General features: G+C 36.0%; 4 protein-coding genes and 1 long non-coding RNA gene across 9 annotated transcripts; 2 read left to right on the forward strand and 3 right to left on the reverse strand.

Moving 5' to 3' along the window:
* Window positions 1-18,546: 18,546 nt before the first annotated feature.
* On the forward strand, window positions 18,547-54,501 carry LOC127846264 (uncharacterized). The gene is made up of 9 exons (XM_052377435.1): window positions 18,547-18,735; window positions 30,535-30,681; window positions 32,551-32,710; window positions 33,488-33,671; window positions 34,414-35,676; window positions 35,908-36,145; window positions 36,467-36,637; window positions 52,526-52,850; window positions 54,287-54,501. Exons 1-9 carry the CDS (start codon window positions 18,547-18,549, stop codon window positions 54,499-54,501), a joined length of 2,892 nt encoding a protein of 963 aa, XP_052233395.1.
* Window positions 54,502-62,567: 8,066 nt separating this feature from the next.
* Window positions 62,568-65,057, reverse strand: LOC127845311 (uncharacterized). The gene is made up of 2 exons (XR_008033173.1): window positions 63,895-65,057; window positions 62,568-63,749 (listed from the first exon to the last, which is right to left on the reverse strand). It is a non-coding gene; the product is annotated as an uncharacterized LOC127845311 (long non-coding RNA).
* Window positions 65,058-65,832: 775 nt separating this feature from the next.
* On the reverse strand, window positions 65,833-72,383 carry LOC127845310 (uncharacterized). Its single transcript, XM_052376142.1, has 3 exons — window positions 71,830-72,383; window positions 67,830-68,830; window positions 65,833-67,715 (listed from the first exon to the last, which is right to left on the reverse strand). Exons 1-3 carry the CDS (start codon window positions 72,156-72,158, stop codon window positions 67,366-67,368), a joined length of 1,680 nt encoding a protein of 559 aa, XP_052232102.1. The 5' UTR covers window positions 72,159-72,383; the 3' UTR covers window positions 65,833-67,365.
* A 6,752-nt stretch (window positions 72,384-79,135) lies between these two features.
* Window positions 79,136-128,353, forward strand: LOC127844721 (kelch-like protein 15). 5 transcript variants are annotated; one of them, XM_052375151.1, is made up of 5 exons: window positions 79,136-79,201; window positions 110,649-111,331; window positions 116,293-116,442; window positions 117,990-118,185; window positions 123,927-128,353. In XM_052375151.1, exons 1-5 carry the CDS (start codon window positions 79,198-79,200, stop codon window positions 124,742-124,744), a joined length of 1,851 nt encoding a protein of 616 aa, XP_052231111.1. In that variant the 5' UTR covers window positions 79,136-79,197; the 3' UTR covers window positions 124,745-128,353. The 5 variants fall into 5 exon arrangements, with proteins under 5 accessions (XP_052231111.1, XP_052231115.1, XP_052231112.1 ...); XM_052375155.1 differs by lacking the exon at window positions 79,136-79,201 and adding an exon at window positions 83,406-83,613; XM_052375152.1 differs by lacking the exon at window positions 79,136-79,201 and adding an exon at window positions 102,920-103,144.
* Window positions 94,555-100,004, reverse strand: LOC127844722 (uncharacterized). The gene is made up of 3 exons (XM_052375156.1): window positions 99,481-100,004; window positions 95,510-96,522; window positions 94,555-95,385 (listed from the first exon to the last, which is right to left on the reverse strand). Exons 1-3 carry the CDS (start codon window positions 99,807-99,809, stop codon window positions 94,985-94,987), a joined length of 1,743 nt encoding a protein of 580 aa, XP_052231116.1. The 5' UTR covers window positions 99,810-100,004; the 3' UTR covers window positions 94,555-94,984.
* Window positions 128,354-139,420: the final 11,067 nt, after the last annotated feature.

A 139,420-nucleotide genomic window follows, 5' to 3' on the forward strand; every position in this document is an offset into this window, starting at 1 on the left:
AAAAGAGCGACTCTTATTTCCATTGTGGTCCTTTGTGCTGATGGCATGACATAGAGAGCTTTTTACTAGCAAAAAGTAGCTTTTAAATATTAACCTTATAATAAAGTTCATATAAGTAAACATTGTTAAATGGAATGATATCACAGATAAATGGCCTAATTTTATTATCACAGTACAACTCTAAATTTGGCATTTTGTATTCACGGTAGGGAATAGGCTATAAAGGAATATAAAGAAATATATTTATGGATTTCAATAAAGCTAGAAAATACTTGAAATTAAGACAAAAACATACACATTACGCAATGTCCTTAAAACCTAATAAAAATAATTTAATATCAACTAAAGGAAGGCTGATAAAACAATATCACAACTTCAGCAAGTAGAACAAATCATCAAATGACTAAATCTAGATCAACTGATAAAATATTCCTATACCGAAACAATAATGATACATAGATAATTATTATAATTATATAAAAATTAGAAAATTATAAATTGTCCATCGGGTACTTCTTAACTGCTATTTTGAATGAAGGTAACATTATAATTCTGGATATGTCAGCTGGTAGTCTGTTCCACAAGGAGCAACCAAGAGAGCAGAAGGACTTGGAACCAAAACCTTTGACCTTTTGAATTGCAAAAGCAACCCCACTACATGACCTTGTCTTATATGAATGGACAGAATCCGGGGGGATAAACGCCTATTCCATATAATCAGGAGCTTAACCATTTATGACCTAGAAAACATGACAAAGGATAATCTGGTCAACACATTTGCTGACAGGTAGCCAATTAAGAGAGCGGAAGTGTAGTTGAACATGTGACTTGGCGTCAAGATAAAGAACAAACCTAATAAGATTATTTTGAGTAACATGTAGCTTGTGTTTAAGCAAGTGAGTTAGACCATATTGAACAGCAATACTCAAAATGAAATTGAATCAAGGACATATAAAGGTGTTTCATAGAATGTTGGGAAAAGAAGTCTTTTTTTACGATATAAGTGTTTCAACCAGGCATTAGCCTTCTGCAAAAGAGACTGAGCCATAGCATCAAAAGACAGAGATTGATCTATAGTAGCTCCAAGATATTTTACCGAACAAGTTGGATTAATCACAGTGCCATTACAAGTAATATCAAGGGACGATTTTGACCTAAGTCTATGTTTAGACCCAAGTAAGATTGACTCATTCTTACCTAAATGTATTGATAATTTACAATCAACTAGCCATTGACTAACAAGACGCAAATCTTATTTAAGGGCTTGTTCAATGACAGACTCACATTTACCTGAAACATAAATGCCTGAATCATCTGCGTATCATAATAACTTGTTTTTACCTCAGCTGGCATGTCATTTACATATATTAAACACGGAGGAGGACCTAGGATTGACCCTTGTGGAACCCCACAAGAAATACTAGCAGTTGTTGAATAGGTGCATGAGATATCAACAAGCTGCTGTCTATCAGAAAGATATGACCTAAACCATCTCAAGATATCATCACCAAGGCAAGCTTCACTAAGTTTCATAAGAAGAATTGAGTGGTCCACTGCATCAAATGCCTTTTGAAGGTCTAAAAGTACCATACTTATAAGGTGACCTTTATCCATTTGCAACCTTATTTAGTCCGTCAGATGGATAAGACATGTATCAGTTGAGTAGCTATGTCAAAAAACGATGATGTTGTTGATGATGATGTTGAGGAGGAAGATGACGACGACGACGATGATGATGATGATGATGATGATGATGTTGATTATTATTATTATTATTATTATTATTATTAAAATTATTATTATTTCCGAGCTTTCACATATAACAATCGCTCAAATCGAAACTTTGTCTGTCATTACCATGAATCGAAGATGAACAAGAGCATTTTTGCACAATCAATAATTTGGCGACTGGTAAGTACAATAACGCAGAGACGAATGAACGCATTAACGCCAACGCACACCTGAAGGTAAACTCGCACGCATGAACTCCCCCTTAACGCACACGCGCACACGCGTGATTCATACATTCCTTGGTTATTTGCGGCTGTAGTAACCAAGATTAGTTTACGTAACTCGTGCATATAGCAGTATTTGTTAACATGTATTTCCAGATCGAACAATCGATGTTAAAGGCTAGTCAGGACGACGCCAGTCGCCGGCAGAAGCTTGAAGAGTCCATAACGACAATGACGTCACTGATACACGGATGGGGAGAGAGTGGAGCGGGCTCGCGAATCTACGGCGGTGAGCTGGTGGAGGAGAATCTCCGACGCGAGGGCACGACTAGGGACTTCAAGGCCGATTGCAGGGACCATATATCCGCTATTCAGGAGAACGAGTGTCTCTTCATTGTTGCCGGTGAGTGGTGGACGAAGTTGTAAGTACGGCACACTGTGCGCGTATGCGTTAAGGGGGAGTTCATGCGTGCGAGTTTACCTTCAGGTGTGCGTTGGCGTTAATGCGTTCATTCGTCTCTGCGTTATTGTACTTACCAGTCGCCAAATTATCGATCGCTCCAACCACACATAGGCACGTTGCCTAGTGACTAGAAAACTCCGACAAGCAGATCGCAATGATAGCGTATTAGGCGAGTGAAATACTATATTTGTAACGATGTTTCATGCTATTTTCTACAATATAAATTGTAAAAGCCGCACACAAAACTGAACTGATTTGTAAATCTTTAATACAATCATAAATGCTTTAGAGAGAAATGGCGTAATCAAAATAAATTTGTAAACGACTGACTGACTGTCAGAAATCTATCATATACATATTATAGGGAGTTGAATAAAAATCCGTTGTAAAAATGAACATTTTTTCATAATGATTTTGAACTTGTATTAAACAGCCTTACAGTGAATCCGGTTTTTTGAAAATATTTTTATGAAATGCAAATGACACATCTATATCATTATGGGTTATTTGTTTATTAAAAATGATTAGATCTTTGTAATATTGTGTTATTTAAAAAAAGACACCGATTCTTTTTATTTCGATATAAATTAAATGTTGACTGTAACCATAATTTAATATAGACCTAATATCGCGGTTTCATTAACAGATATGCATTTTATTTCATGTATTTTTAATGCGAACCAGTTACATTTCACTAGCGAAAAATGAAATGTTGGTATTACGGTGCTGTTCACGAACATTCGAATGGAATATATTAAGCATATTATGCATTTGTTTATAACAAGATGGACCTTATATGTTCGTTTCAATGTTCACATTTTCGCCGTATCAATATAATTATGCTGTATAAGAAATGTTGTTGTTCTTGTATTATTAGCCGTATATTTTACATATGAAGTCGCTAAAGATGGCTAAGACGCGTTGAAATCACTTTTTTGTTGTTTTTACTAAAATTAAAACAATATTTAAGTTTACAATTTATAATGATTTCCCCTGTTTATGATCCATAGAAAATAAATATATATAATTGGAAATTATTTAAGTAATTAAATAGTTTTCTTTTCTTGTGTACAGTACCTAACACTGCCTTAATGTTTCTTCATTCTGAGATCCGCGCGACATACTGTCATTTATATGACGCACCACGTGTTATCAAAATTGGTATGAAACAATCATGTTAAGATAAACATATTTGAAAAAAAAAACATTAATAAAATAGGACAATAAACTTACAAAAATAAATATCTCTATAACTATTTTATGACACAAATAACACAATTTAAATGACACGGTTCAGTTCTGTTTAAATTGAATTCATTTGAAAGTAACACTTATCAAACAAGAAGAATGACATGTATAAGCTATAAGCATATCATGAATGAACTATCTTCAAAGCACACTTGGATTCACAATAAAATGCACTATAGAAATCAAGGCGCAAATGTCCGAAAGGACAAATGTCCACCTTGAGAATTTGGGTGAAGGGTCAAATATCCACCGTGAGAATTTGAGTTAAGGGACCAATGTACACCTTGAAAATTTGGTTAAAACGGCAAATTTCCGATTAGTTCTGATAACATGAAGAGGAAAATGTCCGAAGGGGCAAATGTCCTACATTCCTCAGATACTTATTTAAAGAAGCCTTTTCACAGATTTTGTCATTAAATGCTTTATTATGGATAAATGCAAACAATGGATCTAAAAAACTCCAGTAAAACATCAAGAATAACATTAAAAAAGGAAAAAAAGTAGCCCGCAGCAGGGATCGAACCAGTGACCCCCGGAGTCCTGAAGTAAAAACCAATTAGACCGCTCGGCCATCCTGCCAAGTATGCATGAAATACGTATTTTATAGTTTATATAAGCAATCTTTGTAGTTTCACAAAAATAAACAGAACTCTCCAAATTATTCAATCGTTTCGCGTTGCAACGCTTTATAATTTTCAGGTTTTAAAGTCGTCAAAATATGCATATAATGGTTATATAAGACCATGGTAAATGTTCAGTATTACTGTTTTCTCACAAATATCATAACTAAAGCGAAAATTGGCGAATCTATAACAACTTTTTCAATTTTGTCAATTTACCAAAACGTGAAAATATCCCTTTAAAAAGATGGCATGTGATTGGTTGCTAATTTTCGCACCCAAAAAAAGGGGCGACCAGGGACATGAGAATCAAGTCATTAACACTTTACGCTAATTGGTTAATCCGTAATGGCCCTACGCAATACTTGCATTAGAAGGGCTTAGGGTCCGTGTATTGTCACATGTCAAACAAGTGTAGATTTGGAGGCGAGCATGGGGCGAGGAAGGACCCCCTTTGAAAATAATCGAAGTGTTAGAAATTATCTCAGTTGCTAAGTATCATGAAAATAGTAAAATAAATCGATATTATTTGAGAATGTTTGCCATTAATAACCCTTTAATTTGTTCCGTCCTGTACATTACCGATACAAATGAATACAAAATCTTCAATATTAAGATGAAGTAAGCTAAACAGGTCACCTAATTATAAAGTGTTGTTGTCTTTTGCTGAAATTGAAAGGATTATTAATCTTCGTAGATTGAAAGGCTCCGAAGATTTGTGTGTGATTAGCTGCGCGTAACAGATTTCTTTTTTATAGTTGTTAATAAATGGCTTGAAACAGCTCAAGAAGAAGTCTCAATGAAGACAGTGTACAGTGCAATATGGAATACGTGATTAAGATCATGTTTTACTTCGGAATAAGTTAAACATGCAGCAAAAGGTTCGGATATCCGAGGGTAAATATCAACAACAGTCAACACCAACGCCATATACTTATAATACAGAATGTCGGCGTTAGCGTACAATTGCCGAAGCGTTCCACTTAGCAGACTCTAACGTACCTCGCCACAGTGTTTCTATATGTTCTGTTCTGCATAGACCAATTGTTATTGTTTTGATTGCGGTTTTTCGCGCATGCGCACTTGATCGGTAGGCAAAAGGCGAAGAAGATGGCGGACGATAACAAGAACAATGATGATAACTCGATGTATTTTAACAAGTTAGATGGTATCTCTTAAGATCGTTATAAGTCTAAATTGATGGTCGATGGTATCAATTTACCTGATCCATACAGCAAGAACCTTAAGGGATGGAATGAATCCGTAAAATGTTGGCCAGTTATTGAATATGTTGACATCGTTGGATATCTGATCGACACACCAGGCCAATACACGCGCGAGAAAATGAGAGCAGTTAAATCTCACGATGGTTACAATTTCTTTATCTCTGGACACGTGCAAACATGCTTTTGTAACAGAATGAATGAGGACGTTCCTGTGTGCTTTATAAAAGCCAAAGTTGCACCTTCGCAGAGGGCAAACGACAAACCGCATGAGCCGTGGGTCTGCCTCAACAAAGAGAAAGGCTATGTTGTAGCTGCACATTGCACCTGTAAAGCAGGGTGAGTATTGTTATACTAACTCTTTGTAAACCATAATTAAAATAAACATGGTTTAAAAATGATGTACATCATAGTAAAATAATGATTTATTATTTCACCTTTATTGCAAAAATGTCCGTAATATTTTGTCATGTTCTAACTTGTTTACAAAATTTCTTTTCAGATTGGGTGAGGCATGCAGTCACATTGGAGCACTGTTATTCAAGGTCGAAGCAGTTTGCAGGTTTAACCTACGCAATGAGTCAAAGACGAGTGAAGCATGCTCTTGGAACAGATCGTTTCGTAAAAAGGTAAATTAACTGTTCGGCATATATCAATAAGAAAAATTATCATGTTGTTAACTAAGGGTGCAGACTGAATATATTTTATACCATAACAATGTGTTTTGGGCAAAGTGTTTCTACTTTCTTCTAAGACCCATTCTCAGAGCATTAAACAAATATGCAGAAAGATAAGAGCTTAAAACAAATATGCAGAAATACAATAACTCTGTGCTTCAGTATTTTGACCCCTGCAAATTTAAAGCACTGAGTCATTTGACTCCTTGTTTTCGAAATCTTTTAAAATCCCTGTGCAGTGTTGCTATCACTTCACATGAAAAAACAAAGGAAGAAAAAAATCCTATTTAATTAGTACTTTTTGTTTTTAAGGTCACCGCCCAACGTGTGGTTGACATTGATTTCACCAATTTTTATGGAAAGAAGCCCAAGCGAAAGGTCACCAAAGAAAGCCAGTGGCTGTAGAAGGAACTAGTTTGGAAGATCAGAAGAGGGCCCTGGAAGAACTGAGGAGGTTCTGTCCTACTGCAGGCTGTCTGTTTAAAGGAGAGTCCGACACAGACACTGCATCAGAAGACGAAGATCTTCCCCCAGTAAGTTTGCACTTAAATGTATATACACCAATGGTTTTTACCTTATTGTACAATTATTTCAAGTATTAATATTGGCACATAAAGTTTAATGTAAATGAAGTTTGGTAAAAAAAAAAGTACACAAATGATGCAAATAAGATATGATTTAAGTTTATTTATTTATTGGCAAAAAAATAATTCATTGTTATCCTGATTTTGAGTAACTTACATGTTACCAAATTTGCACACTTAACACTCAAAAAAGTCAGCTGAAAAAAATAGGCAATTATTTTAATTTGCACATTGTTCAATTAATCATGTTTTGAAATGCTTTTTCAGCTATTGAGCTGTTACCGTGATCATGATCCCAATGAGTGTACTGAAGAGGAGTTGGGCCGTCGATGTGCAGACTTCGTGAAAGACTTTACTGTGACTGAAATCCAGTGTGAGAACCTAGAAAAAATGACGCGCTCCCAGAGCCAGAGTATGCTGTGGCAAAGACATCGCGAGGGACGCATTACAGCTACGATTGCTCATGATGTTAAGACGCTACGATTGAAAACCTCACGTGAACAGGTATTGAACAAAATTTTGAAAGTGAAACAGACAAATCTTTCGAAGGTTGAAGCGGTTGCATTTGGTAGGAAGTACGAGAAAGAAGCAAAGAACATGTACTGTACGTAGATGAACAAAGTGCATGAACAGTTCAAAGTTAGTGACTGTGGTTTAGTTGTGGATAAGCAGTTTCCCATGTTTGCAGCCACACCAGATGGACTTCGGTCATGTGCCTGCCATGGTGATGGACTTCTTGAAATCAAATGCTCATTCAAACATAAGGAAGTCAGTGTGGTGGACGTTTCAGATATGGACAGTGGATTTTACCTGGAAAAAGGAACTCTCCAACTAAAAAGAAGTCACAGATACTTCACTCAGATACAATTTCAGATGCATGTGTGCAAGAAAGCATTTTGCGACTTTGTTGTATCTACACAAAGAGGTATCCATGTACAGACAATCCAGTACGATCCAGAGTTTGTAGAGGAGTTAGTGCTTAAATGTACAGTCTTTGCTTTAGACGAACTTGTGCCCGTTATTGTCAGACAAAAGTTAATTAATTAAGACACAAGCATGAACAGGTGTTGTGTATACATGTGTTGATATACAGACAATCCAGACTTTGATAAACAAGACTGTGTTGACGATTTAGTGTTGCAATGTATATCCTGTGCTTTGGATGAACTTGTGTTACTGTCCAACTGAAGTTAAAACACAATAGCATGAAAAGTTGTTTTCTTTTTATTAAATGTTAAAATCAGAATTTGCATTTTATAACAACATTTGAACCATTGAATAAATGTAAATTATTATAACACTTCACGCGACTTGTTTTCTATAGACAAAGAAGGAAGTAAAGTGTTGGTTATTCTGCAATAATTACGGGTGGAGCTTAATGTTTCGGAAATAGTTATGAATAAATAAAGAAAATTTTGCAGTAAAATGCATGTTCTAAAACCCGCTCTTAAAGAAATGCAATAAATGTAGCATTTATCTAAATGAAACAACACATTGTATATTTGGTAATAAGTGGCATTACCACGCCTACAAAGAATGGTATTTGTTAGGAAACGTTATTAAGAACACAGTTCTAGCATGTGAGCTTTTCAGTAGCATCAATAAACATGATGTTAAGTTTCTACGATTTTTTTCTCATTGAAAGTGACGTAACTTGCAAAATATTTATGAATGAAAACGACACGTTTGTACAATTTAATGACGTCACTAAATAGTAAACTCTGGGTAATTCGACAACAAACCATGAAAGAAAAATATTATTTCTTAATTATGCTCAACTCTATGTTGTGTTCTCTAAGAATTATTAAACTTTATTGGGCCATGTCCAAACACTGCATTATATGCTTACATACATAAAATGATGCATCAGTTTTGATTGCTATCAAATAATTGCAGGTCTTATACAACAAAGTAATTTGAACAATTTTGGCAGAACGTTTGTTATTGCACAGCAAATGATCAGGATGGAGTCCACATGTCGTGACAGAGTTAATGGTAACACATTCTTCAATATACTGTAACGTTTAACTCGCTCAATTGCACGTTCCACGTGTATGCGAAGCTGGGACAATCGCCTTGCCTCCTTCACTTCCTTCTGTGAAAACTGTCGTCTGCCTTTTACAAATGGGGGTATAGCTAGGCAGGCACCATGTGCTGCCAGTTCTTCTTCAATGAGGAAGCCTCTGTCAGCCAAAACTTAATCTCCAGGTTCTAGCATGTTATAAAATCCGGATCGTTCCGTCAACTCCTTATTCGACACACGTCCACCCCAACCGCTTGACACAAAACTCACCGTCCCACAAGGTGTAATGCCTATTAAGAATTTAAGAGTGTTGTGGTGATTATAATTAGACCACGTTTTGGCCCTTGCATTCAAATTGAACGGTCGCTGGATAAATACTTCTTACTGCAGTCAATTATGACTTGACTTCTTCTGAAGCGTTTCCTGAAGCCCTTTTGTAGTTTTTTTTCATTTCTTCTTTCGATGGCCAATAAATTAATAATGCTAGCTTTTCGGCAATAATTGGTATTGCATTATTCAGAATCGCAGACACCTGTGTTGGAGCAATCTTGAAGCGCAGTGCCAAGTCATTGTTTGTACAACCTAACTTCAGCTTCATGAGCACAAGAAGAAGAATGTCACCTGTGCAAATCTTTCCGATCGGCTTCAAATACAGGCATACAAGAGACATAATCCATGTAAACACTTCCATCGAAGGAAGCCCAGTCAATGTTCTTACTGTGGAATTCTCAATGTTGCTGTATGTGAACTTGTCGACCTGAATTTGTGATTTGAGCAGTATATTTTCCTCTAGTAGTCGCTGGTATTCCTGTTGAAGTCCCGTGTAGTCACACTGCAGTTGATCAAACTTCACTTGAAGTGGATCTTGATCAGGATCTGTTCCTGAAACATTAGACAACTTTGAGAGCTTTGTGCATGTCGCAATAGTATAATCAGGAGTTAAACTGCCTTCTTAAACATAAAACTTGGCAAAGTCCTTAAGTCATTACCAACAAAATTTGTAAAATAACCAACAATTGTAAAAATGTCTTATCAGGTTTGGAGTGTACATTATTAAATAAAGAAAAATGGTATCGCATGCTAAAACATGCCTTTATAAAGAATGCTTACCTTTATCTTGGTAAGCTGGAGCCTGATGAGCCAGATCTAGCTAGGCACGGGCAGCTATATCAGCATTTTCAATGTCCATAGCATTTTCCTTTGGCTGACAAGGGGTCAGTGCCAATCTTCTTCGCCTGTGAGCCACGCGATCAAACCGTTCCAATGATGTGGGTGTCTGCTTAGCCAATGGGGTAAAGTTGAAAACACTTGGTATATAATCAGGGTGGTTATCATCTGTAGAAGGTTGACCTGTAAAACAATATATTATAGTATGACAGAATGACGTCTGCAATATTTTTTTGATTATATGCCAGAATTCTGACAATAATTTTCCCCAAAAATGAGATCTATTTTTTTTGAAAACCTTATATTATATAAGTTTACTTGATCCAGTGTAGAAAAATATTACATAATTAAATTATCCGTTGCCTTGAATTTGTTTTAAACCTGTAAAATATGTTAAATTGATTATTTAGATTTTCCATATTTTTTCCAAAAAACAGTCTCGCGCTATTTTTTCCCCTCAAAAAAGACCAGGTCCTTCCCCCAAAATCTGATAAAAAAACCTGTCTATGCTAAAATCCATACAAATGTGGTGTTAACTTTTTATTATTAATTATGTGAAATGAGTTTTTTTTCTTTATTGTAAATATTAACTTTTAATTACCGGACACAATGTGAAGGATGCAAAGTCTCTCGTGATATGATGGTTCCCACAGCTTGTTGGGGTTTTTGACCTGCATTCGTTTCATTGCAATGATCCATTTCATTCTTCGTTCTTAATCTTTAGGAAAGCAAAAAAAAAAAAGAATCACTGAACCTTTAGTGTGCCTCTGAGTGCAACCTGGCGCAACACAACTCGTAGGCATGTCTTAAAATAAACTTGTCAGATCTTAAAATAAACTTGTCAACTACGCTCTATTTCACCGGCCTTTGTTATGCTTATTTCCTACCAGCGTACCCGGATGAGAGCAGGTACTTGCTTGTGACGTCACGCGTGAATTGGTCTATAATCAGTGCATGCAATGATGATAAATGTCGTACGCGTATTGAAACATTTATAATATGTAAAATATTTTAAAACTATGCATAAATGAATTCATATATTTACCAGCTCATGTTGTAAATTACGACGTAATTTATTATTTTATCAAAGATTATGAAAATTCACAGTTTCAACTATTTAAATCTAGTTGTATATAGATCTAGAATCTATGCTGTTATTAGATACAAATACTAATGCCGCTGCTAATTTTAAGTAAATTCGATAAATGAACGAATAACTGAATAGTTAAAAATAAAAATCATTAAAATACTTCTTGAATACTATATTTATTTTACTTAATACAAAATTGCGTAATTTAGCGCTGAATTTCTTTCATATTTTCCTTGGCTATAATTTTCGCAGGAACAATTAAATCTTCTTTAGGAAGAATTCAAAATTCATAGGAAGATATAGCGCGCGTGAAATGTAACGCGTATTTTGATTTGTTTTTATTTTTAGCAGAACCCTGAGCGGTTATAACATGTGTAGGAACAATTAAATCTTCGAAGAATTCGAAATTCACAGGAAGAATTAAGATGACGCGGCTAAAAGGGTCATACGTCACGATTTATATCTTTCTTAGAAAGAATTAATTATTTCTAAGGAAGAATTCGTCCTTAGGAATATTAAAATCTTCCTAAGGAAGATTTATATCTTCCTTAGGAAGAATTCGTGACTTTAGATCCTCATGGTACGTCATACATTTATTAATTATCGACAATTACGCTGTGATTTTTAATAAGCACGTGTGGCAATTATTATGTTGCACAAAACTGCTTCATAATATTGTGCATCAAACGGTTTAACACGTTTTATAGAACACACAACTGCTGTGGTCGAACTATTTATTGTGTTTGTTTTTTTCATTACTCGTTCATATGTTCAACAAATAAAGGTAAAATAATTACCTTTGATAAAGTATGTAAATTAGCTACAATTTTGAATAATGATCAAAGAGAAATCAGGCATTTGATATAAAATCTGTGTAAACTCTTAAAAATTATGTCAAATTCATAATGTACGACACGCTTTGTTTGTCGGACAAATGAATAAGCGTTGTTGAGGGGTTTGTGAAATACCGATTTTTGATTGGCCGACCGGAAAATTTGTTTGACAGGTGGCGACTGGTAAACGATTTTTTTTCAGCGTTATGTGTTAGTGTGTGCGTGCATGCGTTTCGTTATGGGTGTTTGTGCGGTTGGTTAATTGATGTGCATTCGTGCGCATGTGTTGCGAATGTATTGAGACTATGACTTGCAGTTTCTGCATTTCAAATATTAAAATAATTATTACTTGTGGATCATAAAACACGCTTTTGTATTGGGAGCTGGATGTTTACACATGATTTTATTTCAGCTGTCGATGCTCTTCCGCATCGTGTATACGTATAACAGACATTAATACAACCGCGTCATGCGAAAATGGGTCTTTCCGTATAATTTGCAAATGATATATTCGTATTTAAAAACAAACGTTTGAAATGTTAGCTCTTACGCGCGGCGTTTTCATTTTAATTTTGTGTAATGCATTTAGTTTTTGAAATGCAATTTAATAATTTTATTCACGAATAACCCGCGTTTGACCATATTTCATCAGATTGTATTTACATAAACTATTGCACAAAAATCGTTGAAAGTATGATTTGTGAAAACGACGCTCCTACAAAGAGCTCTTACAACCAAAGGGTACCATGGATTAAGTTATTAATGTAATGGCTAATATAGATGATGTGAAAATTGATTCGAGTTATCCGAGAATGTGAATTTCGAATATTGATTGAGCTTTGACGTCTCCTTAAACCGCACTGCGTGGATATTTACCCATTACCACTTGAATACGTATATTTTGACGCATTTATAGTCCCTTAGAAGCTCAATTTAATAAAAGATCTTCCTTACTAAATTTACGTTTTAAAGGCTCTCTTTCTGTCATTATGTTGGTCATTATAATAATGTGTTCATCAATCATAAGAACTCCATAAGTTTGTATATACTTTTATTGCGTGTTACTGGTTCGATGGCTACATGTAGAGTGAAGCAAACATACAATATTACAATCTGTATCAAATATATCAAGGGAATAAATAACTACATGGTAGATATATAACATCGTCAAATGGATCAAGAGTTAATCATCTTAAAATCATGACATGTCCCTTTTTATAGATGTAATGATATTAATATGATTAACTCTTGATCAACATTTGTGTCATTGGAGGTGGAAGGCTGATCATTATTTTTCATTAAATGCTTCCTATTCCTACAGTACTTTTAACCATCGGGTGTCTGTACCATGTAAGATCTGTCGCTGGATTTTCCCACGACAGTGGCTGACTGCCAGGAGTTTTCCTCTCTGATTCTTATGGGATCACCTATACTTAAAGCAGGCAAATTTCTGGCAGTTCGATAGTAGTATTGTGTTTGTTCATCTTTTCATTTTCCTCAAATGTCTTTTGACTTTACAATAATTAGGAACTTAAGGATTGAACATTTTCCTTGTAATTGGCAAGAATGACCTGATTTTCTTGCCCGTGAGTAACTCTGCAGGGGTGTATCCGGAAAAAAGTGGGTAGCACGATAATCAAGCAAAAACATCAAGTAATCTTTGTTTGAATGTTTGGCTTAATTTAACATTTGTTTACACATTTTTATCGTTGCCTCAGCAAAACCATTTGACTTGCTATGATATGGGCTAGAAAATACTTGTTTAAAGACCTAATCTTTAGCAAACTGTTTGAATTATTGACAAGTGTTGTAACTGGCATTGTCTGATACATTTTTTTGCGGGATACCATGTCTTGAAAACCAACATTTCATGCATTTTATAAAACAGCTACTTGTTGTGTTACCTAGTTTCTCAAACTCAAAGAAGTTACTGAAGTAATCAACAACTAGCAAGTAATCGTGCTTTTCCCACGTAAATACGTCGGTGGCTACTGTCTGCCATGGATAGTCTGGAATTTCATGCGGAATCAAAGTTTCTTTTTGTTTTCTAGGTCTGAATTCTTGACATGTGTGACAATAAGCAACTTTTTGTTCAATGTCTACTGATATCTTTGGCAAATATATTGTCTCACGAGCGCGTCTCATGCATTTATCTACACTAAAATAACCGCTAAGTATGATATTGAGAATTTCACGCCTTAGTTCAGTCGGAATTATGATTCTTTGATCTTTCATTATCAACCCATCAATATAACAAAGTTCATCTCTCATATTTCAATAGTCTAAAATGATCGCTGGACAATCTTTTTTGACTTCAGGTCAACCGTCAAGTATTGTCTGCCTCAGTATTTGTATTACTTGGTCTTCAGAGGTGTGTTTTCGAATTTCTTTAAGTTTTTCTGTCAGTGTACGGCAAGGTCGTCATGACCATATGAACGTGAACATTTGTGGCCTCTGATAATTAATGGTATGCATTACTCATATAATGTCAGCTAATGATAGCTGTGTACCTGCTTTGTGTTCTAATGTCATGTCGTAATCTTGGACATCATGCGTTGCAATTTTTGCGGAGCTGCACAAATGGGTTTGTTCATGATTGCTTTCAATGGCAAATGATCAGTTTCGACCTTGACCTTTCTACCATAGTTATATTGTATGTATCAATTGAGTCCGAATGTAAGACCGAGCATTTCCTGCTCAATTTGTACCCAATTAAACTCTGTTTTAGTAAGAGTTTTACTTGCATATGCAATAGGTCGTCCTTCTTGCATCAATGCTGCACCTAGGCCATATTTGGAACTATCGACCTGGAGTACTAGAGGTTTGTCAGGGTCATAAAATGTCAGAACAGGTCCTGGTGACTGCGTCAATATGTTCTTGTCTTTATCGAATGCTTCCTGTTGGGGGTGGGGGTCATCCCAATGGAATGTAAAGTCTTTTTTCAATACGTCTCTCATTGGAGTCCTAATTTTGGACAGATTTGGAGCAAACCTAGATGAATAAGTTATCATTCCCATGATAGTTTGCAATTCCGTCTTGTCTTTTGGGTCTCTGCATATTTGAAATAGCTACCACTATTTGTGGATCAGGCTTGATTCCGTCTTTCGTCAGAAGATGTCCAAAATATTTGACCACAGAGACGCCAACTTCAAGCTTGTCTCTATTTAGCTTGATACCGTTTTGAGAACATGTCTTTTAAGCGGGACTGTGCGATTTTTAGATGTGTTAAAGTGTAATATATTGATAAAAATATGTTACAATAACACAAAATAGGCAAGAAAAATTATACATTGAAGACGAATTTCAATAAATGCAGCAAAGACAAATAAGCGCCCAGAGCCGACTGTTACGAAGATAGTTCGTACATATTTTCCTACAATAACCGAAGCATTCGTCTTTTTATTCGGATAGGAGTAAGTATTTGTGGGTCGTATTAATAGATATCGTTGCAGGAAATTAAAATGATCCGTAAAACTTAATTTAGAGTCACATCGTACATGCATGATATACATTCTGGCGAATTCGACTGTACATACATTTTCGATTTCAGAATTAAATATCTAGCTTATATCGCATTTTTCGACACATATTCTTCTAAACTTTTATATAAATCTATTTTGAAACATTTGAATAATAAGTTTTTTACACATTTTATATAACTTCATAAATATTAGAAAAATTCGTGCAGTCCCGCTTTAAAACCCGTCTCAATTTTTTTATGTTCCTCTGTGGAACTTCCGTACACCAGTATATCGTCAACAATTAATGCACAACCAGGTAATCCTGTCAGTATCTGGTCCAGCTTATGCTGGTAGAAATCTTGAGAACAGATTAGACCAATTGGGATGCGGCAATATCTGCATCTACCCAGAAAAGTATTGAATGTTGTCAAAAATGATGATTCATGATCAAATTTCAATGATCAATAACCCGATCGACAGTCCATTTTCGTGACCACACTGGCAGATTTTACCTGTGACAATATGTCATCAAGCGTTTTCATTGGGTAATGGGGTCTCTTTATGGCTTTGGTGAGATCTTTAGGGACTAGACATCTCCTGACCTTATCTAACCCCGGTTTGTTCACCACAACCATACAATTAACCCATGGGGTAGGCTGATCAACCTTTTTAATAATACCCTCTTTTACCATGCGACCCAATTCTTTTTTGATCTTGTCCAGTAAAGCAACTGGAACTCGGATGCACAACAGGGGGTACCTTAGGATCCGTTTGTATTAATCATGATCCTTTCATCATTCCTATACTCGTGAAAATTTCAGGAAAATTTCTTAGAACAGAGTCCTTTGTGATAGTGTAACTTTATGGTGTTTTTTTCAAGGGCCATGACTATTTTTATTAAATTGAAGTCTAAACGGGCCTGTAATCCCAAATTTGAGCATTTGCTCTGCTGGACCACATAGAATGTAACGTTTTTGTTCACATTCTTACATCTGAACTGCAGTGTAACCTTACCTTATACATACAATGTTGACCCGTTGTAAGCTGTCAAAGTACTTTTACATTGTTTATGTGGAACCTTTACATTTAAAGAGCGGTAATCTTTTTCTGTCAAAGTATTGCAGGACGCACCAGTATCTACTGGTCCTCTTTGACCAACGCACAATAACAAATATGTACACTTTTCCTCTTCCGACTTATCCTTTAGGGGGGCCTTGAAAATGAGATCTACGTGATCTTTGAAATGAAGCCACGCCTCTGGAAGGTTACTCGAGCCCCAGTCTATTTTGGGTTCTGGAATTCCCGATAAATCCATCGTGCACAATTATTGCAGTAAATCCAAGTATGTTCATATTCTCTCAGACGTTCACAATAGTATCTGACACCATGCCATAATGTTGGTCATTATAATGATGTGGTCATCATTCATCAATCATAAGAACTCCATAAGTATGTGCACAAGTGCCAAATATTTAAACAATACTAGTTCTTTTAATCGGCTATGTCAATGAATAAAACATTAACCTTTCCAATAATAAAGCATTCGACCCTTTTATAAAAAGAGAATGAAAGCTTGCATATGTAAAGCCTAGATACTTGAAGATAAACGAAGCATTTCCCAAATAGGACGTTGAATTTATTAGTACTTTTTCACCTTGTAACGGCACCGTAATGATATTTGAAACTTTAAAATTTTACCTCTACCCGCGTGCGGTTGAGTACCACCGTTTTCTGTGAATTTGCACAAGGATAAACGCTTAAGAATCATTTTCTCAAAGCATAATACGCGACCCGACATTCTGAAAACACTTCATGTTCTTTGTATTGAATACATGGAAAGCCGCTACAAAGCAAACTAGTCGATTCTGGAAATCATAAGTTTAGAATATTATCGAGTAATGATCGATGGATGGATGACTCTATCCTATCCTTTAGCCCAAACACGAAGTGCTCACCGTGAGCTTTTGTGAAACTTAATGTCAGCGTCCGTCGTCTTTCGTTGTTCGGTGTGCGTTGTCAAATTTTAACTCGTTAACACTCTATATGCTATGTGTTGCTCAGTCTTTATGAAACTTTGTAAGAATTTTTATCTTGACAAATCCAAGGCCCATTTTCATGTTTTGTCCAACAATAGGTCACAATGTATATTTGTAAAATACAAAATTGTTCCAATTCTAGAAGCCACATGTTTGTCCCAATGTACATGAAACTTGGTCAGAATGTATTTATGAATAATGTTATGGTCAAGCTCCAATCTGGGTCACCTGAATAAGAATAACCAGGCCACCAGATCAAATGCTAGAGAAAATCTGTTAACCACCCCAGAAACAAGCTTTTGTATGTCAAGAAACTAAAGATTAAATTGTTATAAAATCGTTATTATTTTCACGATAACTATGTGATTGTTTTTGTGTTTTAATCAATTAAATGACAATAAGTAGTGTATGTGATTTGTGTACTGTATGAGGATGGGCTTTAACGCGGCCATAAGCTGAATTCCTCCGTCAGAGTTGATGGTGTAATATTTGTGTACTGTAGGAAGATGGGCTTGAACGCGGCCATAAGCTAAATTCTGCAGACTGAGTCGATGGTGTAAGATTTGCGGAAGTATTTGCACGACCATGACATCACGTGGCGTGTTTTATCATAAATCGATCCACTAAGTTATGCGTTATAATTACACTGCAATATGCATTTTAATATAGTAAAATAAAACGCACGCTTCTTCGTGTTAAATTTAATGTGTCTGACATTGATATGATTCGATGAATAACCATAAAAAGCGTACGAAGACTTGGCGCGATTTGAGACACATCGTTTGATCATATACTGCATCTAGGTCTGGGAAAAGTGAACTTTGTGCATGAGCGTATGGTTTCGTTTCCGATTAGCCTGTGAAGTCCACACAGGCTAATAAAGGACGTCACTTTCCGCATACACTATTATCCGTGGAAAAGAGACCTCCTTTTAACGAACAATTAAATAAAAGCGTAAAGTGTCGTCCCTTATTGGCCTGTGCGGCGCTTAAAATAATGTCTAACAACATAATAAAGTCTCATATATATATACAATCGAAACACGATCATGTGTTAGCTTGTTTCTTGTAGGTGAAACCTCTGCGGGCAAATCCAGCGTGCTGAACCTCTTGTTCGAGGACGATATTCTGCCAGTGCATAACAATAGTTCCACATCAACCATCACTATGGTGCGGTACCATAGCAACAGGCACGCTCGCATAGTCTACAAATCGGACCGCCCAAGCGAGGAGTTCGACCTTGACCCCGAGGGCGTGGAGAGGCTGAAAAATGTAGCGTTCATGAAAACCGCAAAAGAGCGGGAAGGTCATGAAGTCAAAGAAGTTCAGGTGTATCTACCACTTCCGTTACTACAGGTAATTCATTTAATGCTGAAATAGTTCATAAAGATTAATTCATACGTCCATACTTATTATTTCTTTGCTTTCTATGATTTATTTGCGCTTAAAGTGCTTATTAGGCCTGCTATTTTCCTAAATTGGATTTCGTTTCCGGTTTAACAAGATGGCGGATGTTTATTCTGTAAGAGACTGAGAATGTAACATAAATACGGTGTCCCGATGTTGAAGATATGTACATGTAAAACGGATATACGAAGGTTTTGTGAACAACAAGTGTTAAATGTTATGTGTTAAGTATTCAATTCTTTATCAGTGATATCACAGTAAACAGTTTTTTTATCAACCATAACGGGGGTGAACATTTTTGCGCGCAGTGAATCATTAAAATCAATGCTAAAAACACAGCCAAAAGCACAGCGGAAACATAAGCCTAAATCTAGATCTAAATCTAAACGAAAACGCAACTCGCCTTCTCAGTCACATCAAACTTCGTTCAATAAAAAAACGCTTATCTGAAAGTGAGTACGAGAACGGTAGTGATTCTGTTTTCTTCGATTCACCAGCACGATCAAAGATGGAGTCACACTGCTCTAGTGAAGACATTGTACAGTTAAGCAAACCAATCGTGCAACAAATTAAGCCGAATGTACTGAATGAAAACTCAATAACAGTTCAGAACCTTATTGTCATAGAAGTAAAGAACCAAACCGCTCACCTCAACGATGAAATCACAAAGTTAACAAAAAATGGCGCGGCAGAAGCCGATGCGTAACCCCACGCCGCATATTTGACCCAGGGGCGCCCCAGGGTTGGTAAAGGGGCCCTGCATAGTTGAGATTGACTGTATTGTCATAAGAGATGTTCAGTATCAATTTGAAGTAAATCGGTATAGAGATAACAAGTTAATGTAAAATAACCTTGAAAAAAATGAGTGAAAATCTCTGAGCCGGCCCTTCCCCAAGCCCCATAACTTTTGACCCAGGGGTCGGATCAAAATTCCAAATAGTGCACTGTCGCACATATGCTCATAGCTACCATGTGGGTAAGTGTCAAGGTTCTAGTGCTAATAGTGTAGGAGGAGATAGTGACCAGGACGGACGGACGGACGAACGGCGGAGATAACCACATAATAGATTTCAGTATCTAAACGCGGGCCCGAAGTTCAAAGTCAAGGTCACAGGGGTCAAAAGTTTATGCGCATGGCAAGGTCTTGTCCAGATACACATGCATACCAAATATGAAAGCAGTATCTGAAGGGACACAGACGTTGTGAGCTTTTTTGACACGCGGTCGCAGATTTCGAAACCTGAACGCGAATCTCAAGTTCAAAAATTTCATGCGCATGGAAAGGTGTTGTCCAGATACACATGCGTACCAAATATGAAAGCAAATATCTGAAAGGACAAAGTCGGTTTGAGTCTTTTTCGAACCGCGGTCGCATATTTCGAAACCAGAACGCTGACCTTAAGTTCAAGGTCAAGGTCACATGGGTCAAAACTTTTATGCGCATGGAAAGGGTTGTCCAGATACACATGCATACCAAATATGAAAGCAATATCGGAAGGGACACAGACGGTATGAGCTTTTTTTTAATCGCGGTCGCAGATTTCGAAACCTGAACGCGGACTCCAAGTTCAAAAATTAAATGCGCATGGAAAGGTGTTGTCCAGATACACATGCGTACCAAATATGAAAGCAATATCTGAAGGGACAAAGTCGGTTTGAGTCTTTTTCGAATCGCGGTCGCAGATTTCGAAACCTGAACACTGACCTCAAGTTAAAGGTCAAGGCCACAGGGGTCAAAAAAATTATGCGTAGGGAAAGGTGTTGTCCAGATACACATGCGTACCAAATATGAAAGCAATAAATGAAGGGACACAGACGTTATGAACCTTTTTCGAATCGCGGTCGCAGGGCAATCTCTGACCCCTCCCCAACCCCATAACGACAGGTACATTATACTAAATCGCTATTTGTAAAATCTTGAGGGGGATAGGCGAGTAAATCCTTTTTTGATGACGTCTCATGTAAAATGCTATGAATATCGTGTTAACGTCTATAAGACGGCCTATCTTATGGGTTTAACTTTTTCTATAAAGACCCCTTACCTTACATATACTTAAATTGTCAGGTGTTTTTCCCCCGATCAAACATTCGAAAGGATTGGTGATTTTGAAAAACAGTTTTAAAATGCTATGTTTTGATTTCTGTATCGATCAAGTGTATTAATTGTTTTATAATTTGCTAATACCACTGTGTGTATTTGAAGAACAGTTTAAAATGACATTATTTGTTTAATATATAAAATTGATTGTTTTCTAATTCATTGATACAACTGCATGTCATGTATGGAGATTTCTTACAGCTATTTGTATCAAGCGCTAGGTTTGAATTAAAATAGTCTAACATGTGGACCGCTCTCAAATGGAAAGATTTAAGACTTTTATAAGAGAAAAACAAGTCCAACCTTCGTGCACTTATTCTATGATGGCGTTTAGAATTATTATATAACGCTGACATCAGAGACACTATGTGTGATCGTGCGCGATGCGGTACGTTATTCTTTTAATGTTTTATTGTATTTTGTGTCATACCTTTGGCTAGCTCGACCATACAAGATTAATTTCTTTCAAATGTTTTGCAACAAAACTTTTGCTTGCAATTATATTTAGACCCCCTTCTCTGTCGCATGTACCAATTTTATTTTCCATTGATATTACTACCCAATGTGTAACAGCACAGTGGCGACAAGGAATCGGTCTACATTATTACCGAAACCGGGTTGGCCATTTTGGAAAGACATTTCGAACTCCTGTATTTAATGTCACATTCCTCAAATAATCTATGACGTTATTCATGCTTTCTACCATGCACGTGTTTTGCAATATTTTATATTACGTACGTACAAGAAACTGCAGTGTTCATATCTATGTATACACTGCCAGCGTTATGGCACTTATATAAACGAATGTGCCAACATTTTGTCATGACAACTACTACATAGCATCGAGTCAATTTAGTTTCTATATAATTTCTTTACGTTTTCTCCGGTTATTATCCGGCTATATTGAATGTATTTCAGGTCCTCTTAACCCTTAATGTCTCACTGTCTTTCACCTAAACATTTGAAGCATAAGAAACAAGATGAACTATATACGAGACACATTTTCTGAATTAACACATAGCATTTTATGTTTCACCGAAACAAACTTGTCACATGATATCGGTGATGATTTATTACAAATTGAGGGCTTCAATACAGTGTTCAGAAAAAAACAAATGCACATTCTAGTGGGTTTATTGTCTATACTTCATCTGGATTTCTGGAATAAGCTAAGTATTTGTATTGGAAAGGAAATTTAAATATCTCAACATATTATACATGTTGGCTATGTAAGTGAAGACCAACTGAATCCGAGAAACCGTAAACTTAAAGATATAATGACGCTTAATAATTTACAAAACATAATTACAGATCCAACTCGTGTTACAAGTAACTCTAGCACTCTAATAGATATCACCGTTCTGTCAAGTAGCGTACACTTCTTTGATGCCGGTATTTTTGAAACTGACATAACTATAACAGATCATAACGGAACTTATGTGCACGTTCAAACCGATTTAAAGTTAGTGGAGCCCTACAAACGATAAATATGGGAACATAAAAAAGCGAATTTTACGTTATTGAATGAATTAATTGAGTCTACTGATTGGTAATTTATAGAACATGGAACTGTTGATACTGCCACCGACAAATTTATGAATAAATATTTTTCCCTTGTTAAGTCCTGCATTCCAAATAAATGTGTAGCTATTAGACCTATTATTCCGAAATTCGACGAACTACTCGTTCGCCTGATCGCCATAAACGTACAGCAATTCTTACCGGAAAGGCATCAGACTGGAGCAAATATAAAAACCTTTGAAACAAAGTTAACAATATGAAAAAGAATGCAAAGGAGATGTTTTTTACTCTGTTGAATTCACTATAATCGATGTATCACCATCAAACCCTAAACAATACTGGAAGCTAATATCAAAAGTCTTGTAAAAGAAAATTTACCAAACTGTGAACAAATACCGCCTCTGATCAATAGTGATCAGTCTGTTTCAATAACAGATTTCGAAAAGGCCAATACACTTAAAGTAACAATCACGCTCAAAAATATCGAATATTTCGTTAAATAAAGCTAACCCATAAAAAAAATCAATGTTCCTTTTAGCAAAATGCAAAATTTCAACGTTAGATGTTGTCTAGTAGAATTGATTTAACGAGATACAAAATGCTCGTTTTTATTTTTTTGTGGCCACAAATAATTCCATTTATATCTCCCGTGAAATATCCGAACATTTACGGGCGAACACGAGATTGGATACGGTAAGCGTCGGAAGCATGACGTAGCTCTCATGAATAATCATTCTGTGAAATCAAAATGAATTCTGGGTAACTGGAACTTAGCGAATGCGAAATTGGCTTGTATAAATTATGCAAACCGAAAGAATCCGATCCTGACTCGAAAGCGAAAGTAGATTACATCGTGGAACGATATTTAGATATTTAGATGCTTAAAACTTGCCGAATGCTTGTAATATAACGTTTTTACATCAATGTTACTTGTTTTTAGGGTCTTCCTATTGTAATTAACCATCGTATGGTACTACTTGTTGTCGAATGTTTTTATATAGCATAATACAGTAGCCGTATGTATTGGTGAGCGTGATAGTGACTTTAATGCAATTTTGTTTCTGTTTCGAATGTTGATTACAGAGATGAAAACTTGCCGTCTTTTGAATTGAAAACGGACGTGATTTTGAATGATTTTAACATTTCTGAACAAGACATTATGGACGTTCTAAATTATTTTATTATTAATAAAGCAAGCGGTTCAGACGAAGTCAGTCATCGAATGGCTGAAACAAACATTGAATAACAATATGCAAACCGCTTTGTATTTTATTTATTAGGTCCGTTAAAGAAAACATATTCCCTAGCTCTTGGAATAAGGATAAACGTAATGCCTCTTCAAAAAAGGGTAACAAAGAGCAACCGTCAAACTACCGGCCGATCTCTCTTATTAGTTGCGTAGGAAAAGTAATGGAACGAGTAGTATTTACATATGTATATAATCATTTGCATATAAACAAACTGGTCACTCGACTACATATCAACTTATTGACATATAAAATCAAATATGCAAAGCATTTGACGACAGACAAAGCACGTGCATGGTATTCTAGGACATTTCCAAGGCTTTTTATCGCGTCTGGCATAAAGGGCTTCTTTTTAAGCTACGGCAGTATGGAATATCTGGACATTTTCTTAACTGGTTATCAAATTACTTATTCAACCGCACACAGCGGGTGTTTGTTCATACCGCATTTTCCAATGAGATATCTATCAAAGCTGGGGTACCCCAGGGATCGGTTTTAAGTCCTCTCCTTTTTCTTGTTCTATGTTAAATGATAGATAGATAGATTTAGATAGATAGATAGATAGATAGATAGATAGATAGATAGATAGATAATAGATAGATATTAGAGAGATAGATAGATAGATAATAATATATAGATGATAGATGATAGATAGATAGATAGATAGATAGATATATATATAGATAGATATATAGATAGATATATAGATGATAGATGATAGAATTAGTAGATATATAGATAGATAGATATATATATAGCATATAGTAGATAATAGATAGCTCGCTCGCTCGCTTCGCTCGCTCCTCGCTCGCTCGCTAGCTCGCTCGCTCTCGCTCGCTCGCTCAGCTCGCTCCTCGCTCGCTCGCTCGCTCGCTCAGCTCCTCGCTCGCTCGCATCTGCCTCAGCTATCGCTCGCTCGCTCGCTCGCTCGCTCGCTCGCTCCTCGCTCGCTCGCTCGCTCGCATCCTCGCTCGCTCCTCGCTCGCTCGCTCGCTCGCTCGCTCGCTCGCTCGCTCGCTCGCTCGCTCGCTCGCTCGCTCGCTCGCTCGCTCCGCTCGCTCGCTCGCTCCTAGCTCGCTAGCTCGCTCGCTCGCTCGCTCGCTCGCTCGCTCGCTCGCTCGCTCAGCTCGCTCGCTCGCTCGCTCGCTCGCTCGCTCGCTCGCTCGCTCGCTCGCTCGCTCGCTAGCTCGCTCGCTCGCTCGCATCGCTCGCGCTCGCTCGCTCGCTCGCTCGCTCGCTCGCTCGCTCGCTCGCTCGCTCGCTTCGCTCGCTCGCTCGCTCGCTCGCTCGCTCGCTCGCTCTCGCTCGCTCGCTCGCTCGCTCGCGCTCGCTCGCTCGCTCGCTCGCTCAGCTCGCTCGCTCGCTCGCTCGCTCGTCCTCGCTCGCTCGCTCGCTCGCTCGCTCGCTCGCTCGCTCGCTCGCTCGCTCGCTCGCTACGCTCCTCGCTCGCTCCTCGCTCGCTCGCTCGCTCGCTCGCTCGCTCGCTCGCTCGCTCGCTCGCTCGCTCGCTCGCTCGCTCGCTCGCTCGCTCGCTCGATCGCTCGCTCGATCGATAGATAGATAGATAGATAGATAGATAGATAGATAGATAGATAGATAGATTTCGACAAAGAATGCATACATGGACATTTACAACATGTACAATATATAAAAAATATCACATACATGAAGATAAATATACCATGACATACACACCAACACCAACGATAACACAAAAATGAGTAAACCCATATTTCCATTGTGGTCCTTAACGACATCTCTGATAACTTACTTAGTTACTTACGACTGTTTGCCGATGACAGCTTACTTTCAGTAACCTCAAATGACCATGATTTTATGGAAAGGATCCTCAACAATGACCTTACCCAAATCAATACATGTGCCAAACAAAGGTTGGTTTCCTTTAATCCCTCCAAAACTGAAGTTGTCTTTTTTTCATTATTGGACATGCCAAAACACCAACTACGTTTCGACGGAAATCCGTTGGGCAATGTTGAAAACACCTAGGTCTCTTGTTCAGTCAAATGGTAAATGGCAAAATCACATTAACGCTATTCTTAGCAGAGCATCTAAAATATTAGGATCTATGAGAATGCTAAAGTTCAAATTAAAGGGACCTTTTCAAAGAGTTTGGCATGTTTTGAAGTTTGTTATTAAATGCTTTATATTGATAAATGTTAAGATTCGGTCTTCAAATCTCCAGTAAAAAAACAAGAATACAAATAAAGAATTTAAAAAAGTAACCCTCAACGGGGCTTGAACCACTGATCCCCTGGAGCCATGGAGCAAAAGTCTACCGCTCTATCCACTAGACCATCCGCTCTCATGACATTTCCAACGTATTTGTCTAATTATATATGCAATCCTCGTAGTATCAAAAAATACAACGACAATAACAGAATTCTCCAAATGTTTCAATCGTTTCGCGTTGCAACGCTTTATAATTTTCAGGTTTTTAAATCGTCAAAAGATGCACATAATGGATATTTTAGAGCATGGTAAATGTTCAGTATTAGTGTTTCCTCACAAATATCATAACTTCAAGGTAAATGTGCGAATCTGAAACATTTTTTCAATTTTGTCAATTTCCCAAAGCGTGAAAAGCCCCCTTTAAAACGTCAAACGCTTAACCAAATAAACGTATCATATTTACGTCCTATATTAGAATACTCGTCGGTCATCTGGGATAATTGTACACAAAATGAAAAAGATATTTTATAGAAAAAAAATTGACGCCCCTAGTATCGTTAGTGGTTGAACGAGATCGTCATCTATAACCAATTTACTGAATGAAATTGACTGGGTATCACAAGAACACATACGCTGCATTCAAAACTAATATTAGTTTACAAACACCCACAGGGTACCCTAACAGAATATATTTCGGACATTCCGTGTATTACCTACCAAATGGTACTAATCTACTTACATTACCTAGACGACTTGAAATATACTCACACTCTTCTATACCATCAGCAATCAAAATATGGAACGATCTTGATTATAATATACGAAATTCTAAAACATTGGACGAATTTAAAACAAAACTTAATGAAAAATTCAAAGCACCTAAAGTCCCTGCATATTATTCACTGGGTAAGAGAACATACCAAGAAATACATGCTCGAATAAGAAACCACTGTAGTGATCTGAAAGCGCATCTTTTTGAAAATCAACTAACTGACTCACTCAAATGTTAATGTGGGTATCGCACCGAGGATGCGGTTCATTACTTCTTTAAATGGTCGCGCTATCATGACGAACGGTTACAAATGTTTATTAACATGTGTACATTTAATCCAATTCATGCATCGAAACTCATGTTTGGAATACAAACTTTAAACTACGATGACAACTGTAAGTTCTTTCAAGAAGTTCAGTTATTTATCAAACGAACGAAACGATTTCACGTACCAAAATTAATTAACCAGTAAACAATAGTACCCTTTTAAGCTTTTCAATATCAAGTTGAAAGGAAGAATATGGTCGAGCTGGTCAGGGTTTTGTAAACATGTGTATCTTTGTTTATTATTATGTTGTTGTTGTTTTTTTGTCTCATTCGTCCAATAGTTAGTATACATACACTTTTTATTAGCCACTTACTCAGTATAAACAATTTTGTTATTTTAATAGGCTGATGTATTTAACTTCTACCTTCCAGAACTTTGCTTCATTAAGTATGCACACACAACATTGGACTACCGAATTACCTGTGTCTTGGCATACCCATCTTGTTAACATTACAATAAACTGTCATAATGGCTAGGGCTCTTCGATGATGTTGGTATAACTCTAGGCTCAATCCATTTGTATACATGTACGCCAAACTGTCTTTTATATGTAATTGTGTGTAAATGAATATTTATATACAATAAAATATGTTTAAACTAAACTTAACTTTTTTCCTTAAATGTATTCCCCAATTATCAATTTACGTTACATATATACCCCAATCATTTAATCACGTTGCATGTATATCCAATAATTTATTCACGTTACATGTTTACCCCAATTCATAATACACGTTACATGTATGCCCAATCATTAATTCACGTTACATGTATACCCAAATCATTAATTCACGTTACATGTATACCCCAATCATCTATTAGTGTTACATGTATACCCAGTCTTTGATTCACGTCCCCGCCTCCCACTTTACTGACCATACGTTATATTGTAAAATGTAATACGTCTGATTTTGGTTGCTTACATCTAGAAATACAAGAGTTACTGTTATCCGCAGTGACTGTTATGTACATGTTTAACAAAAATTTGATTAACTATTAAGCAATTCGATTTGACACAGAATAGAAAGCCACTCCCCTATAGTTTTGTTCTCATTCCTTCCGCATTTTTATTGGTTTTGTAAGTAAGTTATCTTGAATCCACCATCCTCCAGCTCCTCCTCCTCTGTATCATCTTCATCCTAATTGTCATCATCATCAACAGCAGCTACATCGCCATCGTCATCGCCATCACCAAATTAAGATCATTATTAGGTTCGTCATAAATGCCGTCTACATTCTGCAAGATTTAAGTTGCAAACAAATAGTGTAAAAAGCTTTGGAATAAAAACAGGCATTGTCTCTTGTGACAGCTGGGGATCTTTACATACATGTAATAGTATTAACGTGAACATGAATTATGTTGAATTTCATGAAGAAGAACACAGTTTCCGTGATTCTAATTTCTATCTCATGTTTTTGTGTAGTTTCTACTAAAAGTTGAATAATATTTTAATGAAAAGATTATTTATGTTATAAACTCCTTAAATTTCAATATATGCTACATTGTGTTGCATTCTATACTTGTTAATTACATAAGTTAATTATGCCTATAGTGTTATTACATATGCCTTAAAGTGTCATTTAAATACGAGTTCTATGCAGTTTTTCGGGAGTTGTAACACTATTCAATAGGGTCCATAGAAGAAAATTATGAGCTATGTTTAATATTTGTCAAGTTAAAGTTAATGCCTCATATGAAGTCTGTGCGCATAATAGCGTCTGGTCACTCGCTGGTTGCTCTAAGATATTTCTGAACAAAATTTCAAAGTTAAAACGTTCGTTGGGAAATTGTGGGACTATATTCGGAGGAAATGATATGTTGAGCTATATGAAATATTAATAAAAACGGCATTGAAAGCAGCCCCAAGCACCGACAACTCATGTCTTGGATGGTCATCAGTACCTAGGCCGCTCTCCGATTCTAATTTCGGCGCCGAAATTACAGCGGTTGCCATCAGCTCTCCCGTGTACTCGTGTACCACTCATCGGTTAATTTACTTACTGATACACTCTTCACAATGTACAACAAAAATATTCTTAAAAGACGATTGTGAATCTGAGCCCTGTGGAGTGACGAGGAGGCATGATTATAGTAAGAGTTTCACACAGGGTACAGCTCGAGGACATATACCTGACCATGACCTTTATGGATGCATATATTAAAATATCGTAATATTTTTCTTCTGTAATAGCATCGATAAGCCTGTAAATACTGCCCACAAACAAAATGCGCGTAATTTATGGTTATATAGTTCACGGGCGTCCGGTTAATATTGGCATGCTGTGCCCCGATTTAGAGACTAGACCTTGCTTACTCCTGGCATGCTATACCCCGATATAGAGACTAGACCGTGTTGACACTTTGCATGCTTTACCCCGATATAGAGACTTGACCCTGTTGTCTCTTGGAATGCTATACCCCGATATAGGGACTAGACCTTGCTTACTCCTGGCATGCTATACCCCGATATAGAGACTAGACCGTGTTGACTCCTGGCTTGCTAGACCCCGATATAGAGACTAGACCTTGTTGACTCCTGGCATGCTATACCCCGATATAGAGACTAGACCTTGTTGACTCCTGGCATGCTATACCCTGATATAGAGACTAGACCTTGTTAACTCCTGGCATGCTATACCTCGATATAGAGACTAGACCTTGTTGACCCCTGGCATGCTATACCTCGATATAGAGACTAGACCTTGTTGACTCCTGACATGCTATACCCCGATATAGAGACTAGACCTTGTTGACTCCTGGCATGCTATACCTCGATATAGAGACTAGACCGTGTTGACTCCTGGCATGCTTTACCCCGATATAGAGAATAGACCGTGTTGACTCCTGGAATGCTATACCCTGATATAGAGACTAGACCTTTCTGACTCCTGGAATGCTATACCGCGATTTAGAGACTAGACCTTGTTGACTCCTGACATGCTATACCTCGATATAGAGACTAGACCTTGTTAACTCCTGTCATGCTATACCTCGATATAGAGACTAGACCTTGTTAACTCCTGGCATGCTATACCTCGATATAGAGACTAGACCTTGTTGACTCCTGACATGCTATACCCCGATATAGAGATTAGACCTTGCTGACTCCTGGCATGCTATACCCCGATATAGAGACTAGACATTGTTTACTCCTGGCATGCTAAACCCCGATATAGAGACTAGACCTTGTTGACTCCTGGCATGCTATACCCCGATATAGAGACTAGACCATTTTTACTCCTGGCATGCTATAACTCGATATAGAGACTAGACCTTGTTGACTCCTGGCATGCTATATACCGATTTAGAGACTAGACCTTGTTGATTCCTGGTATGCTATACACCGATATAGAGACTAGACCTTGTTGACTCCTGGCCTGCTATACCCCGATTTAGAGACTAGATCTTGTTGACTCCGATCCCTGTTTGTTGTTTCAGAGAGGGCTTGTGGTGGTGTACACACCAGATATCTGTGATTCTAACATCTTTTGTGTATTTTCCGCTGCGGGTTTGTACGACTTAAGTGTGGGTGGTTGGTGGTTGACACCGCAGACATCTTTGACTATATTCTTTCCTGTGTATTTTTTTCAGAGCGGTCTGGTGTTGGTGGATACCCCAGGAATCGGAGAAAACGAGTTTTTAGAGGCGGAGCTAATGAACTTCATAGGCAGCCACCACATTCAGGGATTCTTGTACATCATCAAGACAGACAACGCGGGCGGAGTGCAGGAGGACAGGGTATGGCTCATTGAATTTTGTATTATATCTGTTGACTTCTATCTTAAATGCCTAGTTTAAGACTTGTTTATTTTGACCTTCAGAGGCAAACCATACACAGTTGCAGAAAAAACACCCATTAGAACACCCTTTGAGAGGCCAGACATTCCTTAAATTAGAATTTAAAAAAATGCACCTGAATCTTTTTCTTTTTTTTTCGAGAGTTTAATTAAAAAGAATCATTGAACATAGTAGTTCCTCTGCTAGCTTAGATTTAAATCTGCAGTATTCAGATCCTTATTATGTCCTTGATACAATGTCACTTTGATTATTGCTGTTCAATATGGTACACCGGTTTAACTCAGTTGCTTAAACACAAGCTACAGGTTACTCAAAATAATCTAATTAGGTTTATTCTCAATCTTGACGCCAGATCACATGTTGTTCCACAACACTTCCGCTCGCTTAATTGGTTACCTGTCAGCAAACGTGTTGACCAGATTATCCTTTGTCATGTTTTCAAGGTCAAAAATGGTTAAGCTCCTGATTATATGGAAGAGTCGTTTATCCCCCAGGATTCTGTCCATGCATATAAGACGAGGTCATGTACAAGGGTTGCTTTTGCAATTCCAAAGGTCAAAGGTTTTGTCTAAAAGTCCTTCTGCTCTTTTGGTTGCTCTTTGTGGAACAGCCTACCAGCTGACATATCCAGTATTTGAAGGTTACCTTCATTCAAAATAGCAGTTAAGAAGTACCTGATGGACAGTTTATAATTTTCTCATTTATATATCATTATTATCTATGTATCATTATTGTTTCGGTATAGGAATATTTTAATCAGTTCATCTAGATCTAGTCATTTGATGATTTTTAATTATTGCTGAAGTTGTGAATTGTTTTATCAGCTTTTCTTTAGTTGATATTAAATTATTATTTTATTAGGTTTTAAGGACATTGCGTAATGTGTAAGTTTGTGTCTTAATTTCAAGTTTTTTCTATCTTTTTTGAAATCTATAAATATAATTCTTTATATTCCTTTATAGTCTATTCCCTACTGTGAATACAAAATGCCAAATATAGATTTGTACTGTGATTCTCATGTCATCTACGTTTCTCTATTATACACGCTGTTTTAAATGTCCATGTTTATGTACTCCATGCCGAAATAAATCAATCAATCAATGAATCAAGATGTAATATTTGTCTTTATTATTAACGTTACTTTACTTTTATGAAGATATACACATAACTAAAAAGACAGTTATTTATAATCTACGGCAAGTGCTTGCAAAGCATTAAAAATGACTGCCAAAACCGATGCATTTATGTAAGTCAACATTGAGCGACGGGTTACTTATTCCTCAAATGCATCTTCAATGAGGCATTTCTTTTGAATAACATTGAAGAACGTGCCATCAGAAACAAGGAACAAAGGTGTCCACATTTAGTGTCCCTTGTTTTTGATAAAGTGATGAATATTGTACCATAATTGCAAGTTTATTTCGTCCACAAAGGGTAGCATATATGATTTGTTTGTAACTGGACAATAATGATGATGATCATGCTGGATGTGATGAATTGGATACATTTTGTAATACTGTTTGGGATAATAATGATAATGATAATGATGATGATGATGATGATGATGATGATGATGATGATGATGATGATGATGATGATGATGATGACGATGATGATGACGACGACGACGACAATGACGATGACGATGACGATAATGATGATGATGATTATGATGATGATGATGATGATGATGATGATGATGATGATGATGATGATGATGATGATGATGATGATGATGATGATGATGATGATGATGATGTTGATGATGATGATGATGATGATATTTCACCCACAATTTATTCACCTCAGTTGCTGAACCTTCTGAAGATCGTGATAAAGCAGCAGAGATCAAGGTCGGACCCCACGGGAAGCCACACAACCTTTGACCCCAAGTCCGCACTGTTCGTCTGCAATCGCGTCGATCTTGTGCCGAAAGACGAACTCGATAAAGTGAAGAAGAACGCAATAGGTACGTCGACACAATGATGGGGATGCTGGTGGCTGTGTTGTCGGTTTTGCTGGTAATGGTTGTAGCGGTTATGATACATCGCCTCCTCGTATCAGATTTTCAAACATCATTTCCCGCCATTTGAAATAACAACATATTTAAGGACAAAACGTGAATTTATTTTATGAGAAAAAATATAATGTCATCGTTTTCTTTACGTGTACTGCTGTCTTATCGCATCAATTCATATACGCGCTTTTCATGACCATACTCCACATGGATGGTATTAACAATAAATTCTTAAATATGTTTTATTGAAAAGGCAATTTGCTATGTGGATATGAATTATTATGTTTTATTGAAAAGGCAATTTGCTATGTGGATATGAATTATATTAAAAGTTTTATGCAACGATTACTGTGTGCTGTATGCTGTTAATAAAAACCGAACCACCCATAATGACATTTTACCAATCTCTACCAAATTTGAATGCGTGTACAGCCATTATAGTATGTGTTAACCAAGACACAGCGTTTATACTGTGTGATTGATAAAGCTTTTCATACGTTTGAAAGAAATGCTAAATTGATAAGAAAACACTGTTGTTGTTGCTGTTGTTGTAACTGCGCTATTCGCTCGCCTCTAATTTAAAATATAAAACATTTTTTTAACAATACATTTTTGTTGTCGCTCGTTTCATATTTTTGCGGTCTAATCCCGAGAAACTGCATATCAACTTGTGGTGGAATAAGCATAACACAACTATGAGACAATCTATCCCTCGCCTGTATTCCATAGAAAAGCTGTCGGCTTGCTGGCCGAGTTTTGACGAGTCGCAGGTGGTGTTATTCTCCACCGAGAAAGCTCTGCGAGACGTGCAGGCGGACACGGACTACATTAACGACAACTACAAGCAGTTGTTAGACGCACTCAAAGATCTCTTCATATTCGCGCTGGAGAAACGAGTCAAGAGTTCGTACAAGTGAGTAGCCCCGCTATGAGAAACTATGCTTTATAACTGTGTGTAAACTGTTGTGCCATAGTAGCCTATGCATAGCGCACAGGCTGATAAGGGACGACATTACCCGCCTTAACTGGCTCTTGGCTGAGAAAAGACTCCCTTTAAACGAAAACTCATATAACGGAAAGTGTCGAACAGATTAGAAGGGCGGGTTGCATTCATGCCCTCATATAACGGAAAGTGTCGAACAGATTAGAAGGACGGGTTGCATTCATTCCCTCATATAACGGAAAGTGTCTTACAGATTAGAAGGGCGGGTTGCATTCATTCCCTCATATAACGGAAAGTGTCGAACAGATTAGAAGGGTGGGTTGCATTCATTTCCTCATATAACGGAAAGTATCGAACAGATTAGAAGGGCGGGTTGCATTCATTCCCGTTTTACCAGAGTGAGGCTAAGTTGGTTTTTTTTGTTTGTTAAAGTCCGAAGATAAGTAAAGTAATGCATACCTGGTCGCAATATTCTTTTAGACCAAAACACTGTTTATTGCCATGTTGTGCATGCCGTTTCCCCGTTCGTTATGAAATCATAAACATTAAGTCTGAATTTTTGTTAACAAAACTGATTATGCATTCTGCTTTGTTATATACCGGAATAAACTTAACAAAAACTAATCAATACAAAAATGTCATGCGAGAGACGATCACGTTTTCGCGTTAAATTAGTGCCAAGATGTACTTATCGGTAAGCTTTACTTTTTAGATGGATAGAGTCGGTTCTCAAGCGGTCGGACCACTACCTGAGGACGATCGTGAAACGTCTTGACATGACGGACGTGGACCTGAACGAGATGTCGGAAATGACGTTGAAGAAGCTGCTGAACCTCCAGAAGAAGTCGCAACGGGTTCTACAGGAACTGAACGACAAGGTGGACACTAAGGCGAGAGAGCTGAACGAGGTCATGCAAAATGTGGTGAAGACGCCGAAGTGCAAGGAATACTTAACTATCGGTTGGTCGACACGCGACGTGCCGGATGTGGACGGGGAACTTGGAGACTGGCAGTGGATACGAACGCGCATCCAGGAAGCGTTCTTCGACAGGCTGATGACGTACATCGAGATCTGGGAGCGCGAGGAGGAGATTGTGGACGGGATAGAGAGCGACATCATCTCCGAGATGAAAGCAAATCTTGACATTCTGCAAGATGAGCTTGATGGAATTGAGAGTGAAATCCGTGGAGATTCGACCTCGAACTCTTTAGACGGTGAAAAATCGGCCATGACAAAGTCCAGAAGACAAAGCTTGAACAATTTAACGCCAATAAACCTTAAGTATAGATTAACGGAACCTAAACTGCCAATAAAACTGGCGGCTCGCGTGACCAAACCTTTCAAAGCAATTTTTGAACACATTACGAATAAAATAAAAGTAAGTGATTTCGTAAACAACCCTGTTAAAGTGGCTACACAGTACTCTCAGATAATGTATAGTCAACTTGGCCATACACAAAACGGCCCCGACGCGCCGCTTATGATCATAGCGAACTATTTAGTGGAGAGACCGCGCGACTATCTAGAGGCTATTAAAATAAGGATTCCGGATATGATTCTTTCAAACCAGCTTTATCTAAGACACATTGAGGACAGTCTCGAGTCAGAACGGCAGCACCAAGCGGAGTACATCGAGACGATGATAGGCATAGAGAAACTTCGTAAATCTTTACGAACATTTGGCGAAGGTTATATCTTAGTAGAAGATTTCTCCAGAGGTGAACTTCAGATTCAGCGGGATCAGACGAAGGATGGTAAAGTGACCTTCAACGCCTGCGAGTTCATGCGCTCTAGTTCCGGTGGGCTGGACTACTCGCAGCGACAGGACATCCGGGGCTCCTGGACAATTATGTACAGTGGCGTCCTTGTGCGCAACGGCGTGGAGAGGTCAGTGGGGATCCGAGTGTACCTGCCGTCTTCCGGTGTTAAATGCACAATCAACGAGGTAGCCAGACTGAGGTATGTATTCAAATTGTTACAAGTTCGTTCATCATAGCTTGTGTTTTCAGGAACTATAAAAGACAACAGCAGCCTTTAGATTACAAACACAGTTGTATTTGATGTTTAAGCTATTCTGTTATGAATATATTCACAACAAAAACTAAAAGGTTAGTATGTTAGCATTTTACATATTAATAAAATCTTTTGTAAGAACTGAAACAAATATGGCGGTTAAATTGAACCAAGTTTGTACATGTGCACTAGATGTCTAACATGGATGGATAGGGGTGTAGCGGAGTTCCTCGGAATCCATAACGCAGACGCCATCTGTCCTTCATTCGTTTTCGACGGCGACCTGCACCCCCTGCGGAAGACGCTCGCCTCCACGTCCCTGAACATGCGGGAGCTCATACCGGAAGTGCTGCTTGGGGTCGCCAGCGGCCTGGAGTATCTGCACAACAAGGGCATGGTGCACATGGAGCTCACGCAGGACACAGTTACGGTAAACTGAACATGCTAAGTACACTTAAATAATGGTCGCACATGAACATTACAGTATGTCATTTGTCATGATTAATTCCACTGTGTCTACATGCGAGACGGTGTGCTTTAGATGCTTTAAGAATTTCGAAAAGTACTGATCTTTTCAACAAACTTAAATCGATGTACATGGACTTCAACAAGTACACTCTGACCCAATTGCTGTAAATTACAGTCAGCATAAAAAGTCGACAATGCTATCGTTTTGTTACGTTGGAGATAAAGATAAAATATATGTAAACAGACATGTTCGTTTTAATGCATATGTGATGTGTGTTGACAGGTGGACAAAGACGGTCAAGTCCGTCTCACGGGTGCCTGTCTTCCCCGTAAAGCTGTGTTCCCAACCTACCGAGAGTCCATTTACTCGGGAGACTTCGTGCATTTGGCACCGGAAGTGCTCTCTGGCGACGTCTACAAACCGACAGCCGACATCTATGCGTTCGGACTTCTTGTAATTGAATTGACCAATTACGACTTTCCGAAAGTGTATGCGAAGGAACGGGGGGAGATGACACTTAACGACTTTACGGAAAGAGTTCAACCGGAAGTTATGTTGAATTTAGAGCAAACGGTCAGTATTTACACAGTAAAAACGCGCGCGTTAATAGAAAACTGTCTGCAGATGGACCCAAATGATCGGCCTCGTATGCGTGAGGTAGTTGAGTATACGGACAACATAAAGAATGAACACGATGCTCTGGATAAATTCCCGACGAGAAAAACCATGGCAAACGTGGAGAGTTATTTATTAGATCAGACAATTAGACAACCAATCAATAAAAAGTTATGACATGATTTTGCACATAGATAAAATAGTAATTCTTTTCTCTTTAAAGTATACTGTGGCCTACCTGTTCCTCAAAATTAATGCGAATTTCAGGGATGAATGGGAAAACGTATCTCCTAACACATGTCTTAATATTTACTACAAATGATAGTGGATACTTGTGTTGTGCTGATACATATTTATTTTTATCACATGCTGGCCATACCCTGTTTCCTATGTAATTTAACCATTACGAATATTTTTATCACATGCCATACCCTGTTTCCCATGTAATATAACCATTACATATATTTTTTCTGTTATACCTAATGATAAAATATGACATTTCTGCAGTGAAATAACAGCAGTGAAAATAACACAATTGTTCTTTTCACCGATGAATAGAACACAATTTCTGAATTCCTTTTTCTATTTTTAGATTATCATATCAAAACGTACTTCCCTTGTTTATATCTTTGTTTATATTTTTTTCAATGATCACGAGTGAAACAAAATCGATATTCCACCGAATCCAACACGTTTTCTTTTAGTTTTATGCTTTTTTTACCGTTTATTTACATTGTAAAAGAGTTTAATTGAAGAAATTCCCTGGAATTATGACGTAATTTCGTCAACAAAATGACGTCATTCCGTCAACAAAATGACGTCATATCAATGTATTGAGGCACGCCACGGGAGAAACTCCGAGAAAGGGTAACTTTTCAGCAAAAGGGAAACAGCTGTTAATTATTTTCTTGAAAAAGGGGAATAAAAGAAACAGAAAATGTGTTCGTGTCAGTGTAAGATCGTTTGTCATTTCACTCGTGATCATAGAAAAATAGCTCTAATATTTTCTATGATCACTCGTAAAAATAACAAACGATCTTACACTAAGTGACATGAACAAGTATCCTCTATATCTTACACATGTGTTATATACTTGTTAAGCATTTTCATTTGCTTATTTTCGTTCGATTGACCAATCGCATTTTGTTATTTCGCTGAAATGACGTTGCAACGTCAAATAACGTCACGAAATGTAAACAACATTCGGTATTTATCATTATGTTTGCGTAAATATTTATATAATTTGCTCATTTAAATGCATGTGATAAAAAAGATATGATACTTGTTGTCATATCATACCATATTTTATTAAACTCGTCCAGCAAATTCGTTAGTAAGCTCGCCAAAGGCTCGCTTACTAACATATTCCTGAACTCATTTTATAAAATATGGTATGATATGACAACTCATGCCAGATCCTATATATCTAACACATGTGTAATATACTTTTTAAGCGTTTTCATTGGCTTATTTTCGTTCCGATTGACCAATCGCATTTTGTTATTTTGCTGAAATGACGTTGCAACGTCAAATGCCGTTACGAAATGTAAACAACATTCGGGATTTATCATTATATTTGCGTAAATATTTATTTATTTTGCTCATTTTAAGCATGTGATAAAAAGGTCTAACACTCGTTGTCATATCATACCATATTATATTAAACTAATTCAGGAAATTCTTAAGTAAGCTCGCCAAAGGCTCGCTTACTTACGAAATTCCTAAACTCGTTTTTTAAAATATGGTATGATATGAGAACTCATGCCAGATCCTATATATCCGCACTATTCATTGTGGATTAAGTACGCAATTATAGTGTACATGTATTAATATGGTCAAATTGTGTGAAAAGTACCGATTGTTGCAATTATTAAATTGTTATTTAGTTGTGGTACAACACCGGAGAAATTAAGTTTTACTGGTTCCACGCCTAGATCTTGTTCAAATGCCTTCGTGTGTGGTTCTAGTAACTTGTTTTATATTCGCTATCCTATTTTTAACATCACAAGTCAAATAACGTTCCACGTAATGGGTATCTGTCAAAGTTCTAAAAATGTTCAGTCCTAACACACGTGTGTTTGTCATCTAAATACCACCAATGACTTAAGTATAGCGTGTTTTTTTTAGAAACTCATAAATCAAGCAATCCTTTTCCACCCACTAATCCAAATAATAGGGGAACGCAGGATGCTGGCATTTTACATAAATCAATGAATAGCGCTAGATACGATTTCAAAATATCTTGCAGGTGCAACTATTATTCCAATTTGCATTTTGCATGCATTTTTGCAATTGTTGTGTTTATCAAGTTTATGTGAAACGGTTGTTTATCACTGTCATGTTTTGCTATTTATTGAATTTTTTGTTTCAAGCATTTTATCATGCCTTGTTATTTAACTGCAATAAAAGTGAAAGAGAATATGAATAAGATATTGCTTCGCTTTTCCCATGAAAAGGACATGTGATTACTGATGAAATATTTACGGTGGCACAACAATGCTTGAAATGTATTAATCTCAATCGGGACGTATTCTTATTACTGGCTTTCATGATATACATATGTATTTGCAGTATCAGGATTTCCTTTGTGCTCATTATTTTCTTAAATTTCAGTTTAACCAAAGGGACGTAACAGATGCAACAGTAAAGTTTAAGCGAATTTATGTAAACTTTGAAAGTTTTGCAAATATCTCCAACATGGTTGTCAACAATTGCTATTGAGCTACACATGTGAAAGGAAAAAGTGGTTATTCATGTGAAGTGATTAAAATATCTTCCAAACAGAAGTTAGATGGATGCATAATTTAGGATTGAGCTTTTATGAGACATCCGCGAAGTAGCTGTTCGATTGAATTAATTTAAACGCTCGTACTTAATTTAAATATACCGGTGGATATTATTTTTTTGAAAAAAAAAATAAATAAAAAAATGAGGAAAATGTCGTCCCCGATTAGCCTGGGCAGTGCATTAAGCCCGATTAAGCCCGATTTTCTCAGAGCGCGGTTTATATATAAATACATACATTTTTACGGACAAACAATACCAACGTTGAGCAAATAACAGAGATTTTCATGTTTTAATCCGATAGAAGAACAAAAACTTTAGATAATTGCTTTTTATCAATGATCTACTTTTTTTATAAATGCAATGCAGTTGTATAGCTATAGGCATAAGTGAGCCGAGGTTATCTAATGAAAAATGACTTCAGGAATATAGTTTTACACCCCTAATGGGTGTTTTGATGAAATTAAAAGCATGTGAGTAAATGCAATCACCTGATTCATTTATCCGTTTTGGTAGCGACTTTTTGTATAACAAGAGTAAAATGCTACCACTTGATTTACCCCATTTACACGAACCTGCTTATATATATATCTAAATAAGTAAATATTACGTTAAGAGAAAACGAACGCAAAAGTGCCTAAATTGTGATAGATCTACAGTATACGGAAAATTATATTATTTGGAAAAGTTATTTTCAAAACAAGAAATGTCTTTTAAAGATGTACGGCGTAGATGCTCATCTGTGTTTTTGAATGATAACCAATTATACCAATAAGATCAAATGTGACATATTTATTTACTGTGAAGTTCTTAGCTAGACTACATTGTTCACAACCACACCAATAACGTGTTGTTGTGCCAGTTGGTTTGCCCATTATTTGACACTGTTTATAATCTATGTAAAACAAATATGATGATAATAAGCAAGCATGATGATGAATGATCAGATATCTCAAGATTCCATTTTCCCTAATAATTCCACTTCCAGTTCAATGGCTTCGAACAAAGTCGAAAACAATACTATTCCACAGTAAAACCGTACCACATAAAACACGATTCTCAACTTTGTGTACCGGTAAGTAAAACCGTTTTCCACTGTGTTTTCGAGCTTCCTTATGATGTATACAATTTCTCTGACATTTTTTTTAATATGAATGTCGATGCTCATGGGCGTGGTCATATTTAAAGTAGTTCAAAACAGTGATCATTGTACCAGAGGCAAGAAATCGTCTGCTGATCCAGAGTGACGCGTGTCGAGAGCGATCGAAGTGAGACTACTAGAAAAAAGAGCTCTAGCCGTTGAGTCCACTTGCCCGAACCCTAAGTATGTGTGTGTTTGTTTTGTTGGTTTTTCGGCGTTTTTAACACAATTTACAGTTGTAATACATACATTTTCCAAAGCTTATCAAAATGTGATTGACATGAGTTTATAAACATATTATTAGAACAATAATTACAATAAATCATATACATCTTCTAAAAGTATACACTGTAAATGTTTATGATATATGACTGATTATTTTAAATTCAATTCAAGATAACACACATACAACTAATCAGTGAGTGACAAACGTCTTGAGTTTTATGGATTTCCATTCAGCTACCAGATCAAATACATGGTAGTCAAAACATTGAAAGGAATATTTATGGCGTACCTGCTAATTTTGAAGAATTTTTTTTTTGCTTTTTAACCTGCTAATTGGGATAGCACTAAAAAGACACATTATGAATTTATACAGATACAAGATAAATACAATTATAGCAATACCAAATTATTTTTTTTTTAATAAACGTCTTAAAAAATATGGTAATGAGTAATGTAAATTCAGTGTAAGTATACACTGATAAACAATAAAACAAATCCACAAAGAATTAATAAGAACACTAAAAAAAATATAAATATATTAAGGTGTCAATTGCTCACGTCTGAAGTCTTGTGTGGCCTAAAAGGTGAAATTTACAATGCTGGAGCTGCAGATCCTTACTCGCCATACTATTCATGTGCAGACTTTACTATAATCATCGGTCTAAAAGACAAGACCGACAAATTGTACAAATAAAACGGCCCTACCGTCTGACAACTATATCAAAAGAAAATCCTTCAAACTACTGAATTAAATAAAGCAACATAAAAACAAATGAATATATGTACAATATAATGTTGCACTTTCAAATTTCTTTATATACATGTTCTTAATCAATCCGAAAATTGAAACTGTTTTACACGACCAGCGTGTGACACCGTAACAGTGATCCTGACCATACGAGAAATGTTAAATTATCGTTGTGTACAGTGACAACTTCGTCAAAGGTATTGTTTGTTATAAAAATACACCGGTGTCATAAATGCGCACATTAAATGCACATTATATATCAATTGAGACATCGTAATACGTATAATTCAACCTCTGTTATGGTTATCATCAGTTCACATTTGTCAAACATCATGGTATAAAGTAGTCTGTATACTAGTTCAGCGCATGTTGTGAGTTCTTGTTCTAATGTAAATATTAATTCAGTTCCCAGGTTTGTCTTTCATACCAACAATTTTATAACGCAATACACAATTATTTACTTCTTTCTTTTCTTTCTCATCAAAAAAGTTAGTTATATAACGGACATGTTTTTTCGGCTCATTGTTAAATTGTAGTAAGTCAACCCTTACCAATAACAAGAGCAAAAGAAAGTACATGGTAGACGCGTTTTATTACATGAGATCCAAAGTTATGAACATGGGCAATCGCTGTACACCCACATGTAAGGCAACATTTGATGCTACTGTACAAGGTAAATGGGTATTTGACGCGGCGTCCTTTCGACAACCATAATCACATGAACTCAAATATGGGGGTCTGCATCTAATGCGTGTTTCCAAATATACGCCTGTATGTGAGCACGTTTCACATTTTCATACAATGCTGACGTGTTTGTCGGCAAGCTTGCTAGCAATAGCATAGTCTTATCCAACTTGCCTGCCCTGGCTGCCCAAAAGGTATCTATTACTTGACATTTCCTCTGTATCAGGCTAAATATAGCATGGTGAGACAAATCTGGTCGCTTCCTTCACAAACTCTTTCATTCAAGCTGTAATATCGCCTAACAGTCTGATGGAGTTGCCTGCGTGTAGCATCTTAATAACTGTACCCTTACCAATACCTAATGAACCAGCCACAGCGTCGCATCCAAAGATAATGTGGGAAGACAGGAGGTCGCGATTGTACTATGCTTTGTGGCTATTTTGCAAATGTCTATAACTGCTCTTCCTCTCACTGGTGATTCCATGTGACCATACTATGATGGCAGAACAACACAGAAATGGTAGTTTGCTCTGCGTCAACATCATCAACCTTTTGTCTTATCATAATTGCGTTAGCTTATGTGTGGGTTGTTTTTAAATCAGCCAATTGATAATGACACCTTCAGTAAAAAATATATATTTCACTGTGTGTATCATGATCTCATGTAACGACAACGTGTGTGTTTGAGTGCACAAGAGGTGAAATTTTCTATCAGTGCGTCAAGCTTTTAGATCAGCTGTTGGTTGTTATCAGTGAGACCTTGTTTAAAAGTCTGTAATGGTAATGACATGTCTTCCGTTAGTTTGCACAATCTTGAGACATTGGATTGTCTACCTGACCTCGTCACACTCATGGTGCTGAACTCGGTCGAACACTAAGTGGACATCACATTTATTAAGAATTTGTCTTATATAAGACTTTAAATTGTCAATATAGCCATGTATCTTTCCGTCTTAGGGCCAGTAAATGAAATACAGGAGAGCCGATCCATCTTGTAATGCACATGTGATCCAGCTTTCAATGTGCCGCTCGTAAATATCTACTTTTAATTTATTCTTTAGCACCGATTTGGTTTTTCCTATTCTGAGTTGCCCTGTTTCAGTAAACATAGCATTATGTACTGGAGCCAATGCATGGTTTAGTTCATGATTAATAGTCAATATCTCTTCAACTAGCTTGTAAGCCAATCACTATTGAATAAATCGGATTAGTGTCATACACTTTGGTGTCTGCAAACCTTTCTTCGTGTATCTCATTTTTTATATAAAAAATAAAATACTTTAAGTCGTTTTCATTTTTTAAGGGATGTTTACAATATTTTCTGACTCATTCTTCCACTTTTCTTTTTCTTGGTCTATTCGATCGTCCAATGCCCAATCTTGTCATCCAAAATAGAAATATTTTTTCTTTTCTAGCCAATCCAAATATTCATCTTTTTTCTTGTCTAGACAAACAAAATATTCATCTTTCCCTTTTATATATGTTTCTTCGTTCTTTTTCTTTTCTAGCCATTCCAAATAGTCATTTTTTTCTTTTCTAGCCAATCCAAATATTCATCTTTCTCTATCATGGGTCTGCCCCCGGCTATCCATTCCAAATATTCATTTTGTTTCTTTTCTAGTATTATTTGTCCTTCCATTTCCCATTCCCTTTTTTTCTTGTCTAGACAAACAAAATATTAATCTTTCCCTTTTCTATATGTTTCTTCGTTCTTTTTCTTTTCTAGCCATTCCAAATAGTCATTTTTTTTCTTTTCTAGCCAATCGAAATATTCATCTTTCTCTATCATGGGTCTGCCTCCGGCTATCCATTCCAAATATTCATTTTGTTTCTTTTCTAGTATTATTTGTCCTTCCATTTCCCATTCCCTTCATTTCCAATCATCATCAAACCATATGGAGGACCACATAAACCTTGCCGTGCCCCAGACCGTTGACGCTACACCACGCAAACTTATTACAATTCGATTCATTATTTTATAATGGTAAATAAATTACTTAAGTCAATTCAATTTTTTTTATATTTCATCACTATATACATTTTAGATCCGTCAGAGGTAAATTTTATCATTTGGTCGGAAATAACAACTGCGTACGCTTCTTTTCCCGCTGGCACATTCTGGTGGAATGTCGCTTGGATTTGCATCTCTACCGATGCATATTTTAAGCGCTCACTTTGTTTGCTGACATCAAACACCATAATTGGAAACAGGTCTTTGAAATCCGCCGGTGTAATGTTACTTTATGTTATCAGCGGATCCATTCCATAAAACTTTTCGCTAAATCTGGCCGCTTCATATTAAGCTCGTGCGAACGTTTGGTTTGAAAAAGATAAGTTGTAATCAGCCTTAGGGTATCGCTGATTGTTAACAGTCACATATATGTTATTTAGATTGCAATGATCGAATATCGATGTATTTCTTGTTTGATTATTTTTGCGATCAGTTTGGAATCCTACCAAAATGTATCGCGGTTTTTCGGTTGGTGTTCTAACACTTAGTCTCCAGTTGAACGACGTAGACTGTGGAACTGTAATACTTTCACAATGTCTAGAACTGAAAGCGACGGGTACTGTTACCTTTGCCTGAATGGATTTGTACAGCTGAAATTTTTCCATATCTGCAGGTAAAATATGAGGCATAAACCATGACATTTTATCAAGGCTTACTTCACCCTCATCTTCGTCATTGTGTCTAAAGATGGCATCGTTGTCAGTTTTTCTAACAAGTGCGAGCGTATGTTTTGATCCATACACAATCTTGTCATAGCCATTGCAAAAGCCGAAAATGTGTTTCAGCGGAACAACGAACGAGAATGTTCCCTTGGGGTTAGGCTTCTGAATAAGGTATGCCTGCCTGATAGCAAAGCCTGTGTTATTTACCAAATGAGCTGTTGCCGCCGTATCTTTAGTCCAAAGATGATTGAGTTCTTGCGCTTTTGAAAAACCATCCGGATACTTGAGCATTCCAATAATGGTCGTAGCCTGTCCAGGATGATTCAACGATTCTACTTGTTGATCGGATAGCTTATACGTAATATTAGAAAACAAATGCATAAGCCCATTGTTTGTTAACGTTACTACATCATCGTCTGCGTATGCATCCCCATTAACTTTAGTTAGTCTACCTTCAATAAGGAGGTGCGATTCCGCAGGATGAACAAATACATCATACAACCCGATATCGATAGTTACGGTACCCGATGAATTTAAATTCGTACCATTTACAGGCTCATACGCCTTAAACTCATATTTTTCAATGGATTCGTCAATAGGTGCAGCTTCCGTAAAATTTAATATTTCGCTCGACATTGTTGCTATTTTAATTATAAAAGAAAAAAAAATTCTTAAGCCAGACGAAGACCGGATCCTGTGTTCAACCTTTTTACAAGATCTTGAATTGATATTAAGTTTGCCCTTGTAGTACCTCTCTTCACCCCAACGCCGGAACTTGCAATCAAGTTGTTAATGTTTGTTGCTTAATTAGAACCCATATGTATGAGAGACGCTAACGCGTCCCTCGATTCTTGCGTTATTTCCCGATTGTTTGGTGCATTATACCCATCAATCAAAGCTTTAGCTTTGGCTATAGCTACATCTTTTCCAACATCAATAGCTTTTAAACCAACTTCTTTTACAAGCGATTTTCCGGCTTCGATAGCCGTTTTACCTTTTTCTGTTTTCGATGCGCTACTCACTTTTGATGCAACCTTTTTTGCGACATTTGCAGCAGTTTTCGCAGCCGTTGATCCTACCATTCGCTTAAAGAAATTTGAGACGGTTTCAAACATTCCAGAACCGCCGATAACGTGTTTTTTTTATATACCTTTGTTTAACAATAATTTTTTAAATACGTAACATTAATTTTTTATAATATTCTTTGTCTATTACCGCTTGTCTCACCAGTTCATCTGCTATGTCTATGATTTCATTTTTTACTCCAGTATTACCTGCATTATAACTATTAACTCGTAATGTAAGCATTTCAACGAATCTGTTTGGATCAGAAGGCTTTAACGCTATTCCTTCTCCTTTCTTCTTGAATAATGAAGTTGTCTTTGTGCCTTTTGAGGTTTTAAATATGCATCATAGATTTGTTTAATAATTTTTCTGTACTTGTCTCCAGAACTTGATTTAACCTTACCCGTGTCAGGATTCACAAAAGCTTTGGTGTTTAGTAAAATTGTTTTGTAGGAGTCAATGTCTTGTAAAGTATATTTATCGGAATCAGGATATTTAGATGTTATTAGCTCCCAAAGTCCTAGGGTTCCATTATATTTGGTTTCTCCAACAATAATATCATCTCCAGATAGTTTAACCTCTGAATCTCCAATATAAAAAGCGCCACCTTTATCATACAGTCCAAATGTTGTATCGGTAAATTGTTTGCCTGACATCGATCTCAAGTATTCAGTTGCTTTTGAACCTAGTTCTATTAATGTTTCTTTCGGTCTTTTATCCTCTTCTGCTTGTATGCTTGGGTATTTAGAGAAAGTTATGGCATTAGGTGTTGTAGCTGCTAATGCTGCTGGCAGTGCTTGTATCGCCCTTGACGTTGCTTCTTTTAACTCTCTTTGCGAATCGGTGATAGGTTTGTAAAGTTTTGTTAGTTCTCTGTTTTGATCAATGTCTTCTAGCTTTTCAGATAAAGAGTCTTGACGAATTTTATTTCTTAACATAAGATACTCATGCACCATGGAGTCCCTTTTTTCCGGATCTGTTATCTTTAAAAACGACATTTTTAAATAGAAATAATAATGTTTTTAGACGTGATTTTAGACATGATTTTTGACGTGATTTTAGACGTGATTTTTGACGTGATTTTAGACGTAATTTTCAACGTGATTTGAGACGTGATTTTAGACGTTATACGTTCATTGAGAGGTGTTCGTCTTTTTTTTACTAAACATGTTTTGAAACGATAAAATTGCATCTTCACGTCCTTTTGCAATAAGAGACTGTTTTGTTTCCTCGTCTATACCTACTCGTATTTTTGATCTTATTTCTTCATTCATAAGATTGAATTTATCTAGTTCACTTACAATCACCTGAGTATTCTTCATCAGAAATTTGATCGTCTGCTAACGCCTTTGATATATTGTATTCAACTTTGCATCTGCGAGTGTTTTAATTTTTTCGTGTTTTTCAGCTTTCATTGATAGCTTTTTATTGGTTTGTCCTCCAACGATAGACAATAGTCCTAAACCTAGGGCAGCACCTTCCATTGCTAGTGCAACTGGCGCTGCAATGATTGTACTCAATACTCCTATCCCCGTAGCACCTAACACCATTGAAGAAACAACAAGAGCGTTGTCTACTCCAGCTACAACTCTCACTGCTCTGTGATACTTTTAAGACAAGTTTGCACGCTTGTCTCTTTCTGTAGCCATTTTTTTTATTTCATTAATCTTTTGAAGTCTGTATGACTGAGCACTTCCTTCAACTCTAATCAGTTCGGGAGCCGACGGAACGACAACTGGTGGTAGAGATGGATATAGTTTAGCGTCACTAGCATACGTATCGTATGCGTTACATTTAGAATCTTTGTACTCCATTTTTATATTTAAAAAAAAATAAAAATTAAACGACTGATGTGTAACAAAACATAAAGATTCACCTTCATCAATATTTACTGCAACTTCTGAGTTGTTTTGAATTGTAACAATTATGTCGTTAACAGATTCAGCAAAAGTTCCATATAGAAAACTACATCTCTTTTCTTTTAAACTTTGTTTGAGCGATACCGAACAAACACCTTGAAAAAGCCGTACGCCTATTCCTAATGCATTAGTTTGTGCTGCTTTCAGTTGAATAGTGAGCAATTGTTGCGCAAAAATGTTCCACTTACCATACAGTGGTTCTGCAGGATGTGCAAGATTCTCGTGAGGCAACCATTTAACTGACGCTGTTGGTGATCGTAAAGACTTGTGGATAAACTTGTGAATTAGCATACTATATCTTAGCATTTTAATATATGTAAATATTTTTAAAAAAGCATCCCTAATATTGGAATACTGCTAAATGGTGAATTTGGTCCTAGTAGCAATCCTGTTCCTGTTCTCATGTACATTCCTTTTCCAGATTTAAGATACAGCCCCTCTCCTAACGAACTACCTTTCTTCCACGGAGCTAAATACAATCCTCTACCTGCTTGTGTTACTTTACAACCTCTTCCGTTTTTCTTTAAATACATAACACCTGATCCACTAATTTTGTTAACAACTTTACTACCGGCTGCGGCTCCTACACCGGTTAGTAAGCCGGTTGCAAGTCCTGGTAAAACGCTTGACATCAGAAATTTACCCGCGGTTGCCAACATCGGCAAAATAGCGCCAATAAATCCCCCTTTAACTTTTGCGTTGTGTTCTATTTGTGCTTTTGACATTTTAATCGTCACTCCTTTTCCACTTTTGTACGCTTTTGTTATTTTGTTGATCTGTGCTTGAGTAAGAGCTAACACATCTTCTCCGGATATATCCTTATGTGATTAACGGATAGCCACTGCCTCTCCAGCTTGAATAGCTTTTTTAATTTTTTACCTCTTACCTTCGCTAATATTTACTTTAACATTCTCGTAACGACTCATTGTATATAGGACTTAATTTATTTTTACTTTTCTCTTATATGAAATCTTATTGAAAGATCTTCACCACGCAATTTACAAGTTTCCCGTTTTAACCAGTGAGTTTTGTCTCATTTGACGAAATTGTCGATAAATTAACAGGTAAATAAACCAAATTAACTGGTGTTTCCATAATTTTATACCCGGGTCCGACTGATGGAAAAAAACTATATATAACGTTGTCAGTCGAATTGTTAACGTATGATGAGTTAATTATATCACAAGTTACTCTCAAGATACTAATACTTAATATATTTACAATATTTTCTGTCTCGAGATATCCTGATGCGTATACTTCTGCATTAAACCCCAATACCGTTCTGATAGAGTTTGCAGGTGTCAGGTCTATATTATAATTTGGTGCTATTTTTAGTAATGTTTTAAGTGTGCTGTCGTTTGACTCTAGCGTTACAGCGTACTCGTCCGAGACAGAGTTGTAATGCTTATTTTCCATCATTATGCGTTGGACATAATTGTTAATATCATCAACTTCGTATGAACCTTCGGGATTATTTATATCAATCCAATCTCCGTTGACAGAACTATAGCGAAAATTATTGTTTAAAGAGTCTATATTTGGAAATGAATAGTAGGTCTCCAAATTAACTAAGGCCATTTCGTATTTTTGTCTACATCTAGTTGAATTGTTGGACTTAATGAAGTACAAATTTGAGAGCTATTTCCTTTCAATATAATGTGAAAAGAATTCTTCGGACTTGTATTAATCCTAATTTGTTTTAATTCTGATAACATGTCCTCAAGCACTCTTGTTTCCATTTTTATTAAGAAAAAAGTTTTTATTCAATTAGTGAGGTATGTAAAAGTAGTCAAATCTTGATCTATACTTACCATTATTTTTTTTACTAGTAAGATCTATAACAGCAAATCCATGAGGACGGTCACAGGCTTTTTTTACAAAATTTTCTAAATTCTTCTTTTGACATATCAGTTGAAACGTGATCGTTGTAGATGTGATTAATATTTTTCATGTCCTGTGGGAACAAACACATAAAGTTTGCATTTTCACGAATTGTTTGTCTTGGAAGTTTAACGTAGTTTTGTGCGAGATAAAAGCAGTCTACATTGCTGTGGCGTCCTCTTATGTAATAAGTTTCACATTTGTTTTGTTTTTCCAACTGAAGGTCGTCAAAAATCATTAAATTCTTTTTAGAGCTACTCAAGTCTCTAGGATAAGGTAAATCATCAGACGTTTCAAAACAATTACATTCAATATCAGCTGGCCTATTTAAACATTTAGCCATTTTTTCAACTAAAAGAGCTGGTGAAACGTTATTCTCTATAATATAGTCTTGTTCGGCAAACAATTTCAGAATCTCTTCTTTAGGCAGCTTTTCTTTAAACGCTTTCTTAATAATTTTGTACTCCGGCTGAAATAGCGACTTGCCAAAAACTTGCAAGTTGTTGTAGTCTAACCATCCTGGTCGTAGTAAAAGGTTTAACAATAGTATAGTGTTTCCGCATCCGCTTTTACCAATAATAAGACCTCGTATTGATCTCGGTAAAAGTCTACCGTTGCATCTTTTTGAAATATCATCATTCCACAAAAGATCTGTAACTTCCATTTTAAATATAATTATTTTTTTTCATTTAAAAATGTATTGCGTTAAGTGCAAAAGCAAAACTGAAACAGTTGATGTGCAAAATGTTGTAAGTAAAAACAATAAACCAATGCTTCGCGGAAAGTGCGTCGTTTGCGGTTGTGTTAAAACACAGTTTGTAAAAATGCATACTAAAATTGGAGGAGACTTGGTTTCGTCGTTGAATTCGGTAACTAGTGAAGTAAAGCTTCCCTGGGCTAAATTTCCCGGTGAAATGCATATTCCAGAAATGAACTTTGCAGAACTTGGAACTAATTTAAACGAACGATTAACTTCAACTGGTGCTTATAAAGACTGGAGTCAACCAGTTGATCGAGTTGATAATGCTGCCTACCATCATGATTTAGCTTACCAACACTTTCCAGATACAGCAAGTAGAAACGCAGCTGATAAAATTATGCTTGAACAAATGGATGCAATTAAAGACCCAACGATCCGTGAAAGAATTGAGCGTAGTATAATAAAGCCAATAATATCTACCAAGGCAAAGTATGGTTAAGGTTATAAGGGGAAAAAAAGTCGTGGCTAAAGAACTAAAATGGACTGATCAGCTCGCAGACGAACTGCATAGATCCGTTGTAAAACGTTTTAGAAAAAGAATAGTCGTTGCCCATGGCGTTGATAAAATATGGGCTGCTGATTTAGTAGACATGCAAGCTTTTGCTAAGTTTAATAATGGTGTAAACTACTTGCTAACAGTTATAGATGTATTTTCAAAATATGGATGGATTGTTCTATTAAAGAGTAAAACCGGAGTTCAGGATGCAGAAGCATTTCACAAAATATTTAAGGAAAGGCAACCCCAAAAGCTGTGGGTCGATAAAGGAAAAGAGTTCTACAATAAAAATGTAATGGCGTTGGGAGTCGAGTTGTATTCCACAGAAAACGAAGAGAAAAGTTCCGTGGTAGAGCGGTGGAACAGAACAATGAAGGAAAAGATGTTCAAATATTTTTCAGCCAACTCTACCAGAAAATATATCGATGTCTTTGATGAAATGGTAAATGATTATAACAACACAAAGCATTCATCAATCAAACTAACACCTGTTGATGCTAGTGACAAAAAGAACGAAAGCGTAGTTTGGTTCAATTTGTACTCCAAACACCCAAAAGTACGGTAAGCCAATATTTGAAGTCGGCGATAAGGTGAGAATCACTAAGAAAAAGGGAATATTTGAAAAAGGATATACGCCTAGATGGACTGAAGAAGTGTTTACAGTGTCACAAGTTCAATATACGGATCCACCAACGTATAAAATCACTGATTATAATGGTGAGGAAATACAGGGTACGTTTTATGAACAAGAACTACATAAGACAAGTCAAGAAGTATATAGAATTGAAAAAGTTATTCGAAAACGCGGAAACAAGTCGTTAACAATTGGCTTGGTTATCCCGAATCGTTTAATTCATGGGTTGACAATAAAAGCCTAATAGACTTGTAATAGTCATTTTCAAACCCTGTTTGGGTTTGGAAATGAACCTTAATCCTTTTTATAATCTACTAAATCCAGCATACGATAATCATAAAGCCAACTGTTTTAACAGGTTTATGCCTTTTGAATTGTATGCTATTAAATATTTTTTGTGAAAATTTTAAATCTTGTAAAAATCTTTTTAAATGCTTATCTTGTGGTTGTGGATTTTCAATTTGCTGAAAACGCCGTTGAATCAACTCGTGTACCGTTGTGCTATCCATTTTATACATAGTAAAAAAATACTTAAGTCGATTCAATTTTTTTTTGTTATATAAAACTTCCTAACCCGTCGTACCGTGCGACCTATCCTGTCAAGAGCCTCGTGATCTTTATGTTATAAAATATATATATTATATATGAAATCAATGTCTGACGTAAATATGAATATTATTTCATTACACAACAAAATTCTTTCCCGCTTTTCACAGGAAGAACAGGAGACAAAGACCACCTTGCAAACCGTGACCGATTTACTTTCCTCTCCGTTATTTACGGAGGAGACAGTGCGTTATTTACAGGAAACGAAAGAAGAGCTAGAGCGCCGCGTGCTCATTAAAAACGCGTTCATCGTTAAAACCACGGAACTGGTGCAGGAGTGTATGACGATTCTGAACAACCCGCTAAATGCTAACATTGAAGAGAAGAAAAACACGCTGTATCAACAGTACGTGGCCATTTCGTTCGAGTTGGTGGAGGATAAGAAATGGAACATTAAGATACAAAAACCTCTCGGTGCAAAAGACGGTGTGCAACGTCTGTCAAAATAACGACCCGAAACAATTTGAAATGGACGAGAGCAGTAAAATGTTTTGTCTTATATGCTCAACGCAACACGACGTTCTTGAAACAAGCCAGGCGGTGTACAAAGACTACGATCGATTTAAATTGTTACGAAGGTCGCGTACTCGCGTATAGTACACTTTCACGAGTGCATAAAGCAGTACCAGGGTAAGCAAAACTGCAAGATTCCACAGGTGTTCTGTTCTAATCGTCAAAAACAAAATGTAATTTGGAAAAGGTTAAATATTTAAAAATAGAATATACAAAACAAACCATGAATGCTTATTTACAAAAAGGTCTTTTAGAGTTACAGAATAACAAGTACAGCAAGGCTATCTTTGATGTGGTTAATACCGTTCCGGTATGCAAAACAGTATTTGTACTAATTGCGAATGAGATGCTACCAGATCTTAACTGGGAGAGAATCTTATCTCTGTATACCTTTCAACAGCAGATGGTTAAAAAATCCTACTACGACCCAGAGTTTTCAGAGTTTACGGAGATATGGCTTAAACAGAATGTTACTCCGTGGGTTGAAGCTAATGGAGGGTGGGAGGGTTTAAACACGTTTCTTAAAGGTCGAATGTCGATAGGCGAATATCTAAGGGAAAGCTTGACCTTTCTGTGGAACTGGAATAAATAATATCTTTTCAAGATTACCACGGCATTCTTACTCGGAATGATCAAACCAAACGACATTGTTTACCAAGACTTGTAAACATATAAAAGGAGAATATTTTGCATAGGCCTAAACGATAATAAGAAAATTGAATTTTCATGGTTAAGGTGTTATTCGAAAGTTTTAATACTTGTTTTAAATTTATGGTTAAGGAAAGACCATAAATACATAAAATTGTGGTTACTCCATGTTGACATGAAAGGAAAACTGCTTTAGTATATTTCTTTACGGAAGGAAAACGAAAGGGAAACGAGAGTGGCCCAGCCGCGCAATTTTCCTACTACTGGTGTCCATCTTTAATCGAATGTAATGTCTGAAGATTCATTGTATCGTTTTGTCACGGCACCAATGTTAATGTGGTAGTGGTACTTCGCTTATGTACTACAACACGTCTGTTTGGTTCGATCCTTTAATAACGTCTGATAAAAGTAAACAACAATAATGATGATGACGTCAACGTCAAACATACATAATTTCGGCAAATAGCGTTGACGTCGCAAATACTTAACAAAGGTCATACACTGTTTCCAAAGTTTGTTCTGTGTTCATGGTATCCCGCTATCTCTGCAAACGGACAATGCGAAAAACTTCAACAGTCAAGACATGAACGACTGCCTGTCGTCGTTGAACATCGAACACAGAAACACTACACCGTATTGGCCTCAGGCGAATGGTGAGGTCGAAATTCAGAATAAGTCGATTCTGAAAAGGTTGTGAATCGCGCATGCAGAGAAGGACATGAAATCCGAACTCGAGACGTATTTGCTGCGGAACAGGTCCACAACTTATTCTACAACTGGGTTGTCGCCTGCCGAGATGCTCTTCAGACGGAAGATTCGTACGAAGCTGCCAGACATCGCAGAACATCGTATTCTAGACGATGAAGAACGAGACCGCGAAAGCGAACGAAAATGCAAAGGCAAGATTTACGGTGACAACAAGTGAAACGCGAAAGAGTGTGCGATCCAGACAGGTGATCTAGTACTAGTAAAGCAAAAGAAATCTGATAAGCTATCTACTATGTTCAATCCAATTCCAATGTCAGTGGTAAATAGGCAAGGCAATAGTGACATAATAGAATCAAAAGAAGGTTTGAGGTATTCGAGAAATGTAGCACATGTGAAAAAGTTCAATACAAGTGAGAAAAATCAGAATAAATCAGTATCTGAAAATGAAAGTGTTAAAAGCAGTATGAGAAAAGATCAGTCAGAAAATCAAGATATGTTTGAAAAAATGCTCATGAGTTTGAAAAATGTCAGTCAGAATGGGAGAAGTGTTATAAATGAGCAGAGTGCTATGTCAAAAGCAAGTTTAAGTTCTGAGAATGAGAAACAAGTAGAATCAAACGTGGAAGAGAAAGACAGAAAGGCAGAACAGTCAATGACAGAACCTAGAGCATTGCCGATAAAATCGCCTGCACAGATGAACTTGAGGCCAGCTCGAGAAAGAAAGACCCCACAAAGATTCTCTGATTGTGTTATGTCCAAGAAATAGGGCACACACGCAACATAATGCAAGACTATCAAGAGCAGATACGGTGAATGTATTATGAAAAGTGGTCATAATAGGGTCAAAGTCAATTTTTGATTTTAAGTATTAAAGGGGCCTTTTCACAGATTTTGGCATATTTTTAAGTTTGTCATTAAATGCTTTATATTGATAAATATAAACATTGGATCTTAAAAGCTCCAGTAAAAAATCAAGAATAAAATTTAAAAAAGGAAAAAAAGTAGCCGGTACCAGGGCTCGAACCAGTGACCCCAGGAGTCCTGGAGTTTGTCTGAAGTAAAAACGCATTAGCCCTCTCGGCTATTCCGCCGGGCATACACAAGTGCAGTATTTTATACATTATATAAGCAATCTTCGTAGTTTTGTAAATTCAAACGACTACAACAGAACTCTCCAAATTATTCAATCGTTTCGCGTTGCAACGCTTTATAATTTTTAGGTTTTCAAATCGTCAAAAGATACATATAATGGCTATATTGGACTATGGTAAATGTTCAGTAATACTGTTACCTCACAAATATCATAACTAAAACGAAAATTTGCGAATCTGAAACAATTTTTTTCAATTTTGTCAATTTACCAAACCGTGAAAAGATCCCTTTAATGTCACTTCTTTATATTGTTAGAATAGAGATTGGTTCAATTAATAATTTCCTGGTTTAACAAGTGATCTGATCACAACTCCAGTGTTGATTTTTTTAAATTGAAATTGTTCAGTATTAGTTTTGGGGTGATTTTAGATCATATTTTAGTTAAGTTAATTTAGCTATTTTAGTTTAGTTAATTAAGCTATACATGTCAAGAGTACATGATTCTGTTTATTGTTTATTACACTTAAAATGTTAAAGATACATGATTATTAAGCTATATATGTCAATAGTACATGCTTCTGTTTATTGTCAAGTACAGTTAAAATGTTAAGATACATAATTAATCACATTTTGGTTAATATTAAGACTGTTTAAGAAATACTAGGTTCTAGGTGATCGTTAAGATTTGAACGCACTATAATGGAATGATGACTTCTCTAGAAGTGAAAGTTAAGACTTGTATGTTGTGATTGAAAGAATATCTTTTCAATTTGATAAGGGTAGGGTATGTAGTGTAGTGTAACCTTAAAGCTACCAAGGGTTGCGTCCCTTGAATTGTTGTTGTAGTGAATAATAAAATGGTGAACCTTAAATGGTGTGTATTAAAATGATCTATGTATTGACAAATATCGGCTTCGAGCCTGACCATCGCTACAGTATAAGTCTTAATAAACTGTCGGTTCCGTTCTGTTCTGTTGTGTTAAATTTAACATCAACCGTAATAGGGCCAACCTGGCTGCAAGATCACATATTTGGTGGCACAAGATTGTTCAGAACGTTAATTGCCGTACCTGCTAATCTCGAAGAAAGTGTTATTTTTTAATAATACATTTATTCAGACAACACTCACAAGAAACATAATGTATTTATACAGATAAAATATAGATCAATAAAATAAAAGTAATACATGTATTTTTCAAACGAAATCATAAAATAATTTCATAGGCTGATAAAAGTAATATTGGTATGGGTAATGTTGATTAAATGTAAAATTACATAGATATATAAATAAATCCACAAACAATACTTAACAAAAGTATTTAAATGATATAAATATTTTCGGTGTCACTTGCTCATATTAAAAAATGTCTAAGTCACTGTCAGTCAGTTTTCTTTGTTTCGTCAGTCATATTCAGTCAGGTACTTTGAAGTATCATGCAGTCTTAAAGGTGAAACTAAGGGTCATTGGAGCTGCGGATCCTAGCTCATCATATCATTCAGGTGCATACAGACTTTGCAAAAACTGTCAGTCGAATGGACAAGACCGACACATTTTCAGTTGGTCCGATATTTATTTACAAAAAATAGGGTCCGACGAATGTTTGAAGATAAAATTATACATGCAACATATACACATAAACTAACTTCAAAGCAAATTAATTTGGCTAGGCTATATTGATTTATATTTTAAAACTTCTTTACGATTGTACTAAATACATATCAAAGTTGAAACAGTTTGACACTGGCAGTGTGTGTTACCAATGACAACTTTCATTTATTTGAATTTTCTTTTACTACATGCAATTTGTTAAAACAGCTATAAGTTGTGTAACATGCTGCACATAGTCTACATGGTGGGTGTGAACAATAACTAAAATAACTTGTAAAACGTAAGCTTTAAAATCGTACAAACAAGTATGACAACAACGTTATCCATACGCATATATGTGGAACATGACCATTAAATAAGTGTCAGTTTTTTTTTGAATGTTTATTTTACAATTATAAGTGTACACTTTCGATTGTTTAAAAATCACATTTCAACAAGACAATTAGACGATGAATACACTGATAGAAAAACTTGTTCTTCAAGTACATAATTACAATTATATTATTGTTCAGCTGTAAGTGTCCGTAAAAATCACGAAGTTCCGATAAGCACTCTAAGCATGAATCATTTGTCTAAAAATTTCCCTATTAAGAAGAACACTTAAAGGTCTCAAGTAGTGAAAGTGTGCTGACATGAATTTGCATTGAAACATGCAATAAAAAAATTAATATTTTAACTATTAACAAAAAGGAAACATACAAACTTTATTAGCAAATGACTTCGGGGCATTTTCAATTTGATTTGTGATTTTTGAAATAAATTAAAACAGTGTGTGCTTTATTTCAAGTGAAATCAAACGTACCATGCCAATAAACACTCTTCGTGAACTTCATTTTGTGTAAATGCTTATTATTATGTCTATGCTAATCGGTGTTTCACACCACTAACAACCGTTTAATTAAATTTTAGTTTTGCCTTCGCAAGAGTTTCTCACCTGACGTCTTAACGGCTTGGACATAACAAAATATTACACTGTGAAATTTCTTATGGTCTGTGGAAATATATGGAGTTGTCTCGCAACGTTTAATTAAACAATTGCAGTATGTATTTTAACATTGCAAAAACATTAATTGAAAATAATTTCGTTTCCTTTAAAAGGATATCAATACTGGACCACAAACTCTAAAACACGTTAAGCATATAAATTAAAACTATTATACATGTCTTACTTTTTCCAAACTTTTAAGTTGTTGGATAACAAACAACTAATCTTAGTACTCCAATGCCGTACCTTTAAACTTATATGTTATGAATATCTGAACAAAAAGTGATGTTTAAAGTAATAAGTTTTTTACATGTTTTCAGTAGCGTTATTATATGTTTAGTTCAGATTCAATGTTCAGAAAACTTTTTATGAACGAGCGAAGCATATTAAGACAAAACAAAGTAGAAAACGGACGTAACCATCTAGTTATAGTATGAATAAAAGTCCAAGGACCATATTTTAGGCAGAATGATAAAGGTTTGTTTACGGTACACTTTTGTTGGTAAAAATAGTAAAAATAAGTTATGCACTTAATCCAGTACTCATAATAATTCTTTTACGTGTAAGGTTTTGTTCCTCCGCATCATTCTGAAACAATAACTTTCGATGAACTTATCCAGCTGCGTCAACTCCATCGAGTATGCGAAGGCGTTCGACAATAGAGCCCCTACGGAAAAAGGACGAGACGGCAACCAAGAAACACCAGGCACCGCAGATGCCATGCAGTTTGGCAAGACGTCGGACAGCTGGAGAGACTCGCCGAAATTCGAGACACCTGGAGGAAGCTGTTTGGTGGCCTTTGTCCCAGACGGAACCACTGGCGAAAATGAAATGAGATGATAAAATTAGCAAAATCATCATCAGCGTTTTAGAAGCTTTTATCGTAATGGGATTGTACCCATGGCTTTGATAAGTAATATGAGACAGAGATGGTATTGTTCATGATGATAATGATTATGTTTATTATGACAGTGATTAATATTGTTTATAATGATGATCATGATGGCGATGAGGACTATAACTTTAATAATCAGTATTATCATTATTATCATTATAATGATGATAAGTAGGAGAAGGTTAGGGAGAAAAAGATAGGGGAAATATAGATATGTCGTATGAATGCGACCCTCTTTAATTTTATGATCGCTGATATCATATCAAACGCACTATAGTATTCTATGCTGAAGTCTGGTTTAAAGTCTGCTTAACACTTAAGTATTTAATGTTATCAAAGTTCCACAGCTTTGTCTGGATGACTTTAATATTTGTGAGTGCTGCACAGCTCATGGATTTTTTTAGATCTTTTTATCAACAACTTACTATAATAGATTTTCTTATTGTGTTTTACAGTATGTTTAGGTGAAATAAATATAGATTATGTTTTTAAAGCGCGGTTCTATTATGTAATTAAATTCATAGGGTTACAGTCATCCAATGGTATACAATGTTCGCAATAGCGAACAACATTATTGACTACAGCGCTTTTATTTATTTGAAAAAAAGACTAATATTTATAACACTTTAGTTTTCAGTGACATCATATTGTAAAATCAATTGGCTTCTGTTTTTGACCTGCATACATTTATGATAATGGTGGCAAACAACACTAAAACAAACAGTGACGTTATGAAAATAAACAATAGGATGTCACTACATTGCGCTTGTTTGCTATATTAAACGTTTTTATCACACAACAATTTATCAAATTTTGGTATTTTCTCGTGAATGAATGTACGATGATGTCTTATGCCATAAATGCTCTCACTAAACCTTGAAAACTAACATAATATTACTTCGCACGAGTCCTACTATCAATGCATTAGTGTAACTGCTATGTCAGACTGACATTGGACTTTCAACTCCATCTTTGTGTGTTGCTAGTGTTGCAAGTTTCTTCTTTCCTTCCCTATCAATCTGGATGATACAGTTGGAATCATAGGCGGTTACCATATGTACATGCAGAGGGTTTATTAGTTGATTGTCACTGAAAATGGCGAGAAGTGTCCCATTTGTGGCAATGTAAAGAGCTGGTTTTGTTCCTTATTGACCACATATATCATATCGCATCTAGGGCTGACAGCACATTAATACACTACAAGAAATAATGGCAATGATGCAACAATTTATGAATTTAAAGTAGGAATTTAAACTTATAAATTGATAAAGTAATTTGAGGTTCTAGCACATTTAATTTGTTTTAATACCTGATCTTTAACCAGATGTATCTTCATACAGCTTTTCCACCAGAGAACCTGCCCGAGTGTAGTGGTATAATGCAGTACCCGAAGCGATGTATAAACGTCCTTGGTGGTGGGCTATACCAGTGCAGTTATGTGACATCCGAAGATTTTTGCCCTTTTTCATTTGATCATGTTTGACAAATATGTACTCTTTGGTTAATATTATCAGCAAGAAAAATCTGGCCATTTGAAAATAGACAAATGCCTGCTATGTTACAGCAGTTGCTGGCAGGAATTGTGGTAAAAAAGTATTCTGCCTTCATTGTAATGGCTATAAATTGATCTGGAGATCCGTAGTTAATCCTCCCTTGACCTGAATTCTTAGAAAGGTAATCCACAATGCCATTGTCAGGTTGGAATGTTATGTTCCAACATGAAGAAAGGGACATAGATTTTAAGCTTAGGTGTTTTATCATGAGGAAATGGACAAAGTCTTCAAGATTAGGTGTTCCGTCATGAAGAAAGGGGTATAGTTTTCAAGATTAGGTGTTCCATCATGAAGACATAGGGACATAGACTTCAAGATTATTTGTTCCATCATGAAGAAAGGGACATATATTTCAAGATTATGTGTTCCATCATGAGGAAAGGGACATAGATTTCAATATTATGCGTTCCATCATCTGGACATGGATTTCAAGATGCTTATTTCGAAGAAAAGGTTTGCTTTTTATATACTTATTCAGGTAGCACACACACCAAACATTTGTATTTATTCAGAAAGAAACTGGATACATACTAGCATAGTAATAAGAATCATAATTTTTCTAGAAAAACTTTTAAAATACTTTATCGGCTGATGAAAAAATATAGTTAAGAGTTATACATGCATTGATAACATATATTTTTATGATTAACATGGTTATGAGTTATGTTGATGACATACATAAATATACACACATATATACTTGTCACCATACTATATAATACTATATATATATATATAGAGAGAGAGAGAGTAGTGTATAGTGCTATAGAGGAGCAGAGAAGAACTCACGAATACGGTATGATTTTATATTGCAGTTATATAATATTAATGCAATATATCGTCACACTACGTTGCCGTCAATTCTTTGATTAATTCGACATCACCCTATATCAATCTCCCATTTTTTCATGTATATACAATAATGTTATAAAGAGACTACTAGATTAATTAAAATACAAATCATTTTATAACGCAAGTCTTATTCACCCTTGTCGAATGATTGAAATTACATTGTCAATTAAAGGGACATTTTCATTTTTAAAAGTAGTTAAAAACCAACTTGTAGTTAGTGAAATTTTGATGCAACCAATTGAAACTTTAGACTTTGAATGACGAAAAATCGGATATGGGTACATTGTGTGTGCTATCAATAAAACATGACAGTCACTACAAAATCGTATAAATAATATACTCTGTAAGATACGTTATTAATTATATCATTTCAAATTAAAGCTACAAAATTGACAACTATCCAAAAAAATATTATTCATTTGAGTGAAGGAATGATATATTATTATAACCATGATAAGTATGACTTTGCCTTTAAAGGAATAATTTATCATAAAAGTTAAAATAAATATATATATATATATATATATATATATATATATATATATATATATATATATATATATATATATATATATATATATATATAATTAGCGAGATCAAGGATGGATTCCTGTCATGTATAGTGTACTTGTAAGACAAACGGATTCTTCCAAATCATCGCTGCCATTACATCAGTCTATTAGTATCTCATTTACAGTGAAATAATAGCTCATATGTGTTGAGAATGGTTCATATTTTGGTAAAAGAAATTGTACTGCTTTTTAACGTATCTTACAAAAGTATATCATGTATTACAGAAAGCACTTTTTAGAACAAAAACATATCAAAGAATGACTGACTTGCCTTTCTCTAGTAGTAAAATCGTTTTAAACGTCTAAACAAGACCACTTGCTGAAAAAACTGCAAAAAACATGAAATTGTTAACGTATCTTACATTTAACCTTAGTGTCAACTAAACTCCTTTTTAGATGCTTGCTAGTTTAATCTGAAAAAAATATTTTGATATATACATTATGCATTTTGAGTTTCAAATCATCCCATGTAAGCCATACTGAAACGATATTTTGGCATTGTATGCCACTACAAATGTTAACGTATCTTACAGTGTGAATCTTTCTTAGAGAACAACTTCGTGCCTAGTCTGTTGCTCAATAACTGTTTAAACTATTAATTAGTCGATGCTTTATTATTGCAGTGGCTGTATCTATAAAATTCTGTTAATAAAATACACAGTCTACATTCTCAACGAAAAACAGAAATTATGCAAATTGCTACATATGCTTAACAAACAAATCGCATTAGTTCATTGTTTATTCTGTAAAAGAATCAAGTTACATCATTATCAAACTCTGTATGCCAGAAGTCTAACATAATAAGTAGCGCATTGGTAGTCATATACCGGTATAATCAAATAAGATCACAATGAATTTTAAATAAATGTGATGAATATAAAATCGTATGAAATCTAACAGTAGGAGCACTCTCGTTGTCAAGTTTTTTTTTATTATAATTTTTGTGATTATTTTTATCATCTTTACTGTATACAGTGCCAAGAAAAGATCATGTACTAACAAAGTGACAGCTATTAGATATGGTAAATTAGAAAAAAAGACAGCGGTCTTCATTAATGGGATTAGTATACGTTTATTAAAGTCTACATTCTCGATGAAACACAGATTGTGCAGTTTATTGTAAACAAACTGCTTTAGGTCATTGCGCATTTCATGAAGGTATCTAGCTCATATTACTATAACATGTCTAATTATTAAAAGTACCATGTCCCTGAAGGTCATACACATTCAAATTATCTCCCTATCACTGTATTCTTTCTGATATACCCAAGGTGGAGTTCAGATAGTAATGTAAGATACGTTAGCAAAATCATAAGATACGTTAAATACAATATAAACTAGAAATGGCGCGGCAGAGGCCGACGCGTATCCCAACGCCGCATATTTGATCCAGGGGCGCCCCAGGTTTGGTAATGGGGCCATGCATAGTTAAGATTAACCGTATTGTTATAAGAGATTTTCGTATCAATTTGAAGTAAATGGGTGTAGAAATGAACAAGTCAATGTAAAATAACCTAAACAATGAGTGAAAATCTCTGATCCGGCCCCACCCCAACCCCCATAACTTTTGACCCAGGGGTAAGATCAAAATTCCAAATACTGCACTGTCGCACATATGCCCATAGCTACGATGTGTGTAAGTTTCAATTTTCTAGTGCTAAAAGTGTAGGAGGAGATAGTGGCCAGGACGGAAGGACGGACGCACAGACGGCAGAGATAACCACATTATATATTTTAAAATCTAAACGCGGACCCTAAGTTCAAGGTCAAGGTCACAGGGGTCAAATATTTATGCACATGAAAAAGTCTTGTCCAGATACACATACGTACCAAATATGAAAGCAATTTTATCTGAAGGGACACAGACGTTATGAGCTTTTTTGAATCGCGGTCGCAGATTTCGAAACCTGAACGCGGACCCCCAAGTTAAAAAATTTCATGCGCAAGGAAAGGTGTTGTCCAGATACACATGCGTACCAAATGTGAAAGCAATATCTGAAGGAACACAATAGGTAATAGCATTTTTCGAATCGCGGTCGCAGATTTCGAAACCTTAACGCTGATCACAAGTTCAAGGTCAATGTCACAGGGGTCAAACATTTATGCGCATGTAAAGGTGTTGTCCAGATATTATTGCATAAACTCTATCTAGTATGCACTCTGGCGGGGTGACGAATCTTGGCAAAAGGAGGGTTTGAACGGGAGAAATCGTGTATTAACAAGGCGATTCACGTGCCGTTTAAGCCCTGTTATGTGTTTTTCATATCCATTAAGTGGTCCACGCGCAGTTACTTCCCTTCGTAATGGCTGGATATGAAGTCATTATGAACTTTGTTTATAACTCCAGCCTTCGACGACTTTCCAAGAATAAATGTGGAACTGAATAAGCACCAGTTTCCTCATGCATGCAGGGATAAAGAAAATGAATATTTCAATCCACTTTCAAATTATACCAGCTGCACTCTCTTGACAACAGTCAACATTTTTGTTCTATTGGCAACGTCAATTTTATTTACTCAACACTTTCAAAAGACTATGCTGTAAATGTAAGTGTTTATGTACCGTCAACGTTCCTGCTGTATGCTTGAAATACTTCAGTGACAATACCATGAATATGTTGGCAGTATTCATTTTTCGAAAATTTAGTTGGAACGAAATAAGATAGACCTGTACGAAAGAAACATCTAGTATGAAAACAATGACTTATTCTGACGATATATTTATGTTAGTGTTTATGTACCTTCAACGTTCCTGCTGTATGCTTGAAATACTTCAGTGACAATAGGTTGGAAGTATACATTTTTAGAAAAAATTACTTGGAACGAAATAACTTACTAAGATAGACCTGTACGAAAGAAACATCTATGAAAACAATGACTTATTCTGACGATATATTTATCCGTCACGACCAGTAAATTTCAAAATAATTCCCCATTTCTTACTTTGCGCGGCTGCATTTAAACTTTGCATAAATCCACTGTTTAAACACATTTTAAATCAAAAACTGCCTCCGGTAAAGCCTCGTCATTTCTGATGATGACCGAGTGAGGCATATGTACACATTTTATCGGACATTATCATCTGCGGGCGCTCTCAAATCCGTTCCTGAAACGGATTTTTCGAGCGCCCGCAGATGATCATGCCCTCGAAAACGTGTATTATCCCTATACACATGCATACCAAATATGAAAGCAATATCTGAAGGGAGACAGTAGGTATGAGCCTTTTCGAATCGCGGTCGCAGATTTCGAAACCTGAACGCTGACCTCAAGTTCAAGGTCAAGGTCACAGGGGTAAAAAAATTGTATGCGCATTGAAAGGTGTTATCTAGATACACATGCATACCAAATATGAAAGCAATATCTGAAGTGACACAGTAGATATGAGCCTTTTTCGAATCGCGGTCGCAGATTTCGAAACCTGAACGCTGACCTCAAGTTCAAGGTCAAGAACACAGGGGTAATAAAAATTATGCGCATGAAAAGGTGTTACCCAGATATACATGCATACCAAATATGAAAGCAATATCTGAAGGGACACAGTAGTTATGAGCCTTTTTCAATCGCGGTCGCAGATTTCGAAACCTGAACACTGACCTCAAGTTCAAGGTCAAGGGCACATTGGTAAAAAATAGTATGCGCATGGAAAGGTATTGTCTAGATACACATGCATACCAAATATGAAAGCAATATCTGAAGGGACACAGTAGTTATGGGCCTTTTTCGAATCGCGGTCGCAGGAATATCTCTGACCCGGCCCCACCCCAACCCCCATAACTTTTGACCCAGGGGTCAGATCAAAATACCAAATAGCTTACCGTCGCATAAATGCTCATAGCTACCATGTGTGTAAGTTTAAAGGTTCGAGTGCTAATAGTGTAGGAGGAGATAGTGGCCAGGACTGACGGGCGGACGGCGGAGATTACCACATAATCCCCACTTTTTCTCCGAAAAGCGTGGGGATAAAAACATAAGGCCTAATACTCCGTCAAACTTTATACATACTTCTATTATAATGTAATTTTGACCCTTGTAATATCAACCAAGCACGAATTTACTGACAGAATAAAATTCATCTTATAAACATTGTGCCCTTAACATAACATAGAGCGTGTAATATACTTTATGTAAGATACGTTAAGCCTGTTTGTTACGTTTTGTGCACTAAACAGCACATCTATTCATTAACAAGACCTTTAAATATTAAGTTTAAAGCATAATATCATGTTAAACACAAACGAATTATTCTAAAACGGTAACTTATCCCAGCCATAACGGGTCCAAAACCAAACTTTATATCAAGTTATAATCAACCTGCCTACAAAACTATGGTAATTACCCAAGAACATGGTTCTGTCGAGTATATCTAATGTTAGTTGTGCACGTGTGTTGTTAAAAGAATCTAAATATAGGATTTTGACAAATAGAAAACTGATTACATAAAAGCATATTAATGTATCTTACCATAACGTATCTTACCAAAATGTTTAGTTTTTATTACCACAAACATTATGTTTGTGGTTCAAATTACAATAAATGTACTTTATCTTGTCATTATAGAGCAGGTTATTAAGGAATCTTAACCTGAAATATCAAAGTTGTGTTCATTTGGATTATTCAGTCGATAGAGTGTTAACGTTTCTTACACAAAATGTACGCAACAATTAAAAAATCGAATTTCGTCCAGCTGTGGTTTTTTAATTTTCTAAAACAATGTGTCTTATTACTATTATAAACATATATTATGACCACTGCCAATGTCATATACAATTAATTCACACTATATTTACATTATTTCATACCAAATATGTGTTACCAAAATTTGTTAACGTATCTTACCGCAGTTTACGGGACACTCATTAAATACGTTATGTGAACATTATGAGCATGCTTTCAGTGACAATTGCATATTTTAATGTTTCCAGTTAGGTTTCCTTCAATTCACAAATAAAAACCCTCTCTAAATCACCTGTTAATAATTGTGTGTTCCTTTAACTTTATCACCCATGCCTGGGACATTAGAAATATTACATTTTAGAGGTATATGTCGTCAAATATCAACTAAAAATGACTTTTTAATTCGGTAAAAAGTGCTGTGTTCGGGTAACAGCCATCTTTGTCTGTCCAAAACAGCTTCAAAACTTAGCACATTAAGTATCAATTAAAATATATAGGCACGGGACAGTTACAAAATGAAAATGTCCCTTAAATTGACAATGGGCAAAGTGTGTTGATTTTAATGTTTTCAACCAATACCGGTACCTAGTATTCTATTTATCCAATTCTTTTGACATTTTTTCCGTCTTCATTTTAGAAACAAAAAAAGAGAAGAAAATGGCTGAACATTTCACTAAAATATCAAATGACGTTAATAAAATAAAGATAATGGAATCACTATAAGATGCGTGTTTGCTAAATCAATAGTTGTTCATACTCTAAAACTTATCACATGTAAGTGTTCTTAATGTTGGTATGATAATAGCATTAATATGTGGTTTTGTGTCTAACGTCATAAATTATACAATTAAACGTTGAACACTAACAAATAATTACTGTCAACGATCCCAACAATCAATGTATCCGTGTAACTGCTGTACCAGACTGAAAATGGATTGTTCACTGCATCTGTGTGTGGTGCTAGTGTTGCCAGTTTCTTCTTTCCTTCCCTATCCATCTGGATGATACAATTGGAATCATGGGCGGTAACCAGCACCTGGCCAAAATTTGTTACATGTACATGCAGAGGGTTTATTAGTTGATTGTCACTAAAGATTCCGAGAACTGTCCCATTTGTAGCCAATGTAAGGAGCTGGTATTTTTCTTGATTTACCACATATATCCTATCGCATCTAGGGCTGACAGCACACTTAAACACTACAAGAAATAAATCATGGCACTTATGCAACATATTTTCAATTTAAAGCATGAATTTTAAATTATAAATTGATTAAAAATTGATGTATTAACACCTTTAAATTGTTTTTGTACCTGATCTTAAGCCAGATGTATCTTCATACAACTTTTCCACCAGAGACCCTGCAAGAGTGTAGTGGTATAATGCAGTACCCGAAGTGATGTACAAACGTCCTTGGTGGTGGGCTATACCAATGCAGTTATGTGACATCGGAAGATTTTTACCGTTCACCAGTTGATCATTTTTGACAAATATGTACTGGACGTCATGCTTATCACCCTTAATGTCTTCATTCAAGGCAACTGCCAACATATCTGTGCCAGTTTGACACAATGCCTGTACATATGTAGACATTCCACATTGGCTAATAACTTGGAATTGCTTGTCTAACATCAGCACTCTTTTGTTCCTATTATCAGCAAGAAAAATCTGACCATTTGAAAGTTGACAAATGTCTATTATGCTACAGCAATTGCTGGCAGGAATTGTGGCCAAACAGAATTCTGTCTTCATTTTGATGGTTATTACTTGATCTGAAGATCTGTAGTTTATCAATCCTAGACCTGAATGCTTAGAAAGGTAATCATCAATGCCATTGTCAGGTTGGAATGTTATTAAAGTTTCGACACTAACAGCGCTAGCCTTTACAAATCCTTCAGATTTCTGAATGCTGTCCAGACATTTTTTACCAAAAATAAATTCAAGCTCTTTTTTGTTTTTATCACCGAGGTCATGTGCGGCTTCAGTGAGTTGTTTCAAGTCGTTCTTAAGCTTGGTACAGTAATCAACATCAGCTTTCAATGACGCTTGCAGACCATTCCTTATATCCACCAGCTCTTTGATGGTCTTCTTTTCAAGCTCATCTAAAGTAGCATTTAGAGTTTGCCTGAAATCTCTTATTTCTTTTAGACGGTCATTACAGGAATCTTCAAATGACTGGGCATTTGTTTTCTTGCTTTTTAGTACTTTTTCAATTTTTCCTAAACAAATGTTGATGCTCAATAAATGCTGGTGAACATCTTCTGTACTCTGATATTTGACAAAATCAGGTATCGTTGAGACCCTTTTGCATGTTCTGAAAAAAGTTCATTTGGTGAACACACACTTCAAACTCAAAATAACGTAATAGATGTATAAACTCAAAAGATCAAATCTAACGGTAGTTATTTCTATACGCTAGCCTATTGGTTTAAAATCAGTAAAAACATTTTGTTACATTGTACCTAGTGTCGAATCCCAATTAAATTAATATTAATGTGTATTTGTTTTTGTGATATTCAATGTTTTAAAGGCAAATATGCAAAACATATTGCCAGGTGATCCCAATATAAAGATTTTTCAAAGGAATATTACCCTTCGATTACAATATTTTTTTTAAATACTTTTTATGTATGTGTGCCATCTTTGAAACTTATGATCGGAATTGATTTAACTGTCTAGTGCAGTATACTTAAAGTGTGGACAGGCAGTTATATAACTAATTAGCCTTCGGTTCAAATAACCTGAAACCATTTAGTATGTCTTATAATTCCATGTGAATTGACAAAATATAGGAATGTTATATACACACGCATTGTATAAAAACGATTTGTTAATTTTGTGATATAATTTCATGTTTGTGTTATTCACCGTTATAAACCGTTTTTGGACTTTCTGTCAAAACATCGGAATGCGCGTGTGACAACCATTAATTTGTTCTGTTTTGCTTTTTTAACCAAGCAATTTAATTCTACATAGGTACAGTTATTAAAACATAAGCAACACACAAAATATATCAGAAGATTAATTTATTTTACATTTTACGATGCAACATTTTATAACCTTTGAAAATAAAATCTAAATGTTCATAATAATTATAAATTCACGTGTTCCAAATTCTAGATGATGGTATGCTTTCAGATATACAAATGCTACAAACGGAGAACGTAGGCACGCTTTTAAACGGGTCGAATCATGCGGGGTGGCTGGCAGGTAGCGGCCAGGTGAACGATGTTCACCCGATAACTCAAACATTTTAAAGGGACCGTCAACCGGATTGACGAAAAAACAAAAGTTCTAAAATACCGTATTTATTTTCAATTATTTGTTTATAATGATTCAAATATCACGACTTGTATATAACATTACTTGAAAAAGTTTTCAGTATATTCGGTAATACAATTTGACTGGGTATGTGTACCAGGTAAACTACCAGTTAACAATAAATAACGCAAGTAGATTGATCATCATCGTCACGTGGTAAACCCAGGAATGCAAATTGTGCTTGCGTAGTGAATATATTTTATATATAAAAAGATCAATCTACTTGCGTTATTACTAGTGTGTATATCGTTATGTCACCTATTTTCGCGATGTACTTTCGATTTCACATTGCGAATTTTAATACCGAATATATTGAAAATATGATTTTTTTTTCATGTAATGTAATATACCAGTCGTGATATTTTAATCAATATAAACTAATAATTGTAAAAAGAAATACGGTATTTTAGAACTGTTCTTTCATTCATCAATCTGGTTGACGGTCCCTTTAAATCCGATCATCATGGACATTGATTAAAATGAATGCTGGCATAGTATCAAGACAAAGTTCAATAACCAACCAGATTGCTTGAAGCTTTTATGAATTATTAAAAACTGATTAATTGGAAGTGTTGGCAAAATAGCGATGACTAGTTTTATATCCAGCTAGCACTTCTGTATTATAGCTTTTGAATTATTTAAAAATGGGAAACTAAACCTTGCCCGCTTTCTATCTCAAACAGTTTAAATCAGAACATTATATAACTTGGTAATACGGTTTGTGTGGATACTACCTCAACCCAGTATGATTATAAGCAGAATCACTTGATGCAATTTTTAATCATGGCCCTTAAATTTAAAAAAGAGTCAAATCAGAATTGTATATTCTCAGACTCGAACATTTTTTATGGATCATCATGAAAGATGGTGATAATGTTTGTGGGCATATAATCTTAGCCAAGATCGATAAAGTGCAGAACAATTCCTAATTATGGTCATTGAATCAAAAATAAAAAAATATTGACCATATTGACCTTATCCACTACATTGTATCATCAGCATGCATGCTTCCAGTCTTTGTGGGATTACAATATAGGCCAAGTATGATATTTAACCTAATTGCTAGAAACATTTTTGAATAATGACCCATGAATACTCTGACATTGGTCACATTGATGTCTTCAAAATATCAAGCTAAAATGACCCCACTCCCTGCTGTTTTCATTTCAAAATATTTTCATAAAATAACCAGTTTTTAATAATGTTCCACATGGTAAGCTCTTAAGATCGTCTTTATCTGTCGTCAATCAGAGGACACATTCACTTCCCATTCTTCTGGAAGCTATACTGGTCACAACATTTGTTCCAATCACAGGCAGCAGTATCATAAATTTGCCCCCCACCCCCGGGACCCTACCCTCCTCCCCCCGAGTTTACCCCAGGGGTTCCAGATTGTTAAATGGACACCTATTGTGTATGGTTTGACTTTTCAACAACGAATATTGACAAAAATACACAGTTTGAAAAAATAACCCTCGTATAGGTGTATATATAATACCTATACGAGGGTTATTTTTTCAAACTGTGTATTTTTGTCAATATTCGTTGTTGAAAAGTCAAACCATACACAATAGGTGTACATTTTACAATCTGAAACCACTGGGGTAAGCTCGGGGGGGGGGGGGGTAGGGTCCCCGGGGGGAGGCAAATTTTTGATACTGCTGCCTGTGGTTCCAATGGTATCTCGGCCGTGTTTGAAACTGTGTCATACTGGGTCAAAGCGAGGTCACAAAACTGAATTTAAGAAAAGCTTATGAATACTCGGAAGTCACGTTTTTTGCCCAATCTCCATTCAACTTGCTTAGAACAGATGTTTTTATGATATTTTGTTCAAGTATTTAAACAGATTTTTGTAATAACAGTAGTAAAAGATTTTGATCTTAAAAGCGTCGAATAAAACACTGTTAAAGCCCTACACAATTTTACAAATTATTCTCCTGGGGTTAAAGTTTGGCATGCACTAATGAGGACTTTTATAGCAAAATGACTCACCTATGATTGAGCAGAACGCAAGTACTGCAGCACAGCTGATTATGGTCATCACAGTATAGTTTCACTTTTTCACCAACATGTTCTTCACATTTCTCTATAAAGTCCTCAGTTGTCTTTGAAACAGGCCATTGTTTCATGTCCCTCCTCCCAAATGTGGTGTGTGTCTTGTACAGTTGTGTATGAGGTTTGCAACACTGGTCACAGAAAAACTTAACACACTTTTCACAGTAAAATGTAGCTTCAGTGTCCTTTACTTCTTCACTGCATGGTGAACAACAAAAATCCACAACTGAGTCTGATCCTTTGTGTAATGAATATTTGGAAGCCATGTTACTTTGCTGATATCAGTACTGTTAATTCACCAATATAAACTGTGGTATATACTGTCGCACTCAATCCCAAATAAACTGATAACCACATTCAAACTCACTGAACCAGCTCCAAACTGAACTTTAGATTTCAATATAAACTTCGCTACACACTTAAAGCAAAGCGAAAGTTTTACACGTTCAATGTGCGTTGTAAACTGACAAGTCTATTCTCACATCTGATAAGCGGACGTATGTTCTAATGTTATCTTATTGTAGTGTAGAAGTTTATAATACAAATGTATATAGTCAAACGACTTAATAACAACACAAGTGTGAGGTTATATATTTAATAGCATTCTAATGAAGCTTAACTCTACAACTACAAATAATGATGTTACTCCAAGCATTACATACAAGAAACTGAATGTGCGGGTTGTCTACATCTAGGTTATGAGTAACCATTGGGTATGTGAATTAGCTATGGCCTGTATCTATGTATCTGGATCATGGAACATCTCCCTCTTTTTAAAAGAAATACAGTTTGAAGATGCAAACAACTCTCGAACACATTATGTAAAATATATGAATAACATATATGTAAACAAATACACATATTGATTCCATTAATGATACCACACATCTACATAGGCTAAACAACATAAAGTATTATAAAGTATTATTAATAAACAAGAGCATTCATTCACAATGAAAATATACCAAACATTCTCATAGTAAATTCATATAGTAAATTTATTCAGCAGCAACAACATTGCATACTGAAACAAACAAGTTTATCAGCACTGCCGCTCTTCATGTAGATAGTGTTCATGGGAAACTCATTCAAGGTACGACTGTTAGTGTTTCACACCAATAATTCTCAAGATAATACATTGTTATCTTCCCACAATTAGTTTCAAGGCACGACTGGTATTTTTTTATATACCAATTAATGTCTAATAACACATTGTTATCTACATTCAATTATTTGACCCATTCATCTACAGAATATAATATGTTGGCTTGACAAGCCTTCCAGATCTTGTTGTTCTGCCTAAATTCACGAAAGTTTCGTTCCCAGGGGTATTGTTTGCATGAGGTGTATTTAATTGCTGATTATCTGGTGTTTTCCTAGTCTGTGTTGTGTTCCTTTGTTCTACAGTGACATTTGGGGCAAATTCCTGAATGTCAAATTTCTCATTTGTTTTCATGAGCAATTGTCGATTTCTGCGGTATATACAACCATCAGGTGTTTGAATGTTGTATGATCCTTCATTGTGTTTAGAAATTACCTTCGCTGGTAAACATGTTTTACCAATGTGATGCCTCGCACACTGATTATGTGCAAGCGGTGTCTGCTGTTTTGATGACCTATCATAATATTGTTTCTGTTTAGATTTCGCCATGTTAATTTTGTGTGTAACAACTGATGTGTTTACTTCCATTGGCATCAGTGTCTCTCCTTTCACAGAAATAACAGAGTGTGTGTGTCGACCTTGCAATAAGTGTGCAGGCGCGAATCCTATATCTTGCAATGGTGTAGTTCTGTATTCAAAAATTGCAATGTATGGATCAGACTTTGGCCATTTTGACTTAATTAAAATGCGTTTAGCTGTTTTGACCATGACCTCAGCCAAACCATTTGATTGTGCTCTAGTGGGTGAACTAGTTTTGCATATGAAATTCCATTTTTTAGCAAAGTCATGAAATTCTTGAGAAGTATATTGACTTCCATTGTCACTATAGAAAACATCTGGTACACCAAATTTACTGAAATGACCACGAAGTTTCAGTATGACAGTTTGCGAGTTTGCAAAAGGTAGCAAGTCTATCTCAAAATGTCTACTATAGGAGTCAGTTATCAAAAGATAATCTTTCCCATCAAGATGAAATATGTCGCTATGGACATATTGCCAAGGTCTTGTTGGTGTTTTATGATACACCATAGGCTCCTTAACATTGGATGCTCTGTTTTTCATACAGATGGGACAATTCAGTACATAGTTTGTAATTTCCTTTACCATCCCAGGCCAGAAAAATGCGTCTTTGGCCCTGCTAACTGTTTTGTCTATACACATGAACTTTTTCTATCAATTCTGAACGTGACTGTTTGGGAATCAAAATTGTTTGTCCCCGAAATATCAAACCATCACCTGTTGACAGCTCGTCTCTGTGATTGAAAAATTCTATTATGGAGTTGTCACAGCCCTGCCTTGTTTCCGGCCAACCTGTTTCTATAGTCTGTTTTAGTGTTTGCATTTGTGAGTCACGACTTGTGTCAACTCTCGACTGTTCCAGTCTGCTGTCTTTTAATGTCAAACATTTTATAACTCGGCGAACATGCAAGTCCAGCCCTTCATATTCATCAAGCGTTTGACTCATTGGCTGTCTAGACAGTAGGTCGCTTATGGGAACTTGTTTCCCAGGCACATATTTGACCTCAATGTCGTATTTTTTAATCATGATTAACATTCTCTGCAAACGAGGTGGTGCTACAAACAGAGGTTTTTCATGATGGCTGCAATTGGCCTATGGTCAGAAAGAACTATGACCTTACGTCCATACACGTACTGATGAAATCTTTGACAACCAAACACAATTGTCAACATCTCTCTTTCAATGTTTGCATACGAGCTCTGTGTAGGGGTCAATGCCTTGCTTGAAAAAGCTATTAGTTTGCCGTCTTGCAAAATGGTGGCGCCAACACCATGTTTGCTTGCATCGCATTCAAGCGTAACCTGTTTCTTATTGTCAAAGTACGCAAGTACTGGGCTTTGCGTCACTACGTTCTTTATTTTATTGAAAGCGTCAATTTTTGGCTGATCGAATGCGAACTCAACGTCTTTCTTGAGTAAAGCACGTAAACTGCTTGTAATATCAGCCAAATGTGGTGAAAACTTTTGCAGGTAATTCACCATGCCAAGAACTGTTTCTAGTTCTGCCTTTGATTTGGGGTACTGCAAAGACGTAATTGCTTTAACCTTTTCACTGTCAACTTTAAGACCATTGTCTGTAATGACATGAACAAAGAATGGTACTTCTTTTACGTCGATCAGGAGTTTCTCTGACTTGAAACGTACCCCTTTCTCGCGTGCCCTGTCAAGCAAAGCGAGTAGATTGGCGTCATGTTCAGACTTAGTTCTTCCCCAAACTAAAATGTCGTCAACTACACATGCTACCCCTTTTAGACCTTCAAATGTCTCGTCAATTGTCCTTTGCCAAATGTCTTGACTGCAATTCAGACCAAATGGCATACGCAAGTACCTGTACCGTCCAAACGGTGTACTAAACGTTATAAGGTAAGAAGACTTCGTGTCCAACTAAATTGACAAACGCTAAAATTCTTTGCGCCATTTAATTTGCTCGTGACGTCATCAATGGTACGCATTGGATAATGTGGACGTCTTATAGCCTCATTCAGATGTTTAGGGTCAAGACATACCCTAAACTCACCTGCCTTAGGTTTTTCCACCACTACTAAGGAATTTACCCAGTCAGTCGGTTCATGGACCTTGGACTCAGGGACTCTCCTAGGCGGATTTACAACAGGAACAGCGTCTGGTTTCAAGTACAATTTGCATGTTCCAGACATTACCCCAGTGCCTTTAAATACGTCGCCGAACTCAGTCAAAACTGTGTCACGGTCAAGGTCTTTATTCTCAACTGAGAATGTTAACTGGACAAGTCCAATATCTATGCAAGATTGCATACCTAGCAATGGTCGTGATTTGCTATTCACAATGTAGAAATCAGTTTTAATTTCTTTTGAATTTGTAACTGCATGTGATGTTAATTTGATCTAGTATTGGAAGAGTGTTGCCTGTGTAGCTTGTAAGAGTGTGAACAGCTGTCTGCAATGGATGAGATATTTTCATGGTTTTGTATTGTGCATAAGGTAGTATATTCACTACAGATCCTGTGTCAATTTTGAAATTTATTGCTGTTTTAGAAGGACCCACCAAACATTCAACTAAAGCTCGATCTGGAAAACTTGTACTCACCATACCAATATCACTGCTGTAGTCCGTGTCTTCACATTTGGAGGTGCACTCACTGTCACAAACATAGTTTACTGATTTACACTGAGAAGCAAAGTGATTGGGTTTTTGCACGCATGGCATGTTTTCCCATATTCGGTACAGTTCCGTTTCGCGTGAAATCGTCCACAAAATTAATGTTGCACGATTTGTTGCTATTATGTGGAATGCCACGGTCATTTTTCTGTACCAGTCGCCTGGCCATCCCAGCATCCTTGACCTGCGCTCTACCGGTATCCCCTTTGCTGCCTACGGTAGCCCCTTTGATATGCTGTTTCCGCCGCCCTGGTTTTGAGACAAATGCGACGTCATTCGATGCCGTCGATTGCATTGATTTTAGTTGGTCTCGGCTGTATTCGTACGATTGCGCAATTTGCAATGTCTTATCTAAAGTAAGGTTTTCGCCTTCGTTATTCAGTTTTTCTCTGATATTTGAAGAATTCGTACCGAAAACAATACGGCCTCTGATCATCTCGTCAGTGTCCTTAAAATTGCATTCCTTTGCGATCAGACGAAGTCTAGTGACGAACTGATCGATTGTTTCGGAGTCCTGCTTTTGACTGTAGAATTTGTAACGGCTGAATATTGAGTTTATTTTCGGCTGTAAATGTAAAGCGAACTTTGAAAAATAAGTGTCCAATTTTTTACTTTCTTCTTGACTCAATTGCCAAGTGCTGTGTATGTCCCTGCCTTTTTCTCCAATCCATAACAACAAATAACTCACTTTCTCTTCCTCCGACTTACTCTTTAACGGACCGGTAAATACGAAATTGACATGACGTTGGAACTTCTTCAAGGCTCCTGATGGATTTGGATCATCCCAGTTCATAGTAGGCGGTGAAATTCCAGCAAGCTCCATGCTTTAATATGTCCGGCAATTATTGTCACAAAAATACAAAAATAATAAATGTCCTTAAATCCAGTTGTATCACTTTCATTCTGACACCATGTTCTAATGTTATCTTATTGTAGTGTAGAGGTTTATAATACAAATATATGAGTCGTGTGCTGAGAAAACTGTGCTTAATGCATGTGCAAAACGTGTCGTCCCAGATTATCATGTGCAGTCCGCACAAGCTAATCAGGGACGACACTTTCCGCCTTAACTGGATTTTCGTGTAAAAGAGACTTCCTTTAAACGAAAAATATCATAAAGGCGGAAAGTGTCGTCCCTGATTAGCCTGTGCGTACTGCACAGGCTAATCTGGGACGACACTTTACGCACATGCATTAAGCCCAGTTTTCTCAGAACGCGTCTCATATATAGTCAAATGACTTAATAACAACACAAGTGTGAGGTTATATATTTAATAGCATTCTAATGAAGCTTAACTCTACAACTACTAATGATGTTACACCAAGCAATACATACAAGAGACTGAATGTGCGGGCTGTCTGCATCTATGTTATGAGTAACCATTGGGTATGTTAATTAGCTATAGCCTGTATCTATGTATCTGGATCATGGAACAAGTAGAAAGTAAGCCAAATAAGGCGTATAACAGTTAACCTTATATAGTCTGAACAACGCATAGTTAAACAGATAAAATCAAAAGAATTTCCATTACTTTAAAGGAAAAAAATATCGATCTTTTGTAAATGGAAGAAAAATTTAGAACTACACTTGTTTATTGATGTATTTTATGTTAATTTAAATCTCTTCAAAAACTTCACTTTGTGAATACAATTATATGGGACATTGGTTCCCAAGTTCTAAGTCTATATAGAGTTATTTCGATATAAACGTTCTTGGACTGGAGATGACCAAACAAAGCATTAAGCATGCCTACAGTGCCATCAAGACCCTCACGAAGCCCAGTCAGCCCAAGGCCAGTGTTATAGCAGAAAGCTCCTGACCGAGCTTGCCGCAGTTCTGAACAGTTGGACTGAATACTGTAACGACCTCTGTAACAACCCGCTACTACCAGACCATTGTCTCCTTCGGAATGATCCAAGACCAGTGGACGATAAAGGCATAGGTGGAGGAAGAGTGCAAAGTCTAAAGGCAGGAAAATCTTGTTGAGTGTAAAATATCCCTTCTCAGCCGATACGCAAGTAAAAAAGAGGCAACAAAGTGTTCAGAATATGTATGTTAAGGCCATCCTTGTGGGTTGGTCAAGTTTGGTAAAAAAAAAACAACACCAGGTCAAGTCTTCAACAATTGATTTACCTAAATCTCAGGTTAGCGCTTTTTATGGTTTTTTTTTCATGCATTATTTTCTATATCATTTCAATATAAAGAGATTTGCTCAATTCACTAAAAAAATAAATTGATGAATAACTATGGATATCAAACAAGCTCATTTTCATATTTCGCAAAATCTGTGATGTAGCATCTTAATTAACTCATTTATGCCTAGTGGACTCTCCCATCCTTCTAAATTGGATCAATTTATTTCTCAAATTATGGATGCCTAGTATATTTATTGCTATATTTAGAATATTTCTTACATAAATTCCTTCAAGCAAACAGCGCAGACCCTGATGAGACGCCGCATGATACGGCGTCTTATCTGGGTCAACGCGGTTTGCCAAGGCCTTTTTTCAAGACGCTAGGCATAAATGGGTTAAACTACTCAGGTGATCATTATCAACCTCCGCGCAGAGATTTGACTGGAACCAGCATAGCTGGATCACAATATTAATGTGTGAGTACGAAATCCGGATAGGGCCAAGTTGAGTGTCGCGTGTCGACCTTTGAGGTCGACACACGACATTCAAGCGACATTCTCTCGACGCTCAATACGACGCGCGACAATCATGCGACAATCAATATTTGAGTGTCGCCTATCGCGCTGGGTTTTAGAAAAAAAATATCGCAGAAAATCTTGACTGTCGACTGAATTGTCGCGCGTCGTATCGAGCGACACTCAACTTTGCCCTATCCGGATTCCGTATGTGAGCCAGGAACGACAACTCTGCGTGAAGACTGGATCATCATATCCTTTTCAGAAGTTATCTCCCTTATACTTACCGATGCCATTGCAGTAAATCCTTCCTGATCTCAAGGGATTTTTAGTTTTATGTGTTAGTTTTCGTATTTTATGACATTCTATGCAATTTTGTAAAAATGTGATATGATTTGCAGTAAACAATTAACATGGGGACAGAAAATAACATCTTTACACAATTACCTCATATCCTCGAGACTCAAATAAAACAAGAACATAAACTAGAATAAATGGAATATTTATTACCGTAGTTCTGAAGGTGTGACACGATCATTATAATTAAAGGTCAATAGAACTTGCAATCTCAAATATACAAGACATTCCATACAACTGACCGTTATTTCAAATAGAATCAATTTGATCAATTAAATAATTAAGCCCAATAGCTTAAATAACTTAATTCTGCCAATCAACTCCTGCTTACACATCCTTAAACAGGTAACAATAACGGCTATCGCTATCCACATAAATTATGAATCACAACTATACAAATACTAATTGCACATAATAAACAAAACATTTAGCAAACTACACCTACTAATTAACATATAAAACATATAAAGCAGACATATATAAACACAAATCAAAAGGGTCGGGCGGGTGTGGCAAAATTTTCTGATCAATAAGAGATCAATCGTGTCAAACAATACTGTGACCCAAAATGCGTGAATCAGTTGTTTTATAAACTAGCATAATTAATGAATATATTAATACATGAGTGTTCAAGCATGAAGGGACTATCTCTTGGATGCAATCGATAATTAATAGATTTTATGGGAGAAAATGCTTAAAATTGCCATTGCAATAATTAACAATATTTGGATCAATCATCATCAAATGGTTTGGTTTGATGTCATGGATTTGCTTTGAACCAGTCAAACATCTAGTTATGTGTCATGGACAGTAGGCTTACAGCAAACTTGGTTTACATGGGAATGATTGTAAAAAAAATTTGTTTGGACAGAGTATAAACCTCACATTACAGGTTATGTAGCAATGTTCTATGTTCCTCGTCTTGACAGCCCTTGTGGGCCAACGGTGCTAGACACGTTGTTTTGATTAATTATCCAAGCACTATCACTGTTTGCTAGCTTTCTCAACCAGATCGCAGTCTTAGCATGCGCGGATGCAGCTCTTTTCGAGATCGGGTTATGTATTTCGAAAAATTTGTAGTGTTGGTTATGTAAGGAAAACCAAAATCTTTGACATTGGAAATCTACGCTCTCTAACCTCAACCACTCAGCTTTTGATTGTTTATTTTTATTGTAAAGAAATGTACAGTCAATGAGAACACTTACTTTTTAATCGGCTGAGGACGTTTCCCGGAAATGCGGAGATACCTTATCAATTTCTTTTTGGATATCAGCCAGGATAGGGTCATGAATCGAAGTGAGACTGTGGCACTCTAGAGCCATGTGGGTGAGAGTCTCTGGTCACAGTTTCACAGCATACTTGGCAAAAATCGCTGACTTTGCTTTCACTGAATCTGGAACGGGTGGTTTGTAGTAAGTATGTCCCTGACATGAACTTCAACTTCATAGCCTGTCTGTTTGCGTCATAAGATAAAGAGGATAATGATTGTAGGAGTGGATGAGGTTTCCCAGGTTTAACTGCGTTAAGATTTAAGTTTTTGAGTGATGACATATATTTTGATTTACTAATTGCATCATTATACCAAAACTGATCTAGATTGTTATTCACTATTTCCTTTCAGTGTTCCTTTTTCAAAGGTGTTGTAAGAAGGTCATCTGGGTCACCTAAGTCGCACTGCCAGAACAATTTTCTTACATCGACAAACCAACTAGCACTTTTATGTCCTTTAACAGTTAATTGCCGACATGCCAGTCGCCTTTCAACTGAGTCCTCGTGTTGTAAACATATGTTATTGTAGAGAATAAGAGCCCTCTTGTGAATTTGTATTGGTACGGGTAACAGTCCACTAAGTGCGTACACTGCAATATCTGAAGTATTTGTTGGCAACATGAAAAGTTGTTTTAAGATTCTTGTCTGACATAATTCGAGTTGGTCCATCAATGTTTGTTTAGGGAGGATGACTTCAAGTCCGTATAACAAGATTGGTATCACAAACATTTTCATGATGTGTAGCATAGTTGGAATATCTAGGCCACCTGCGCCATGGAAGCCTGTAGGCATGAAACTATACACAGATCTCCTCGCTTTCTGGATGTTGTTTGCTTGGAGAGCGTGAAAATAGTCCTCAGATTTGATAAAAGATTGTTATTGGCCTAATATTGCTTGTTTCAAGTTTTAATCGAGATCAGCAGATGCTTGTACATTAAAACTAACATATTTATTGGGTTTCAGTTTCATTTAGTTAACTGTTAGTAATTTAATGGTAATTATTATCATAACACACAAAATACTCCCGTAACCACGTTTTAAGTTCAACAAAGGCATAAATACACTGTATTACATAGAAAAAAAGTAAATATTTTAGTAAAAAAACATTTAAAGTATTTACTATTTTTACATATTTTTTTCAATTAAATCTCTAAAAGGGGTGTAAATCTTTCAAAAAACATAATGTGAGTGATATGGGTGCTTTCCCTTGCTTTGTATCTACTTGGTATATACCCGGTAATCAGCGATTTTTTTTCCCAATTGGTAAAAGTACCTGTACAAGAACCCAATTGGACAAATTGTGTGCGAAAAAACATGAAATTGGGAAAATTCGCTTTGTGAAGTAATCATATTGGGAAATTGGTGTATTTGATTTTTTGCTCCCAAATACTTTAAAATTGATAACTAAATGTTGTCAAGTTGTCAATATTATATTTACTTAGGTTCAAGCCATCGAGCTGCATATGGAAACTAACTAAATGTTGCATTTTTTTATAGAAATTTTCAAATGGATATTTTTTTGACAGCAATTGGGAAATGTATAGTTTTTTCCTAAAAGGGAAAGTGCCGTTTTCCGGTACTTTATAAAGAAGGAAAAAAAATGCTGAGGATAGTATCTTAATATTATTTGCAACAGAATGTCTCTGCCTGCTTCCTGAATCTGATTGGAAAATCCTGTGCCATCCTCAGTTTTCTCACACTGTCTTCAAATGTTTTCAGCTCAATAAAATTTCCACATCAGCTATAGGAGTTGTTACTGATTAAATAATCAGTTTTGAGATGTTCTCTTTGTTTGAAAGATTTTTGAAGACAAGGCTTTTGTTGTCAAGCCTGCTTTTGGAAATCTTTATACAGTTATGATGGTCCAGTGTATGTGAGTGTAAAACCATAAATCGCCTATATCGAAAGAAAACCTGTTGCATGTAACACCTGTCTCTTACCTGGAAGGTAAAGGTCAGGCTTAAAGGTCAAAGGTCGATAAGGCCACAAAACACAACTGTCTCCTTTCCACATTAAGGTCAAGGTAATATTTAAGGGAGAAAGTTTAAATTTGGCAATGAAAAACCCTTCTGGACTTGACTTCATCATTCATCATGCAATTTTTAGTGTGAGCATTAGCTCACACTAATGTTACAGACCATATTTTGCAAATCAGTATGTGCTTAGAAGCCTTAGGTACGGTATGGAAAGACAACCACTGCCTGTTGCAGCAGACGACAAATACTATATAGAGCGTCTGCTAGGAAAGATAACCACCACATTTGCCTGTTTATAGTTCACCACTGGTACACTGCAGAGGGTTTATATAACTAATAGTGTTTAACAGCTTGTAAGACAAGATTGGCCAGTCTAGTGTTTATCATTGAAATCTGTACATATTGGCTGCTTTCAGGGAAAGCGGGGCTTAATGCATGTCAAATAAAATTAGCCTGTGCATACTGATTAGCCTGTGCAATGCACACAAGCTAATCAAGGACAACATTTTACAACAGCGAACACCTACAGCGCCTTCAGCGCTTTGATATAATAATTTACCACAAATGCTCACCATGTGGAGACTGTGATTTTTGTGTTTCAAACATCTCCCCACCTCAAAGCTCAAGCACACTTAGAGGTTTAATTTGTCTGGAATAACTTCATCACTAGTCTTTCAGTTTTAAAATAATTGACTACAAATGATCATCATATGGACAAGGTGCAGAAGATCCAGCTCACACTGAAGGCCAAATGACAAACATTTGTAAGGTGCAGCTTGTTAATAATTACTTTCCTTAATGACAATAGGCTCTTCAATGTGCTGACAGGAATCATATCTGGGAATGTTACATTGAATTTATAATTTAACATTGGTAAAGCTTTGTATCTGGCCAATATAACTAAATAAACTCATCTAATGTATAATGTATGTTTTATTCAGGGAGATCATAGGAATAATAGCAGCAATTGTGTGTCTGATGCAGCCATGGTATTGATTATCTCGGGCCATCTGAGGCTCATGCAGACCGCACATGTATTTTAATGTGGCAGACAGTCTGTAGCATTGATGCAACTAAGGAATGTTTGTATTACTGGACAATAAGAATCTATCAGTACTTAAACATAAGGCTTAAGATGACATTTAATAAGGTAAGATTTCTTTTTTTATGTTATCTATTTAATAATATGTGTTTTGTCTTCTGCAGTGTGAAAGTATGAAAAATTGAATTTTAAAAGCAAGGAGGTGAATTCTGTTTTTTATGATGGTTGTCCACTGATTACAGAGTTTTTATACGGGTATGATGTATCCGTATGTGATATGTCTTTTAGGGAGACTTAAAGAACACTCCCACGTTGGAGATAGAACCCATGACCTCCCGGTCGCTAGGCGGACACCATACCCATTACACCACAGCGACGTATGGAGTGTGTATTGCATTAGTATTAAGTGATTTTAACTTTATATTATAAAATTTGTTTTCGTAAAAAAGAGCAATAGTTTTATCAAATAAATGTCTTTACGTTTATTACAATCAATAGCTGTGTGTGTTAACATTTTTTTTTGCTTTCAATTATGCATGTAATTATGTGCGTCCGTCTAGAATACTTATGAGGAACCTCTAAACTAAAAGACAAGGAGAGTCATGATTATTACAGTATGTGTTGTATGTGTGGGTTATATTTGAAGGTTTCAGAGTATTATCATAATGATACACAAATCAAGGCTGCTGCAGTTTTTCCTGTATTCTAGGAGGTATTATTTATAAGTTATTGTAGTTGCTAGGAAGGAAATCTCTCAGATGCATTCATCTTTTGTCTGTGATTTTAACTTTTGTTGTAGTTGCACACTTATTTAGCTTTTGTGATTTAAATAGCTAACCTAATATAATTAAGGTTTAATACTTTGAATAAGCTTTGGTACAGTGGTAGGTAGAATTAACATAATTATCGGCCTCTTCAGTATTTGATAACAGCCCGTACGTCAAATATATAGCTTCAAAGCGGCGCAGAAGGGGACATAGTTTTTCTGACAAACACATATCTTGTCTTATTATTATTTTCAAAATATTGTAATCATTTTTTGGCATGAAAACATTAATCTCCGTCTAAGCCTCTCTCTATCAAATTACCTGTATTTAACACTCACCTAGTATACCTTAGTGTCATCCTTTGATTGGGTCATAATTTTCAGGTCACAGCTCTATTTTTAACAAAACAAACTTTATGATCTGCAACTGATATAATCCAAACTTGATTGAAATCTTGAAGGATTAGATGCTTCAGTATCCCTTAATTTATTAAATTCTTTCCTGTGAATGTAAGAGGAACAACTTGAAACCTCAAACCGGTTGTCCGTTCATCACAAAGGAAGATTTGTAACCTAAGTGTTGATGGAATTTGCTCAAATAAGCTAGTAAAGTGTAAGGAATTATTCATTCAAGTCTACTGGCAGAACAAATTTCTCTGTTATTTCATTGGCATTGAGAAAAAATCAAAACCTTGGCTGGACAGCGACGTGAAAAACATATTTATTGAATGTAATTCTTTTTGCCATCATTTAATCACAAGGACACACAATTTTAAACAATGCTAAATTATGAAATTGTGCAGACGATCATGTAAAACATCTTGGAATGACTCTTCCTGCACTACATGGACCAGGGGGAACTACTTGCATTTTTACCTCACCTGATTGCTCAGGTGAGCTTTTGTGACCGGTCTTTGTCCGTCGTACGTCCGTCCGTTATCATTTGTTCGTAAACACTCTAGAGGCCACATTTAGTGTCCGATCTTCATGAAACTTGGTCAGAAGGCTTGTCCCAATAAAATCTCGGGCAAGTTCGAAACTGGGTTGTGCCAGGTTAAAAACTAGGTCACTAGGTCAAAAAAAAGAAAAAACTTGTAAACACTGTAGAAGTCACATTTCATGCCCAATCTTCATGTAACTTTGTCAAAATGTTTGTCGTAATGATATGTTGGTTGAGTTCAAAAGTGGTTCCGGTCCGTTGAAAAACATGGCCGCCTAAGTTTTCCTTATTTGGCTATAGAGAAACCTTGCAAACACTCTGGAAGTCACAATTTTTGCTCAATCATCATGAAAGTTGGTCAAAACATTGGTTTTATTGATATCTCGGGCGAGTTAGAAAATGGTCCAGATCGGTGAAAAAACATTGCCGCCAGTGGGCGGGGCATTTTTCTCTATATGTATATAGTGAAAACATGTCAACACTCTATAAGTCACTTTTTTGGCCCAATTTTCATGAAATTTTATCAGAACTTTTGTTTCCTAGATACCGACTTAAGTTTGAAAATGGTTCCGGTCCGTTGAAAAACATCGTTGCCAGGGGGAGGTGGCAGTTTTCCTTATATTTATATAGTAAAAAGGCTTGTAAACTATCATGAATTAAGGTCATGTAACATGCGAGACAACTCTTCTTAATATTGCATTAAAGTTTACAGTAGTTACTCCCCTTTGATTATTAATGTTTTCATAATAATACCGTGTAGTTGTGTCATTTATGTATGTATTATGTTATTCGAGATTGGAAGTTTTTATGCCCCCTTTCGAAGGGGGCATATAGCAATTGGACTGTCCGTCTGTCTGTCTGTCCATCCGTCTGTCTGTCTTTCCGTCACACTTTGCGTTTAGGTTTCGAAAAATGTTCATAACTTCTATGTCCCTTGAGATATAACCTTCATATTTGGTATGCATGTGTATATGGACAAGGCCTTTCCATACGCACAAAATTTTGTACCCTAGTGACCTTGGTCTTGAACTTAGGGTCCGCGTTTAGGTTTCAAAATCTGCGTTTAGGTTTCGAAAAATGCTCATAACGTCTATGTCCCTTGAGATATAATCTTCATATTTAGTATGCATGTGTATATGGACAAGGCCTTTCCATATGCACAAAATTATTTACCCCTGTGACCTTGACCTTGAACTTAGGGTCCACGTTTAGGTTTCCAAATCTGTGTTTAGGTTTCGAAAAATGCTATAACTTCTATCAAAGCGTTTATAGGGGGCATTTGTCATCCTATGGTGACAGCTCTTGTTTTTAGCTCACCTGTTTGCTCAGTTGAGCTTTTGTGACTGGTCTTTGTCCGTCTTCCATCCGTCCACATTTGTTCGTAAGCACTCTAGAGGCCACATTTATTGTCTGATCTACATGAAACTTGGTCAGAAGATTTGTCCCAATGATATCTCGATCGAGTTCGAAACTGGGTCATGCTGGGTCAAGAACTATGTCACTAGGTCAAAAAAAATGAAAAAGCTTGTAAACACTGTAGAAGTCACATTTAATGCCCAATCTTCATGTAACTCTGTTTAAATGTCTGTCTTAATGATATGTTGGTTGAGTTCAAAAGTGGCCCGTTGAAAAACATGGCCGCCAGTGTGCGGGGCAGTTTTCCTTAAATGGCTAAAGAGAAACCTTGTAAACACTCTAGAAGTCACAATTTTGGCCCATCATCATGAAAGTTAATCAAAACATTGGTTTTATTGATATGTCGCACGAGTTCGAAAATGGTCCAGATCGGTAAAAAAACATGGCCGCCAGTGGGCGAGACATTTTTCTCTATGTGTATATAGTGAAAACATGTGAACACTCTGGAAGTCACATTTTTTGCCCAATTTTCTTGAAATTTGGTCAGAACATTTGTTTCCTTGATACGAGAGTTGAGTTGGAAAATGGTTCCGGTCAGTTGAATAACATGGCTGCCGGGGGGGGGGGGAGGGCAGTTTTCTTATATGTATATAGTAAAAAAAAGCTTGTGAACACTCTAGATGTCACATTTTTTGCCCAATCATCATGAAACTTGGTGAAAAGATTGGTTTTATATATATCTCAGATGAGTTTGCTAATGGTCCCGATCGGTCAATAAACATGGCTGCCAGGGGGGTGGGGCAGTTTTCCTTATGTGACTATATAGAGAGAAACCTTGTGATCGAACACTAAAGAAGTCACATATTTTGCCTAATCATCGTGAAACTAAGTCAACACATTGGTTTAATTGATTTCTTGGACAAGTTGGAAAATGGCTCAGATAGGTGAAACACACTTTTTAGCTCACCTGATTGCTCAGGTGAGGTTTTAGGATTGGTCTTTGTCCGCTGTCTGTTCGTCCACATTGGTTTGTAAACACTCTAGCATTCACATTTCTCAAGCATTCTTTATCAAAGTTGCTGAAAAATCTCAGTCAAGTTTGATGATGAGCAAAATCACATAATTAATGCCATAAATATTTTTTTTTATTCAATATAAGACGTACATTGCATACATGCATATGATCACACAAAAAAGTTATATCATGTAGCAGCAATAATGTTCAAACATGTTATACAAGATATGCTAATATGTAGTTGAAAAATCTACAGAATAGTTCTGAATATGAATGAGTTGCATAAAGTTGGTAGAAAGCATTCTGGACTTGTTATAAAAGTTAAATGTGTTGCCATTTTTGTTCAAATATATGAAGTTTATCATTGTTAAGGGCAATTTGTTTTTTTAATTTGGATCTTAAGTTTTAAATAGTTTATAAAACAGTTGAAAGTAGGTATTTTTTTAGTATTTGATGCTGAATATAAAATATTTCATTAATATGATAATGTGGTTCACAGTGTTATTAATTTCTGGTATTTTAAAAGTATTTACACCAAAACTGATATTTAAGAGAGACAGTTTTATTTGTAATTGATGTTTCTCTAGAAATGTTGTTAACTGGTTCCATAGAATTTGAATATGTTTGCACTCCCAGAAAAGGTGCTCTATTGTTTCAATGTGTTTGCTTAAAAAGATATTTATTTGTAGCTATGATTCTATGGACATATTTATATTTGAAAATTTCTCAGTGTGCTATCTATAGTTGTTTTATATGGCACGATAAATATTTGTTTCCAATTAAATTCTTGTTCTTGAAGAAGGCTTTGACATTTATTTTGAATCTTGGAGTTTTCTGGTGGCTGTTTAATTTGTAGTTTGTAAAATATTTTGTTTGTTTTGTTTTGCAAGTATGTTTTCCATGAATGATGTTTGAGTACATGGTGTGTTATTTGTATTAATTATAGATTTAATATGTATGGGTATGCTTTTCATTAATGTGTAATACATAAGGAAATTGCTTGAAGGTATTCCGTATATATAACATATATTCTCAAAAGAATAGAAGGCCTTTATTCTGTAATCGTACAATTGGTCGACAAATTTAATGTTTTGTTCAAACCAGTGTTTATAGAAAAAAGTCTTACTGTTTGAAGTTATGTCTTTATTGTTCCATAAAATAGTTTTACTGGTGATTTGCGTTTCTAGATTATGAGTAACATTAGTCCATGCCGATAAAACACTAGATAGAAATATGTTTTCGTTTGCAATTTCGTGCAAAATGGTATTGTTGATGTTACATTCAAAAAGTTAGGAGTCACCATATTTTTTTTAGGATTTTCTGGTAGAATAATTTCCATTTACTCGTATTGGTATTATCTAGGTATCTTTTAACCCAGCTGCATTTGATTGCATTCAAGAATGAGTTGATGTCTGTTAATTTGATACCTCCATTTTCTACAGATTTAATTAACTGAGTTCGTTTTATTACCGTCCCATATGAAATGAAATATTGCTGATTTTATATCGTTAATAATATCATTTGGTGGATTTGGGAGAACTGTTAGTGTATAAATTAATTTAGGGAATGCAAATGTTTTTAACACGGTGTTTTTTCCGATACAATTAAGTTTACGGTGTTGCCATGATTTTAAACAATTTTAAATTTTTTGTAGTATAGGCAATATGTTTTTAAGACTAGTTTCATTTTCATTGTTTGTAAAGGTTATTCCTAACGTACGTTGTTGCTTCTTCTGATGTCCAGATGAATTTCATTTCTTTTTTAAGATGCATATTACTTTGTTTAAATTTACCTACTCTTAGCACAGTACATTTACTTTTGTTTAATTTAAGACCTGATGCCATTCCAAAAAGGGTTAGCGATTTTATAAGATGATTGAATGAGTCACTACTGTCGTTTAAAAAAATAAGTTGCATCGTCAGCAAATAGGGACTGTTTAATTTCTTCGTCGGGTTCTAGCGATATTCCATTTATATGTTCATTTGATTGTATATAGTGTGATAGACATTCGATGCATAATATAAATAGCGGGGATGAAAGTGGACATCCTTGTCTTACCCCTCGTTGGATGTTAAAACTGTTTGAGAAAAAGCCATTGTTAGTTATTATACTGTTAATATCGATATAAAATAGTTAAACCCATTTAATAAGACTCTCACCGAAATTCATATTTTCTAAACAAGAGAACATAAACGAATGGTCTAGTGAATCGAAAGCCTTTTCGAAGTCTGCAAAGAAAATGAGACCAGAATTGGTTGGTTGGTTGAAATAATTTATGCATTCTTGTATTAGACGTACGTTTTCACCAATGTAACGTCCTTTAATGAAACCAGATTGAGATCTTGAAATTACTGATGGTAATATTTGTTTAATTCTTTTTGATATACTTTTAGTTACAGTTTTATAATCATTGTTAAGTAAACTAATCGGGCGCCAGTTTGATAAGTTTTTCCAGGTTTTGGAATGAGTGATATTATACCTTGTTTTTGTAGCGTAGTTAAGTTTTTGTTGTTAAATGAACAGTTAAGTGAATTAATTAAATGTATTTTAATATCATTTCAGAATATTTTATAAAATTCGATTGTGATGCCATCAGACCCTGGACTTTTATTTTGCATTTCTTTTAGAGCTAATCCACATTCATATTCATTAAGTAATCCGTCGCACAGTATTTTTTCCTCTTCATTTAAAGCATGATGTGTTTTTTTAAAAAGGGTGTTATTTTCAACATGTTTTCGTTTATAGAGGGTTTCGAAAAATAAACGTTGTTCTTCTAGTATTTGGGTTCTGTTTGTTATATCTTCGCCATTCACTACTAATTTGTGTATAGTTATTTGTTCACTTCTGCGTTTTTCGATGTTTGCGAAGTTTTTTGTATTTTTTTCATTATGTTCAACGTGTGTGAACGTGCTCATAGTAGTATTCCATTGAGACGTGTATGATAAATGTCTTCTTATACTTGTTTTTTTTATGTTATTTCATTTTCAATGTCTTTGGTGTCGTTTGTGTTTGTCTCATGCAATTGTTTTTCAAGTGTTTCAATGATTTTAATGGTTTCAGTTTCAAGTTTGTGTGCTTTCTTTTGTTTAAATGATGTGTATCTAACTGTTGTGTTTCGTATATTTCCTTTAATTACTTCCCATAAGGTGTTTGGGTTTAGCATTATTATTGTGAACTGTATTGAATATTTCTTGTTTTATTTGTGTTTGATATTCTGTATCTAATAAGATGCTATTATTAATTTAAAAGTATCATGAGCCTCTTTCAGGTTGTATTTGGTGCAGTTTAAGTTCAACTAAAGAGTGGTCAGCATAAATCCTGGTTTTATGCTACATGTGTCAACAATGTTGCAAAGTGACTCAGATATTAAAAAAATAGTCTAATCTACAGAATATTGTTTGTTTTTTGTTTGAATGCCAGGTGTATTTGCTTTCGTTTGGATTTATTGTACGCCAGATGTCTATTATATTGTAGTTTTCAATTATGTTATTCAAAATGTTTCTATTTTTAGAATGAGTGTAAAGGTTTCCCTTCTTTTTATCTAATAATGGGTTAAGAACAGTATTGAAATCACCACCAACTATGATGTTTTTATCTTGGTTATTAATTATAAAGGATATTATGTTTCGTAAAATGTGTAATCATCTATGTTAGAGCCATAAACGTTGATTAATGTTTATTGTGTTTTGTGTATTTTGATGTCTATGCTTGCTTGTCTTCCAATTATTATTTCGTTAAAGTTGTCGACTGTGATACCTATATTATTTTTTATCAGAAAGGCAATGCCTTGTTTATTAGTATGCTGTCCACTAAGATAGATGTCTCCGTCCCATTCATCTTTTAAGGTTTGTAATAAAGTATGTGTCAAATGACTTTCTTGTAATAGACATATACTATAAATTTGTTCGTCTAACCATTTAAAGATTTTTATGCGTTGATCTTTATTGTTTAGCCCTTTTACATTCAAAGTACATAATTTAATCATTTAAAAAGGTGGAGGGTGATGTAAATAATAATTTGTGTGTGCTTGTACAGTTAGTTTCTGCTTTAAAACATGTCCAGTTGGTACAAAATATAGTTCAATAAAAGTTTTCCATGATTTGGTATTTGATGCAAAAGTGATTGGTATGTACAAATATAGTAAACATTTCATCATGACATATACAATGGAATAAATGCAAAGAAAAAAAGCAGGAAAAAAAGGATAAAAACAACAAACAAATGAAACAAAGAGATGCAAAAAATGGATAGAAACATACGGTAATGGTATGGGTTTTTATAAAGTACTGATATATCTGTCCAATGTACTGTTTAAATATCTAAGACGAGAACGAAATATGTAGAAATGTTTACATATGATGTTATGGATACATTATCCAATATATAAAACAACAATTTAAAAAAAGCAGGTTCATTATCCTGTTATCATATTTACGTATGTATAATATATATATTAGACAAATCAATTTAAGAAATGTTTATATATTAGATCCTAGACTATTATGTATATAACGATATAACAGTCCAGAACATATACATACATACACATATGTATATATACATACATATACATTCAAACACAAACATATACATATATATATTTATTTATTTATTGTTGCCCATATGTATTAGAGTAGTATATACAATTTACTAAGTAATTATATATATATATTATCTAAGTATCTATTGATGCCCATATGTATGAGGGTAGTATATACAATTTACTAAGTAATTATATATATATATATTATCTAAGTATCTATTGTTGCCCATATGTATGAGGGTAGTATATACAATTTACTAAGTAATTATATATATATATTATCTAAGTATCTATTGTTGCTCATATGTATGAGGGTAGTGTATACAGTTTTTCGGAACAACAACACATGAAGATACATTATTTCTTGATCAATTTTATGTATTTTAACTAGATATAAGTGCCGGAAACAACACAAGAAAAAAACATTATTTCGTTATCAATGTTTGGTAACTATAACTTAGGATATTTAATATTTTAGTAGGAAAATAATGGTGGTAAAAAGCTTCAGACTCTACTTGATTTCTCTTCACAGGGAAGAGATATTGTAGAGAGAAATAGTGGGAAGAGATATCGTAGAGAGAAATAGTGGGAAGAGATATTGTAGAGAGAAATAGTGGGAAGAGATATCGTAGAGAGAAATAGTGGGAAGAGATATCGTAGAGAGAAATAGTGGGAAGAGATATTGTAGAGAGAAATAGTGGGAAGAGATATCGTAGAGAGAAATAGTGGGAAGAGATATCGTAGAGAGAAATAGTGGGAAGAGATATTGTAGAGAGAAATAGTGGGAAGAGATATTGTAGAGAGAAATAGTGGGAAGAGATATCGTAGAGAGAAATAGTGGGAAGAGATATCGTAGAGAGAAATAGTGGGAAGAGATATCGTAGAGAGAAATAGTGGGAAGAGATATCGTAGAGAGAAATAGTGGGAAGAGATATCGTAGAGAGAAATAGTGGGAAGAGATATTGTAGAGAGAAATAGTGGGAAGAGAAATTGTAGAGAGAAATTCTAACAAGATGTCAGTACCTGTATCAAATGCCTCCTTCGAAAAAAGGAAAAAGGAGATATTGTTCAAGGTATATATTATTATATATATAAACGTATACACCCTCATATACATGTACATACACATATACGCACATATATACACACATATGTACATGCAATTCTTGTGATTTTCTGTTTTCCTGTTTGTAAATATTCTATACAAAAAAACTAAGCTATGTATCTACATCTTCACTTAATTTTAAATATGCCTATGTGATTATAGAGTAAGGGATAGTTGTAAAGAGTTAGGCTCTACATGATTGTCCTTCACAGTAGGAAAAAACAAAGTCAAATGCCTCCTTAAAAAACAAAGTAAGGATATCTTTAAAGTTTATGTATACATTGTAATGTGTGTAATTTTCAGTGTTTATGTATATAGATTTTCACTACGTAACTAGAGTATAAGGTGCATAGGTATACCAAATTTAAGGTTTCCTGATCTGATAGTTATTTGTTACAAAAATGTGCCGATCATGTCATTGTATATATTATGTAAAAATTAATTGTTTTCCTTATAATTAGTTCATCAGCGTAATTTATATTTATTTAAAGAATACCATTGTTTATATTATGTATACATTAATTGTTGTCCTTATATTACAATGTGTTTATCAGCGTAATTTATATTTTGTTTAATAAATACAAATATTTGTTATTGAGTATATTATTATATATTTGTTATTGAGTATATTATTTAAGGAACAATTGCCAATATATTACCGTACAAACATGTCAGGTTGAATGGTGACTTTTAAGAAAAAACATTTAAGAGATCTAGGTACTCTACGCGTCTGAGATGATACATTTTAGTTAATACACATTATCAAATTAATGCCATAATTATTGCCCTTAGATTGTCCAAATTTTCATTATATTATGCAAAATCCTTGTAAGAAAAGTTTGATGTTTGGTAAGGGGGGTCAACTAAAAATATAGGTCACCATTTCAAATCTTACAAAAACAAAAACACTCCCTACGCCAGAGTTTTGGTTCAATAATAATGAAACTTGACCAGGATGTTTGTCTGGTCAATATCTAGGTCAAGTTTGACATTAGGTAAAGATTGAATGAACCGACTCCTCTCAGGTGAGCGAACTAGGGCCATCTTGGCCCTCTTGTTTCCCTTTCACATGCCTCTCTTGGCATTATGATTTGGGTTGGCAGGGCAACATTATTTAAAAAAAACATGAAATTCAGGTCGGTTTGTATCAGGATTTAAAGAAGTTTTGAAAAAAATTAAACTGCATTTTATGATGCGTTTTCTAAAGCAAAAGAATGTAAGAAATAAAGACGGTTAATCTATTTGAAGCAAGAGTATTATGCTACTATTCAATAAGTAAACACCACATAATAAATAAATATATGTTTATATTGTAGGGCAATAATGTCATTCTTTTTATCATTATTTTCTGGTTAAAATTGTAAAAGGAGAGGAAAATCTACTACACATGTTTATCCTTTAATAAAACATTTCTTACTTTAATGTGAAGGCATGAATGAAATGCTGCTTCAGAAATTTGTCATTTATTTGTCCCAAATATTTTTACCGTTTTCAGAATACCATAAATCGACTTACTTGCATTTGTTGTGCACATTCACGTTATTTGGAATGACAAGAATGCTTAAAATGAACTTTTCGACAATATAACCCCAAATATATAATCTATCTACAAATAAACTCTGTATCTTCCCTTTCCTGCATTGGACCAAGTATGGTTGGCATAAGCTTTGTCCCAGATCCATGAGTTATTTTTCTAACTGCGAATCGGATTCAAGTTTGACCCCTAATCATGGTATAAGTGTTTTTTCATAGCCTTACAGACATTTGAATTTTGGATATCTGAATTTCCGAGGAAAAGTTTCTGGTAAAACATCAAACACCAACATTGTGTTATTGTACCACAGAGCAACAATCAATGAGTCAGTGTTTGTGTTGTAGCAGAGGGACATTGGGCCACTCACTCCATCTTGCCCTGTGGCAAGGGTAGCCAGTTTGCTCTTTCCCTCTCCATCCAGCTGAATGATAGTTTTGGATGATCCATCACAGACTAACACTTGTCCCAAAGGTGTCACATATACTGTGAAAGCATCAGTAATTTGGGGGTCAGTGAAGATCGAGAGAAGAGCTCCATCCGCATTGAGAGTAAGGAGTTTGTTTTGATCCAAATTTGTAATGTACAGCTTTCCACAGTTGGGTCCAACAACACACTTGTGAACTGTAAAAAAAATATTGTGAGAATAATAGCATAAATTTATTTTAGTCAATTTCGTGTAAAAATGAATATTTTGAAGGCTATATGTTTTTTAATTTGAATTGTATACAGTAGACATGCTTGTTACCTGTTCGAAGACCAGATGGGTCCTGGTACAGCCTTTTTACCAGTTTTCCAATCAAAGAGTATTGGTTCAAGGCAGTGCCTGACGTGATAAATAGACTGTCTTGATGGTAGGCGATACTGGTGCAGGTATGATCTAACCAAAACATTGTTCCCAGGTCCAGCTCATTATCAATCACGTTTATGAATTGGACAGTGCACCGTTGACGGTTTGTGTCCTCATTTGAAGCGATGGCCAACAAAGTAGAAGATATTTGACAAATTGACTTGGGATAAGAATATGCGCAACATTGGCTGACAATCTTGTAGTGTTGATCCAAAAGTGTCAGAGTTTTGGTACCCTTGTGAGCAACAATGATCTTGTCATTGGGAAGCCCACAAATGTCTATGATGTTTGTCAAATCATCTCTGTCTAAGGTGGGAAGTTTACCTAAAGAGTACTTGGTCTTCTTAATGATGGTCATGACCTTATCTGGGTTCCCATACAGAATCGTTCCTAGGATGAGTTGTTTTGAGAGATACTGCAGTATGTCGGCGTTTGCCTGGAATATGAGTACATTTGGAAACTTTTGATGATGGGCTGTCTTCCCCAGATTTTCTTCAGACCACTTCATCTTGTCATGACATTTTCTGCTGGCGATGAAGGTCAGTTCTTTCTTATTTTTATTCACAAGCTCTTGCAAAGATTCACTCAATTGTTTCAGTTCTCCCTTATGCCGAGCAAAGTATTCAGCATTGGTCTTAATGTTGCCTGTCAGTGAAAATCTATGAGTAGCCATTTGTGTACATGTTGCACTTTCCATCTGGTCCAAAGCGGAATTTATTGTTTGCCTGAAATCTCTTATACCTTGTTGTATGTCATAAAATGAGTTTTCAACTGACTGTATGCTCTTTTCTTGGTTGTTTTGCATTTCATTGAGCTTGTCAAAAGTTGTGTTCATGCCTTCTAAAAGCTGTTGAAGATCCTCTGGACTATCAGGTACTGATTCTGCAATCATTTTTATCCCACTGCACTGCCTGAAATATAAGTATAATATACGTTGTGCTGTGGGAAAATCAAGCTTAATGAAGTCCGCACGGGTAAATCAGGGAGGAGTGGGAAAATCAAGCTTAATGAAGTCCACACGGGTAAATCAGGGAGGACACCTCTATATTGGATTTTCATGAAGAAGAGATTTTTGTAACAAGTACTAGTAATACAATAAAAGTGGAAAGAGCATAGCTAAACACTTTACACACATGCATTATGTCCAGTTTTCCCAGAATGAGGCTCAATTTTATTCAAGTCCTGTCTGTCTGTCTGTCTGTCTGTCTGTCTGTCTGTCTGTCTGTCTGTCTGTCTGTCTGTCTGTCTGTCTGTCTGTCTGTCTGTCTGTCTGTCTGTCTGTCTGTCTGTCTGTCTGTCTGTCTGTCTGTCTGTCTGTCTGTCTGTCTGTCTGTCTGTCTGTCTGTCTGTCTGTCTGTCTGTCTGTCTGTCTGTCTGTCTGTCTGTCTGTCTGTCTGTCTGTCTGTCTGTCTGTCTGCCTGCCTGCCTGCCTGCCTGCCTGCCTGCCTGCCTGCCTGCCTGCCTGCCTGCCTGCCTGCCTGCCTGCCTGCCTGCCTGCCTGCCTGCCTGCCTGCCTGCCTGCCTGCCTGCCTGCCTGCCTGCCTGCCTGCCTGCCTGCCTGCCTGCCTGCCTGCCTGCCTGCCTGCCTGCCTGCCTGCCTGCCTGCCTGCCTGCCTGCCTGCCTGCCTGCCTGCCTGCCTGCCTGCCTGCCTGCCTGCCTGCCTGCCTGCCTGCCTGCCTGCCTGCCTGCCTGCCTGCTGCCTGCCTGCCTGCCTGCCTGCCTGCCTGCCTGCCTGCCTGCCTGCCTGCCTGCCTGCCTGCCTGCCTGCCTGCCTGCCTGCCTGCCTGCCTGCCTGTCTGTCTGTCTGTCTGTCTGTCTGTCATAAAATGAAAACTATTGGGTCTATTTTCTTTAAACTTCACATGTGCATGCATCTCATTGAGATCTACAATCAAACATGGTTTAAGGTTACTAGGTCACAAAGGTCAAGGTCACTGTAACCTTTACATTCAAAATATAACCTTGTTTCTAAAATAGCTGCGTGTGGCTTCAAAGGGCAGTAGGAGTATTGTGTTTCACAAACACAGTTCTTGTTCATTATTATATTCAACCATTATTGCAAGAAATTTGTTTGTACCATGGCAGTGCTCATTTCATACCATTGACTGACAGCTTCCGTGTGAATATTTTTGATGTTGTTAATTAAGCAACCATAAGGATCAGATATTGTCAGATTTTAAGGCTGTTTTGCAATAGATGTAAGATTGAAAACTATTGGTGATTGGCTCCTTGGATTAAAGGTCAGGGTTAATCAGCCATACGAGTTAAGAACGTTAAAGGTCAAGGTCAATCAATGAAATGAGGAAAGAAATTAAAAGTCAATGACAGAACCTTTAGATTGGTTGTTTGTGGTGATTTTTAGCTTGGCTGTTTTTGGAGAAAACCAGAGGTATTGTCATAGCCAGCTCGTCGTGTCCGCAGTCCGTGTCAAGGTTTGTAAAGGTTTTTAACATTGGCTCTAAAATCAAAGTCCTTCCACCTACAACTTTGAAACTTCATATGTAGATGCACCTTGATGAGTTCTACACGCCACACCCATTTTTGATTCACTAGGTCAAAGGTCAAGGTCACTGTGACCTCTAAAAAAAAAAAATCTGACAAGCTTTCGCAGCCGAGCGTGGCCTCCGTTATGCGGTGCTCTTGTTAGAATATTTGGGACACACACAAATCTGAGCCTTGTTTATGAAATTATTTAAACTATTATTATTGAAACTTGGGTCTAAGCTGTTTAGTGCAGTATTGTAGGTTCCTTGGAAATTACAAGTACATCTGTATAATATTAAATCAGTGGGTAATCAGGCCCATAATGAAAACAACATGTCAGGCTGGGCCTTGTTGTCATAACAATTTTTGTAACAGATCTTCTTGACTTAACAGGGTCATAAACATGTTCACTTATAACTTTTAATAATATTTAATCAAGTCACTGTGAAACCATTATTAATCGTCAGGCATTAATTTTCATAAATTTCGTCAGTCGACCGATTGGCGAATTTAAGATCCTAACGAACAATTATGCTCTATGTTTGAACAAAAACAAACACTAAGTTGAACAATATTTTAAAACTTTACCGTAGACATGAGGCATTAAATTCCAACATAATCCATGCACACATTCACTGCTGTTTCGTAATCAAGATTAATCCGGTTTTGACACAAAGGGATGTAGATTAAACAAGGTACTTAACTGACACGTTACACTTCTTTAAAACGCGTGTGCAGTACAGCTGTATCGAATGCGTTGACTTCGTTTATGTAGAATGGTAATGAATTAGCGCTAATTGTTTATAACTTTATTACCCATTAGGTGCATTGTGTTTTTCAGGGGTGTTGCATATTAGCCATCTGGCAGCGAATGCCGATGAAAGACAATAAACCAAATGAAAAGATGACGATGTGTGATCAATAGATTAAGACTAATTGGCAATTGGCTTCGTTGTTACAAACACTCGTTAACGGTTATTCGATTCCACTTGTCCGCTAATCATAACAATGAACGTGTGAATGGCATACATTAAGAGGGTCCATTACTGTCCCTTGATAACAAAAGACTAGTTAATTGGCATGTGACAAACAGGCCCCACCTCCTGCAGTGATTCTCAAGTGTGTTCCCGCATTCGTACCACGATTTTTCGCAACTTCGATTAATCGCGAATATGTATTACACAAAAATCAGATATTGACTGACGCATTTTTTTTAAATTCAAAATCAGAAATCGGCGAATTTAAGTGCTGACGAAATCGTCATTTTTATAAAAATGACGAAATTTTGTGCTGTCGAAAATAAATGGTTTCACAGTATTCTCTATAATGTGGGAATAAGTCATTGAAGAACATGATAAGTTTGGTACCAGTGTGTGTTTCATACCTATGAATGTCCACATAACAACTACTACAGCACAGTTCCCTGTGGTCCTCACAGAACATCATTACTTTTTGACCAGCATGTGCTTCACATTTTTCTACCAAGTCTTTGGTGGCCTTGGAAACTGGCCATTTTTTCATGTCTCCCCTCCCATATGGGCTGTGTGTCTTGAACAATTGTGTATGAGGTTTGCAACACTCGCCACAAAAAAAATGGACACACTGTTCACAGTAAAATATAGCTTCAGTTTCCTTCCCTTCTTCACTGCATGGTGAACAACTAAAATCCAGAAAAGAGTCTGATCCTTTGTGAAATGAAGATACAGCAGCCATTTTGTTTTATTGGTAGTTTAAACTTCTAAACTTGTCTCTGCTCTCAGATTGTTAAATGAATTCCTTTTTCAAAGGCATACAAGCACATACAAAAATACAAGTTATTTAGTATTTACACTTTGTTTTCAAATCTTTTACAATTTTTTTCTGTCATTTTAACAAATGTTGTGCCAGTCCTGAAGTCTTGACTCCCAATTCAACACAGACCACCTGATGTAACTTTCTGTCCTGGCAGCTAGCCCAGAAAAGTAAACTTTAGAAGGGTTGTTTCATATTACAATATGTCACAGGTGATGTAACAAACTTGGTGGATTTATATATCAAAATGCATATTTAAACAAAACCTTGCATTCTCAATATTGTCCACTTCTGTTCTGAAAACCCTTGGCAAAATTAAAGTGGCACATACTCTTTTCGCTCGACCATTCAACAGATTGACTAAGCTGAACTTTAAGTTAGCCAAATTTGGCATCGGCGGCCATGTAATGCTCTGCTTGAACTCTTTCAGTGCTGGAACCGGATTTTGAAGGCCTTTGCAAACAGTTTGGATCCAGATGAGACGCCACAGAATGTGGCGTCTCATCAGGATCCAAACTGTTTTCTATTCTGATAGTATTCTTTGAAAAAAATCAAAGAAAATGCTTATTTTAGAAATTCAGGAGACGACATTTTAGCAGACGACAAATTTCTCAGCATGCAAGGTTTTAGTAAATGTGAACCTCTCTACAACACTGTCTCTACTACACGTATTTAATTAACACATGTGTTTGGGTTCATTGTGTGAGATCACTTAAGAAGTTCCATTACTCTTAACTGTGATTTAGGTTTAAAAAATTGAACCCTGCCAAAATGAGTGCTTTTTTAGGGACACAGTTTGTCAAAATGATTATTTTCCACAAACTTTTTGTCACAAATTCAAAAAATACATGAACAATATACATCTGTGAACAAAATAACACAAATGACAGAGAATCATTCTGAAAATAAATTTTCGTCTACGAAAAATCATCGTTAGAAATTTATAAAATTATAAAGTGTTACAATCACTAAACGATTGAAAAATTTGGAGGTTTCTGTTTTTATTATAATATGCTGTGGGACATTACATGGATTGCTTATATAAAAATAAAAAATAAAAGAATCTACAGTAGCACAGATGACCGAGTGGTTAGGTGCAAACCTTTTACTCCAAGACAGTGAGTCGATCTCAGATGTGGTTAAAAATAATTCTCTTTTTTTCTCTCTTTTTTATTGTTTTATAATGGAGCTTTTTAATTTTGGTGGTTATAGTTAACTATTTAAAGCATTTAATGACAAACTTTAAAATGTACCAAAATCTGTGAACAAGTCCCTTTAACAGTAGCAGGTTTGCATGGAGACCCTGTATTTTGCTTGTGGGGCTTGTTGGGTTACCTGATAAAATGTTTCTTTCAAATTAATTCAGTAAGGATAGTGATATTTTTATGATTTTTTGTGTGTAGGTGGATTACATGCGGATCTTACATTGGATAGCATTTGAGGCCAGTCAGCTGAAGAACAATGATATTAAAATAAGAAAAAAAAATGTTTAATGACTTATGTTCAAATTGAAGTATTTTGCTGTAATTTTGTGTTAAGTTAGTGTGCATCTGAAAATATACATAACACCAGCAAGGTGGAAGATTATAGTCTTGCTTGATGTCTTTGGACAGATCTTGTTTTTAGATCACTCACTTTATTGCAGATCACATAATGTACACAATTAATATTCTAAATTTTCTGTGATAACTTTGCAGTTTGCAGAAGATAAAATTATAGATAATCAAAGTGACAACTTTCTGAAACTGCAAGGTATTAAACATTTTGTCCAGAACATAACTTTGTCCAGCATGGATGAAGTTTAACATTAATTGGCAATAATAATAGGCATACTGATACAAAAGCACGCACTTTTGTTTAAAGTTCAAGGTCTCATCTCAAGGTCAAAGGTTAAATCCACCAAGGATTGAGGAATGTTTCCAATAACTCTGCAACAGAGAATGATGGGCAATGTGTGCCAGAACAAGGTCCCCATGTCAGAGGTCAATATCATATTCAAATGTAAACAGAGTGTCAGAAGCATCACTTTTAACAGCACGGGTTGAATACGTAATTGTGTTTTGTTCTGAGAATACTGGGCTTAACCCATTTATGCCTAGCGTCTAGAAAAAAGGCCTTGGCAAACAGCGTAGACCCAGATGATACGCCGCATGATCTCATCTGGGTCTGCGCTGTTTGCTAAAAGGAATTTCTGTCAGAAATATTCTAAAAATAGAAATAAATATACCAGACGTCCCTAATTTTGGAAATAAATGTATCCAATTTAGAACGATGGGAGAGTCCACCAGGCATGAATGGGTTAATTCATGTTCATAAAGTGTATTCTCTGAATAGCTTGTGCAGTGTGCGCAGGCTAATCATGGACTACACGATGCCCTTTTATAGTATTCTTGGTTTAAAGGAAGTATTTTTAAGCGAAAATCCAGTTAAGGCAAAAAGTGTCATCCCTGATAAGCCTGTGCTGACTGCAGAGGCTAATGGGAGACACTTTATGCACATGCATTAAGCCCTGTCTTCCCAGAGCAACGGTCAATTACATTTGCAGAAGGTACAGGCATATCAAAACAGGAGTTTCATACAAAATAAACAGGCCCCTTAGGTCAACATCTAAATAACATCTCAAGGGCATTTGTAAAATATAAGGAACTGATGCATTAGACTTTGTCCGATAATAACCTCTGAAAAAAGGCTTCTTTGACAGATATATCCATGTAACAATGACACTTGTTTAATACTAAGTTATGTCTTTTATTGAATTTTGTTTTGTTTGATGCAGTTTCTGAAATTTATTAACAAAAGGTGTTAATTTTGGAAAACCTGTATGTCTTAAGTATATTTTAAACTATGTATTAAATACAAATAAACAAACTTAATAATATAGTTTTAATCCCACTGGACTATAATTGTGTGGCATGTTTACTAGTAAATTACATGTATATAAAATAAGACCACAAATTTCTCCATCAACCCTTTAACTTAAATGATCCTAAATTGATTTGCACCAGCACTTCATTACAGCAAGTGACTGTTCATCTGTACAGCCCATACCTGTGTAATATTGTTAAGCGGAGTGGTTTAATGTGGGAGTTTTATGGTGGGTTACAAATGGCTGGCTTGAAATGTGACAGATTTACCTGTGGTTTTAACATTGAAACACATTTACTGCTGTATTTGTAACTGTCACTGGTAGTCTAGCCTGCTTGGGATTGAAACTCGTTGGGGCCCATTGTTATCTTGGAGTTTGTTATTTCACCAGGGTAAGTGTTTTGCTACTTGTATTTTAGTGTATTATTTACCCTTTGGTTTAAGTTCATGGCTGAACATAATACATTTGAGAGTGTGAAAATTATAATTATTCATGCAGTTAATATGTCTGCACATTAATATTCATATCAACTGATATTTAATGCACACAATCATATCTTTTCTGCTGCTTTATTTTTAATGCTTTCAGATTGTTATGCTTAAAAGTATTATGAGTTAACTGCTGTGCATATAATATGAGTTGCTCCATGCAAAAATGGGTTTTATTCCATATGCAGCCTATATATATATATATATATATATATATATATATATATATATATATATATATATATATATATATATCCTTACCAGCCTGCGCATATGCACAGTCTTGTGACAAGTTACCAGGAGACTGTCCACAAATGAAATCTTGCATGACCCATTCCACCCATTTTCATGTGACCAAGCTCAAATTTTAATTGTTAAATAGGTTAAGGTAATTGATAAAATGCAATATTTAGACTTTATAAGGAATTCGAAAAATAAATGCATATTTTTCTTTGGTGGACTTACAAGTATTTATGTATATTTGTGAACTTGTGTACTATATAGTACATGTACTCATACATTCATCAGTATGGAATGTGGCGTAAACCATATGAATGATTATAATCAATAACATTTGCATTTATTTAAAGCACCATCTCTATCTATTTGGTAACACAATTGTTTTGAAAAAGTGAACATTAATATTTTTTCTGATTATTATATGTTATTGTATATATATTTTCCATCATGGATACTGATATTGACATAAAAAGCTTGACACTAAAGGTTACTACAATTCATAATTGCAACAACTTATTGATCAATCGCACAACTTTGACATTGTCCCTTTAAGACGTAGCCATAGGTAGCTTTATTACGTTTAATCCTTCATTTATAGCAAAGTCTAACTTCAACATTTTACTGCTGATCCTTCTTTGTAACAATGGGAGACTTTTGGGTTTGTTTAATCCTGTAACATTGCACAATGCATGGTGAAAAAATGTTGATTTTCTGATTAATTTTATACAAGACATTGTTGTGTTACAAGTATATTCTGGTTTATAAAGCACACATGTTTGTGAAGTTACATTAATATGACCAATCAATTACAACACTGTAGGAATGCCATGCATTACAACACATCATGTGTATAATCAGGGCTCTCGCAACTTGGCGACTTCATCGACAAAGTCGCTTTAAGATTCAAAACGTCCCCGTAATCCAACCTCACAGCGAAAAAAACTTCACCTTAATTTTCGCTTTGCGGCATTTACAACATTTGTCAAAATCCCCTGGGAATACACAATGCCTGTCAATAGAATTGAAACCACGCCTTCGGGCGTATATTGATTGCCGATACAGGCACCGCTAAGTGTAACGCTTGGCGACATCAGCCAATGGGAGCGTTACATAATGTTCCAGCTCAGTAGCGAGGGATTACGTCCGATCACATGATCTCGCTAATTGATAGCTAATTGAAAACAATTATAGTGTCCAGATGACACAATAAACCGTTGTGCCCTCTCTTGCTTCGCTTGGTGCCGATTTTGGACAGTCTTTTATTTATTGATTTCTGATTGATAAGCAGCTGGCACAGACATGAGCAGTAATTGACGAATCCTCTTCGCTACTTTCCGAAAACCGTACAATTCTGCGCATGTTGCAATTGTCCGCCATCTCGCAATTTTAAATAATGTATCTTTGTGTAAAGTAAAGCACAGCAATATCACATTTTAAAACAATATTTCAACCAAATTATATATTGATTGCATATTTTCTAGGTTACAGGGTACTGGTTTGTATTTTCTGCAGTCGAACGATATGCATATTTTATTTCATGTGCAAAGAAGTATCTCAACATGTTTTCTGACAGTCGTTTTCGGATACGGTATGGTTCGTCGATTTTAATTTACGTTCGACGTTCTTAATATTTTTATAGAATGACGAATATACATGCGGTGTTACAGATGGTCTGGTTGACAATATTACGTATTGTACTAAAAAAAACTTGCTCCTAGAATAACTTTAAAAAATCACACCCACAACCTTGATTGTATTCTTTCTTGTAAATTCATGATAATATTTTCTAGAAAAATGACACTGATATAATTCTTGTTTAAGAGTGATGTTATGTTTGTTTTAAAGTATATATGATGACTATATACATGTATCTATAATATATATGCATAATGGTTAAAATCTGACACTTAAATTGAGATTTTATTACAATAAAAGATATGTTATTTAAATTGTTTTTATACCCCTTTTCAAAGAAAAGGTGGCATATAGTGATCGGACTGTCCGTCTGTCTGTCTTTCCGTCACACTTTGCGTTTAGGTTTCGAAAAATGCTCATAACTTCTATGTCCCTTGAGATATAACCTTCATATTTGGTATGCATTTGTATATGGACAAGGCCTTTCCATACGCACAAAAACTTTTACCCCTGTGACATTGACCTTGAACTTAGGGTCCGCGTTTAGGTTTCAAAATCTGCGTTTATGTTTCGAAAAATGCTCATAACTTCTATGTCCCTTGAGATATAACCTTCATATTTGGTCTGCATGTGTATATGGACAAGGCCTTTCCATATGCACACAAATTTTACCCCTGTGACCTTGACCTTGAACTTAGGGTCTGTGTTTAGGTTTCGAAATCTGCGTTTAGGTTTCGAAAAATGCTCATAACTTCTATGTTCTTTGAGATATAACCTGCATATTTGGTATGCATATGTATATGGACAAGGCCTTTCCATACGCACAAATTTTTTTTACCCATATGACCTTGACCTTGAACTAAGGGTCCGCGTTTAGGTTTCGAAATCTGCGTTTAGGTTTTGAAAAATGCTCATAACTTCTATGTCCCTTGAGATATAACCTTCATATTTGGTACGCATGTGTATATGGACGAGGCCTTTCCATACGCACAAAAAAATTTAACCCTGTTACCTTGACCTTGAACTTAGGGTCGGCGTTTAGGTTTCGAAATCTGCGTTTATGTTTCGAAAAATGCTCATAACTTCTATGTCCCTTGAGATATAACCTTCATATTTGGTATGCATGTGTATACGGAAAAGGCCTTTCCATACGCACACAAATTTTGACCCCTGTGACCTTGACCTTGAACTTAGGGTCCGCGTTTAGGTTTGGAAATCTGTGTTTAGGTTCGAAAAAAGCTTATAACTTCTATCAAGCGTTTATAGGGGGCATAAGTCATTCTATGGTGACAGCTCTTGTTCTTTTTTAGTTTATGATGTCACAGCTGACTGATTGTCTTTAAAAGTTAATAACATCTTAACAAAACCTTATGTCTAATAGCCGTCTGCTAGAATAAGTCCCATTTAAGACCGATCGCTACATTTCCCCCTGATTCTGAAAACTTCTACCTATTTCTAAAAACTTCTCCCTATCTTCCCTGCTGTGAGCTGAGGGAGAAGTGACTTCTCCCTAAAATCTGAGCCAATCTAGAGCCCTGATAATATTGTTGTTGCATAACATTTGAAATTTTTTACTGATACAAAATATATATTGGAATGTAATTGACCTGTTATTAAACAGGTTTCTAAAACTATATTGTTGTAATAATTTTACTTAAAGAAATAAATTATCTAAATTTTAATGACGTGTTCATACAGGGAAGTCTAGCTTACCTGTCGTGTGTTATATATTTGTACTTCAAGTCTAATAGTTCTATCACTACCATCATCAGCTGCAGAAGCAACATAAGCAATACTTAAACCTGCCATCACGATGTTTATGACATACCATAAGTTTATATCTAAAACTAAATTTATGCTACAAAATTGAATCCATTCTATGAACATAATATCATTGGTTAAAAAAAAGCATGAATTGATTTTGATGTAAGAATAAAACTTGTAAAAAGTGTCATGTAAGTCATCATTTTGACTACAACCAATAGAGCCTCTTTTTGGAAAACTGGGCTTTATTCATGTGCATAAAGTGTCATCCCAGATTAGCCTGTACAGTGCCACAGGCTAATGAGGGTACAAACCTTCCACTTGTATGGTATTTATGATGTAAACTGCATCTCAGTGCTGACTGCACAGGCTTATCTGGGATTACACTCCAAATGATCTGGCTCATTTAATGGGACTAAGAAATCTTTCCATTAGTCTACAGGTTGAGAATTTGTTTGTGCATTTCTGAACATGATTCTGTACAGATCTCTTGAAATAGCCATATCAATAATGCAAAATATTTTTGCAATAAATTTAGAAAAGGCTTCCTTTATATCAAACGCCATCAACTAAATATTCATTAGGGCCATGTTAAATTTATTGTATATTGCTACACGAGTTGTGCAAAAATGGGTCTTCTGACACATGCTGCAAGTGAAGCTCTTTACCAGCCTGCGCAGTCTCACAGTCTGATCAGCCTGGGCAGTCACACAGTCTGATCAGGAGCTACCCTCTGCACTAATTAGAGTTAAAAAACTTTGCATTACTTTAGTGGATAGTGCATCTCCAACACAGACTGAGCAACTGCGCAGGCTGGTATAAGCTAATCCTTGCTGCATCAGGCATAAGACCCATTTTTGCATGTTCAGCTTATACTATCTTACAATGAAAATGCATGTGGCAGACATGGCTGCATAAAAGCTCCCATTTAAAGATCTTTTTATGGCTGCCTGTATCATCTTGTCTCTGTACCTGTGGATTATAATATATTCATAGTTCAACATTTATACTACAGCGCAATTAATAACAACATAAACCTTGAATTTCAATGAACCAGTCTATAGTTTCATGCATGAACCAGTCTATAGTTTCATGCATGAACCAGTCTATAGTTTCATGCACATACTCTAGCCATGACCATGAGTCACTCTCTATAAAACCAGGCTTAATGTATGTTTGTAAAGTACCATCCCAGATTAGCCTGTGCATTTAACACAATCTGAAATGACACTTTCATTATACCCCCACAAACGAAGTTTAGGGGGGTATATAGGAGTGAACTTGTCTGTCGGTCGGTAGGTCGGTTGGTCGGTCGGTCTGTCAGTCTGTCTGTCGGTCCGTATTAAGTGTCCGCTCTCTAATTCAAGTAGTTTTCATCCGATCTTCACCAAACTTGGTCAGAAGTTGTATCTAGATGATGTCTAGGCCAAGTTCAAACATGGGCGTTGCTGGGTCAAAAACTAGGTCACAGGGTCACTTAGTGCCTTTTAAACATTCAGCATGTTGTCCGCTCTCTAATTCAAGTAGTTATCATCCGATCTTCACCACACTTGGTCAGAAGTTGTATCTAGATGATGTCTAGGCCAAGTTTGAACATGGGCTTTGCCAGGTCAAAAACTAGGTCATGGGGTCACTTAGTGCGTTTTAAACATTCAGCATGTTGTCCGCTCTCAAATTCAAGTAGTTTTCATCCGATCTTCACCTAACTTGGTCAGAAATTGTATCTACATGATGTCTAGGCCAAGTTCGAACATGGGCCTTGCCGGGTCAAAAACTAGGACACGGGGTCACTTAGTGCGTTTTTTAACATTCAGCATGGTGTCCTCTCTCTTATTCATGTTGTTTTCATCCGATCTTCACCAAACTTGGTCAGAAGCTTTATTTAGATGATCTGAAGGCCAAGTTCGAACATGGGCCATGCCAGATCAAAAAATAGGTCACAGGGTCACTTAGCACGTTTTACACATTGAGCATGGTTTCCGCTCTCTATTTCAAGTAGTTTAAATCCGATCTTCACCACACTTGGTCAGAAGTTGTAACTAGATGATGTGTAGGTCAAGTTCGACCATGGGCCATACCGGGTCAAAAACTAGGTCACTGGGTCACTTAGTGTGTTTTAAACCTCACCATGTTGTCCGCTCTCTAATTCAAGTAGTTTTTATCCAATCTTCACCAAAATTGGTCAGAAGTTGTATCTTGATTATGTCTAGGGCAAGTTTGAATATGGGTCATGCGGGGTCAAAACAAGGTCACGGGGTCACTTAGTGCATTTTAAACCTCACCATGTTGTCCGCTCTCTAATTCAAGTAGTTTTCATCCAATCCTCACCAAACTTGGTCACAAGTTTTATCTAAATGATCTCTAGGACAAGTTTGAACATGGGCCATTCCGGGCCTAAAACTAGGTCGCGGGGTCACTTAGTGCGTTTTTTAACATTCAGCATGGTGTCCGCTCTCTAATTCAAGTAGTTTACATCCGATCTTTACCAAACTTGGTCAGAAGTTTTATGGAGATGATATTAAGACCAAATTAGAACATGGGCCTTTCTGGGTCAAAAACTAGGTCAAAGGTCACTTAGTGCATTTTAAAAATTGAGCATGGTGTCCGCTGTTTTTTGTGAAGACAACATGCAAAATATTATGTGTCAATGCGGCATGTGGGGGTATTCGTCGCGTCTGTGACAAAGCTCTAGTTTATACTGGATTGTCGTTAAAAAGAGATTTCCTTTAAATGAAAAAATAAAAAAAAGCTGAAAGTTTAGTCCCTGATGAGCGGATATTGACTGCACAGGCTAATTCAGAACGATATTTTATTAACATGCATTTGGCCCAGTTTTTACAGAGGGCTAGTCAGACATAATTCATGTGCTGAATAGTAAACAATCTAGTTAAAAGAAGTTATTGAAACTTGCAATGGGAACACAAGAGCATTTATAGTGGTAAATTTGGCAAGATTTAAACCTTTAAGTATTTCATGATGTCCAAACACTGTCATCAAACAATTACCCCAGGTATATTAATTTAAAGTCACATTATCAATTTCTATGAGTGTACATTTTTTATGTTTGTGGTTATAAAGATGTTCATCAGAAACAGTTATATCAAAATTTATACTTATAGTGGTAAATATTTACTACTTGCTTGATTAGAGCTTGAATTTTGATGAATAACTTTACTATAAAAATACATGAGGTTTACACCTTAATGTTTTGTAAAATGTTGAATGAAATGTGCATCTGTGTTAGGCATGAGAGAGTTTACAATTCAATTCACAGCTGACTGGTTGAAAGAACAGAACTTAATATGTTGTATTTGTACATACCTGTTCACACTCCTTTAAATGTACCTGAATAATAAATGATGAAAAAATACTCTGTTATCAGTAAGACATCATTGTTGAGTGGGAAGATATTACTAAATGACAAATCATAGCTTGGTTCATAATTATATTGTTCACATAAAACTAGCTGATATAACTCAGTTATATGTAAGTTTATTTTGAATATTTTTTATATAACTGAACACGTAAGTATTAACTGATACAGATATATGTTCAGTAACTATATTTCATCTAAAAAGGCTCATAAAAACCCATCTGTTTTAGTTTGCAGAGTTTATAGATTGTAAAATTATAAATGATTTGCTAGTTGAGATATAAAAGAGAGGTTATGCTTCCATTGAAAAAGATAGGTTTATTAAAGGATAGTTGCAAATTGATATGTTATAATTAAATTTCTTCCAATAACATTTATTTTTTAATGATTTCCAGATTTAATTTTTAAAATGGCCTCTGCTGAAATTGTGGATTCCGGTTCAGTTGGAGATGTTTACAACGGTGATGTGGAGGCAGATGAAAAACCCGCTCTAGAATTTATTTATATATCGGAGAGCAAACTGAAATATATCAATAACAAATATGAGAAAGTCAATGCCAAGATGTATGACTATAAGAGTGATGTAAAGCTGGTTGTTGGAAAATCCAATTTCAAGGGTCATAAAAAAGTATTGGCAGACGCTAGTGATTACTTTGCAGCCATGTTTAGTCATGAAATGAAAGAAAAAGACGAGACTGTGATTGAATTGAAAGACATTAGCCCCGATGGATTCAGTGCAATGCTGGACTACTTTTATCATGGCAATGTGACTGTGGAAAGCAAAATAGTTCCGGATATTCTTGAAGCTGCCAGATTCTTCCACGTGGAGTGGATATTGGACGTCTGCTGTGATTACATGATTCGTCACTTGAGTATGCTGGATTATCCACTAACAATGGAGCTCGCTGACCGTTACTCGCTGGGGGATCTGAGATACGAGATTTTCAAATATTTTGGTAACAACTTGCCAGGCCTTACCGAGAAGGAGCCATTCCTGCGAGACCTCTCCGCCGAACTTCTGCTACAGTTCCTCATGGAGTACATGTATGTGGAGATGTCCGAGTACACCATTATGCTGGTAATAAAAATGAGTCTCACTTTAGGAAAATGGGGCTTAAAGCATGAGCCTTTATTTGTAGTCCCAGATTAGCATGTGCAGTCTGGACGAGCTGATCAGAAATGATACTTTACGCTTTTATGGAATATATTGTTTAATGGCAATCTCTTCTTAACCAAAATCCAGTCTAGCTGGAAAGTTTCGACTCTTATTAGACTGTGCAAACTGCTTAGGCTAATCTGGGACGACAATTTACACACATGCATTAAGTCCCATTTTCTGGTACATTTCCTCATGGTGTACATTTATGTGGAGATATCTGAATATACAATCATACAGTTACTACTATGTGTAGATATGTCTGAGTATACCATCATACGTGTAAAGATGAATAAATGAGTAACGCTTTGGGAAAAGTGGTTTTACTGTAAGTGCTTAAAGTGTCGCCCCAGATTAGCCTGTTCATTCTGCACAGGCTAATAAAGATAGACACTTTCCACCTTTGCCTTATTTTCATTAAGAAGACTTCCTTTGAATGAAAAATTCCACAAAAGTGGAAAGGATTGTCCATTATAAGCCTGTTCAGACTGCACAGGCTAATCTGGGACAACTTTTTATGCACATGCATTTAGCCTTGTTTTCCCTGAGTGAGTCTCATATGAAATAGAAATGCTTATAAGCATTACACTTTCCTTTTTCTGAAACATAACCATCAGGCATTGAAGAATTTTTCCAGAGCCACTCGCCCTGCAGGGCGAGTAGGCCTGACAATCCACTCGCCCTTCACTTAAATCTACTCACCCTGCATTTAAAAAATATAATATATATCTATATTTATAGTTATGATCAACCAGAACCTTTTAAACCTACTTAACATAGTGACACTAAACTGCAAACAAATTAACTACATTATTTGATGGATTTTATTTGCTTTCCTTACGTTTTCTGCACCTGTTTCCTTTTCTCAATACTTTCTGCTTCTCGTTTTGATGACCTTTCTTTCTGTTCCCTGTCTCAACCACCTTGCAGATATTTTAAAATAGAACCCTTTTCCATGCTGAGTTTAAATATTTCAGACGAACTTTTACTGAAAGACACGCTTGATTGACAAATGGTAACAATATGGTAAATTTTGATCACGAATTATTCTGTTTATTAATAATTATTGTTTCTGTTTATTTTTCATTAAATATAAGAAGTATTATAATTAACCAGTTATGTATTATTTTTTGTAGATATTTACATAAAAATTAAATTTTATTCTTCACGGAATGACCAATATGTTTAATTGTTGTTTTTTTCACTTTTAATCGATAAGCTAAGAGCACTGACACCTACGAAAAGAGCGCAGCCGATTTCAAGAATTATTTTTACTGTGCCCGTGACATCATTTTTCATTGTCAAAACGAAAGTGCAGTTTCTTTGTGTACTAAACCCATTTTTTGTTCTTTCGAAAAATTGTTTGCAATTTGTATCGATGTGGCAGGAGTTCTGGAACTGAATTTATATTTCTCAACTTGAAAAACAGCACTCGCCCGGTCGGTCAGTATTTAACAAACTTTACTCGCCCGACCGTCAACTTCACTCGCATATGCGAGCGGTCGAGTGGATTTTTCAATGCCTGACCATTATATAGGTACAATACTTTCTGGTTAGAACATTTAAGTTTCTGATATCTTGGGCTGCATAAAGCAGGTCAGTTTTTTTGTATCTCAGGTGAGCGACTTTTTAACTTTCACGCCCTCTTGTACTGAATTGGAACCATTTTGTGGGTAGAATACTTTCTTGTCGGTCATTGACATATGTGGGTACAATACTTTCTGGTCGGTCATTGACATGTTTTTCCATTTTTTGCAATGCCTTAATAGCCTCAAAAAAGATATGGATCAATGTTTTCATGCAGCCAATATTATTTTATAGAGGTCATTTTCTTAATTGAAAATTATCCTTTCCTGTTAAAATCATGACTGTTTGAAAGAAGGAGCTTTCATAATCCTGCTGTTTAGTATATTTCTTTGGCCACATGCCCCTCTGCCAATAGTTTACATTTTTCCCCAAAAAAATACTCCAGGAAAGAAAAAAGAAATCATTTTAAAAATACTGTAATTTGCATTTCAATAACTTTTTAAATGCCATAAATGCATTGTGTGCTTATATTGTCAATTAGTATATATTTTAATTAAAGTAATAAGAAATTAATTATAACAAACATATATTCTTCATTAGAGTTTCCTTTAATAATATCCTTCCCCCTCCCACAAAATAAATAAATGAAAATAAAATAAAAAGACTAGATCATTCCTATAGGATGAGAATATTCTGTGATTCAGTTCCCTCATCATGTGAAAGCCTGTCATAAACCTGTGCATTAAGACAAGAGACACTGGGCCATTAATTATAACTACAAACAGCTCACATGAAATGTTGGACCTTGGCGTGTTGTGTTGTCTCAGCCTGTCTGCCTTGAGGGTAGGGAGAGGTGAAGTCTTGCCAGGACAAAATCACCATGACAAATGAGAGACCTTGGGGTGTATGACACTCTCTGCTGACACACCGTTATCTTGGGGTGTATGGCACTCTCTGCTGACACACCATTATATTGGGGCCTCATTCTGGAAAAACGGGGCTTAATGCATGTGCTTCGATTGTTGTCCCATATAAGCCTGTGCATTCCACACAGGTTAATCACAAACAACACTTTCCACTTTTTATTTGTATTTTTTGTTTCAAAGAAGTCTCTTCTTTGTGAAAGTCCAGTTTAAATGTTGTCACTGATTAGCCTGTGCAGACTGCACAGGCTAATCTGGGGTGATGCTTTACTCACATGCATTTAGAAGCGTTTACCCACAGCAAGGGTCAATTATAATGGTAATAAAGGTATTGTGTTTATAAACACATAGATGGGAGATATCATAATAATCTATGGCTTTGCTTGGATGCCCCTCATTAATTGAAAGTGGAAACCTTGAAAAATAATCTTGCCTGTTGACACTAAATTGTTACACATCATTGTTATTATATGATGGTTGATTGGTAATTGTTATTTATTTGTAATTTATTATAAAGGTACAAAGCTTTATTCAATTCAAATTGTTCGACAAAGGCTAAGTGATTCTCCTCCCAATTTGTTTGCCACTTTAAAGCAATTTCCGCTAACCAAATATCGATTTTCCAGCTACATGTATATTGCATTGATTCTCCACCCAAACCAAGTTATGTATATTATTTTGACAATAATTTATTAATTAGCGCCATAGGCCCACAACATTTTTGCGAGTTGTTTTTAAGCTTATATTTATAAATTAAAGCACAGTAAACATTGTTTAATAAAAGAAACTTTTTGAATATAATCAAATTCCTTTCAAAAATGTGCATGAAGTAACACATTTTATAGCCACTGTTCTTCATGTTTACCTTAATGTTAAAGTTTTATTAATGCCAGCACATGAATTAACTCTATTGTAGTATCATAGTTTTAGTTTTGAACATTTATTGTTGGCTCAATTACACTTATCAGAAAGGGATAAAGTAACATAATTATAGTTATGAGATTATACTTCACATGAGTTTCCAAAATTTTAAATAACTGTATTTCTTAAAAAAAAAAAATAGACTTACAATGGACTTTGCTAGATTTCATCTGTAGGTACAAAACAACCTGACCCATTTAAACTCACATAACATAATGACTTAAATTATCTTAATGAAACTTGGTAAATAAAATGGGGTCAGTGTTGTGTGTAACCTAAAGATAAGATGTGTTTTCAGTTGTTGTTTTTGTTTCCCAATTTTGGAATCTAAACTTAGCCCCGTTTTTAATCTCAAAGAGTATATATTTTCCCCAAAATAACTGCCTAAAAGTCCAATTACAAGTTTGCAAAAAATATATAATTATTAGTGCTGCAACAATACGCCAAAAAGCGTATTGCGATATATTGTCTGTTCAAAAACTGGTATTGCAATATATCGCAATATATTGCTTATTTGTACCAGAATTATAACTTGCCAGTTACCCGATAATCCCGTATATTCCAGTTTTAAAGCAAATATTCTGGTAAATGTTTACTATAAAAATGCTCAAGAATAACACAAAACACAAACATTCACCAATTTTCTTAAATATCAAATACATTTTGGCATTTGTTTCTATTTAAAGATGTGATGAAATAACTTACAATCGGGCGTTTTTTTCCCACTGAACACGCGTAAATCGCCTGACGTGATGTTCCCGTTTTATACAACACAAATACACCCACACTTTGCACGCGACGTTCTACATGTCTGTATAATTTTCGCGCGCTTTTTATTGAGAAAAAGAATAAAGCATTTTTTTTTATTGTCGCGTTAGCATTACATTTCGGAAGCGTGTTTCCGAAATTCGGATTACAAATTTAATAATGCTCATTTCAGAATCGAACGAAACATTTAGTTGTGCGTAATTAATTCAGCGATAATTCGTTTAAAAGCATAGAATGAATGCTCCCATGTAACAACGCTTCTCTGTATAATAGACTTTTAGAATGCCATTTTTACGTAACAATTTATTTTTACAAAATACCGCTTTGTTTTGTTTACCTTGATATCATTATTTTGGATGGCTTTTCTGAACAAAATGTAGATGCATGTTTGTAAAATTTTCGTACCGGTATGACGAAAATCGTATCGCAATACAATATGCGGATTGCGTATTGCGATATATACCGATATACCGGTATATTGTTTCAGCACTTATAATTATGATTATTGTTTTTATTACTTGCAAAATATTCTTTTTTCCCTATCCAGCTCTTTAGGTTGAACCTTTGTTAATATGATATTGAAAATACTTTTAATACTCAATTTTGAAGTATTTGTCAGCAAAAATAAAAAACAAACAACTTCCCAATTTCAGTCAAAAGGATGCAATTTTTCCAAGTCCAAGGGGCCATGGCCTTATTCCTTAAATGATGAAAAAAACACACTTGTTTACTCATGCCTTTCAGCTGATCCTGCGCTGGGTTGCAGTGGACAAGGAGTCACGTAGTGAGCACCTGCTACCGTTGCTACGACAACTGAGGTTCCACACAATGGAGCTAGAGGAGCTGGAGGAGATACCTAGAGACGTGCTGCAGTACAAGGAGATACGAGACGAGGTACATGTAAAGGATATGATATGACCCGTGCTCTATGATAAATGGATAAAATGCATGTACATAAAGTGATGTTCCCGATTAACTTGTGCAGTCTGCGCAGGCTAAACAGGGACAACACTTTTCACTTTTATTGTATTTTTGGTTTTAATGAAGACTCTTCTTGCCAAAAATTTAGTTTTATAGGCTGAAAGTGTTTTCCCTGATTAGCCTGTGCGGTTCTGAAAATCCTTCTGCAAAAGTACTACTGTTCACCAAAATACAAAAAAATCGAAGGTTGAAGGCTAACTATTGTATTTGTTTAATACTTTCTTTGAGATACAATAGTTTCACACAACCCGCATCTGCGCCGAGACAGAGGTTGCGGAAGAGTATACTATACATAACTTTTTTGCATAATGAAAATAGTCCACTGTGTGCTTTGTTATAATGGCATAACACAGCTCCCCTTAAAGGTCACAGTGGCAGGTTAGCCATTAGGTGCATTCGCGAAGACGCAGCATGACCTGTAAGTGAACTCTGAAATACTCACATACACCCGGGCACCACAGCAGCTGAGGCTATTAATAGGAGACCTTAATAACAGCCGATTTCTTATCAGATCAACTGGAGAAAATGGAAAAAAACCAATACCATTTTACTAAGAGATCAATAGAAACATTATTTCATTATGCAAAGAAAAAAATAGTAAAATAAATATGTTTAATTTTATATGATATATATTTTGTTTTATTATTGTTTCATAATAATAAGTAATACGGTGTTCATTGAGAACAATCTTGACAATCGAAAATAATTTATCAATATTAGCGTAGGTTTGTTTTGCGCACTTGTGCAGACTGGACTTGAGCTGCCTTGGCCAAAATGCCCTAAGAATAAGTGAAATCCATTTTTGCATGACGCGGCTGTGAATTGGTGATTTAAATGTGTACAAAAAAAATGCTCGTGAATCAAATATTTTAATGGTGAAAAAGTCAGAGCTTTGATTTGTCGGAATGTGGGGAATCCCCATCACTACTATCTATGCTCAAGTTTCATTCTGTGTAAATGGCAGATAAGCTTTTTGTCCCATTAACCCTTTCCCACCTAGATATGTATTTTTATGCATGTGTTATCCCTCATAAAGTTAATTTATATAAAGACCTCTCTTACTAGATTGAAGTTTTAAAAGCTTCATTCCCAAATCTTAGATACTGATGAGCAGCAAACAGCATAAAATCTAAACAGACTGCGAGTTACTCCCAGGCTGTTCTGGTTTTAGGCTGTTTGCACATAGCCATTTTCACTTTATCTCTGAGTGGGAAAGGATTTATCTTTAGGTAATTGTAAGGTTTCATTCAATCAGGAAATTTCTTTCAAACTACGCAGTGTTTCTCCTAAACTGTCTTTTCCCTATTGCCGAGTTAGCATTCCTTGCCATAAACATTTTTCTCAGAAATATGTGACAAAATACTTTGATCTTCCCTTATTATGTCAGAATAGTTATAATTTCTTAACATTCAAGCAGACAAATTTAGTATCAGTTGTAAAATGAATTCTCATCAAACCAGGTTGAGGATGCAAAGAATTATTGCCTGGACGTGGCGTCCCAGTGCACGCGTACTGGAGACAAGTACCAGAGCCGGGGGTCGCGCGAGGTCGTATTCATCTCCGCTTTCAACGACAGCAATGAGTCTAACGTGGTCATCTACAAGGACCCCGAGAACGATGACGCCAATTTGTTTGTAGAGCAGCTTGGACCCTCAGGTGAGTTTACACAAAAATGGGTTTTAATGCATGTGCGTTAAGTGCTGTCCCAGATTAGCCTATGCAGTCTGCTCAGACTAATGTTGTAATTTTTAATATCTGAACTCAATTTAGACTGCTTTGTTTTATGCCATCCGGGCATGGTGGACATATGTTATCAGAACAGGATACCATGTGGTCATCATTTCATAATAAAGACTAGTCTGGTGTGTTGCTCTGCAAAGTCTGCTTGTCAAATATTTCAACAGTTGCAATAATAAATATCACTTAAATGTTAGGCCCTATCAGTGTCTTTCCACACATCCAAATATGGGAGGATGGGCAGATTTGTATGAAAAGCCAGGTTCAGTGAGAAGCTGGGAGAGAGTAGAATTGAACGTAGAGATGTAAAGATACAAGTAGTATGAGAGAAAGTTAGTGGCAGTTTGATAGAGAATGGATTTTACCTAGATTGTGAAGACAGTTAACAAATAAACATTATTGGTGTATATATTTATTCTCGGAGTGTGTAAATATAATGTAGAGTATATATACTGTGTTGTGAAGTTATGAACTTATACCCCCCCCCCCCCCTTGAAAATTGTAACACTAATAAGGAAGGAAAGTTAAGTTGCTTTTTTTAATAAAGACCCTCCTTGACGAAAATCTAGTTTAGGCAGAAAGTGTCATCCCTGATTAGCCAATGCAGACTGCACATGCTAATCTGGGAAAAACTTTCTGCACATACATTAAACCTTTTGTTCTCAGAGCACGACTCATTGGTATTTTAAGACTATATTATACCAGTGATTCACTGGTCAGCTATTGTAGGACTATATTGTACCAGTGACTCACTGGCCAGCTATTTGAGGACTATATTGTACCAGTGACTCACTGGCCAGCTATTTGAGGACTATATTGTACCAGTGACTCACTGGTCAGCTATTTGAGGACTATATTGTACCAGTGACTCACTGGCCAGCTATTTGAGGACTATATTGTACCAGTGACTCACTGGTCAGCTATTGTAGGACTATATTGTACCAGTGACTCACTGGCCAGCTATTTGAGGACTATATTGTACCAGTGACTCACTGGTCAGCTATTTGAGGACTATATTGTACCAGTGACTCACTGGTCAGCTATTGTAGGACTATATTGTACCAGTGACTCACTGGCCAGCTATTTGAGGACCATATTGTACCAGTGACTCACTGGCCAGCTATTTGAGGACTATATTGTACCAGTGACTCACTGGCCAACTATTTGAGGACTATATTGTACCAGTGACTCACTGGTCAGCTATTTGAGGACTATATTGTACCAGTGACTCACTGTTCAGCTATTTGAGGACTTTATTGTACCAGTGACTCACTGGTCAGCTATTTGAGGACTATATTGTACCAGTGACTCACTGGTCAGCTATTTGAGGACTATATTGTACCAGTGACTCACTGGCCAGCTATTTGAGGACTATATTGTACCAGTGACTCACTGGTCAGCTATTTGAGGAATATATTGTACCAGTGACTCACTGGTCAGCTATTTGAGGACTATATTGTACCAATGACTCACTGGCCAGCTATTTGAGGACTATATTGTACCAATGACTCACTGGTCAGCTATTTGAGGACTATATTGTACCAGTGACTCACTGGTCAGCTATTTGAGGACTATATTGTACCAGTGACTCACTGGCCAGCTATTTGAGGACTATATTGTACCAGTGACTCACTGGCCAGCTATTTGAGGACTATATTGTACCAGTGACTCACTGGTCAGCTATTGTAGGACTATATTGTACCAGTGACTCACTGGCCAGCTATTTGAGGACTATATTGTACCAGTGACTCACTGGCCAGCTATTTGAGGACTATATTGTACCAGTGACTCACTGGCCAGCTATTTGAGGACTATATTGTACCAGTGACTCACTGGTCAGCTATTTGAGGACTATATTGTACCAGTGACTCACTGGTCAGCTATTTGAGGACTATATTGTACCAGTGACTCACTGGTCAGCTATTTAAGGACTATATTGTACCAGTGACTCACTGGTCAGCTATTTGAGGACTATATTGTACCAGTGACTCACTGGCCAGCTATTTGAGGACTATATTGTACCAGTGACTCACTGGTCAGCTATTGTAGGACTATATTGTACCAGTGACTCACTGGCCAGCTATTTGAGGACTATATTGTACCAGTGACTCACTGGTCAGCTATTTGAGGACTATATTGTACCAGTGATTCACTGGTCAGCTATTTGAGGACTATATTGTACCAGTGACTCACTGGTCAGCTATTTGAGGACTATATTGTACCAGTGACTCACTGGCCAGCTATTTAAGGACTATATTGTACCAGTGACTCACTGGCCAGCTATTTGAGGACTATATTGTACCAGTGACTCACTGGTCAGCTATTGTAGGACTATATTGTACCAGTGACTCACTGGTCAGCTATTTGAGGACTATATTGTACCAATGACTCACTGGTCAGCTATTTGAGGACTATATTGTACCAGTGACTCACTGGTCAGCTATTTGAGGACTTTGCAACTACACTTTAACCTATCTTTTACATGGTATAACATTAATGTGTTTACCTTATTACTCATTTACAAATCATGAATAATTAAAAAAAATATATCACTCTGTAAACTAAAAACAAAACAGTTTGTATTGGCCTGTTAAGATTAAATATAGGAGAGCTGAACATCTATATCATTTATTCACTTGTACAGTTAATTATAAATTATTCCAAAGTCCAAATATATATCTGACATGAAACTGAGTTTAGTTGAAATCTTAAATCTGCTTATTTTATGAGAAGAATACAAGAGCCCAGCTTTCTACTTTTATGGAATTTCTCTTGTATTAAGGAAGACTCTTCTCAACGAAACCTGTCTAGGCAAAAAGTGTAACCTGTCTAGGCAAAAAGTGTAACCTGTCTAAGCAAAAAGTGTAACCTGTCTAGGCAAAAAGTGTAACCTGTCTAAGCAAAAAGTGTAACCTGTCTAGGCAAAAAGTGTAACCTGTCTAGGCAAAAAGTGTAACCTGTCTAGGCAAAAAGTGTAACCTGTCTAAGCAAAAAGTGTAACCTGTCTAGGCAAAAAGTGTAACCTGTCTAGGCAAAAAGTGTAACCTGTCTAGGCAAAAAGTGTAACCTGTCTAAGCAAAAAGTGTAACCTGTCTAGGCAAAAAGTGTAACCTGTCTAGGCAAAAAGTGTAACCTGTCTAGGCAAAAAGTGTAACCTGTCTAGGCAAAAAGTGTAACCTGTCTAGGCAAAAAGTGTAACCTGTCTAGGCAAAAAGTGTAACCTGTCTAGGCAAAAAGTGTCGTCCAATATAAGCATGTGTGCACATGCAATATACATGCATAAAAATCCTTTTTCCGCCTAGACTCAACTTTTGTTTAGAATAGACTTTCTTTTAACAAAATTCCATTAAAGCCGAAAGTGATGTACCTGATGTCTGTCAAGACTGCAAAGGCTAATCTTGGACTACACTACGCTTGTGCATTAAGCCCCATTTTCTCAGACTGAGGGAGTTTATTGAAGTAATTTCTGCTATCCGTCAAGGTCAGGGCTTTTTTAAAAATTAATCTTGAAATCTGAAACATTTCTCTGTGACAAGTATAATAACTACATGTTTTGTTTAAACGATTTGTTTGCCAAACATAGTAAGCTAATTTTGTCTACCTGCCAAGTATTAGGTTTGGTTTGTTATTCTTTATTACATGTATGAGTTTTAAAATGATTATTATGATGGAAACCTGAGCATATAAATCTGAGACCAGGATGCATTTTGGTATTTAAGGCCATTATAAATATGTATTAAAGTAGGTTTATATGCCTCCAACATTTGTTGTGGGAAGCATTTAGCCGTTTGTCTGTTTGCACTTCCATCCGTCCATCCATATAAACCCGAAAGCACACATTTCATCAAGAATCAAAATTGCTTCCTATAAAGCTCTGATAATTGCATAAATAGTGTCTTTGCTCATGGTCAACACATCCACATTTCCCTGACTTCTCTGATCATGGTCAACACATCCACATTTCCCTGACTTCTCTTTGCTCATGGTCAACACATCCACATTTCCCTGACTTCTTTTTGCTCATGGTCAACACATCCACATTTCCCTGACTTCTCTTTGCTCATGGTCAACACATCCACATTTCCCTGACTTCTCTTTACCTTGACATGGTCAACACATCCACATTTCCCTGACTTCTCTTTACCTTGACATGGTCAACACATCCACATTTCCCTGACTTCTCTTTACCTTGACATGGTCAACACATCCACATTTCCCTGACTTCTCTTTACCTTGACATGGTCAACACATCCACATTTCCCTGACTTCTCTTTGCTCATGGTCAACACATCCACATTTCCCTGACTTCTCTTTGCTCATGGTCAACACACCCACATTTCCCTGACTTCTCTTTGCTCATGGTCAACACACCCACATTTCCCTGACTTCTCTTTGCTCATGGTCAACACATCCACATTTCCCTGACTTCTCTTTGCTCATGGTCAACACATCCACATTTCCCTGACTTCTTTTTGCTCATGGTCAACACATCCACATTTCCCTGACTTCTCTTTGCTCATGGTCAACACATCCACATTTCCCTGACTTCTCTTTGCTCATGGTCAACACATCCACATTTCCCTGACTTCTCTTTGCTCATGGTCAACACATCCACATTTCCCTGACTTCTCTTTACCTTGACATTTGCCTACTTTTTGGCTTAGACTTATTCAGAAGGCCTAAATGTTTCATAAACCCAAAATGATCTGTTTAGTCTGGCATCAAAATCGCTTCCTTAAAGCTATGATACTTGCATGGGTGTTGTCTTTGCTCACTTTCAAAACAGCCACATGACCCTGACCTCATTTGACCCTTGTTCTGAGAAAACTGGACTTAATGCATGTGCGTAAAGTGTCGTCCCAGATTAGCCTGTGCAATACGCAAAAATGACATTTTTGTGTAGGATTTATAATGCTTTCTATATGATAATGATAGTTGTATGGATTATTTCTTTGAACACTGTGATCATATCCATATCCCCTGACCTCATTTTGACCTTTACAGTTAGCTGATTTTGGACTTCTTCAGACTAATTCAGAAGGTCCACATTCTTGTTTAATTACACAGCATGCTCACGGTGAGCTATTGTGATCACATTTTGTCTGATATTCAGTTCAGCATATGTCATTGTTGTCAACATTTGCCTTTCTAGAGCCCACATTGATTGCCTAATCTAAATGAAACTCTGTCAGTACATTTGTTCCAATAAAATTTTGTCATGTCCATTGTAAAACATGGCTGCGACTAGGGGATGGGGCGGGGCAATTTTCCCTAATGTGGCTGTACCGGGTAAGTAAACTATTTGAATAAACTAGAAGTCACATTTTATGTATATTCATTTGGGCTGAGTTTGCTTTTTTCCCAACATTGCTTCCAGTTGTTGGGACATCTTTCATTTGGGAAAGCATCCTTCTAAATTGGATCAATTTATTTCCAACATTAGGGATGCCTAGTATATTTATTTCTATATTTAGAATATTTCTTACAGAAATTCTTTGAGCAAACAGAGTAGACCCTGATGAGATCATGCGGCGTCTCATCTGGGTCTACGCTGTTTGCCAAGGCCTTTTTTCTAGACGCTAGGCATAAATGGGTTAAGTTTCTATGGGTGTTATGTGGTTTGATCCACTTTTTTTAAACAGTAACTTATGTATTTTCAGGTCTTATGGCTGACTACACCACAATGAGTCAAACCAAGCTGGGAAACTTCCTGTTTGCTGCCGGTGGTTACGATGATGAGTACACAAGTTCAGCGCGAGTCTTCCGCTACGATCCCCGTTTCAGAGAGTGGACAGAAATAGCAGCATTGGCTCATGCTAGAGTTTCATTTGCCCTGTGTAGTTCAAAGAATCGCCTCTACGCAATTGGAGGCGTTTTCCACTGTATTGGGGATACAGAAAATGGGGAAAAGATTCTGTCTTCGGTCGAGATGTACGTTCCGGAAGAAAACAACTGGAAAGAGATTGCCAGTCTTCCGTATGGGACGTTTGACCAGGCGGCCGTGCACTGTGACGATGGTATACATGTGAGTGGAGGAATCAGTGACCTCCCTGAGCATACGGTCCCCATCAAGTCCATGTTCTATCTGCAGGACGGGGCAAACGAGTGGAAAACCATGCCCGACATGTTGATCGCCCGACAGGGGCACTGCGTCATGAACCACGCTGGCAAGATATTCTTTCTAGGTGGTTACACATCGCAGACAAACATGGGAGGCTTCACAAACTGCTTTCAGAACGACATGTTTGATCTTGAGACCAAGCAGTGGACCACAATATTGCCCACACCGGAAGCATTCGGCCATCTGTACCGACACATGGCCGTCACCAACAAGAAGGTGTTCTTTCTGTGCAATCGAGACTCTGATGTTCACATTAGCTATTTTGATATTGAGAAAGATGAGTTTGACATTGGCATCATGATTGCTACTGGCGTTCACAAGGTGGCTGTCCTACAGGTTGCCTACCCACACACTTAAACATACGAGCCACGCTCTGGGAAAACAGGCCTTAATGCTTGTGCTTAAAGTCCACACAGGCTTATCAGAGACGACACTTTGCATCTATAATGTTGTTTTATTCTAAGAAGAGATATCTTTTACAAACAAATAATGCCATAAACCCTTTGCATGCTAGGAACTTTCTTGTCTGCTAAAATGTCGTCTGCTGAATTTCTAAAATTAGCATTTTCTTCGATTTTTTTCAAAGAATACTATCAGAATGGCCAACAGTTTGGATCCAGATGAGACGCCATGTTCTGTGGCGTCTCATCTGGATCCAAACTGTTTGCAAAGGCCTTCAAAATTCGGTTCCAGCACTGAAAGCGTTAAAGCAAAAAGTGTTGTCCCAGTTGAGCCTTTGCACATTACATTAAGCCCTGTTTTTCCAGAACACAGCCCATATGATCCTGTCTTAGTATCCTGCTGAGGTTAGATGCAAGTTGTGTGGTGCCTTTCATTATAAAAGAAAATAAGTAAGCCAAAATAGGTTTGCTCACAAATTGAGATTATTTAAAAAAAATAAATAACTGTTCTCTTAAATTGGAAATTATATCGTTAAAAGCAGTTAAATGCAAAGTTATATATGTTAAGTATCACAAATATATTTTCTATGCTTTATGTTAGCTGTTCAGTTATTAAATTTGTTCATACCTTTGTGTTAGGCATCCTGTGCTATGTTGCATTTAAAATACTATAGGTGGTGTCTGGAAAGAAACGCTTAACCCTTAAAGCGCTGGAGCTGAATTTTAAAGGCCTTTGCAAACAGTTTGGATCCAGATGAGACGCCACAGAACGTGGCGTCTCATCTGGATCCAAACTGTTTGCTATTCTGATAGTATTCTTTGAAAAAAAATCGAAGAAAATGCTAATTTTAGAAATTCAACAGACGACATTTTAGCAGACGACAAATTTCCCAGCATGCAAAGGGTTAATTAATGTGCATAAATTATGCCTCAAGATTGTGCAGTCTTATCAGAGACAACACTTTCCGAGAATAGATTTTCATTTAGAAAAGACTTCCTTAACCCTTTGAGTGCTGGAACCGGATTTTGAAGGCCTTTGCAAACAGAACGTGGCGTCTCATCAGGATCCAAACTGTTTGCTATTCTGATAGTATTCTTTGAAAAAAATCGAAGAAAATGCCAATTTTTGAAATTTAGCAGACAACATTTTAGCAGACGACAAATTTCCCAGCATGCAAAGGGTTAAAACATAAAAGTGGAAAGTGTTGTCCCTGATAAGCCTCTGCTGACTGCGCAGGCTAATCTGGGAAAATATTTTAGGCACATGGGTTAAGCGCTTTTTTTAGGTCATGGCTCATTTATTGCTATTAATTTATTGCCAGTTTTTATGTACTAGTAAAGTTGAAATGTAATTAGAAAGTGTTTCCATATTAAGTGATATAGTGCAGCAGTTTATGTGATGCTCACATGCTTCTACCCATGACTTCATCAGCATAGCATAGCCCCTAGTGATAATACACTTCACCAGCATAACATAGCCCCTAGTGATAATACACTTCATCAGCATAACATAGCCCCTAGTGATAATACACTACCATTGCTAACAAGGCAAAGGTTGTTATCCTAGTTGGATAATCCTTTTTTGCTTTTTCCAGACATACCAAGTACTAAACTGTTTTCATTAATGAACAAATTAACATTTTCAAAACACTAAATAAAAACAGCCAGCATTTTCTTGGATGTAGCTGTTCTAATTGATAGACAGGATACAAACAAAAACTATTTTTTTCAATCTTAGATCTCAAGAGGGTATTTTTATTTTTAATATGGGGAGAACATTTCAGTAGCCCTCTTTTAACACTTGCAGTGCTGAAACCGAATTTTGAAGGCCTTTGCAAACAGTTTGGATCCTGATGAGACGCCACAGAACGTAGCGTCTCATCAGGATCCAAACTGTTTGCTATTCTGATAGTATTCTTTAAACAAAAATCGAAGAAAATGCTAATTTTAGAAATTCAGCAGACGACATTTTAGCAGATGACAAATTTCCCAACATGCAAAGGGTTAAAGGTGGCTACTATTCAGTTCAAAATAAACTGCAGATCAACTACATGTACTGGTAGACGTGGTTTATACCCTATGTTCTGTTAAATATTGAATAGCATTTATGTGATTGAATTAGGCATGATTAATATTGTTCATGAATGAAATACTAAAACTCAATATAATGGCTGAAAGAGTTAAGATAAATGATGACTGATAAGCGTACAGAAAGGGTCATTGCATGGCTTATGTAGTTATTTTGAGCTTGTATTTTGTATTAGTTTATTTATAATTAAAAAATTTTGAACAAAATATGTCTTTTAAGGCGTTTTATGCTTACTTGTGCATGTAGATGTTTTTTTCCATTTTGGGATAAGATATATTTAATGTCTGTCAGAAATTTATTGTAGCGAATTTATATATTTTTTACAGATACTGCAGTACTGTCCTGTATCGGTCACACCATAAAAATTAGCATTTTTAATATGACAATTCTTTTTGGTTGCTTTGGTCAAAACAGATTATTTTATTAACAAAAAAAATTGACTAGTAACGTTTTAATCCAGTAATATGAGTATTTCGTATGTTATGGTCTATGTGAAAAGAATTGGAAATTTCAACCTATTCAGAAAGCAATCCTTTTGTTTTTAAATAAACTAAGTGTGTCTTTGCAATTCTTTGTATTATTGTCTGTTTTAAATATAAATAGTTATGGTTTGTATTTATACTTTGTCTTAGAGAAGAATTTTGCCATTTTGTTTTACTGTACTTAATATATTAATTGGGCATTGTAACAGAAGTGGCATTCCAGATAAAACTTGCATGTATCTTATTAATTAGTCTTTAAATCCTTGTTATTTTATTTGCACTACATGTTCAGAACTAAGATGATACACAACTCAGAATATATCATGTCTATCAGATACGGTCCCTGATGTAAAATGTTTTATGTTTTAATTGGAAATAAAACCATGAACATTCCTAGAAAAGATCAGTCTCTGTACAGATTGAATGTTTCTATGACTTATTGTGAGTTAATTGTTGGATTGACTTGAGCAAAATGTGATATGTCTGTGACTAAAAGATCTGAGCAACTTTTAAGTTGTATTTCCAATGTTTGAATTATATGTTTGCTCTGTGAACATTCCTGAGTATGACTTGCCTAAGAATGCAATTAATAAGATTATGTGTGGATTAAAATGATTGCTTTTATTGTCTTGCAAATTGGGCTTTAACTATTTATAAACATGTACCTGTAAATTATAAATCAATGTTTGCTTCATTATTACACACATTAATGCATGTTTAAGTCAAAAGTTGTTAACTGAATCTTAAAGATAGAGCGTGTGTGGTTACATTGAATTTTTTGACATTTCAATGTCAACATGAATTACATGTTAATGTGGTAGTTATTGATAGCTGTTTCTTGACTGTTAGTTGTTAAATGTTAGTATTTACTCTGAGCCTAGGCGTGCTTGTGTTATAGAAATTAAGAAATAACATGTAATGTTAAATCAGTTAATATTTATATTCATACTTTTACATTTTTTATGCTTCTTAAATAAAGCTTGTTGAAAAGAAATATAGACTTCATTTTGTTGATTCACATGTAGGTAAATATTTAAAGTCATACAGTTTTTCACTATTTTTATGCTCCCCCAAAATTTTTTGGGGGGGCATATAGTCGCCGCTTCGTCTGTCCGTGCGTGTGTCCGTCCATCCGTGCATAATATTTGTCTGGGCTATTTCTCAGCAATTAATGACCGGAATTCAATTAAAGTTTATGGGAAGCTTCACTACCAAGAAGAGATGGTCGGATGATTTTTCACAGAGTTATGGCCCTTTGAAATTTTCCATTGTACATATAGTGCAATTCTTGTCCGAGCTATTTCTCAGCAACCTATTACGGGAATTCAATGAAACTTTATGGGAAGCTTCACTACGAACAGGAGATGTGCATATTATCAGCCGGTTATGGTTGGATGATTTTTCACAGAGTTATGGCCCTTTGAAATTTTCTATAAACTGTACATATAGTGCAATTCTTGTCTGGGCTATTTCTCCCCAACTACTGACTGGAATTCAATGAAGCTTTATGGGAAGCTTAACTACCTTGAGGAGATGCGCATGTTATTGGTTGGTTCTGGTTAGAAGATTTTTTTAGAGAGAAATGGCCCTTTGAAATTTTTTAGTTGCTAAACCATCCATCGTATTATTTTGTCCAAAGTTATGCCCCTCAAGACGTTTCCTTTTATCTGAATATATAGTGCAATATTGTGACAAAAAAAAACTTTGGGGAGCATCAGCCATCTCCAACTGTTTCTTGTTCTTAATTGTTTGGCATGGTGGATGTGCCTGGGTCTTATATTTACGTGGATTTACATTATCTGCACAAATTATGAACAAAACAAATATGTTTTACTTTTCATTTATTTAATTTTACTATGTTTACACACACAAAATAATCTTAAAACAATCTTGGCACATTTTCGTCTGTTAGTGATACTAGATTTAATGTACAAGCTCATAAATCATAACAAAATTAATAGATATAGTGGTTTATAAAATGATACGACGTTTTTGAATGAGAGGTAGTTTATCACATGGCCATTAAGCAGCATTATAACATAGTCTTGTATATGTCAGGCAAATCAAGCGAAAATGGGTCTTATGCCTTATGCATCCGCGCAGTCTTGTCAGGAGCTACCCTGTCTGCTAAAGTCATGCAAGCTTTTGTGGTCCCATTAGCGGACAGGGAAGCTGGAGCAAAACTGGCCGCTTTTGGCTTAAGACCCATTTGCGAATGACAAGGCTTATTTCATTGCTTGATAACGATAAACATTAACTTAAAATCTGCACACTTAGTAACAAACATTATTAATGTAAAATACACTTTTAACATGGGTTAAAAGTTTATCAATTAATTACTGTCTTACAAATTCAATCGAATTAAAAAAAATCTCATGTATATCATCAATGACATTAGTTCGTCCAATATGGAAATAATGATGTAAATGCATTAGAAATTACTCTTACAACAAATTGCAGATACTGTGTTAAATTACATAGTTATATTTAACTATTATTTTTACTTTTCTTTACTGTTATTAAACATATATTTTGGGCTGCAAGCAATAAGATGGCATTATACAAAATATATGCACGTGCGCTTGTGCATCAAAAATACCCGTTATTCAGTGAATTGGGTTGGCACTCATAGTGTTGAGCTTTGTCGTTCCATATACACGAACAGAAGTGCCACAGTTAACCAGTCCGCACAGGCTAATCAGGGACGACACTTTCCGCTTTAATGGTATTTTTAGTTTCAAGGAAGTCCCTCCTTACCGAAAATCAAGTTTAGGCGGAAAGTGTCGTCCCTGATTAGCCTGTGCGGACTGCAAAGGCTAATCTGGGACGACACTTTACGCACATGAATGAAGCCCAGTTTTCTCAGAACAAGACACAAGCGATCGAACCCATCTCGTGTGTGTTTAAACTATGAACTTTAGTCTGAGCCTCATTCTGCGAACACGGGGCTTAATGCATGAGCGTAAAGTGCCGTCCCAGATTAGCACAAGTTAGTCAGAGACGATACTTTTTTTATCTTTAATAGCACTTTACGTTTTAATTAAGTTTTTTCTTTGCGAAAATCCAGTTTTGGCGGAAAGTGTCCCTGAAAAGCCTGTGCGGACTTTACGCACGTGCATTTAACCCCGTTACGCACGTGCATTTAACCCCGTTACGCACGTGCATTTAACCCCGTTTATCCAGAGCAATCTTCAGTCAGCATTGCATGTGCCGTAAGATCCCGGGTTAGACAGGACCATGAATCAAGAGTCTGACCACCTATTTTCACCGGACAGGAAGGCCAGGTTTCCGGACTTAAGTACTAACTGGCCCTCTTACTGTTTTACAAAAGTCCGACGTCTTATAACTTTTGCAAAGGCTGCATCATGAAGGAAGGGTGTCTGCGACTCTCCAATCCCAGAAACTGCGGCAATCCCGGCGAACAATAAAGTGATCCGCATATGGCGTAAATCGTACTTTAAACTCGTATGCAGATAATTATGAACACACTTAGATGAGACCCAGGTAAAGAAAATCGGTGCATGGGCCATCAGTTATATATTATTGTTTATTTGGTGCCATTTCATAGAGTTATCTTAGGTACACATTTTTCTTAAAATTCAACAAAACTTAATTGTATAATAGATATTTATTTTTTAAGCCCTTAAACGTTTGCTATAACAATTAACAAGTCTGGACGATACTTTTTCCACAGCCGCTACGTCAAATTCGCTTGGTCTGTTGTGTTTTTGTTTCACATATTACCGCCTTGTGTTGGTGCTGCATTATTTTGCATGCCGGGATCACCGCCCGCTTCCGGTTGAGCTTCCGACTTCCGCGCAGTCCTGGGCTGGGCCTTATCGCGCTGGTTCAATTTTTGCGACGTAAAGAATCTCATTTTTTGCGACAGTTTACCAATGAACTGTTTCCGCACCAGAGACAATTTATGTTGCCTCTGCTTCCGCAGTCGTTCGTTCCTTTTCTTTTCGTACGAGAGGTCAATGTGAAACTCACTTTCGTCTTGCGAAACTTCCATCTTGTCGTTATTGAGTAGGTCCGCAAATTATCGTAAATTTGGCACTTGATTTATGTTTCGAAACTGTATGTTATCGTTTGAGTAAAGAAATCGGCATGAAAACAGACATGAAAAGATAGAATTCACATAACTAATACACTTAAAATATGGTCTATAATCTCTCTAGATTTAAACAAGCATTATAAAACAAACCACCGATGATTTTATAAATATCTACTGCAGTATGTATCAATTTATATTCAAGTTTATTTGAAAAACTGGCATTGAAACAAACACGGAACAATTATTTGTGTTACATGATGTGCCAAATTTTTTTGATTACTAAACAAGGCAAGATTTTAGATAATGCTGTAACTCTTATGTCCACATAGGTTGTAAACTACATGTACTACGTTTTGATATGCGAATCGAGGGGTGTACGTATACAGCCTTTAAATCTAACCTCCGCAAGGAACGACAACTTTGCGTGGAGATTGTACGATGTCGTGTGTAGAGTTGTCACGCTTTATAGAAAGTAAAAATTCCTATGGGTCGCAACTGTACGGTTTCGGTTACGGTCACTCCTTGTTTCGAATTGTTGACCTATCGATCACAAAGTAGCACCTATAATCATGTTTGTATCTTATGTGTTCAGCATTTTGACATGAGAAATAATGTTTTCGATCCACCTAGCATGCGAGAAATCGGGGAATCAGATAATGAAATTATTTTCGCTCATGAGCATCAAAGGGGCCGTCCAACAGATTGGTAAATTGACAAAATAAAAAAAAAGTTGTTTCAGTTCGCAAATTTTCGTTTTTGTTATGATATTTTTTAGGAAATAGTAATACTGACCATTTACCATGCTCTTAAATATCCATTATATGCATCTTTTGACGATTTGAAAACCTGAAAATTACAAAGCGTCGTGCGACGCGAAACAATTGAATAATTTGGAAAGTTCTGTTATTGTAGTTATATTTTGGGAAACTACGAGGTTTGCTTATATAGGTAAAAAATACATCCGCTCTAAGCATGAGCATGGATGGTCGAGTGGTCTGGGCGGGAGACTTTTTACCACAGGACTCCAGGGGTCAGTGGTTCGAGCCCTGCTGAGGGTTAGTTGTTTTTTTTCCTGGTTTTTTTATTGTATTCTTGGTTGTTTTTTTTACTGGAGATTTTTAGGTCAAATGTTTAAATTTATCAATATAAAGCATTTAATAACATGCTTCAATACATGCCAGAATCTGTTGGACGGCCCATTTAAGTGTGCCATCAAGCACGTCGATCGTTACACATAAATGTCATTTATAAACAAATCTAAGGGAAATTTTGACAGGCGATCGCATTTTATTTAAAAGTATTAAAATTTTACGGTAATCTATTTGTACAAAAAAGACTGTCAAATTCAATCGATCACCGTAAAACACTACCTATATGAGAGTGTGGAACTGTCCGAGAAAATATTTGTGTCGTGTTCTGAGAAAACTGGGTTTAATGCAGTCCGCACAGGCCTACCAGGGACGGCACTTTCCGCCTTAACTGGATTTTCGTGTAGAAGAGACTTCCTTTAAACGAAAAATAAAATAAAAGCGGAAAGTGTCGTCCCTGGTTAGCCTGTGCGGACTGCACATGCTTATCTGAGATGACACTTTACGCACATGCATTAAGACCAGTTTTCTCAGAACAAGGCTCATTCATACTAACACTCAAAAGGTTCGTTAATGGTTACACCTGTGTTGTTATTCATATTAAATTATATGGTGTTATTGTGTTATATCTCTTTAAGAATAATTTCGATGCAAGGTCGCTTTGTATACATCTTTTGGGAGTATGGTAAACAAAAATATTCAAATAAATTTTGATGTAATTTCAGATAGATATGAAAAATACATTATCAATCGGATTTTTCCCAAACATCTATCATTTTTTTTTAAATTATTATTCAAATAAACACATATCCGCTGTAGTGCTCGTGATGAGGGATTTTTTCAACGCAAACTTTTCATACAATTAAACAATCATGTGTAAAAGGGAGCACATACGAGCATTAATGGATGTGTGCATTGTTTGAGAAATAAATGTGTTACGGAATCTATGATAACATGTTTTAGTTGCAAATTGTTCATCTCGAGTATAACAGTACAGACTGTTATTTTGGATCCAAAAAAATTCATTTTTGTTGGTATTTTATCAATGAATAAAAAAAAACTACCGGTATAATTTGATGTAACTTCCCACAAGAGCTAAGCGTAAGTCGGGTTCGATACGTAATGTCGTTGATTGTTATCGAGTGCTCAGTTAATTTATCAAATGACCATCGGCCCCAAAAGACAAGTTAGTTGGGTTACGAGGCATAGTGCGTGGTATAGGAGAAGACCCGTTCCAGAGCCGAACGCGGGTCTCTTAAGCCCGGTGAAAAACACATTTTACCCTTGATCTCTGGCTCATGCGTAATACGTGTTAGAGCGATGGGATTGAGCAATGGGTCGAAACTGGGCCCCTGGCTTTTGGCACAAGTGTTTCACTAAGAGTTCCGGTTATGTGACAACCGATGAAACATACTCCACATTAACATACCGCTAAGCACTTCGATGCAAAAGACCCACAATAAGTAAGTAAAAGATTAACAGCTAACACTTTGCGTGCACACGCCGCTATCATAGATTGAGTAAATATTTATACTTTATACACATTATGTTTTATGTATAACAAGACAATTGCCAAGCAATATATGTCCCCTACCGGCTCAACCATTGTCAGAAATTCCACTATTGTCACATTTTTTTTAATTTGTTGCCATAGCAACCATAATTTTTGACGTAGGAACAAAATGAAATGACGTACATAATGTCCATATTGCCATCTATCCATGTTTCAAGTTTCATGAAAAAAATATGAAGAACTTTTAAAGTTATCGCAGGATCCAGAAAAGTGTGATAGACAGACAGACAGACAGACAGACAGACAGACAGACAGACAGACAGACAGACAGACAGACAGACAGACAGACAGACAGACAGACAGACAGACAGACAGACTCACAGAGCGCAAACCATAGGTCCCCTCCGGTGAAACCGGTAGGGGACAATAAATAGTTAAGGAACATGCATTTGTTGTACGGAGAAAATGGGACTTTGTACAACAATTTTTTATAATATGGATTTCAGGTTTTAATCTTTATTAGCACGTGTATATACATTTTATGAAAAGAACCGGACATCGTATATGCACATGTTTTGTTCTCACCATTTTTGGACTATGACCTATACCGGTCACATTTTGTATAGAATTTGAATTGTTTTAGACAGGCAGACAGACGGATGGACATACAGACAGACGGATGGACATACAGACAGACAGACGGATGGACAGACAGACAGACAGACAGACAGACAGACAGACAGACAGACAGACAGACAGACAGACAGACAGACAGACAGACAGACAGACAGACAGACAGACAGACAGACAGACAGACAGACAGTCTGAACTCTAAGTGGGCAATATCATGTGTGTATAGACCGCCCAATATAACTGACCGTGATTTCTTTCAGAATCTTACTATTATGTCAGACAATATTTTAACTTAATTTGATCACTTTATGATTATAGGCGACCTAAATTATGACCTTCTATGTGACAAAGGTCGGCCACTTTTAGATTTTACAGAAATTTTTGATTTGCACTGTTTGGTAAAAAACCCTACATGTTTTATGAAAAATTGTACTCCATCCTTACTAGATGTTATACTTACCAACTCTAGATCACTATGTATGAAAACCCAAAATTTTGCTACTGGAATTAGCGATTGTCATAACTTTATCTGTACCGTTATAAATAATGCTACTCAAAAAATTGAAAAGGTTAAAATAAGTTATAGAAGCTTCAAAAATCTCGATGTAAATGCCCTAAATGCTGATCTGTCAAATATCAGAATCCCAAATGTTAATGAGATTGACCCTAGATCAGAAAATGTCAATAATTTGTATCAAAATTTTGAATCTGCTGCTTCAGACATCTATGATAAACATGTACCAGTAAAGCAAATGTACAGAAAAGCGAAGCAAGTACCTTATATGAACAAAACATTACGTAAAGCAATTTATCTTAAAAATATGTACCTGCACAAATTTCAAAAACTTAAATCACATGAAAATTGGGAAATTTATAGGAAACAAAGAAACCTAGTAAATAAATTAAAACACAAATCAGCAAACCAATATTTTCAAGAAAGATGCATTGGTGGGGTAAAAAATTCTGACTTTTGGAAAACTATTAAGCCATTTCTATCAAATAAATCAAGTACAGAACTGCCAAAAATAATTCTACATGAAAACAACAAAATCACAACGAAAGACAACGATAATGCTGAAATTTTTAATTCATACTTTGCTAATGTTGCCCAGTCCATCGGGGAAAACTACACTTTTGATTTAGATAGTCACCCAAGTCTCAAAAAAATTCATGAAAATTATCCAGATATTTGTACCTTTAATTTTAAACCAGTAGCCATGCCCGATGTTGCCAAAGTAATTAATATGCTAAATGTAAAGAAAGCCACTGGAGTGGACAAAATATCAGCTAAGCTTTTAAAAATTGGTAAACCGGCTTTAACTGAACCTCTTACTAATCTTGTGAACATTTCTATTGCCACAAGTACTTTTCCAGATAAACTCAAAATAGCACAAGTAACACCCTTATATAAGAAAAATGACCCTTTTTGCAAAGCTAACTATAGACCAGTAAGTGTCCTACCAATGCCCTCTAAAAATTTTGAGAAAGTAATTGCTAATTAACTTAACGCCCACTTTGATAAAATTTTTAATAAATTTTTATGTGCATTTAGAAAGGGACATGGCTGTCAAACCACCCTATTAGAACTTCTGGAGGATTGGAGGCAGGCTCTCGATAAAGACCATTACGCCGCAGCAATTATCATGGACCTGTCCAAGGCCTTCGATTGCCTGCCGCACGATATATTACTGTCAAAGCTGTCAGCGTATGGTATGTCAGAGCCTGCGTCCAGACTCCTCCAGTCTTACCTTTTTAACAGAAAGCAGCAAATCAAAATAGGAGATACAGTTAGTTCATGGGCCAGTATAACAAAAGGAGTACCCCAAGGGTCTATCCTGGGGCCCTTACTGTTCAATGTCTTTATTAATGATATTTTCTATTTTATAAACAAATCTACCCTTTACAATTATGCAGATGATAATACTCTTTCATTTTACACAACAAACTTTGATGAACTTATAAGTGTTTTACAACATGAAAGTAACATTCTTATTGATTGGTTTCATTTTAACAAGATGCAAGCTAACCCTGACAAATTTCAATCTTTTGCAATAGGCAAATTAACTTCTTGTAAAAAAACCGTCATTTAAGATAAGTGATGCTACTATAACTTGTGAAAAAGTTGTTAAACTACTTGGTATTGACATAGACTATAAACTAAATTTTGATACTCATATACAAGGATTATGTAAGAAGGCAGCCACTCAAATTAACATCTTAAAAAGAGTTGGTAGAAATTTAAGTGTAAAAAACAAGCTTTTAATTTTCCATACCTTTGTATTATCAAATTTTAATTTTTGCCCAATGACCTGGCATTTCTGTTCAGAAACTAATATTAAAAAGATGGAAAAAATTCAAGAAAGGGCAATTCGTTTTATATACAACGACTATAGCACTCAATATATCGATCTTTTACAAAAGGTAGACCTTCCGTCCTTGCAAATAAGACGTATAAGATCAATGGCTATTGAAACATTTAAAATCATAAATGAAATTTCTCCACCTTTGTTAAATGATTTAATTGTTAAGAGACAGTCAACCATAAATTTTAGATATACCAATATTTTACAGATACCACAGGTACGCACAACAACATATGGTAAAAATTCTTTTAGATATGCTGCCCCCTCGCTGTGGAACTCCCTACCAGAAGATTTTAGAAAATGTACAAATTTTTCGCAACTTAAAACTTTAATTGGGACATGGAATGGAAAAATCTGTAGGTGCAAATGCTGTAGACTGAATGGGATTTCCACAGCAAGGGAGCATCACATCACTTAGTTTTAAGTACATTTTCTGCTATAATGTTATATAGTGTCAGTTTTGCTTAGCTTTGTGTGCTTTGGTTGCTTAGCATGCTCTATATGCTTTATTTTTACTTAAATGTTATATGCTGTTAGTGTTTTTCTTAGCTTTGTATGCTTTGTGTGCTTTGCATGCTATGTATGCTTTGTAGGCCCTATATGCTTTATATGCTTTGTGTGATCTGTATGCTTTGTATACTTTGTGTGCTTTGCATGTTTTTGTGTGCTTTATATACTTTATATGCATTGTTTGCTTGTATACTTTGTGTGCTTTGCATGTGTTTCTTGCTCTATATACTTTATATGCCTTGTTTGCTAGGTGTATTTTTGTGTGCTGTGTATGCCTAGTATATTTTGTATGCCTGGCATGCTTTGTGTGCTTTATTTGCGTTGAATTGCTATGTATGCTATGTATACTTTATGTGCCCTACGCTTTGTATACTCTGGTTGCTTTGTACGCTCCGTACGCTTTGTATGCTCTGCATGCTATGTATTCTCTTTATGCTTGATATGTTTTTTATGCTCTGCATGCTGTGTCTAGTTGATATTTTATTCTTTCTCTTAAAAAATTATCTGACTTTTAATGTAAACAAATCTAAAATTTTTAGTACCATATCTGATGTTGTAATATCATGCTATATATTTATATGTATATCTGCCTTTTAATTGTAGAACAAATTGTTTCCCGTCTTTCAGCTTTTATACACTTGTTATTTCTTATTCATCATGTTTTATAGTCGGTTGTACAAGCTGTCTGAGCTTATGTTTGTTGTTTAACCCTTGCCGACTCAAAATAAATCTTATCTTATCTTATCTTATCTTACAGACAGACAGACAGACAGACAGACAGACAGACAGACAGACAGACAGACAGACAGACAGACAGACAGACAGACAGACAGACAGACAGACAGACAGACAGACAGACAGACAGACAGTTTAATTAAACTTGCACCGTGTACATCATCAACAACACATAATTAAAACAGTACATGCGCAGTTTGTCAATTGTGATAGGAACAAAGTTTTATACATATTTACCAATCATTCACTTAGCTTACAAAGTGGCATGAGCACAATTTTAATATAACAACAACACAAATAGAGGATGGAAAATTAAAGCATTCTTGCATTCAGATAGATCTATATATGTTCGTTCTTTAAATGATTCTTTTACAAAAATGTATTCTTTTATTAGTGCTGATTTATTATTCGATTGCAGTAAACTTACACATTTATACATAGATGGCCTATTATAATAGCATGTTTTTACCGGTAAGTATTTTTTCTAATGTTTCGAAACGCCGGGCAAATACAAATAAAGTGAAAATATAGATCAATAAGAGATGACATTGCGAGGTCAAGTATAAAGTCCGTGCGTTTGCTGTCCGACATTATCATTCAAATGTGTATCCCTGTGAGTAAGCTGCGACACCCATTTCCGGACAAACATGGTTAGTTGTCCTACCCTGAAAGTCAGTTGTCTGCAACTGTGACATAGTTGTCCTGTACTGATAGTTGAATGTCCCGTGTCCTACACTGTGATTCATCTATCCTGTACTGATAGTTGAATGCCCCGTGTCCTACACTGTGATTCATCTATCCTGTACTGATAGTTGAATGCCTCGTGTCCTACACTGTGATTCATCTATCCTGTACTGATAGTTGAATGCCCCGTGTCCAACACTGTGATTCATCTTTCAGTGTGGTGCTACCATTCTTTCTTTTCCAGCACTGTTATTTACTGTAAATGGGTTTTCTGGCTCTTAGTCAATAGTCTGCTGCTAAAAGCAAATTTTACATGACGGTTCATTCTTTAGATTCAAGCATTGCAATTATAGTTTTTCGGCACCTCAAGTCAGTAGTCCGGCATTGGGAGTGAGTTTCGAACAAAGTGGATCACTGATTTACACTGCAAATGATTTGTCCAGCACTGCGATTCTTTAAAATGAAATAGTGTCCATGC

This window comes from Dreissena polymorpha, chromosome 9, assembly GCF_020536995.1.
Source record: "Dreissena polymorpha isolate Duluth1 chromosome 9, UMN_Dpol_1.0, whole genome shotgun sequence".
In the NCBI taxonomy this organism is placed as follows: domain Eukaryota; kingdom Metazoa; phylum Mollusca; class Bivalvia; order Myida; family Dreissenidae; genus Dreissena; species Dreissena polymorpha.

Excerpts from the sequence above, each read along its gene's own strand:
- LOC127846264 (XM_052377435.1), top strand. The coding sequence starts at position 18,547 with ATGGTGCGGTACCATAGCAACAGGCACGCTCGCATAGTCTACAAATCG. Across the intron at positions 30,682-32,550 it reads GCGGAGTGCAGGAGGACAGG|TTGCTGAACCTTCTGAAGAT; the intron begins GTATGGCTCATT and ends TATTCACCTCAG. Across the intron at positions 52,851-54,286 it reads TGCAAAAGACGGTGTGCAAC|AGAAGGACATGAAATCCGAA; the intron begins GTCTGTCAAAAT and ends TCGCGCATGCAG.
- LOC127845310 (XM_052376142.1), bottom strand. The coding sequence starts at position 72,158 with ATGGCTTCCAAATATTCATTACACAAAGGATCAGACTCAGTTGTGGAT. Across the intron at positions 68,831-71,829 it reads TGCGTTCTGCTCAATCATAG|AACATGCAAAAGGGTCTCAA; the intron begins GTGAGTCATTTT and ends AACTTTTTTCAG. Across the intron at positions 67,716-67,829 it reads TACATCTGGCTTAAGATCAG|TGTTTAAGTGTGCTGTCAGC; the intron begins GTACAAAAACAA and ends TATTTCTTGTAG.
- LOC127844721 (XM_052375151.1), top strand. Across the intron at positions 111,332-116,292 it reads CCGAGTACACCATTATGCTG|CTGATCCTGCGCTGGGTTGC; the intron begins GTAATAAAAATG and ends CATGCCTTTCAG. Across the intron at positions 118,186-123,926 it reads AGAGCAGCTTGGACCCTCAG|GTCTTATGGCTGACTACACC; the intron begins GTGAGTTTACAC and ends ATGTATTTTCAG.
- LOC127844722 (XM_052375156.1), bottom strand. The coding sequence starts at position 99,809 with ATGGCTGCTGTATCTTCATTTCACAAAGGATCAGACTCTTTTCTGGAT. Across the intron at positions 96,523-99,480 it reads TGTTATGTGGACATTCATAG|GCAGTGCAGTGGGATAAAAA; the intron begins GTATGAAACACA and ends CTTATATTTCAG. Across the intron at positions 95,386-95,509 it reads CCCATCTGGTCTTCGAACAG|TTCACAAGTGTGTTGTTGGA; the intron begins GTAACAAGCATG and ends TTTTTTTTACAG.